Source organism: Dermacentor albipictus, chromosome 5, assembly GCF_038994185.2.
Source record: "Dermacentor albipictus isolate Rhodes 1998 colony chromosome 5, USDA_Dalb.pri_finalv2, whole genome shotgun sequence".
Classification (NCBI taxonomy): Eukaryota; Metazoa; Arthropoda; class Arachnida; order Ixodida; family Ixodidae; genus Dermacentor; species Dermacentor albipictus.
In genome coordinates this window covers 71,916,147-72,060,325 of record NC_091825.1, presented here as the reverse complement: position 1 = coordinate 72,060,325, position 144,179 = coordinate 71,916,147, and positions in this window count along the sequence as shown.

The window sequence follows — 144,179 nt, the reverse complement described above, 5'->3', positions numbered from 1 at the left end:
TTACCCATGCTCAGAAAGCCAAAGTGCGTCTTGTCGCCACAAAGGCACAAAAGCGAGCGTATTAAAACCCGCCAATTCATCTTCCATGAACCCTAAAACGCGCACCACAGACAAGCCTGCACAGTTCATTAGTGTGTGCGCCTCCATGTGTGCGTGTCTTTTTTTTTCCTTTTTTTAGCGTTTTCCTCTGCCATCTTTCTAAACCCTATCCCCCATCCCCAGTGCAGGGTAGCAAACCGGAGACTCATATCTGGTTAACCTCCCTGCCTTTCCTTTTCATTCTCTCTCTCTCTCTCTCATTAGGTATTCGAGTTGCGAAACCAAAAGTCACTTGTATAATACGACCTATTTGACTCATGGTCGCTATGAGTCTGTAGCTTTGTGAGTAGATATCATTCTTAACGGCAAGATTATTCTAGTCTATTACTTCTAGTTGTCTTGCTGATATCAACTACAAATTTTAGCAAGTTTTCTTTCTTCAGGATTGCCAGATTTCTCGGAAAATGCGAGAACAATTGCGTTTGGAAACCAATTGCTGTCTTGTGATGTTTTACTTAAGTACTGGACTGTTTTGTTGCGAAAGATTAAACAGTGAATATGCTGAAACGGTAGAGACTTTCATTACGAAAGTATTAAGATCAGAATATTCAGAATCGGCGCATTACGTTCATTTCGAAAGTGTGTCCCTGTGTGTCTTCATTTGTCCCGTCTTTTAATCGCACTGCCGTACACCCCTTGAAGATGCAGAAACGGCACATATACTTTCGTTGCGAAAGCATTAAAACGCGAATATGCGGACGCGGCACAGATACATGCATTACGAAAGCATTATAACGCGGACAAGCAGAATCGGCACAAGAACATTCCTTTCGAAAGTATTAAAACGCGAATATGCACAAGCAACATGCCCATTCAGCCAACATGCCAGAAACACGAAGCACTTATAATTATGAGACACCAAGAATGAGCTATACGATCGGTCTACCTTTACCGTCTGCTTTGTTTTTCAGTTGTCTGCGATTGAGGTATTACATTGCAGTTAGAACTAGTATTATCGAATAAGTCGGTGCGCATTTATGAGCTAACGTGCCAGCTAGCAAATGGGTACCACAGGGACCTGCAACCCCGCACAAGGTGCCCTTGCGGCTCGCGGTTCACCGCACAAATAGCCTACCTGCCTCGTTTTCTTCCATTCCATTTTGATGGAGCTGCTGATATATTATGGCACGCCTTCGAGGGTCATGCTCCTCGGAACTGTATCTTCACTAGTGAGGCATTATGTTGGCTTCCCAATGTAGCCAATATGTGATTTATTGACTCCTTGTTTCGCAATCGCTCCTGGAATCGAGAAGCTACCATGAAGAAAACTACTGCAATTACTTTAAGAACGTCTTCTAGACAATCGGGCAGCTTTGATTTGGCCAGGAATGTGAATGGTGTACGGTGGACAAAGCATTTACCGGCGAGGCTAGCCTGTTTCTATTACTCGTTCTCAGTGATAGGACTTCTGTTATGAATTCTTTGTTTATTTTGCCAGGAGATAATTTCGGCCTTTGTGCATTTTCTCAGATGTTAGGTCGTTCATGACGTTTATTTATTTATTTATTTATTGTACCCTCAGCTTTACAGCATTGAAGTAGGGATGGCCATACAACGAACACTGACAAAGTTGATCAGGAGCACTTTAGATAAAATAGAAAATTATAAAAAGTAGCAAGAAAAAAAATGAGTGAAAGATAATGGCATGTTGTCACAGGGTACATGGAATGACATTGTGATACACACTTCATTGCGCTATATATATATGCACGCATACACGTGCCAAAAAAAGGAAGACCCGAGAAAAATGTAACAAAATAAACAACACATCAGAAGGACCTTCTAAGTTCGCGGAATCCTTCTGGGTTAGTAATACTTGCGATTGAAGTGAGCAGGTGATTCCAGTCACGGCAAATTTTGGGAAGAAATCAGAGGGAAATATGTTACCGTGTTTCCTCGAAGAATATGAACTTTCCAACGGCGATCAAGGCACGAAGATATGAAAGGAACAAGCTGCATCCAACGTGATATAAGTTTGCTATGGCGATAATAGATCTTTTAGCAAAAGGCAGAGGCGAGATAACTTTCTGAGCATGACTAGAGTAGGGAAACTGAGACTATTATAGCGTAAGGTGTTGTGGGCTCATAGCAATAGTCATTTCGGTTGGCGATGGCGTCCACCGCCGTCGCCGGTATTCATAGCAGCTATCGCCGGGATGAGAAAACGATACCCTGTTCGCACCAGGATTGAGCCCTGGCCAGTTGCGTGGGAGTCAGCCACTCAACCACTGAGCCGCGCCAGAGATTGCTAGCATTGCACGGGCAGACGCCCTATAAATGCGCCCTATCGTGCGAGGAGGCAGGCAATGTCACATGTGCGCCCCGAAGCGTCGATGAGTGCACCTTTTGCTTTGGGGCTGCATATTATTACACCAGGTAGAATGCCATGCATAGCAGGTTCAGAAGAAGCGGTGCAAGGCTGTAAAGAAGATTGAGGGAAGAAAAAAAAGAAGTTTAAGGACATGTTTACAAGAATGCCAGAAAATATATTGTGCACTTTATTAAATCGAGGTGGCTACGTCACTGTGACACCGCCACGTTTCAAAGGTGATGCCAATAAATCATCATGATCATTATCATCGAATCGTGTCACTTGCCTCGCAATGCCAGAAACGCGCCGCGTAGCATCTATACGTGCGCTCTTTGCATTGCTGTAGCATATTTTTACATGCGAAGGTACCTCACGTAGCAGTTGCATAGGTAAGAGCACAATGTAAATAGGAAAGTCTTGACAAAGAAATACAAGATTGTGGAGATTTATAAATACTGATGTAATTAAAAACATGTATGGCATACTTTAATAATTCAAGCAGGATAGGTGACAGTTTTCACAGTCCCTTTTCAAAAGGAACGCCCTTAACCATTATCATCGTTAGCATTGAATCGTGCCGTTAGACGTGCGATGTGACATCGCGCAAGCGATGTTCGTGTCACATCGTGTCACGTCGTCGTTAAAGTCTTCAACTTTGCATTGCAGTGCCGTTACATTCCACCTAGAGTCTCGGTACGTAGCGATTGCATGTTGTAGTTGCATGCTGACCGTAGCTGTACATTTTTAACTCAGTCAGGCTAAGTGGCTATTTGTCACCACCCTGTTCCGAAGGTGATGCCAATAAATCATCATTATCATCGTTGTCAACAGCAATCTGTCATGCCACGGGTCGAGGGATGAGATATGTGCGCGACATAGTCTGGGTACCTGTGTTTACTCTTCGGCAAACGTTATGGCGCCTCCTGGCCAGGTACGAACCGCTGTTGAAAAAGGGAATCTCGAGCTACGCGCGTGGCGGCAAGGAGGCAACATCAGACTCAGCAGACCGCTGTGCACAACGCAGAACAAACCGCAGCTCAAGCAGCAGTTTGACATCGGCGCGGGGCGAACAGTTCTGATCCTTCAGTGAAAACGGCGCAAAGAGACTTCGCCGTGAAGACGCGGTAGCGCGGTGGGGCCGAAAATGGAGCTAATATATAGGGCCACTCCTCCAGCCTACACTGTGACTCTGCTGCGCGCACCGCGCAGGGCTGTGTCTTTGTTTTCCGTGGTAGTGACACTGGATGTTCGTTGATAGTCGGAAAGTGCGAAACGTTCTGAGAGATCTTGAACTGCTTCGAACTTGTTAAGTTTTACCTGACCGGGGTCCCATACGGACGAAGCGTATGCCAGCACAGGGTGGACGTAAGTTATATATAGCTATTCCTTTAATGATTATGGTGCAAGAGAGCAGTTACGTTTTAGAAAACCGAGATTGAGATTGGATTTCAATATTACGGAATCAGTGTGATGAGCCCTTGACAAAGAGCAAGTAATGTGTGCGCCAAGATATATCGAACAAATTCAAGCGAGATCGCGTTCAAAGAATACAAGTAGTTACCCGTCACCACGCACCTTTGCGTGGTGACGGGTAACTCTCATTGTTTTACATTTAGAAATGTTAAGTTTCATTTTCCAGAGCTCGCAACAATGCGTTATACTATTAAGGTCTACTAACAGATTATATAGACCTGCTGGGCTCGTCTTGTCAGCCTGCAATATGAAGCAGTGTGTCATTCTGTGCACAAACGTTTGCACATTCACTTATCTGTGGATTGTCGAATGACAGATATATTTCCAGCAATGAAGTGCTTCCATGCTACATAGTAGAAACGGTGGTCACAATAAAGATGCGTAAAGCACACTTGCAACCATTCGAAGAACAACCACGACAAATCTTAACATTTACCGCGTTTACATTCACAGTAAATCAATACGAAAATTGAATGACAGTGCCCAGCAGGTGGGCGCAAGGACCTTGTAATAATGATCCAATATGTTTGGGGGGAAACTGGACCCAGAAGAGACCACGCATCGAAGCAACGATACATTCACGTAAAATAAAAAAAACATATATAATTGACATCAAAGAGAAAATGAAAACAGCAATCGAATATAGCATAACTGCAGTTTAACTAATAAAGTTAACTTTATTTTTTCAGCGGCATCTATCCAGGTAGCAACTTCTAACGTGTAAATTCTAAAATGTAAATGAAGGTCACAAGGCAATATTCTATTGGGCAATAGTCCATGGTTGAGTTTTTCTCCCGTAAGTATTTTGACGAAACACTGTGGATGCGCGAAACAACAGATGAAGGCGGATATCTTTACGCTTTTTTATTCACCAGAATGAAGTGATGCTTTCAGTAAATTTTGTTCGAAATAATGCTTTTTGTGGTATTCGCTCGCAGTACATGGTCTCCGTAAGCATAAAAGTGCTTGTCGGTTGCGCTCTCCAGCCTTGAAGAGCTCACTTGATATGCGTCCTCCACCGCCTTTAAGGTCGTCCTGTCGACTCCCGTTTCGAGACCAAACCATTCACTCGCGCAAAAGAAAATGAAGAACGTGGCCTGCAAGTTTGAAGCACTCCTCTTTTGAAAAATCGTAAAGAAGCCTGCTCGGTGTGTACCGCAAAAAAAAAAGAACAACGATGGCCTTTTGAAGTTGCGGACAACTCGTGCCGTGAAAAATCCCTGGGATAAATGTTTGATCTTAAAGAGAAGATTGCGAAATGCGGAAGCAAGCGAGAGGAAAGGAATGCTTCTCACGCGTGCTGCCGAAAGTTGAGAGAGGGACAGAAGAAGGAAGAGTAGCCGAAGCTGGGTGCAAAACAGAGTTCTAGGGAATGCTCTCGCACACCAGCTTTAAGGCGTCAGTCTTACAAACTTCACTGTTCCTCGCATGGCTTGGCCCTTCGGTAGGTTGGGTTTGGTCTTTTCAGAGACGGAAGTTCGCGGAAAGAGTTGTTCGACGTGGGCTTTCGTTTTGTTATCTCCGCCGCTTTTGCTGGTGTTCTGCTGCGGAGGCACGTGAGGTTTCGCCTGTTCCGGGACGTTGCAGCTGAGACAAACCCATAATAGTTACTATACGCCTCGGTCCGTCTTGATGGGTGCAGCCATACTGAAGTGAGAATAACCAACTTGCAAGGAACTTTGTTTTCCTCCATGTTAATGAAACCAATCTTGTGAGAACATTCAATATGTGTAGTTTCTTCTGAGGAAAAGTTAATACTCAAAAGCACGCTAAACCAATTTTGGATATTTTTACCGAAAATAGGCTTGGTTTTCCCTTGCTCAAAGCCCAGCAGTGTTACTTGTTTGAGTTGGTTGGGTTTCGTTATGTTAGGGTTGAGTTTTTCCACACGCCATAATAAAACGCCTTTCCAAAACAGGGGCTGTATTCCCAAGACTTTTCGTCCTTAAGCGCTCTTGACCATTGGCTTGCCGCTATCCCTAATAATATGTCTAGAATCAGGAATCAGGCGTGCTAACATGTCTACCGTAAAGCGCTTGTTGCGAATACGGGCTCCTGCATTAAGTACAATACTGCTAAATGTACATGACATCGCTAATTATTAGCTTAAATACCATGGCTTAGGCCCCATAATGAATGGATAAAATTCAGTTCATCAACAAGACTTCTCAATTTGTACTGTTGCGAGGCCATTTATGGTACAAGCCAGTTAAGCCTCATGGAATAATGTGGTGCGGAATTCACAAAACTTATCTTGTGTTTTGCTGGCAAATTTCACTAATGTTCTGGCCAGCACTATTTCTCTGGAAATAAACATGATGATTCGCTGAGATTTTCTTTAGCAACGATTCTAGCGTTATAGCTTTTACCAAATACAGACCATAGCGTTTTATTGCCCACTTACCGCATACAATTTTATCCTAATAGAAATTCTGCGGATGCGCAAATCATGTTCACGTCATCAGCACCATCGTTCCCATCGACGCCGGTGCCTTCATCGTCAGACTGTGACGCACTGCCACGGTATCGACACGCACGCGAATACAGCGCGTGATGGAATAGGTCTCCACAGACGCACTTTGCATTGACTGTGAAAGCGACAAAGCCAAGTTGACGCAACCTCACGCTCTGGTCTATCGCCCTTGCTGAAGTCGGGACACCTTTCCGACCTCCGCTACTGGCACGAGCGTTGTGCGCACAAAGTACATTAGCCTCATGATGAGCAGCTGTGTCCGAATTGCATCAGTGGCCTGAGCGGAAAGGAAATTAAACGTTGAGATAGGTTTATCTAATGCTTTCTCTATAGTTTCTGATAATCGGCCTCGGCCTCATCTTGTGCACCATTCTACTGCGATGCCTGCAATGCCATGGGCAGAACTCCTCATCACGTCAGCATTTTGAGACGCCTTCACCATAACCCTCAACCTTGCTATTGCCTCAGGTTGAATATGTTAATTTAAAAGCGAAGCTTCGTCTTTTTTTTTCGCTCTACCCCCGACATTACACGCCGTGGTTGCTTAGTGGCTATGGTGTTGGGCTGCTAAGCATGAGATGGCGAGATCGAATCCCGACCACGGCGGGCGCATTTCGATGGCGGCGAAATGCAAAAACACCCGTGGTACTTAGATTTAGGCGCAAGTTAAATAACCGCAGGTGGTCCAAATTTCCGGATTCTCCCACTACCGGAGTCGCCCTCATAACCATATTGCCGTTTGAGCACGTAAAACGCCATACATTATTTAAAATTTATTTTTACCCCTGACATTTCGTGTGCTGGCTCCTCACTCCTGTCTTGCATAGTAGAACGGAGTGCTGGACAATGTGCGAACAAGCACGAGATATAGGGTAAACAGAGGTAGCCCGCGGTGCCAGGTAATGCACATCAGCGCGGTACAGACCTCCAACGGAAGCGAACCATCATGACATGCAATCATCGTCACTCCGTCTTCATCGCTTCATCAATTCTTTCCATTGTCACAATATCTTCGTTGTCATGCCGTTTTCATTTTTCCGCCGTCTTCACTCCATTTTCGTCTATCTACCATGATTCTGTCGTCGTCAGTTGTCGTCATCATGTTCGCGTCACCACGTTTTCCTAATCATGCAGTGGTCGCAGTAATTCCGTGGGCTCAATACCGTTGTTCTTAATTATGCAATGGTCGTCGTCATTCCATGGACGTGATGGAGTTGTCAACATACCCTTACAATCAATCAGTCATGATCTTTCCTTCATCGTCATAGAGTCGTCGAGAGGCCGTCGGGTTAGTTCCATTATTGACATTCCTCCTTTCAGCATAGTCATATGATCATCGTGCCATCGTCATTATTACAGAGTCGCGATACATTGTCGCCATGTAGCCGTCGTCATCTGATCATCGTCATACCACTGTCAATACTCCAGCATCGTCATCCCATTACTGTGATTCACCATGGTCGTTCAATCTTTGTCATTGCAGCTTTATCATCTAATTGTCGTCATGTTGTCGTCATCATGCAGTCGCAACCATGCCTTTTTGTCAAACAGACATCAGCATTCCATCGTCGACAGCCCATTGTACTCCTACTGTCATCGTAACGCCGTCGCTGTCACACAATCGTAATCACTCCGCAACATAATAATGCAGTCGTCACATCATCGTTACCATTCTAGCATCATGCTCACAATGTTGTCATGGTGTCATGCTATTCTATAGTTGCCATTCCTGGTTCATGATGTCACTGTCATACATCCTGCGTCACCATTTTGTTGTCGCCATGATGTCGTGGGTGCTACATCGTTGCCATTCCATCTTCGTTATCCCCTTGTCGTCGAACAGTCGTCGGCATTCTAACCTCGTCATGGCATCGTCATCACGCTGTCATCGTCATACACTCGCTATTAATCCAAATTAGTTATTTACCTCTGCGCCACATAGGTTGTAACCATATCTACCGAACAACGTATCCTTGTTGCCCCTTCCATTCTTGCATTCACTTAGGATTGAACTTGTTCATGATTCTGGATAATATCGAACTGGCACACACATCGGAATCCTTCGCGTGGGTTTTACGGCTATGAAAGAAGGTTTGAATGTGTTCAAGAAGCTCTACAAGACTGCGAAAACAAACAAGGAAGCCTATTGGATCACAGTGTACAATAAATCGACAGGGACTGACAAAGTAAAGACACCATAAAGCGTTTTATTTTAGGCTGTGATCCAGTAGACATGTATAACCAACTAGCTCACCAATTCGTTCTAAAGAAGGAAGCACTAGCCAAGGAAACTAAATCACTAAAAGATGAATAAAAACAACCAAGCCAGTGCACTGCTGCATTGGAAGAATAGCCGCATCGGAATAACTTGGATAATAAAGGTGTTATAAGCTCCAAAGGTTAAAATTATATATGCCGTCTTGCAAGCTATAGGAGTTAAATGTGGTTGACATGTTGGAGCTAACGGATGTTGTTGTTGTGGACTTCATTGCTGTTAGAAATAAATCGTACATTATCGTCCGTTTTTGCCTCGCATCAATTAAAGCTGACTTTTCTACTAAGGCCTATGGTAAACCCATAGCTTGCCTCTGTGACTTCTACAAACAGTGAAAACTGCGTGCACGTAGCTTAGTGGGCGACTTTGACTAGACCTAGATTGATTAGTTTGCAAGCCGAAAAAACAAGCTGCATGTGAAGCGTTCTTATCCGGGTCAACCCAGTTTTTGAGTTTTCAGAGATTTCGGAGTTATGTAGCCTTAAGATTACATTGCCGAATAAAAAGCAGCTAGTAAAAAGAAATGAACAGGGTTCGGAAAACCAGCGTACATAACTTATACGTGAAATAACGCGTTTGTTCGCGGAAAGAGAGTGCATTCGACTACACAAATAATCAAGTGATCTTCGCGCCTCTATAGAATCATAATTACTATAGCAACACGGCTTCAAAGACCACCACCCATTGCTCTATACTGGCGCACTCAGTTTTTCATAGGAATGTCCAGAAATAGTATCCACTGTTGATAATTCTAAATGCGGTACTTTCATGAGAAAGAAAAATGCCGCTTAGCTAAACTGAGAGATCTACAAGATGAGAATTTGGCCAGCATCACGTGTGTCCGCTAAGCGAACAGTAGAGGGTACGTGGCAACCTGTGGGCATGCGCTTGCTTCGCAGCTGGTATTTTGTTGGCTCTACGAACTGAAACCTCCGATACTCAGCAACAGAGTACCGACGATCAGAAGAATTGTTTGTTTTAGTAATAAATATTAGTGTACCTAGCCTTATTTCATAAATTTATGTTTATTCTATGAGATCAGTCCCGGAGCTTCCGTAACAAAGGTTATGTACTTGTCTGCAATCCATGAATCTAGCTAAACTTCTGCAAATGTGGATTGGATATATTATTTCGTGATCTAGTTACAAAAGAATTGCCTAAAGCAAAAAAAAGAAAGCTTCAGTTCTGCGAGTAAAGTTAAATTGTTTCATAGACTTCAATAAAGCAGATAAGCATAGGCGTCTAAAGGCGCCAGAAAATGAGTTTGTAAATTTAACACGCGGTGTGGCCAGCAAACGTTCTGAATATTCCAAGAAATCAAGAACACGAAATGGGACGTATCACAAAGAGCCGTCATTTATTGTCTACTCAACATTTATTTCTCATCAATTTAGTCTGGTTATATTTTCGGTTATTTTAACAAATTCCAAAAATTAAAAATAATTTTCGGTCGTAGAAAGAAATTTTGTGAGAGATACATGTCATCGCTTTAACTGCAAGACACCGACTATTTTTATTGCGAGCTGTGTTAATTTCTTCAATGTAGGTGTTGCACCTAGGAACAATTTTTTTTTTTATGCGGTCTAAAAGGCCACGTGTTCAAGCAACTAAATTTTGAATTATTCCTGCTTCATTTGAGCCCCTTCATAAGTATGAATGAATGGGTTTCTTCTTTCATAAACGTAACCCGCTACTCTTGGTAGAAAGCGTAGCAGAAAATATGATCGAGTTTCAATGCTCTTGATATCAAATGAGAACTAATGTGCAATCTCACACAATAGGAGGAGAGCTTAGTGTTGCCCATGCTTTTTTTGTTTTTGTGGGCTTAATCCAGTAATGTGCCAACTCTGCTTGCTATTTCAAGAAGCATGGCCCTGTAGAGAATGTAGTGTTACGGAGCGATCGATACATGGGTGAGTGAGAGGTTTGGCAGAGTGGCGAAGATGACGATGAGGTCGCTTGCACGTGCGCCGGATCAGATATCTTCTCTTGCACTAGCTTTATTGGCAAATATTTTGAAAATATATTGTTTGCCTACATCTCACCTCCGTCATGTTTTGGTGGAGTTGCTGGGTACGTCAGCCCTCGCCATGGAGCTCTGCACTGGGCGTCTTCATGGACAACTGTCTGCAAGGCAAAAGACGCGACGCCTACACCAGAGCCCGCCATTTCTACGGTCATGCTTGTACGACCCTTGGATCCTGGTACGTTCTGCGATTCCGTTGGAGCAGACATTGAAGTCTGGAGCAGACATTGAAGACGCATGAGTGCTAACAATAGATGGGACCTTACATTCATGGTGGCAAACATTTTCTACTTCAAAGGCACTGCAAATGTATGGTTTGATAACCGCGAAGCTGAGATCGGAAGCTGGGACACCTGCGAACAAAAACTGCGATACTTTTTTGGGAAGCCCGTTGGCCCGAAGATCACCGCGATAAAGATGATCATGTAACATGCGCAGACATCTACAGATTCTCACGTCTCGTACATTGAAGACGTGTCGTCACTATTTCGAAAAGCCGATGCAGGGATGCTGGAGGACGACAAGGTTCGGCATATTCTGAGAGGGATCTTCGATGATGCCTTCAACCTTTTAATGTGCAAAAATTTCTCTAGAGTTTATCTATTATAAAAGAGTGCTGGTGCTTTGAGCAGGCTAAAAGCCGGCGCATTGGCAAAGCGTTTGTCCGGCTTCCCAACATGGCGGCACCAACCAGTTAGGAAGACCACACGGCAGCACAGCCATCAGTTCCACCAGATCAGCTGACACGGACTGTGCGCCGCGAACATAGGGCCGTGACCTCTGCCCCAGTTCACACCGGTGACTCGAGCTCGATTACATCTCCGTTCGCCCGGAGGTGCCGCTGCATTGACTACTCTCACCACAAATCCTCTTGTGACGCTGCCGATGAGACGAAGCTTGTTAGACGACGTTGACGGCGTCACATTTCTGCGCTCATCGACACTGATGCGCACATCTTTGTAATGAGTGCAGATCATCGCCGTCGATGATCCGCACATATGGTGCGCAGATATTGCTTCATATGGTGCTCACACCTGCCGCTTCCCGCATCCTTGGCGTCGCTGATGGAAGGAGTCCTCCCGTTATTGGGGTGAGCAGCACCTGCGTCTCCAGTGGTGGCCATCCCACTTCAATTAAATTGGCCGTATTTGAGAAGTGCCCCCATGACCTAATCCTCGGCTTAGATTTTTTTGTCCATTCTACCTTCATTGATTGCGGGACTGGTGTCTTCAGCTTCCGCATCCCTATCTTCCCAATATACCAGCCAACATACCACCACGCTCATGCTCTCGCGATCACGTTCGCTTGCCGCCTCAAGCTGCTACATACGTTATTTTGACGTCCTCCCACGATATTCTCGATGGCGACTAAGTCTGCATTATTCAGCCTTTTGAAATTAATGGCATTGCGAATGTCTCAGAAATTTAGTACTTTGGTTCACTGCCATTTCTGAAACTACTCCGGGAGACGCCATGTACACAATTTTTTAAAATATTTAATGCATTCCGCTTTTATGCGCGAATACCAGTGACATGGCTAACATCTGCAACGATGGTGAATCTGCAAATGTGATGTCGGACAGCTAGTGGCCATCGGCAAATACCATACGGTGATTTCGCAATCTGACGTTTTAATGATATTCGAATAATTTTATTACAATGTTGGTATCGAGTGCCTTACGCCAGCTGTGTACGGTATCGGCACCAAATGGCTGATATGAGAAGAATGCCGAGAATTATAATGGTAGCCGGAGACCCATATGCAGATATTATCGGCATATATAGACATCTTCACTGGTGTTCGATGGTTTAGTACTGCTGGGAGGCTACTCATGGAAATGGTAAATAATAAGGGAGATAAAACACTCCCCTGTGGCACACCACGAAATATACGTATTTCATCGCTCAAAGTGTCGCCAAGACGAACTCTGTTGCGACCATCATTAAGGAACGAATGTATGAAGTGCAAGAGATGACCCGTGACGCCTATAACTTGTAACTGGCTGATGATGGCTCTTCGCGACACGTAGTCGTAAGCCTTAGAGACATCCATAAAAACAGCAAGTGTCGACAGGCCGTCCGCACTGTAATGTTCTATGTGGCTTAGCAGGTCCAGCACATTGTCTTGAGCGCTAAGGCGCTGCCGAAACCCAGTCATGCACGATGGTAGTTTTCGACCCTGCTCGACATACCAAGTGAGTCTTGTGCATGCCATCTTCTCCATTAGCTTCGCTGCACACGAGGTCAGTGATACCGGTCTGTATGAGTCCAGAGCTGCAGGATTCTTTCCAGGCTTCAGAACCGGCACCACCCATGCTACCTTCCGTAAATGTGGGATAGCCCCACTGGCCCAGACTTGGTTGAAAAATGCCAGCAAATCACGCCGCCTCTCAACCGCTAGGTTAGTCAGCATCTGATTACTGATAAGGTCAGGTCCCACCGCACAGCGACGTCGGAGGCTGCTCATGGCTAGTTCCAGCTCTCTGAGTGTAAAAGGAGCATCCATTAGGGACGAGGATAGCGGCGGAGGCGGGTCGGTTGTGCTGGCTGACCTGCCAGAAGGGTATATTTCAGCGAACGCATTCGCAAGACAAGCGAGTGTCTTGCCTAACTTCAATGCTAGGGCTTCAAATGGCTTGTGTGGTCGAAAGTTTCCAGCAAGGTTATTAACGACCCACCATATCCTTGGAACTGGTGTGAAGACCGATATGCTTGCACAAAATGATGCCCATTGATCTCTTCTTAGTTTCCTTGTATACCGCCGAATCACTGCGTTAATCCTGTTGTATATAGTCTTCATTGGTGGGTCACCCTTCGCCCTCATCAGCCTCCGTTCCGCTCTTCTACGGGCAGCGCATAGATTTTTGAGCTTTAGATCCGGAGCGGGGAAGTGGTCGGGTAGCTTCAGCTCAGCGGTAGCCAATCTCTTGCTACGTAGCATGTCCGCGAACAGGTCTCCAGAGGATTCGCTTAGGCCGTCCCTGTACGTATCCCAATGCGTCACAGGACAGGATCTTCGGCCGTTGGTTCTATATCCAGCAATGTTAACGAAGACAGGAAAATGATCACTGCCCATTCTATCTTTGCTAGTCGTTGACGATGCGAGGATGTCCGTTGAATGTAACGTCAAGTCAATGACACTGTAAGAGGCCGGTGGTCGAAAAAACGTCGGCTGTTTGTCATTTGCCACGCAGAGTCCCTCGGTGTTTAAAGCTCTAACAATTTGCTTTCCACGTGCATCAGTCGTCTTGTCGCCCCAGAGAGTATGGTGCGCGTTAAAGTCCCCACATATATTCCTCGGAGCTGGGCAGCGGCTGCAGAGGTCTCATAATTTCTCCCATCGGGACCTTCTGACGAGAGCTCACATATACGGAGGCCACGCTGAGACTTCGGTTTCCCAGCCGCACTTGCACAGCAGTGACTTCCAATGCACTGCGGCAAAGGTCTTGAACTGGTAGAACGTAATGTGGTATTTCCCGTCTCACATATAGCATGGCGCTTCCGTTCGGAAATGTCGGAATACTTTGGTTTCCATGTGCGACATAACCAGCAATTGATCTGGAACTTGGAAGACCAGCCTCGGACAGGGCCAATATTGGCACAGGCATGTTGCGTAAGAAAAGCGACAGTTCAGGTAAGTGGCACGCAAGACCCGCACAGTTCCAGTGCATAATAAGTGGCACTTGTGGACGAGATGGTGAACATTGTGTCCTGACCGCATCCATATTGCTTGGTGCTTTAAGAAGAGGCAGAGCTTACAATCACTGACTCGAGAGCCAGGACTACTTCGAGCATTTCCTTCATCGAGCTCGCCGGCATCTTCTCTATGTGTGATCGCAAGGCCTTGAAGAGAGCACGTAGCACCTGCTGACAGTCCTCCTGTTGATTTTTCCCATCGCAACGCGATTCGGGTCGCTGCAGTGCAGACACATAACTTCGCTGCTCCGGTTGTTCAGCAGTCTTGTCTTCTACGGGGCCTCTGTTCACTGATTTGACTGCTTTAGCCGGTCCGCTGCGCGATGGCACCACTGTGTCCTGGATTCCTGGAGAAGGCTTCAGGCTTGGAAAATCAGTTTCACTCTTTGAGCTCCATTTGATTTCGTCCGACTCTCTGTGACTTTCTGTCTTTTTCTTCGTCGCATTTTTCTCAGCGTTTCCAGTTGGCCCCAAGATAAACGTTTTCTTACGCTTTATTGCCGCTGCACGCGTAGGACACTTGCTATAACTAGCTGGGTGATCCCCACTGCAGTTTGCACATAGAAAGTTCTCGCTGCACGCGCATGTTTTGAAATCGTGCGGTCCTCCACATCTCTTACACCGCTGCTCACCACGGCAGTACTTGGCCACATGTCCATAGCGCTGACACTTGAAGCACCGAGGTGGCGTCTCAACGTAGTCAATGGTCTCGTGTCTTGTGAAGCCCAAGTTGATCTTCTCGGGACGGTCTGTATTTGGAGCGAACGTAAGGACCACGGAGCTGGTTCGCCTGGACTCCCAATCCGTTTCAGAAATTTGGACGCGTCGCGTGACTCTCCTTGCATGGTGAACACCTTGTGGTTTTAGGTATAGGAGCAGTTCCTCGTCAGTGTACCACTTCGGTACTCCTCTAATAATGCACGTGTTTTGCATGTACGAATTGGGCACTCGTGCTGATATTGCAGTCCCTGAGATTGACTTGCAGCTGAGAAGGGAATTCACATGCTCTTCTGTCTGTACATCTAGAAGCAGGGCTCCTTGAGCTGTAAATCGGCTCCTAACTGGCGATGTGCCAAGAGTTTTTTCAATTTCCGTAGACAGAACAATTGGATTTACTTTCTTCAGGTCGGCTCCTTCTGTGGCAGGGGTAATAATCACTGGGATTCCGACGGTCCTCTTCTTGCGGTGACGCACAAGCCTGAAGCCTTCATCGTCCCGATCTGTGATGTCAGCTATGTCACAATCGTCAATAAGCGTAGACTCGTCGTCTGTTTCTGAAGTCTTGTATCGCTTACAGCCACGGTTGCTCTCAGGGTCAGTCGGTGGCCTCTGGCCCGGTGTCAGGTCAGGCGTAGTCATGACGGAGCTCTCACCGCTACCAGATCGGGCTCTCCTGCAGGCTCCTATCGAAGCGGCGGGAGGCGAAGGTCCCCCCGGCCTCCGGTAGGGAAGGTACCTTGGCGAGTCGTCCGACGTCTTCGACAAATCTATTTGGCAAAACGTCGATAAAACTGCGTGCACATAGCTCAGTGGGCCGCTTTGACTTGACCTAGATTGATTAGTTTGCAAGCCGAAAAAACAAGCTGCATGTGAAGCGTTCTTATCCGGGTGAACCCAGTTTTTGAGTTTTCAGAGATTTCGGAGTTATAAAGCCTACTCCTTAAGATTACATTGCCGAATGAAAAGCAGCTAGTAAAAATGAAAAAAAACAGGGTTTGAAACACCAGCGTACATAACTTATGCGTGAAATAAATGAAAGCATTTGTTCGCGGAAAGAGAGTGCATTCGACTACACAATTAGCCAAGAGGTATTCGCGCCTCTATAGATTCATAATTACTATACCAACACGGCTTCAAGGACAACCACCCTTGGCCCTATACTGGCGCACTCAGTTTTTCGTAGGAGTGCACAGATATAGTATCCGCTAGTGATAATTCTAAATGCGGTGCTTTCATGACAAAGAAAAATGCCGCTTAGCCAAACTGAAAGATCTACCATATGAGAATGGGGCCAGCATCACGTGTGTCCGCTAAGCGAACAGTAGAGGATACGTGGCAACCTGCGGGCATGCGCTTGCTTCGCAGCTGGTATTTTTTTGGCTCTACGAACTGAGACCTACGATACTCAGCGACAGAGTACGGACGATCAGAATAATTGTTTGTTTTAGTAATAAATATTAGTGTACCTAGCTCTATTTCATAAATTTATGTTTATTCTATGAGGTCATTACTGGAACTTCCGTGACAAAGGTTATGTATTTGTCTGCAACCCATGAATCTAGCTTAACTTCTCCAAATGTGGATTGGATATTACAATGCCTGATCTAATTGCAAAAGAATTGCCTAAAGCAAAAAAATAAAGCTTCAGTTCTGCGAGTATAGTTAAATTATTTCATAGACTTCAATAAAGCAGCTAAGTCTAGGTGTCAAAAGGCGCCAGAAAATGAAAAGTTTGTAAATTTAACACGCCGTGTGGCCAGCAAACGTTCTAAATATTCCAAGAAATAAAGAACATGAAATCGGCCGTATCACAAAGAGCCGTCATTTATTGTCTACTCAACATTTATTTCTGATCAATTTAGTCTGGTTACAATTTTGGTTATTTTAACAAATTCCAAGAACCAAAAATAATTTTCTGTCGTAGAAAGGAATTTTGCGAGAAATACACGTCATCGCTTTAACTGCAAGACACCGAATATTTTAATTGCGAGCTGCGTTAATTTCTTCAATGTATGTGTTGCACCTAGCAACAATTTTTTTTGTGCGGTCTAAAAGGCCACGTGTTCAAGCAACTAGGTTTGGATTGTTCCTGCTCCATTTGAGCCCCTTCAAAAGTATAGGTGAGTGGGTTTCTTCTTTCATAAATGTAACCCGCTACTCTTGATAGAAAGCGTAGCAGAATACATGATCGAGTTCAAATGCTCTTGATATCAAACGAGAACTAATGTGCAATCTCGCACAATAGGAGGAGAGTTTAGTGTTACCCATGCTTTTTTGTTTGTGCGGGTTTAATCCAGTAATGTGCCATTTCTGCTTGCTATTTCAAGAAGCTTATGGCCCTGTAGAGAGTATAGTGTTACGGAGCGATCGATACATGCTTGAGTGAGAGGTTTGGCAGAGCGATGAAGATGACGATTAGGTCACTTTCACATGCGCCGGATCAGATATTTTCTCTTGCCCTAGCTTTCTTGACAAATATGTTGTACATATATTGTTCGCCTACATCTCGCCTCCGTCATGTTTTGGTGGAGGTGCTGGGTACGTCAGCCCTCGCCATGGAACTCCGCACTGGGATTCTTCATGGACAACTGTCTGCAATGGCAAAAGACGCGACGCCTACACCAGAGCCCGCAACTTCTACGGTCATGCTTGTACGACCCTTGGATCCTGGTACGTTCTGCGATTCCGCTGGAGCAGACATTGAAGACTGGCTTGCAGAGTACGAGCGCATGAGTGCTAACAATAGGTGGGACCTTACATTCATGGTGGCAAATATTTTCTAATTCAAAGGCACTGCAAAAGTATGGGTCGATAACCGCGAAGCTGAGATCGGAAGCTGGGACACCTGCGAACAAAAACTGCGATACTTTTTTGGGAAGCCCGTTGGCCCGAAGATCACCGCGATAAAGATGATCGTGTAACATGCGCAGACATCTACAGATTCTCACGTCTCGTACATTGAAGACGTGTCGTCACTATTTCGAAAAGCCGATGCAGGGATGCTGGAGGACGACAAGGTTGGGCATATTCTGAGAGGGATCTTCGATGATGCCTTCAACCTTTTAATGTGCAAAAATTTCTCTAGAGTTTATCTATTATAAAAGAGTGCTGGTGCTTTGAGCAGGCTAAAAGCCGGCGCATTGGCAAAGCGTTTGTCCGGCTTCCCAACATGGCGGCACCAACCAGTTAGGAAGACCACACGGCAGCACAGCCATCAGTTCCACCAGATCAGCTGACACGGACTGTGCGCCGCGAACATAGGGCCGTGACCTCTGCCCCAGTTCACACCGGTGACTCGAGCTCGATTACATCTCCGTTCGCCCGGAGGTGCCGCTGCATTGACTACTCTCACCACAAATCCTCTTGTGACGCTGCCGATGAGACGAAGCTTGTTAGACGACGTTGACGGCGTCACATTTCTGCGCTCATCGACACTGATGCGCACATCTTTGTAATGAGTGCAGATCATCGCCGTCGATGATCCGCACATATGGTGCGCAGATATTGCTTCATATGGTGCTCACACCTGCCGCTTCCCGCATCCTTGGCGTCGCTGATGGAAGGAGTCCTCCCGTTATTGGGGTGAGCAGCACCTGCGTCTCCAGTGGTGGCCATCCCACTTCAATTAAATTGGCCGTATTTGAGAAGTGCCCCCATGACCTAATCCTCGGCTTAGATTTTTTTGTCCATTCTACCTTCATTGATTGCGGGACTGGTGTCTTCAGCTTCCGCATCCCTATCTTCCCAATATACCAGCCAACATACCACCACGCTCATGCTCTCGCGATCACGTTCGCTTGCCGCCTCAAGCTGCTACATACGTTATTTTGACGTCCTCCCACGATATTCTCGATGGCGACTAAGTCTGCATTATTCAGCCTTTTGAAATTAATGGCATTGCGAATGTCTCAGAAATTTAGTACTTTGGTTCACTGCCATTTCTGAAACTACTCCGGGAGACGCCATGTACACAATTTTTTAAAATATTTAATGCATTCCGCTTTTATGCGCGAATACCAGTGACATGGCTAACATCTGCAACGATGGTGAATCTGCAAATGTGATGTCGGACAGCTAGTGGCCATCGGCAAATACCATACGGTGATTTCGCAATCTGACGTTTTAATGATATTCGAATAATTTTATTACAATGTTGGTATCGAGTGCCTTACGCCAGCTGTGTACGGTATCGGCACCAAATGGCTGATATGAGAAGAATGCCGAGAATTATAAAATACAGCGCGATATGTGCAGCGAGTCAGCTATATTTTTCTTTTAACGCCATTAGAACTTTTTGACAACTTCAAGCATTTTGGATCCGTCCGTCTGTCTGTCTGTGTACAAGCCCAGCAATGCATCGGCTGCTCTAAAGCACTTGAGCCTATGTCGATTGTCAGGAGGTCCATTTAGACATTAGGGTTCCTGTACATGTCTATCTACTAAAGTGGTAAATGTTTTTGAGTTTGCGCAACACCGCAGAGGAAGTGAAGAATAATATGCATCCGACCCAGCTATCTGAACATGGACAAGAAGGCAGACTGATTCGTGCTGATTGGCACTCAATTATGTACAATCTAGCACCAACAGAACATGCAATGGGACAGAAAAGTCATTTCTACCGTCTTGCATGCTTTGTTGATTGTTGACTTACGTGAGATCATAACAGCTAAGCCACCAGTCTGTCCTTAACTCCATGTGCCGTGACAGTACGTCTAAGCGCTACCTCAATGGTACATGTAGTATGCGTCAATGTGCAAATGAACAGATGCCAGGTCACTTACCATCCTGGAACAAGTCCCTCATCTTCAGGGTCGAACTGGTGAGCTTGATGACGGACACCTTGTCGAAATGGCTGGTCACGGCCACTGGCAGCGGCAGTCGCTGGCCCAGATGTGCCAGATGTGAGCTCCTCATCTGTACCTTCCACCGGACTGCTGCGCGTGACAACATCCATGCCAACCATGCAGCCGAAGTGTGCATCCGATAGCTCGAATACCCAAGATGAAACACCGAAGGACACTCCTCTTCGTGATGTGAATGTGAACCTATCCGCAGTCGTGCCGACGGACACTGGTGACCCTATGGACGTGCAGCCGTCTGGCGGTTCGACGAATGCAGCCAAGCGTGGTCCCCCTATCAACGTGCTTCAACAAGACGCCATCGCATCGGAGCAACCGGCAAAAATGGTAAGGGCCACCCCAGACTATTCCTCCACGGCCTCCCCTACGCCCGCTCCCTCTCAGTCTTACCCAACGCCCACCCCTTCTCTATCATATCGAGTTCACATACGGCCCCTTTCATGCTACGACATAACTTCAGTAGCCACAAAATATGTCCAAAGGGTCATCGACCAATCTCTTGAAACCACCGGATACAAAGGGTTCGCAGCATATAAATCTACCAACTCGATCACTGTGCACTTGGCATCTCTCAGTGATGTGCAGAAAATGTGCACTTTAACATCTATCCCGCTGTCAGAAGATCAACACCTGCCTGTGCAGTGCTACTTTGCATCGGGCCCTAATATACAGAGGTGTGTTGTCTATGGCATTGACCCAGAAGACACCCCTGAGATAATATGCCGTGAATTGACCTCCACGACACACAGGGTGCTCGCAGCTAGATTCATGGGCAAAAGCCGTACATGCTTAGTGACGGTACAGGGCCCTCAATGTATCCCAGAACGGTTTTATTACTATGGTTGCATATTGCGACCTAAACCATACCTCCCTCGAGCAATTTTCTGCTACCGCTGCTTTCAACGTGGACACATGCAGGCATTTTGCCCACAGCGTACTATTGATCCAGAAAAGCTCACACCAGAAGGCCAACCACGATATCGATGTGGCTTATGTAAATCTGATGAGCACGATTTGACAAGCACAAATTGTCCGACTAAACAGAAGGCCACAATCCGGATACGAAAGGCTATACCAAAAACAACTATAGTAACAACACACAATCGTTATGAGGTTCTTGCAGAAGAGCCAGAGATGCTCCTGGCAGAAGAAGAAAAAGCCCCAGAAACACAACTGTATTCTTCTGTTCTTAAACGTGGCAAGCAGTCGCAGACAAAGAAACAGAAATTACCGGAACCTCTGCATCAGTCAGATGATGACCATGATGACATTGACGCTCGGATAGACGCACTGGCCAGAGAGATTGAGCGACTACGCAAACATAAAGAATTGGTAATTCTGCGTCGTCAGAAAATAGGACCGACACGTGACGCTTCAACCACTGCTAATGCCACCGTTACGCCTGGATCCCGTCCGGCACCACAGGTCAACCAAGCTGTTTGGACAGCAGTTTTAGATCAACTTGCTCAGCTAACGTTGCTCATTCAGAATTGTCTGCATCATGGCTAATTCTCTGCAGCAGCTGTCACAGGATGGAATTCTTCAGTGGAATTGTCGGGGCCTAAACTCCAAGTTAGGAGAAATTAAAACCAAGCTTCAATACAATAAGCTACATGTGTGGGCACTGCTTATTCAAGAGCATAATAAGCTATGCTCCCTATCCAATTTTAATGGGTACCATAACCCATCTATTAGAGATAGACGTGCTACTACAATGGCTTCAGCTCCGGGAAAAGCTGCAGTTTATATATCATCGCAAATTGCTCACACAGTGATTGACCTGGAGCCATGGTGTAGTGGTAATCAAGAAGTTGTCGGTGTCCTGACACGACCAGTGAAGACTCCTGTCATCCTAGTGTCATTCTACGCCAGACCGCAGCGCACACGTTTGAACTTGGGGTGGATAGCCCATCTCCGGTCTACGTACCCGGGAATTCCTATTCTCGTGGGTGGAGACTTCAATGCCCCACATACAGAATGGGGGTACAAGTACAACTCCCGAAGAGGATACCAAGTTAAAAACATCATGAGCGATGCCACTTTTACACTGCTGAACCATCATGCTGTGGCTACCTGTACTGTACCTGCAGTATCTAGAACAAACGCCCCAGACCTCACGTGGTGGTTGGGTCCTGGAATGCCGCAGTGGCGGGTGGAACCAGATACATGGGGCAGTGATCATATGCCAATAATAATTGGTTTGCACAGAACGTGCATAAAGAAAATTCGACGACGAGTAACAGTCACGCATTGGGATAAGTTTCGGGAATCATCGACAGATAAAGTACCCTCAGAGCCCTCAGAAATTCTTCCCGCTTTGAAAGAACTGCTACGGAGGAACACCACTGTAACCACAGTTGACGAGGAACAACCTCAACCGGACCTCACCCTTTTGCAACTTTGGGCAAAGCGACGTCAGGCAGAATTGTATGCGTCGAGAAATCCCGATGCACCAGGTAGCCGTGCACGTGCTAACCATATAGCGGCGAAGGCGCGTCAGCACGAAAAGCAACTTTCTCGACGACGATGGTATGAGTGGTGCGAGAATCTTGGATCGGGCATTGGAAACAGAGCACTTTGGCGCACGTTCCGGTCAATGGAACGCGGTCATAAGCAACCTGACCCTGCAGCGAGCGTTAGGTTAGCGATGCAGAGTTCGCCGCATCAATTTGCAGAACACGCTGCTAGAGCGTTTTTCCCGAAATACGATCAAGCGTCACCTATAAACTGCCCCGAAATTGATGAGTCTGACACAACTTCCATATCCGATATATCCAGCCCTTTCACCATGGCCGAACTAATAGCGGCGATTGAAACTTCGAAGCAACGAACAACACCTGGTCCCGATGGTATTCCTTATGAGGTTTTCAAGAACATGGAAGGAGCAGCTCTCGACGCACTTCTTCAGGCTATTAATAAAGTATGGGAGACTGGAAATGTTCCACCTGATTGGAAGCACTCAATTGTTGTCGCGATTCCGAAACCAGGAAAGTCTCCAAATAGCCTGCAATCTTTACGCCCAATTTCACTAACCTCAACTGTCTGCAAACTCGCTGAAAAGATGCTGGCCACACGAGTTTCCTGGTGGCTTGAACGCCACGATAAATATCATCCTGCTCAAATTGGATTCCCCTCTTACTTGGGAACTGAAGACGGACTTTCTATCTTATCAGACGATGTTTTACAGGTTTCTCCACACAGTCACGCTGTGCGCACGGTAGTAGCAACAGACATAACGAAAGCTTATGACAATATAGACCATGAAATCATTATATCCAACCTCATCGACCTGGGACTTCCACCGCGGGTGATAAGATTCATCTACTCATTCCTTCAGAACCGCACATTTGCGATTAGAGTAGATGGAAGGCAAGAAGGATACTTCACATCGAACAGAGGAGTCCCACAAGGTTCGGTTCTGGCTCCTCTTCTCTTCAACGTTGCTCTAATACCTCTAGCCTGGCAACTACATCGGATTCCAGATGTGAGGTTCTTAATCTATGCAGATGACGTCACTTTGTGGTCCGTGCATAAAGATATATCTAGACAAACTCAACAGCTTCAAGAAGCCCTTGATGTGCTGAACAACTACGCTCGGAAAGCAGGATTGGACATTTCCGCCCAAAAATCAAGCTATGTCGTGGTGGCCAACAAGAAAGGACGCACAAGAATCACGCAGCACCCCTTTACATTTAGACTCGGCGCAGTGACAATCCCTGAGGCTTCTGAGGTCCGCATACTGGGTCTCGATATTCACCAATCCGGCAGTGGTGCACACTGGCTCCGTAAAACCAGACAGAGTTCGACAAAAACACTTCACCTTATTCGTCGCATTGCAGCAAAAGCAGCTGGAGCTCGTACTGACGTAGCTCGACGGTTGGTGCGTGCAGTCTTGCAGCCACGAATTTTATATCAAGCACAATTTCAACGGCTGACGTTGGCACAGCTGGCACAGTTGGAGACGATTAATCGCGATGCTATGCGCACAATCACAGCACTTCCCCGCATCACTCCGATACCAGCCCTACAGGAACATGCCCAGCTCAACACAATTGCAGAGCTAATTTTGCAACGTGAAAAAGCACGTGAAATAAAAAAGCAACTTATTCCGGCTGTCGCTGCGCTGCATGCTCATTTTCACCGCGGCTCTCGGACTGACAATCAGCCCTGTCCAATGCCTCCCTGGGAATTCACCAGCATCACAACTAATAAGACAACGAAGTTACGACGCAACGATACAACAGGTACTATTGACGAACACAACATCGTCGATGCATCATGCGTTAACACCTGCAAAGTCTATACGGATGCTGCCATTCTCCCAGACGGCGGAAGGACATCATTCCTGAGTACAACGCATAATTTCATCAGCGGCCACCAGCGCTATTTATCTACGGAAGCCAGCGCTCTAGTAATGGAACTTCAAGCCATCCGCGACGCTATGCAAGATGCGACATCTAAGCTGCCTACCATCAAGCAACTAGACATCTTCACGGATTCTTTAGCGGCTATTCAGGAACTCAAGAAGGTCGATAAGGCGATGGAAATCTGCGAGAGAATACATACTATGAATAGTAAGACAGCTACTTGCGTCAAGGTACACTGGATTCAAGGCCATTCAGCGAACCCTCACAACATTGCTGCTGACCAGCAGGCACACTGCCCTCCTAATCCTGATCCTCCACCTATTCCCCTCCCACCCCAACCCCGTAACTCGCTGCGAGCCCGTAAAAATGTTCTCCGGCAGGACACACGCGCTCTTATCCCACCGTGTGTCTGCTCCCTCCCCCTTCACCTTACTAGGGCGGAGGAAGTTGTGCTTAGGAGGCTTCGGGCCGGGGTGGCCCTTACACCGGCTGTTGTCTCAAGGTGGAACTGGTCGCATTTACCACTGGGTGCTACGTGTCCATACTGCTCCGTTCCTGTGGTGGAATCAGATGCATACCACCTAATATGGACATGTACGGGTTTACAATCGGAACGCTCGCGTCTCCTACTGCAAGCCGGCCTCCGCTACAGTGTGACAACCAGCTATGACCGCTGGATACATGATAACAGATTTCACAAAACACTGCTTCAATTCATACACAACACAGGCCTCACAGCACACATATAATACACATATACGCTCCAACAATTATGCCTTAAGGGCAAGCCTTCATCGCAATAAAAAAAAAAAGTCGCTGGCCCAGCTCTACGAATTCCGCTTTCTTGTTTATCTCGTCCGGAGTGGGCCACGTTCTTGGACTTTCATCGGCAGCCTGCGCCCATGAACGGTGAATAAGGCGATTGATGTGGCTTGCGCCACCCGTTATACTTACTGCACCCAATTATGACTGAGGCCAACGAAGGACCTACGTTCAAGCAACACAACTTGATGCAGCTCCAATTTCGTTTTACGTTGGGCATCTGCCAATGTGTGCTATACATACAAGTTCATATGCTATAGTAATTCTAAACATGTCATGTCCTAGTATGCAAGAAATACTTCCAACAGAAGGTAACGCGAAAAAAAAAGCAATCACATAGAAGGAAAAAACTGAGTACGTTTATTTTTGTTCTGCCCCCTGCAGGTGCTACTGGGTGTTACCATGAGGGAGAGAGGCGGTGGGAAACAAAGTCGAGGGCGCTGCATAGGTGGCATCCACTCTTTATTAAGCTTAACCTGCACCTTATGTTACGGCGATGCGTACGAAGATTGGGCGCTTGTTCTTCGTCTCCTCCTAACTGATTGTGTCTATCTATGTTGCTTTCTGTTGGAAACCTTGATGTTTCTTGTGAACAAAGGAGGAACATCTATAGTCTTTGTTCCTGACTCCTCTCTCCAAAGTTTCGCCTTCGTGCTCCTGAAAACTTGAGCATGAATCGAGAACAATCAGTAGCCCAGTAGGAAGTTTCTTTTTTACTTACAGTGTCCGTAACCTAATCCCAACTACTGCGTCAAATAAACATATGAGCCATTTAGTATGCCAATTTATTTGTGTCAAAAATTACTTTTACCAGAATTCTTGCTCTTTCACCAACAGAAATGGATGTCGTGGCCATGAATCCCGCGAATCATTTCACCCCCGTACAATGTCACGCATGTTGAACAAAAGCCTTGCGAGATTACGAGAAGGAAGTAATTTGTAAAGTCACAATGATGCAATCAGTGCAACGTTATTTCTTGCGTAGTGTAAGAAATTTTTTTCCTTAAAATGGTCAAAAATTGAAATACAGCAGCCACCCTATATGAACGCTTTGGGCTACATCAAATAATAAGAGACAGTGTCGAAGTATGTGTTTTCAGATGCTGTATTTGTATCAGCATATTATGCTATATCTCCCAAAAAGGGCATCACTCCTGTGCATTGTAGGGCTTATCGAGGCAATGTTAACATAAATATGAAGCCTCACCACAAACTTTATGATTTATTAGGGAATTGTCGTATCATACCTTAAATACCGACAAGGGGAGTCATTTCCACCCTCTTCCCCACCATGCACACATCATAAAAAAAGAGATTTCCCGCCTCCAGCTTTGCAATTGCAGATCAACAATTTGTGCCGTATTAGGCGTAGATCAAAATGTGGTAAGTACGAATATTCTTGACGTTAAATTCCCATTCATAAGGATTTGACTCTGAGTTGATTGAGCCTGACATGCTCGGCAATTACTGAGTGCGTGAATGAGCCTGATTGCGCGATTACATAACTATGCCTAAACCAAACACAAAACTCTCGATTCCGTGAGGCTTAGCGATTTCAGGGGAGTGTGAGACATAGTGTGAATGCACATGTGATTTGGCATCGTGTTGAAAAAGGACATGTTACGCTCACAAAGCTCTCACTGTCTTGCAGTGAATAAAACAAAATTTTCATCTGTACCCAATGGAGTTTCTCGCCTTCTTTGACTTCATCCGGGCGCAGTTATTGATGTGTCAGTTCCAGCGGTCATTCAGATATCGCTCGGCAAGTGCAAACATTGCGTCGTTCGAGCATGTTGTTTCGTCATCTTTGGTTTGGACATTTGTTTCCTTTCTCCGAATGTTCACGCAGGCCAGCATTTCATCTCCATCTGCCTCTGTTTATAAAATGTAGTGCGAGAAGTGAGATTAACCAGAACCCCGCTGCCCGACGTTCGAGCTCTTCACGATGGAAATAGGAACGGCAAGCAGGCAGCTAAATGTATAGTTAGGCTCTGCCTCTAGGCACACATTCATCTGAGGTAATTTGAAGACGTGACTTCCGTCGTTTCTCTTCACTGCCTGTCACAGACTCTTTATCACATTCTCCAATTTATCGCAATAAGAGTCTTTGCGCGCTGAACCATTTGGCGAAATGGTGCCGTAACTTCCTTCCACAAGTTTGCTTCATAGAACTCGCGTAATAGCTAGCGCTATTACAACAAAACCTGATTACACTGCGTGTCCACAGTCACCTCATTTCATGAAAGCCTTCATCCTGGAGGATGTGGCAAGCATTTAAAGTTCTCTCGGCAACTTGAGAAGCTATACCTCTCAACATGAGTAAGTTTTCTATTGGTCTTCAGTAGGTTTTTGTTCTAGCCTTTTTAGTGATTGGGTGATGTTTTATTTTTTGAGGATGTTAGTTCACGCCGTCGACCTTTCTCGCCGGCATCATTTCAAGTGATAAACTTTCGATATAGTTCGAATCAACTCTGCTTAGAAAATAAGTAACAGAAGTAATGAACAGTCAGATGAAAGAATGCATTTTTTTCCTTTAAATAAAACAGGCGTGAGAATAAGTTAAGACTGTAAGAGCACTAGGTAATAATCAAAGCTTCAAATACCACTTGAAGACATACATCCACTCAAGCAGAAAAGCGTGTATCATAAGTAGTGTACTATACTAAGAAACTTAACATCAAACTTCGCACCTAGGCTTTCAGTAAACCGGAAACTCGGAAGAGTGTGCGGGGCTGGGGTACTTAAATTCACCTGAGCCAGTCGTCTGCCACCAAAACGTCCACTTACTCTCTTGATTCTAAAGTTGACGAGGACGATTTATTCAATGCCAGGATATGTTCGAAAGAAATTTGGTTCTCATCTATCTTAAATTGGTTCCTGTGTGGAGGTTCAGCTAAAAGCACATCACGGCTATGGCATTTCTCTATTTTATACACGAAAGAAATACCCAAATACAGAGTGACGTTATTTATAAGATTGTAAACCGAGAACGTGTTATTCAAGACATTCATTATATAGATTAGGACATTGTAAGGGATACAAAAGTTGGACTCCAATGTCAGTCGATGCCTTTAGCCAAATGTTCTATAACATTGCAGTCGCTCACCATCTGCAGGATACCTCTATGTACAAAGACAAATATATGCCCAAATACGCAACCGAATTCTTGCAGTACAGACGAAATCCTGGAGAATCTACATCACGATTAATATTGTCGCCAGTGCAAATATATGTGAAACAATCCATCGACACATCATAGCGCACCAGCCGTAACACGTGGTGTATTATGCAGCTCGCCTTTTCTCTCGCGCTCCTCACTAACACGCTGCGCCAGCAAACGCCGCCGCATCGAAGCCCTCGCATGGAGGGTTCATGCATATATTTAAATATGCCCGCGTACACAAACGCACACACACAAACACACAAACACAAATACAAACACATACATACATACATACATACATACATCCATACATACATACATACATACATACATGCATGCATACATACATACATACATACATACATACATACATACATACATACATACATACATACATACATACATACATACATACATACATACATACATACATACATACATACATACATACATACATACATACATACATACATATTTATATTAAACGCCGGTTCGACTGTGCCCAGTGCCATAGCGATTTCAGTATGTTTGTCATTCAAGAACGCTACATACCCACTGGCTACAACTCAGTGACCCATCTTCACGCTAAAGGGCTTCGTTGAAGAAGAGCTGTGAATATCCAGTTACCCTTAGATAGTGACGCGAAAAGCGGTAAGACCCCGTGGCACATGCATTGGGGCACATACTCCAAGTGGTTGTAAAAAGGTTCATTGAGGAGTTCCACATACCACCCAGTGGCCCAAATTGACACCAAAGAGGTAAATAAATATGGCACGTCCCTAGTTTCGCTTACCCAGTGAGCCACGTTGGGGTGAAAATATTCCGGCAGAACCCTTCTCACGGAACCCTTCTCAGACAACGTCGACGGCAAAGCAATTAGCATTGAAGCGACGTAGCGGCAAACCGTATTGCCGCCGCAACGACGCATTATGTGCGATGCGTAAATGCAGCCGCATTGCTCTCTCGCTTCCCACTGAACGGTAGTACGGTAGCCAGCTGGGCGAGTCGGCACATCTGCATTACTATTACTCACAGTGTGCACTAAAAACACGGACTAAGAAGAGACACGAAACACAGCGCTCGTGTTTTGTCTGCCGTCTTCGTCTTTGTCTTTAGAGCGCGCTGTGAGTAATAATGCAAACAATAACCGTACTGAACGTGCTGCGTCATGCAGCGGTGCGCGCCTGGCACTTGTGGGAGTGACGCGGGTTCAATTCCCTCATAGCAGCGAAGAAATTTAAAAATTCCTATATTGTTATCATTCACTGACCTAACCTACCCGACATTAACCGACAAACCGTTTAGTGTGCTCCAGTGATACCTCTGGCGAAGACGTACTTGATATAGGGTTAATATTGATTTATTGCAAGTGCTGAATTACTATTCTCGTTTTCTCGTGGACGCCCGAAAGAGGAGTTCCACTGCAGTAGACACCTCATACATAACTCGTTTCGAGGGTGGTTATACGTTTTGTCGCCACATTTATTTAATGCTCAGCGCATTTCTGTGGAGTGCTCCTGAGATGTGTTGTTACTGAATTTTCGTAACCCAACAATTTTACTGTTTCTCTCAATATCACTGTCAAGGTTACAAAGTCCGCACATACTACGGCTTTCAAGCGCTACTTTAAAAATTACCTGAATTTTTAGGTTCGCATTCTGAAATACTTAATTTCTTTTCCCGCGCCATTTACGCCCCCCTAACTGCATAGTTACTTCCACCATTCCTAAAGATCTGCTGAGAGAGTGGCTTCTTTCTCTATCGCAGAGTTTGACCTCGTATGTTATTTCTTTTTCTTTAGATTGATAAACACTACGCACTTATGTCTTTCGCTATATGTGTTGCTACCTTGTGTTTAGTCTTATTAGCATATTATGTCTTACGGTAACGTATACGTGTACGAATTTATGTATTTTGATCCAGTTGTTGTAACTTTGTGTTTATTATGGTTCCTATCATATGCCTTACCATAGTGTATAACAGTAATAATCTTGTCACTACGAAATTTGTGTCATAATTTTTACCAGTGAGTAGGACATATACGAGGGCAAATAACACCTTTCGCATTCCCTTCAATGGTTTCTTTCTTTTTGTAAGTGAGCCGGATAATTCAATCAGTTATACTAATAAGTTCACTTGCGCTACAATGAAAATAATAAGAGGTTGTTTTTCATTTTAAAATGTATTGTTCATCTGAACTCTGTTGTTCATGTTTCTGCTAAAGGAAGAAAAGTCGTCCATTATAGAAACTACAGAAGTTAGATTTTTCTTACTGCAGAGTTAGTGCATATCCAGAAGTCAATGCCAAGCTTTAATATATCAGTGGTGCAACACTTCCATGCAGCATGCGTAGCTGGGAAAAAGAGAGGCAAAAGTGGTAATTCAAAGAAGGTTTTTCAAAAGCGCCAACAGACGCCAATTTTCCCGCATACCACTGTCTGGGGAAGTTCTGTGGGAATTATTGTGTGATGAAGCACTGGGACTCTTCATTCGATGTTTGGCTCCCACTGGCTAAATCACGTTGAATGTTCTGAAGAGTTTACTGCAAGCAAAAAGACGAAGAACATTGGTGGTATTCAAAGACTTTTAGTCGCCATCCTGGCCTTGCGAAACTGGATGTTCATTGAAGCTGTCGCAAGACCACCACTAGAACTGCTGCGAGGTGTACGCAATGCTTTATAAATAGTACGGATGCTTCTTTTGAGCTTGTTCTTTATTGGAACGTGTGCTGTTCCGTGTGTTGCATGGGTTATTTCAATGAATGCATGTACTATTCGCTTTCCTTTGCTGAGCGCTTGAAAACTCAGCATTACGCGAGGGACGAGACATTGCATTTTTTGCTTGCTTCCAGCAGTATGGGCCATTGCATTTCTAGCTTCCTTACGGAGATGTAAGCCATTGTTGACAATGATAGATTCTTGTTTTGAGTTTGTTCCTTATTGAAATGTATACCGTTCTGTACGTTGCATGCGTGATTCCTATGAATGCATACACTGCTCGATTCACTGCGTTCAGTGCTTGTATCCTCTGCATTACTAGGGGGATAAGCTATTGCATTTTTGCTTGCCTAGGGGCTATGAGCCATTGCTGACGATGACGATTTCTGCTTAGAGACGTACACTAAAACACTAATCACGCAGAGGCGAACAGCTTCGTTGTAAAAAAAAAAACGAACTGTCAGGATAAGTATTCTTTTTTACTGATATTTTATTTCAGCCCTGTGTTTGACTTCTTGTGCTATCTATACAATTGTGTTTTCTGGAAGTAGTCATGATCTTTCTTTAATAAAAGAGCATCGTTGTTGCTTCGCAAGGAGTTTGCAAGATGGATGCACTAGGAATGAACACTTGGGGCTCAATACCACTGTTGTGAAGGCGAACTTACCCTGTCCGCTGTTCGAGGTTGCCTTGCTTTTCAACGTGTTCTCGGCATTCCATGCGGAGGATGTGCCACCAGGCTGGCTACGCCCGAAAACGTCCGAAGTTTGGACGCACGCGCCATGGCCACCCAATCATTCCTGGACCCGAGCTTGGCTATCAGGACCACATACCGGAACAGATACGGCTATCAGCATGGAACGGTTGTTTTATAAAGCGTTTCACAAGCAAGGCCCACCGGAGCTTGATACCGCTGCTGGGATGAAGCACTTAACATATCCGCTGTTTCAGGCAAGTTACTTGGATTGTTGCTCATGTCGCAAAAGCTCAAACACATTTATTTAGGTGTTATCGTGCCCCGGTGATTGGTACTGTGTTTTTGATCGATTCAACTATCGCCTTACGTCTTATTTATGTGACATACTCCTAATTCTCCCAGGCGACGTTGAAACTAACCCCGAACCCGGCACGAATTGAGCACTTTCTCAGGTATTATATACTGTTCTAGAGACTGAACGCGGCCAAAACGCTCTTTCGAAAGAACCAGTAGTGCCTAAGCAGTGGCAAGCTTCCGTTGACGTGAAACTTAAACAGCTCTCGGCCTGAGGACGCGCGATTGTAGCCGGCACCGTTTCCTTAAAAACGAACCCCATATCTGCGTCGTTCGAATCAGCAGGTAGTACGCATAACTTTTTTTGGCGAACTGAAATCTATCGAACAACCTTGTGACGATGTCGAGAACAGGCTACGTCGTTCAAATTTGTTATTCTTCGGTGTTCCCGATAGCCTGTCAGAACCTTGGTCTACATCTGAGGGCCATGTAAGGGTTTTATGCTTCAAATACATTGACACCTCCTTAGCCTCACCCGAAATCAACCGAGCGCACTGCCTGGGTCGATGCCACGACTAAAAATGCAGGCCTATCATCGTCAAGACTTGCATTTTAAAAGATAAACAGCACGTGATAGAATAGGATTTCAAACTAAAGGATAGCCCATACGCAATACACGAGGATTTGTCCCTGCGAAAACGTGTAGCTAGAAAGTAGCTACTGGAGTCTGCAAGATAAAAAAAAATTCCACATGCAAGTTCACTGTTGACTGAATGCGAAAAGGCAATTCATCGTATGTGTAGGATGCCGCAACCAATACCGTAGGAAATTACCCCGATGGTTAGCTTGGCCTTCTAAACAACGTCCACCCGGCAAACCATTAACCTCAGGCGCGGCCGCAGTAACAAAGTTATCCGTATAATTTACTAATGTACAAAGCCTCATTCCAAAGTGGATCGAACTGTGCTCACATTTAGGTAATAGTGACTGCAACATTCTGCTGCTAAAAGAAACCTGGTTTAGTACAGATATTGTGAAGTCCAATATACTAGGCGACACAGATAAATATATGATATGTCGGAAAGACTGAGAAAGTAGAAGAGTTCGTGGCGAGCTCATCGCTGTAAAAAACAAAAAAAAACATTTTTCCAGTTTCCTTTTTGATGTCAACAGCCCATTGGAAATTCTACGAATGTCCATTGCATCATCTGATTTTCAGTCTCTCTTCTGTGCGTGCTACCGACCGCCGAATTATGTTTCCTTTGTTTCTGGTCTTTACAACAACTTTGCCTCTATCCTACATAAATTTCCTAAAGCTACAATTACCTTTTTATGCGACTTCAATTTCTTTGATGCGGATAGGACCGACGTAACATCACGGTCAAATGGCATTCGCCATTTCATTCTGTTGACCCTTGACTTCTCACTTACTCAGCTTGTCTACGAAGCCAGACGTCAAGCGAACATTCTAGATGTTATTTTCACATCTGCGCCCGATAACGCAACCTGTTTACCGTGAACCTCTGGGTTTAGTGACTACTTGCTTCTATCTGCTGTATTCGAGATACCTACCTGCTCGCGTAACGTTGTAGAAAAAGATCTTTTCAACTATAACAAAGCAAATTTTAATGGGGTTAAGCAGGGCCTTGAAATCTTTTGCAAATCCTTCCTTCAATTGTTCTCCGCTCGCTCAGTCACGGAAAACTGGTCTCTTTCTCAACAAAAACTGAATGAGTCGGTTCAGACGCACATGCTGTGTATCTGGTTTTGAATGAACTTATCTAAACCATGGTTCCGCAAATCGCTACGCGCAATGAAAAATAAAACGAAACGGCTGTTTAAAACGGCAAAGCTCAGGAGCACGCCGCAGTCTTGGCAGAAGCACCATGTTATGGAAAAAAGAGTACTCTCGCGCTCTTCGTACCGCCAAACACAAATTTATGTGATGTGAACTTCAATCGCTTATTAAAACTAACACTAGAAAGTTTTGCAAAACAATTTCTCCCACCAACACTGCCTATCATATCATTTTAACTGGTGGGTCATGATGGGACAAAACGTTAAATCGGAAAATTGCGCTGGTTTATTCACTAATTACTTTACAAGTGTTTTACAAAGCAGCATCCCATCTAGCAGCATCCATCTAAGGAATAAGTCGATTTTAGGTACATTGATTCCATAGTCATAACTACTGCCAGAATCGCAGCATTGATTAACAACCTGAAAGTTTTAACATGCTCAGGAATTGATGATATTACTACTAAATTCCTGAAGGACACAGCCAACGGTATCTTGTATCATACTTACCCACATCTTTCAAAAATTATTACCAACGAGTGAAATACCGCGCGAATAGAAACTCGGTAAAATCATACCAACATTCAAAGCAGGCAAGAAATTTAATGCTAGTGATTAGCGTGCGATATTTTTTTACAAATGTCCTATGCAAATTTCTTGAACACGTCATTGCTTCCAACATTGCTGAGTGCTTAGAAGCTAATAATTTTTTTACCCGAACTAATACGGTTTTCGAAAAGGTTTCTCATGTGACACTTAACTCTTGGAATTTACCAATAGTTTATTCATGCATCTAGACATCAACTGCACATTCATCGAATATTCTAAAGCATTCTATCGCGTCCCACATTGTTGTCTAATAACTAAGCTTTTGTCGCTTTATTCAAATCCCTTCTTTTTATCCTGGGTGAGAAATTTTGTTTTCTTCCGTAAACAATACACCTTTACTAGTTCCTTCTGATCTCATCCTAGTGAGGTCATCTCAGGTGCCCCGCAGGTTAGTGCTCTCAGTCCCTTGTAATATTTAATATACATTAGTGATCTACCAGAGGGTATCTCCAATAAAATGCAACTTTTCACATAGTATTAGGCAATCTACCGTAAAATATATTCGTCAGTTGATTATCTTGCTCTCCAACAGCACGTGGAATTCGTAACTAATTGGTGCTCCCGCTGGCAAATGTCTCTTAATACCGATAAATGTAAACTAATGACCTCAAGAAATCAGCTTCAGCATCTAACTACACTCTTAATACCTGCCTCGTAGCACGCCCGTCTTAAAAGTATCTTGGCGTGCATCTTTCATCCAAACTTTGTGGGACAACTCGTAGTAAAATCACAGCACAAGGCATCACGCACACTCGACTACTTTAAACGAAACCTTCACGACGCTCCTACTTCGACTAAATCAATAGCATATCTAACATTCGTCCATCCTCAACTTGAATACACGTCACCAATTTGGTCACGCCATGCAACCTCTGATCAGCGCTCTTGAAAGTGTTAAAAATCGTACCGCGAGAATCATTGCCAAAGACTACAGCCGCCATTTCAGTGTTACTAATAAAAATATTCATAGTCATTATCCTCCTTACAATCACGTAGAAAGATTGCTCTGATCTGCTTATTTTATAATATAAAAACCGTAAGCAGCAAACCACCATCCCTTTCTCGAAACTGTTACGAACATCTCGCCGTTTACACAATAACCACTCTTCCCCACGTACCCTTGGGGGCAGAAACGCTTTCAACTCATCAGGGTTACCACAAGCAACTGAACTATGACATCGTCTCCCTGACAATGTTGCCCACATTCATGATACTGTTAAGCCACGTTATATAGTACCCGTTATTTTTTTGTAACTAGTTGCTTTGATTAATTTTCTCTTATTTATGTACACGCTTCTCGCCAACCCCTGTAATTGCCAATGTGAAGAGATGTACCCTGCCATTACTTTTGTAAAATTTGAAGGGGTCAATTGATGTGCCTTTACATTGTGTATGTCACCATTCATTCTGACGGTGTATATTGCGTTCCGCTAATTATTATGTAACGTAACCTCGTTTTATGTACCTTAGTGTACGTCTTATATACCGGTTATCTCTTTCCTTTAGTGTAATGCTTCCACTTATGAAAATATACCATAATTATCCCCCCCCTCCCACAATACTCCTTCTGGAGTGTGGGAGGCACTTTTAATGAATACATTAATAAATTCTCAGGATGACACCAGTTTCTAGATATTAAATCCCGAACTTTGCGAAAAAATTTATTGGCGTTCTAGTTACTTTCGTAACAAAGCATCCTTTTATGCTTTCAAGCACAGCAAACAACTAGAACGCCAATTCATTTCTCGGCAAAGTTCGGGAATGAATATGTCGAAACTGGAGTCATCCTGAGGATTCGGTCCAAGCGGATCCACCTTGCTAACTCGACGGCTAGAATTTGTATATTGCAATATAGGCTATAAAGTAATCAGCCAAGGACATAATTTGTGAAGTTTTCTAATTATATGATTATGCATTTCAATGTTTTGAAAGTATTTTCAGCCGCGTCGACTAAGCCCCCTATTGAACTGTTATTGTGCTCCCTGCCACAGGCACCCGTTAAGAATTTTGGAAGTGTTCGCTGGAACACCCTGTATGAGTGGGAATTTGGGAACTGGGCACGTGACGCCTTTCAATAAAACTCTTTCCTGTCAATGTTTTACTGCTCATGTGTCGCTAGCTAAGTACTGCTTTTCAGTGAACCACTTTCGTGCCAACTTAGGTCACAGGGTATGTGCTACTAATGTGCCGCTCTCCAATAAACGTTTCTTGACTACAACTCATGCCGCTCTGTCACAGGGCATGTGACGTTCTTCAATGAACTTCGTTAGTTCGAACGTAGTTTGCTGGGTACGTGGCACTGGATGTGTCCCCTTCTTCAGCGATAAAAAATCGTCTAATTACTTCAGCTGCTGAGGGGAATCTAATGCGCGTGGATTCAGACAATTTTCTTTGAATATTTATCCAGACACGCGTCATGCGCAGATTGCGTGCTGGTATCGCTACATGACTCCATCTATCAACATGCATTTGTGCGAGAGGAATGAGGCTGCAGCGCACAGCTCTTATGCGGTTCCTATTCGTCGTGCCTATATGCTGTGCCGGTGCACTGATTCAGAGAGAATCGCATTACCCTCCACAGTCATCGCGAAATGGTTTGCCCAGGAATTTCTTTAAATAAAGAATCGGCGATATAATCTTCCTAGTACAGGATTAGGAGTGCGCGGTGATCTCACACGAAATCACCATGCAACATTTTTTCAGAATATGCCCTGCTTTCTTGCTAGAATTGTGCAGTCGTGGGAATTTAGCAGCCTGTGATGTCTGCACGTTTGCCAGTTTGGTAGCGCACAGAAAATGTAATAAAGCATTATATTAAATAGAAATTAGGATGACATCTAAACTATATATTGTTACGTAAGAAGACGCAAATGAAAAGCTATATACAAGTATATTTACAACGTAATACGCCGCACTTGGCCAAGAGGCAACAGCCCGCGCTAGCCTCCAATCGTTGTCGTCGTCTTCGTACTGCTCGCCTCTTCGTCATCGGTAATACTATTCCGTAGCACTACCCCCGGCGGCAAAAGCGCCGTCCCGGAGCGACTAAAGGCCGGACTTGGAAACAGTGTAGTAGGCCTTGAGCCTACTGACGTGCACAACATCACTAGGTGCCACAGTAGATGACGAGGTTGAGCTCACAGGGGCAATTTCGTACGTAACAGGCGTCACCTGGCGCAGCACGCGGTAGGGCCCTGTGTATCGCGAAAGGAGCTTCTCTGAAAGTCCGACGTGACGGGAGGGCGACCAGAGGAGCACGAGCGCACCAGGCGAAAACTGTACGTCACGGTGGCGGGCGTTGTACTGACGCTGCTGAGTGGTTTGCGAGTCCGTCAGTCGAGCACGGGCAAGCTGGCGTGCATGGTCGGCGAGAGCGATGGCGTCGCGCGCATACTCGCTTGTTGAGATCGAAGCAGGAGGAAGTGCCGTGTCAAGGGGCAAGGTCGGTTCGCGACCGTAGAGCAGATAAAAGGGAGAAAATCCGGCGGTGTCGTGCCGGGAAGAATTATAAGCGAATGTGACGTAAGGAAGGGCAATGTCCCAGTCGCGGTGGTCCTTGGAAACGTACTTTGACAGCATATCGGTAAGAGTACGGTTTAACCGCTCTGTCAGGCCATTGGTTTGAGGATGGTATGAGGTAGTCAGCTTGTGTTGAGTGGAGCAGGAACGTACAATGTCGGCGATAACTTTCGAGAGGAAGTTACGACCACGGTCAGTGAGCAGCTGTCGTGGGGCGCCATGAAGTAAGATAATGTCACGCAAGAGAAAGTCCGCGACGTCAGTGGCGCAACTGGTAGGGAGAGCCCGCGTGATAGCGTATCGGGTGGCGTAATCAGTTGCGACGGCTATCCATTTGTTCCCAGAGGATGACGTGGGAAAGGGACCGAGGAGGTCTAATCCAACACGAAAGAACGGTTCCACAGGGACAGTGATCGGCTGGAGATGACCGGCAGGTAGCACCTGAGGTGTTTTCCGACGCCGGCAGGTATCGCAGGCAGCAACATACTGTCGGACGGAGCGAGCGAGGCCAGGCCAATAGAAGCGGCGGCGGACGCGGTCGTACGTGCGGGTTACGCCAAGATGTCCTGCAGTAGGTGCGTCATGCATCTCAAAGAGCACAGTCTGTCGTAGATGTTTTGGCACGACAAGAAGATCAGATCCGTCAGGAAGGAAGTTCCTTCGGCACAGAATGCCGCCCTGGAGGACATATCGGCGAACGGATGCGTCGGTAGGTGTAGAGCGCAGACGCTCGATGAGTACTCGCAGCGATAGGTCTCGGTACTGCTCATCGGCGATGTTAGCGAAGGCAGACACAGAGAAAATGCCGTCGGCGGTACTACTGTCGGCGTCGTCAGGCTCGTCTACCGGGTAGCGAGACAGGCAGTCAGCGTCCTTGTGTAGTCGGCCAGATTTGTAGGTGACAGAGAACGAATATTCTTGGAGGCGTAATGCCCAGCGACCAAGTCTTCCTGAAGGGTCTTTTAATGAGCATAACCAACAAAGCGCGTGATGGTCGGTGATAACGGAAAAGGGTCGGCCATATAAGTATGGGCGGAACTTCGCAACCGCCCAAACTAGGGCCAGACACTCACGCTCAGTGATGGAATAGTTGCGCTCCGCGGGTGAGAGGAGCCTGCTGGCGTAAGCGATAACACGGTCGTTGCCGCGCTGGCGTTGTGCCAGTACTGCGCCAATTCCGTGACCGCTGGCATCAGTACGAACTTCGGTAGGCGCAGAAGGATCGAAATGGGCCAGAACGGGAGGCGTTGTGAGAACGTCGATTAGATGCGAGAATGCAGAGGCCTCGTTATCGCCCCACTGGAAAGGAGCGTCTTTTTTCAAAAGCTCGGTTAGTGGTCGTGCGATGGCCGCGAAATTTTTCACGAAACGGCGGAAGTAGGAACAAAGGCCGATGAAGCTGCGCACATCCTTGACACACTTCGGAACAGGAAAGTGCATAACAGCATGGATCTTGCCTGGGTCCGGTTGCACTCCGTTCGCGTCAACGAGATGCCCAAGGACGGTAATCTGGCGACGGCCGAATTGGCACTTCGATGCGTTCAGTTGCAGACCGGCGCGACGAAAAACGTCCAGGACTGCCGAGAGGCGCGCGAGGTGCGTAGCGAACGTTGGGGAGAATACTATGACGTCGTCCAAGTAGCACAGGCATATGGACCATTTGAAGCCGTGAAGAAGGGAGTCCATCATGCGTTCAAAAGTGGCAGGAGCGTTACATAGACCAAACGGCATCACTTTGAATTGATAAAGACCGTCCGGAGTTACAAAAGCAGTCTTCTCGCGGTCGAGATCGTCCACAGCAATCTGCCAGTAGCCGGAGCGGAGGTCAATAGAAGAGAAGTAGCGAGCACCATGGAGGCAGTCAAGGGCGTCATCGATCCGAGGTAGGGGATACACGTCCTTTTGGGTAACCCTGTTAAGGTGCCGATAATCCACGCAAAAGCGCCATGAGCCATCCTTCTTTTTCACCAGTACAACCGGTGACGCCCATGGACTACATGACGGTTCTATGATGTTATTAGAAAGCATTTTGCGAACTTCAGCGTGAATAACTTGGCGCTCAACCGGTGACACTCGATACGGGCGGCGATGAATAGGAGGGGCATCGCCGGTATTAATGCGATGTTTAACAGCTGTAGTTTGGGCCAAAGGACGATCGTGAAAGTCAAAAATATCGTTGTAGGAAAACAGAACACGGTAGAGCTCACGAGCGTGCTCGGACGGCATGTCGGGCGCAATCATTTTCTGTAAGTCGGCGATGGTGCAAGTTGTCGACTGAGATGGTAGAGGAGGATCGGCTGAATCACTGTCTACCTCAATAGATGCTATTGAGTGATCTTCGAATGAGCAAAGCTGGGCCAGAGACATCCCGCGTGGCAGCATTTGTGTCGTCAAGCCAAAATTGACCACGGGCAGGCAGACGCAATTAGCCGTAATAGATAAAACGGTATGAGGCACCGTGATCCCGTGTGTAAGGAGGACGTCTTGTATAGGAGCCGCGATATAGTGACCGTCGGGCACTGGTGGGGATGACACTAGGTCAACGTAAGTCAGGGCCGTAGGTAGCAAGCGAACAAAGTCGACGGAACTGAGGCGACTGGGGTGTGGTTCAGCGGGATCCAGAACAGGCAGGTCAAGGCGGAGAGTACTAGCGGAACAATCAATTAGAGCAGAATGTGCGGAGAGGAAGTCTAAGCCGAGGATGATGTCATGGGGACAGTGGGCGATGACCGTGAATAGCACGACTGTTGAGCGATCGGCGAAGGAGACGCGGGCGGCACACATACCAATAACGGGGGCTGTTCCGCCATCGGCGACACGGACAACAAGCGTCGTGGCGGGCGTGATTATTTTTTTCAGGCGGGTACGAAAGTCCGCGCTCATTACCGACAAATGCGCCCCAGTGTCTATAAGAGCAGATACAGGAACACCGTCGACTTGCACGTCAAGAAGGTTCAGATGAGTGGGCAACGTCAGTGGAGGATTTGGCGGCGTAGGGAGCAATGCAGCGTCACCTCGAGGCGCTGCATCATTCAGTTTTCCGGCTGGGAGCGGCGTCCGAAGGGAGTCGGCGAAAAGGAGCGACGGGGCTGGGGAGAGCGAGATTGTCGTCCTTGGGGCGAAGGTGAACGAGAATAGGGGCGATTCGGCGCAGGAGAGTCAGTGGCGGCATTATCGGAGCGTGCGGCATAAGGACGAGAAGGGCCACCCGAGGGTCGAGAATAGGCAGTATAAGCAGACCGGGTCGGGGAAGTCCAGCGACTTCGACAGTGCCGAGAAATGTGCCCGATGCGACGGCAGTGAAAACAAATGGGCTTGTCGTCAGCAGTGCGCCATTCAGCTGGGTTGCGGAAACGTGGTGGGTAAGACGATGCGGGACGGGGCGGAATCGAAGAAGCCGGATGGGTATCAGGGTGATGGGCCGAGCAGATGGTGTGAAGGCCCATGTTTTCGAACTCCTGGCGGACAACTGCCTGGATCAGGGAAACCGTGACTGCCCGTGCGTTGGTGGGGCTGGAGTCGAAGGCAGCCGGATAGGCGGCCTCAATCTCACGCCGAACGATCTTGGTAATATCGCCGGTGTTGTTGGGACGAGGAGCGTCGGCACAGGAAGAAGTCGCTGGGGTGTTGGGCAAACGGGCAAACTGCTGATCGATACGTCTGCTTTTAGCGAGTTCCAGGCGGCGGCACTCTTTGATAACAGCATCCACCGTCGCGACGTTGTTGAACACGAGCAAGTTGAAGGCGTCATCGGCAATGCCTTTGAGGATGTGGGATACCTTGTCTGACTCAGGCATGTGTGCATCAACTTTGCGGCACAGAGCCAGGACGTCCTGAATGTACGTGACATAGGGCTCTGTTGACGTCTGCACACGGCCGGAAAGCGCCTTCTGCGCGGCAAGTTTGTGACCGTAGGGGTTGCCGAACAAGTCTCGGAGCTTTTGCTTGAACGAATCCCAACTGGTGAGCTCCTCTTCGTGCGTCCGAAATCAAACTCGAGGTGTGCCACCGAGGTAAAAGGCTACGTTGGCGAGCATGATAGTAGGGTCCCACCGGTTATTGCGGCTGACGTGTTCGTACAGGCTGATCCAGTCGTCGACGTCGTCCCCATCTTTGCCCGAGAATACGCCAGGATCACGAGGAGCAGGGAGAGAGATGTAGGTCGTCGAAGTGGCAGGAGGGGTCGGAGGCGGCTGAGTCGAATTGTCATCGCCAGGAGCCATGAAGCTAGGCTCGACGTACCGCCCACTGCGAAGCTCCGTGACGAGGTACAGGGAACGTCCACCTCCACCAGATATGTTACGTAAGAAGATGCAAATGAAAAGCTATATACAAGTATATTTACAACGTAATACGCCGCACTTGGCCAAGAGGCAACAGCCCGCGCTAGCCTCCAATCGTTGTCGTCGTCTTCGTACTGCTCGCCTCTTCGTCATCGGTAATACTATTCCGTAGCAATATTAATAAATCGTGCTTCTACAATAGCAAAAATTCACTCTTACAGTGAGACGAACTCTAGCAAACCAGGGAACACACAAAAATAAAAGAAAGGTGGAAACACGACCTTACAGCTCCAGCATCAGCTTGGTCGGACATATGTTTTGTCAGTGTCTGTCGTGAATACTAACCACAATGTCTTCTATAGGTATGAAATTCGAAAGTTAGCAAGTTTCATTAGCTTTTCAATAACTGAGCCGCAGCTGGAATGGTAATAGGCGAACACATGGTAATAGGCGAACATGGAAAAATAGCCTGGGTAGCGATCATAGAGGCTTACGATTATAGTTCGAGAGATATACTAACACAAAACACGAACCAATTGCATCAAAATTGCTCAAGATGAATGAAAACCGAATAGCAGATGTCGCAAAAATCACAGAGAAGAAAATGGATGCTTCTCCTACAGCAGTCTGGGAGTATAAGAAACTGGTAGACGGCGTGCGGAAGCAAATACAGCAGACATGCCCTCCCCCCCCCCCCACACAAAAAAAATGATTGCATTAGAAAAAGGAAACCATCTAAGTGTTGGAACAAAGGAACACAGCAAGTTATAGAAGAGGGTAAGCAAGCGTCTAGAGATCATAGAGAGGCGAAAAACTTGGAATTGCACGAAGCGCAGATGTTCCTGAAATGGCCAAGAATACCATGAAAGGAAAAAAGCGGCGTGTTAGCTCGAACAAGAGAAAAATTCGCAAGTAAGAGTTGGGTGCATAACATTCGGAGAAAACATACAAAGGCGCCCCAATGCACTGGGAGCTCCAACAAAAATTCGCAAAAAGCTATAAGGGATGAAGACTTTGACCTCTGCAAAGGAGACTGAGCTGCGGCACTTCACAGACATGGCATTATTGGGGATGACTTCGACATGAAAGAGAGCATACTTCAATCTCAAACAGATCCAGAAAGAACAAAGAAGCCTGTGCGTTCAAAATTTAGCACACAAAGCTTTTAAGAAAAAAAAGCTGAAGAAAATATCACCAATAACGCTGCAGTAGGGCCCGATGAAATCTCCGTATACAGCTTATCAATAACCTTGGTCCAAAGAGCAAGCCACTGCTTACTAATGCCATCGAACAAATGATTACAAGGAAGAAAATTCCGGTTCACCGGCGTCAAAGGAAGATGAACCTCGTCTACAAAATCAAACGTGACAAGGATAGGACGAGCTCGTGCAGGCCAGTTACAGTAACATGGGTGCTTGATAGCGTAGCGGCCTCCCTTATGTGGCACCTAGAACCCGGATAACGGGCGCCAGCGTGATAAGGAAATAAAGACGGCACCTGGCCGTGGCACGTGAAGCCACGGCCAGGCTCTGCTATGTGCTCTGCATTCATGTTTAGATATTTTGATGCTATTTGTTCCTGCTTTGTGTTAGTATCTCTCTCGAACTGCAACGGTAAACGTTCTATTCCAGCGTCGATTCGTGTAAGTGGTCTCTTCCTTCGCGCCTGAGGCATAAGCCTAGAATATAATGGCAATGCAAGCTATAAAATTTGAACTGTCGAACTGAGTGGAGAAAAAGATACTGGGGGAATTGCAGAATGGGTTCAGGTCAGGCAGACACTTAGAGGGCAATATGTTTGTACAAACTTAGTGCATAAAGACTGCAGTATCTGAGAATAGGCCTTTATCGATGACATTTCCATATATTAAACGAGCCTATGATAACGTAGACAGGGGACTGTTATGCGATAGTCTTGAGAGGAACATTTAGCGCGGGTGCTCCTATCTAAATACATGTAAAAGGAGAATTTGTTTTTCTCGGCAACCACTGCACGAAATCTAACGAGGTTTGTTGCATTTCAAAGAAAAATTTTAAATCTAGTTACTGCTTCGAATTTTTGGTTTATGTTGACAACATTTTATTAAAATTCGAAAAAAGGGAAAATTTTACAGGAAACGCAGCTATCAAGCTTCCGACTCTGTAACTCAGCAACGAAAAATAATATCACAGTTCTATGAATTACATATAATGGTACATGCACAGCGGACGAAATTGATATGCTACACAGAACCTCAACAAGTTTAGTAATATGAAGATAGAGCTTTTGGCCAACCCTTGTAGACAACGTAACGAATTTATGTGAGACGTAAACTGACATATTGAATTTGTCCCCTTTTATTGATCTAATGGATGCCGTTTACAGAACCGCGCTATCTGTTCTTGATACAGAGCTCTTACGTTATAAGTTTTGTGCTTCTATTTTTCTCAGACTTGCAAGATTTTGAAAATGTTTTAAACAAGATTAAGCCTATAAATCGAAATTCAAAGTCACTAGAATTTAGCATTCTCTCTCAAATACAAGAAATTTCATTGAAATCAGCCCGATGGTTATCTCAGAAAAAAAACGTTTTTGCGTTTACACGTATATGAAAGGCCGCGTTGCAGTTGGGCCCGAGCCACAGCTTCCTCTTAAGCACGAAGGCATAGAGGGCGATTTCGGGGAGCTGCTGCTATATATATACATATATATATATATATATATATATATATATATATATATATATATATATATATATATATACACACACACATATATATATATATATATATATATATATATATATATATATATATATATATATATATATATATATATATATATATATATATATATATATATATACGTATATATATATATATATATATATATATATATATATATATATGCAATTGCATGGCAAGGTCGAAAAGGCAATAAATTGGTGGGAGTCCACCAGTACTGAAGCAAGGATGTTCTCTGTCTGCATTATTGTTCACGCTTTATGTTGAGGGCATCGAAATACAACGGGAAAAGAATCGATTAGGCTTTGATTTATCCCACATGCTTAATGGATAAATGATGCAACAGAAGCTACCTGCACTGATGTATGCGGATGACATAGTGCTACTAGTGGACAATAAAAGAGATTTACAGACACTTGCGAATATCTGTGGCAATGGCATCGCAGCGTCAAATCTAGGCCGCAGGGTTAGCAAAGAGAAATCGTAAATTATGACGTTCAATCAAGAGACGAGCAATTACGAGGTGTCAATTCAACAGCAAGTCATATCCATAGTCAAGCAATAGAAATACCTTGGCGAATACATAAACGAAGGAAAGACTTAAGTACCCACCAAGATAACCTGGAGATAAAGAGAAAGCGGAATTCCGCATTAATAAAACACAGAGCACTATGGGGCCACCATAACTACGAGGTGGTGCGTGGAATCTAGAAAGAATAATGTTGCCAGAGCTAACGTTCGCAAATGCGATTATATGGTTAAAATCCTATATCATGTCGGGGCTTGGTGTTGACCAAAGACCGGTAGGCAGGTTGGCTTTGGGAGCCAACGTTAAAACCACGATTAGGTAGTGCAGAGTGACATGGGCGGGACCTCTTTTGTAGCCCAAGAAGCACTGAGCAAAAGTAGTTCTGAAGAAAGACTCAGGAACAAGGATGAAAAGAAATGGGTGACCAAAGTGCACAGGTATATGTACTTGAAAAGCATGATCATAGAATGGAGGAAGAGGTCAAGAAACTTGGTCACCAAGTCCAGGGCAAACAAAACTGCAAATATAGACAACCAGGAGCCATAATAAAAAAATGGATAGAAACAGTGACAGTTGATTGAATAAAAAGAACGGAAACAGAGAGGACCATTGAGATTTACAAGAACGAGAAGGAAATTAGAAGGGGAAATCTGTACAATAACACAAAGGGCAGTGCCTTTCTATTTGAGGCTCGAGCTTGTTGCCTAGCGACAAAAATATACCGGAGCAAAGATTCGGAACTAGATGAGGCACGTGTGTTCCGCAGCAAAAATCACGCTACGAGTCTGCACATCCTAACAGAATGTGAAGGGATTCACCCAATGAGAACAGTAGGTAACCTAGACCTTGCAGAAGCGCTTGGGTTTAAAGTGACTGGAAGCGTGAACCGGTCACCTGTCGAGGTAAGCAGGATACGTTTAGCGTATTAGTTAAAAAAAGAGCAGGGAAGCGATTGATGCGGCCGAATCTCAAGATTTTGAAGAGACGAAAAAGAATGAGATGTATACAAAAATACCAGTTAAGAAACATGTATAGCATACATGAATGAACAAGCAAGCTACGTGATTACTCGTCAGCGCCCCGTTTTATGAGGATGCCATTATATCATTATTATTATCATCGATTGTGAGCTATTCGTAGAGAATGCACGAGCAGTAGCCGCAGTAGCAGGCTGCCGCCACGCTCAGCAGTCGAGGTGCACTGGGGTTTGCAAAGAAAGCTTTGCTTTACTACACAACTCTTCGCATGTAAAATATGCAAATATTTGTCTTTCTCAGATACCATAATGCCTGCACACTCGTGATACCGATCACACCCACGGTACTAGACATAGAGGCGCGAAAAAAAAAAACCTGAATAGAGCCGATAAGTGGAAAGGAAAGCTTCGGTGCAATGAGTCCTCATCTGGAGCCCTAATTGCCTTTCCGAGGAAACTATATATGGCAAAGGGAAGGTCTCTCGGGGTCGTCTCAGGGGCACATGTTTTAACGCCGTCGGCTCTAGCGAAATTACACGCAGTGAGAGGCACTAGACTGCCTATGACAAAGTGATGGACAGCGAGGGGCCGAGTTGCCTTTCTTCCACTCACTGTTCTCTTCATGGAGTTCTTTCTTTCAACGTAATGATGCCCACTGCTTCAACAGCGGCTTTCTTGAGATTTAGCTTTACATCCAGCAAAATGGAGAGGCGAAAACGTTTTCAATGGGACACATAATGGCTCGTATAAATCGAAGAACTTTACCACAGCACATGTAGGAATAAATCTGTGCGAGAGTACATATCTGTGGCGTTCATATCCTCAGCAGTAGGAATTCGCAAACAAAAAAAGCTTGTTTCTGAATATGTGTTCGAACAAAGAGCGTCCGCAATCAATCTCTTTTCTATCGGCTCTGTGAAGATCATAGCACCTAATACTGCAGAAGACGCCTTATGTCGTTTGAACTATTTTTCAGTAGTCGAGTCCATGCTCAGAACTAAGTCCATGATTGCCCATCACTAGCGGTGAACTTTAACGCAGATATACACAGGGACGCCAAAGATAAAACCACAGGCGAACTCTTACTCCCACCAAAAATTTACTTTCGGTGACCCCTGTTTATAGCCGTCACGCGCCGCACTGGACATGCATGCACAACCTTCGGAAGGCTAACTCCTTAAATGAAAAGTGCACAGATGGTGTGCTGACACACCAAGAGCCAAGTCACGAAATCATTTCAGCCTCAATTATTTAGCTTGTTTAAGACTCAACGCTCCTGCTAACAACGCTACATTGAGAAAACAACGGTTCAAAGCCACACGAACTGCAAAGAAATGCAAACTAGCTGTCACGTACGCGTTTCTTGACATTGTTAGAGTGTTTTCCTAGCCAGTCATTGATGCAGCGTCCCGCTTGACCCATATACTTTTTACCACAAAAACAGCGGTACGATAAACCACGTTGCATGTGCAGGTGACATACAGAGTTTCGTGCTTTTTGTTACACAAGTGCCGGGCACTGCGAGATTTCCTTTGATTACACAACTTTCTAAGATTCCGAGATGCAGAGAATACATGTTTAACTTTGGAACTATCTGCAATCTTTTTTTTTATAATATGACACAGCTTATCAATGCAGGGTATGACAGCCACTTCTTTGTCTCTGTCAGATGAAGTGACCACTTGACAACCACTTGGAGCACGCCCCTTTCTGAGCAGAGATACCGCATCTGAGCACTGTACATGCAAAGGGTATCTTGCTTCTTGTATAAACTGCTCATACTGGTAAAGAAAGCTGGCTACCATGTGAATAGGATATAGGTTCTTGAGCGCACTTAGAAAACAACGGATAACGATCCCTCTATTGACAAGTTTTTAATGCACGGAGGTGTACGAATAAACGGGAGTATTGCTACGAGGTATGCAACACCAACAGGTTTGTTGCGGGTGAAAAACTAGTTCAACGTCAAGAAATTTAAACGTGCTATTAGTAGGTAGCCCAAACGTCAATTACAGGGGCTTGAAGCAGTCTCTAAATGACCCCAGAACCACAGGATCCTACGCCTGCATCACATCTGGACTCTTGCCAAGGAAAATAACATTGTCATTGACGTACCTTAAGATTTCGAAGACTCGCTTGCCTACCAAATAAGCAGACGATCTTCTATCTAATTTGGCAAGCAACACATGACTGAGAATCAGTGCTACGCATGATCTAACACAAATGCCTTTTTACAGCGCAGTTCTCAGGCGCCCGTTCTTGTGGGGAGCGTCGGCGTCTCTAGTAACCAAGCGAACGATCACAGCGAAGGAAGTAAAGAGCAGACATGTATCGCAGCTGCGGATGAAAGACGGCGATAGCAAAGAGAATGCAAGGAGGAAAGCGGAAGACACGGGGCATCAGAACCATGAGGCAGAAAGCGGAGCAGAGGCTGTGGTGACCGTGTGATCAGAAAAGTGCAGATCTGCGCAGGACAGGCTGTGCGGTGAGGATGGCTATGAGATGGCGCCAAAGTTAGCAGGAATGTTTGCACCAGAGAAGAAATAAAAAAAAACGAAAAGCGTGTTTTTCACTAGGCACTAGTATTCTTTGGTTGCTGGTAAATAAAGATAATTTTTTTCTGATATGCGATTCTTGCCGCCATTTGAGCAATGCGTCATGAAAAGCAATCAGTAATCATACAGTGAATAATGAGCAATTGACGAAACTACGCCTCACAGCTAATTTGTTGGACTACAGTCATTAATGATGGGTAGTTGTTAGCATACTACACTAAGTTCTTGCTCTTTTACCGACGATAATGTCATGGTCATGAAAAGAAATGTCTTGAAACTATGCTTAGTGCGAACTGATGTGCTTAGGTCAGAGAGAAATAAATGATTTATTTTACCGGTACAATAAAAAATTCCATTCGTGCTAGCGGTCATTCATATAAATCAAAGTGTCACTAAACGAGCATTTCTTTGGTTACGATTGCTGAGGGATTGAGCCCAGACATTAGTGATCACTAGCGATACGCTCAGTTCTATGTTGTCGTATTTTAAATAGCTTACCGTCGTGGATATCAAATCAAAGATCATACAAACGATTATTGATTTATAATATCTGGAAGATGGTAAGTCGAATAAAGCAGTGATCATAGGCCGCTTTCATTAGTATGACAATGGTAGCGTTCATTCATGCAAATCGTCATTGCTATAATTCAATATGTTTACATAAGTAGTGGTTTTATTATCATTGCTAACTTATGGTGCCTTCTCATTAGTGATCACTAGCGATACGCCCGGTTGAATGTTCTCGTGTTTTGCGCAGTGTAGGGTCATAGATGAAGCTGTTTGTATAAGACAACCTGCCATATGTGTCACTCGAGCGTGTGTTACGACAGAAGTAAGACAATGGTCACGACCAACCCAATGTCATGATTTGTTTGTTAGAAAAACGATGAAATTCGCATTCTGGCAATGAAATGTTAAAGTCGTCCAGCCTGAGGAGATCACGAAGACGGCATGGCGTCGAATAATTTCGACGTAGCATTACTTGTTATGCAGTTACAATAGCGCGACTACACAGGCACTCAGTGAAGCGATGGAATAGCAAACGTAGGCGCTTTGCACATTGCCACTTTTACGTGGATGTCGTGATTGCAGGTGTCATACAGCCTTCCAGCAGCTCTGTGTTGTAGAAACTGTACAAAGTGTAAACCTGTGGCGTGAGGTAATGAAGGCTTATCATACAGGAATAGAAGGGCTCAGAATGTGTCAGTCCGCCAAACATATCGCTGGAAGAAAGCAAAGTTGTCTTGTTAGGCACTGATTGATGCCACCGGACCTGCTCGCTACTCGGCAATATATACATTTATTTTTATACTTTATTTTTACTACTAGTGGTCGTTCTGTTGTTTTTGATGCTATTTTATTTCCCTGTTTTTGTCCTATCTCCCCGTTCTGACGCGCGTGGCGTCTTCAAGAAAGTGTATTTTAACATTAAGGCAGTTTTTGATAGTCATCTTTGAATATTTCAAGGGGCGGGGTGAAGACCATGTGACTGTTATACTTAATATATTGGATGTTTTCTTGAAATAATCTTCAAGTGAAAGTCTGCGCCGTGCGGTGTCCCCTTCTTTTACTCAGCATTTGTGTAGTCACGCTGTTGCAATCATGAAGCTATACGTGTAACTCTCCAAGTTGTCGGTACTGCGGGATAGGCTCATACGAGGAATGCAGTGAGACATGTGGGCCATTCCCGAAGGTGAGGACACAGCCTATTACAGCGTCGCACAGCGTGACCTGTCATGGCGAAATAAAATGAGAAGCTGGCCCATGACGCATGCGCCAATGTTCTAAAGGGCAAGTCAGCTTTTGCCTGAAAGGAGTATGCGAGAGATTGTTTCCTAGTGGATAGAGTATTGGGCTGCTTTAATTAAATTAGAGTTTGGATTACTCTTTTGATCTATTTATTTTTGTAACACAAGTTGGAGGCGAGAGAAGAAAAACCTGCCTACCTACCTGGCTACCTGCCTGCCAGGCTGCAATGCGCAAAGGATGCTTCGCCTTAAAGAGGGCACCGCACATGAGGTTATGCAGGAATGATTAGCAAAAATCACCTTGTCACGTACAATGGTTCTAGTACCTGTTTTGGTGCCAGAGTTAGTGGTAGGTCCAAAATCCTTTTTAAGCACCCCTCAAAGATAACATTTACAGATACAAAATGCGAAGTGCCTTGTCATATTCTGTCTCTTTCTCCTTTCCTTGACCCCATTCTACGAGCCCTCTCCCCTCCCCCTCTGCCTAAAGCGCTGTATTGGAGTGAAAGATCTCACTTTTCCGGCATAGTTTCTTACTATGCAAAAACCACCCGAAGCAATCATTCGAATAAATCGACATGGCCATTCATGATCTCCTGGTACATCACCTAGGCGGTGACACACACTGTAAGTCTGCTATTCTGCAACAAGCTGCTGACCACACGTGTCATGAAATTGTAGGAACTGTACTTGATGTGTGATGCCATGTTTTGAGCATGGTAACTATAACATTCACTGCAGGTCTGAAAATTCACCCCAATTTTCCCTCTTTCTTTCCCGGGCTTTCCCTAGCCCTTTGCCTCAGTTGTACAGTGGCAGGCCAGATACATGCTTCTAAGGCCTACCTCCTCACTTCTTCTATCATAAACCTTTTCTCCTTTAGCACGCTGTTGAAATTGGGTGTTTATGACAACTCACTGCGTACAATACTAAGATATAGCTTTTTCCTCATGCTGCCTGCAACAATCCGTTTATCCACTGAGCTGCCTGAGTCCCCACACACAGTGATTTTTGGTGTTCCTGCGCATGCTTCATCAGCTTGGAGTGCTCTAGGCTACGGAACACCTACGTTGTTCCTGCCTGCTGATTGTGCAAATGCACGCAGTACCACTTTTTCCTGAAGCGTGGAGAGAATAAACGCAGGCGCATCACGGTCTTTTGTGGAATAGCGACTCACACATTCATGAATTGTCACCCAATAAATTTCACATTTTGCATCTGCGCTTAAACATTGGCTGCGACATAAACATCCAACGCATGTAGTATGAGATCACAGTGCAAAATCTAAAATCAAATAATTGTTCACATAATGTTTTTTTGATGCCTTTCAGTTATCGCAGCGTAGCCTGACGGGAAGCTGCGGAACTTGTGGTAAACTATATATGAACGCTCCAATAATGCACGCAGGCCGGCTGACACTTTTCTAGTGAAGCTCTCGCCGTCAGCTCAGGGAAATAGCTGCTATCTCAAATTACTAAAGCTGCACTTAGCTACCTCCTTCCTCCGCAGGCTGGTGCGATATAGTCGCGGGAGTGAGACCGCCGTGGACGGCTACGTGCTGATAAGAAACCTCCTAGGGAGGCACCTTTTCGGAGATCGTAACAAATGAAAGAAAAGCTTGCATAAAACAGTCAGCCCGTTTCCGTAAATGTTTGCACATGTCTTAGGAAAGCATCATCGTAAGTCTGAGCGCATAGTACCCACATTCGACCACTTCGGCAGGTACGAAAATGGACGAACCTTGTACGCCTGCCCTGCCACCGTCGAGCGTGACAGCAATTGAGGCAATGGATAGCAAGGCTGTTTGAGTGCGAGCATCGAACGAGCAGAAGCACTCAGATGGCTATTCATACGCCTAAAGTGTTTGCACCTCTTCAGTGGAGGGCCATAAGTATTCTAATAATGCATACTATCCTTTCTCCGAAGCATCATGACACACTTGCTCCTGCTGGATATGGCGTGTGCATTGTTTGTGAGACATTCCCGAAGTATGTGCTTCGCAATACAAAACAATATATGCCTAGAAAAACACTACAAACCAATAACCACACTGATGCAACGTTGGGCATTGTAATCTTTATGTTTAATTCAGAGCATATACGCAAGAATTATGCATTAGGAAAGTTATGCAAGTGTAATTACTCAATACTACTTACACTAAGGCTCACTGCTGCGTCTGCAGGCATATATGGATCGGCAATCGCATATGCTGATTGGGTCTATGTAGATGTTATGAGTATAGTACACATCGAAAATTCTACAGTGCCAACATCGCCAAAGTTATTTAGGTTAATACCAATGCTGAATATATCATGATTAATTTCATTTAAGTTCCTAAGTATTACCACCAAGCTACCCCCTCATTCAGATTAGCGTATTTACCTGCTACAGTTTGTTCATCCTATCAGCACACATGGGTGCGACCATTCGGGTGTTTTATACATACTATTGTCATTTACTCTGAGCTCAAATTCTGTCCATGACGCACATACGAAGGCACACAAATACGCAAACATACGTGCGTGCGTGTACGTGCGTGTGTACGCGCGTGTGCATGTGCATGTGTGTGCCTGTGTGTACGTGTGTGCGTGTGTGCGTGTGTGTACGTGTGCGCGTGTGTGTGCGCGTGTGCGTGCGTGCGTGCGCTTGCGTGCGTGTGCGTGCGCGTGTGCGTGTGTGCGTGTGCATGCGTGTGTGTGCGGGTGCGTGTGTGCGTGCGTGTGTACGTGCGTGTGCATGTGCACGTGCATGTGTACGTGCGTGAGTGTGTGTGTGTGTGCGTGTGTGTGTACGTGTGTACGTGTGCGCGTGCGTGCGTGCGTGCGTGTGCGTGTGTGTGTGTGTGTGCGTGTGTGTGTGTGCGCGTGCGTGTGTGTGCGCGTGCGTGTGTACGTGCGTGTGTACGTGCGTGTGCATGTGCATGTGTACGTGCGTGTGTGTGTGGGTGTGTGCGTGTGTGTATACGTGTGTACGTGTGTGCGTGTGGCCGTACATGTGCGTGTGTGCTCGTGTGCGCGTACGTGTGTGCGCGTGCGTGTGTGCGTACGTATGTGCGTACGTGTGTGCGTGTGTGCGCGTGTGCGTGCGTGTGTGCAAACGCATGTGCATGTGTGTACGCGCCCGTGCGTGCGTGCGTGTGTGCGTGTGTGTGTGTGTGTGTGTGTGTGTGTGTGTGTGTGTGTGTGTGTGTGTGTGCGTGTGTGTGTGTGTGTCGTCACTAGGCGCACTGTTTTACACCAACATTTTTTCCCACGCCTGGTGCGCGAGCTCCGTATAACTTTTTTACTAGCAGTTCTCGTGACGCTATTGCTTTTCGTTCTTGTTGGTATCCACCACTTTTCTTCTTTCTCTGAAGCAAAATATTGTAATCTCACAAGTGATTCAACCTTTGCTCTCGATTATGTTCGCTTGCTCATAGTTAAGACTGGAACATTCTTGAAGAAGCTCAATTGTTGTTTGAAATGAAAGGGAAATAAAAAATGTTCTTCACCAGCAACATAGCTCAAAATAAAGCAGAAATTGATGGGCAATCATTTTTGACTATTTAATCACAGTGCACAATAAATCAATAGGAAATTACAATGTAAAGACGCCAGAACGCTGGACAAAAAGATGCAACTGGTGTATTGCCACACGAAGTGGTTGTAAATGTACAGTTTGACGCATACGCGTGCACAGAAATAACAAAGCAAAGACGATACGTGAAGCGCCTTCTCGATAGCGGTGAAAAATTATTGTGCGAATTTAAGCCACGACCCATACAAAGCGAAAACAAAAGCAAGACTGCACTACTAATATACTCTGCAGACCTAGTCGGCATGTGAACCGGGAACCTTGAAACAACTGCTGTTGGGTCTCCGTGCCGAAACAGAAGTGATCCTTATCCGTTAAGAACACCGGCGGCATGCTAACACAATTTTCTTTAAGCTTTGATATCTCGCCTACTTCAACAATTTCCCTCGTGGTCATCTCGGCGCACCTGCACAGAATGGAGGTCTGCTCAAACAAAGGCTCCTATTCCTTACGCCATTTGCAGTCCCGGCAGTGTATACCTAGGCGCCTAGTTGCAATAATGACATTATTGTTGTGCTCCCTCAGCCAAATTGTATATATACAAGTGCTTCGCGTGCCATCAAACCAGTTGGATTTACAGCCAAGCTGTTAACGTGTCCGCGTGTACAAATAAAAACTTCGCCTGTAAGAGTGGAACGCGATAGCATTCAAAAATTCCTGACGGCTCCTCCCGCTTCCCGGCAACTGGAGCGTATAGACCTCAGGCTTTGCCCAGGCGGCGCTGCGGAAAAACACGTCACCAGCGGCCCCATCGAAGCCTTGGCATGAACTGAGTAGAAAAGAGAGCTGACCGCAAGCGAAGGTGCATAGGCCGCAATGGACCCTCCTTTTCGTTTGTGTCTGGGCACGGTTTAATAAAAATCAAGCACCTGGAAAGCTTCCTCCACCCATCCACGCTTCGGAAAGGGAGGAAGTTCAGCAGGGCGAAGTACATGTACAATATAAAAGAAGTCTCAGGTGTTATATCGGCGTGCTGCAACTCGCAAGTACAGAGAGCATCAGGTTTGCTTATAGGCATATCAGCATAAAAATCTAAGCATTTCAAATTGGTTTATATTGAATATGTCTTGAACACGACGTAAGTATCGCCTATACTTTTATGCATTTTATCGTAATGTCTTTGTCGTAATTATTTATAGAGAGTAAATGCTTCCATAGCCTTTTTCAGGGCAGCAAACAGAAAACGTTTTTCAAGGCAGCAAACAGCGTGCGAACATAACGAAAGTAAGCTACCTACGATGCCTGCGCGCCGCATCTTTCTGTCTTGCCCGAGCTACGTCATCGCGCAGTAGCTTTGAACTTTTCGCAGACGCTTTAAGTAACACGCGCGCACAAATACATGTAAATAAACGTGAACTTTTTAAACACGTGCATTACTTCGCAATTACTCATCCAGTGCTCCTACAGCAACTTTATTACTCACATTTGAAAAAACGCAGTTGAGCATGCTCAGCACATTGCGAAGTGTGCCTGTTGTATCGGCGCATGACACACAAAATACCGAAATTAGCAATGAGCTCGCGATGCAACGATGCTCTAGAACAGGATTTTGAATTCATAAACAAACAAAAATGTTTGTTTAAACGGACCTGCCAAATCTCTCCTTTCTACTTGTTTAGGCAAGCGGAGGTGGACGGAAAATATAGATGGAACATACGCAGGGTGGTTCGCAACGTTGTTTTTTCTGTTGCCAACAAAGTGGCGGCTGCAGATTCTTGAGTTTTCGCTTGGTTACCACGGTCCTCCGTCAGGGCTACGCAACACAATTACAGCAGAACCACATTATCGCGCTTTCTCATGCGAGCTGCTGTGTTGTGGGGAATGCAACTAATTCGATTACCCAACACGTTGAACGGCCAGTATCCAGCGCTCTCACCTTTCCCCTTCATACGATCGCGATGGAAATCGGTAAAACTGAACGTTGTTATTCAGTCCTTCCCGTTCATGGCAATTTACAACACAAAAGTAGCGTCGATTGCGGCGTTTCTTCATAGCGCGTGGAGCTATCGAGGTTGCCGTTGGTTCCACAATCAGTCTGACAAGTGAGCCATAGAATAAAGTGAGTCAGCAAGCGAGGAATTATTAGCTCTCTGTCTGAGTGTTAAATGCGCAAAAAACTCCCAATATGGACCAAAATCTAGTTAAATCGTTGTTTGGCAGTCACTAGCTGCATAGGCAACTTAGCAAGTGAGTCGGGCCTCGCACTACTCAAGTCCTAGCTTTTCGCATCGGCAGGTGGCGCTACTCTTCTTGCAAAACTCCAGAGTCTGACGTCTATGTAATCGTAATGTTTACCGGGAAACGCTGGCCGCGAATGCTATGCAGGATGGCGGGCTTTGTGGTAGAGACGCATCCTCTTGCGTGGCCCGCGACGTGATGGAGGCGAGCGCCAGCTGGAGGTATTGCAAGGAACCGGGAGCCCAACTCTGTGGCCCCCAAGACACCCATCGCGCCGGCGCGCGCGAATGGCGGACGCCGCGGCCGGTCTCGGTGTGTGAAGGGATTTCTTTGAGTTTTCGCGTAATTGTGTTTTTTGGTATAGTCAAGTTACAATACGAGAGCTATCATGTCTTTAGATTGTGTGTAAGTCGCAGTTTACGATTTCTCTACGTTATTTAGCTTGAGGAATTCAATTAGTGCAGTAAATTCTTTGCGTTACATGGAAGGCCTAGGTATGGGTGGTTCGAAAAATAGTTTTGTCGGAACGACGTCCGACACCGGATTATCTGCCACATGCGCTCCTTAACGCTACCGCGTTAAAAAACTATCATCACCAGCAATGACTCGAGCGGCGTCGTCGTCGCCTTCCACAGCTGGCTCCTTGGCGCTCGTCATTCCAGCGTAGAATTTCACTTCTCTTCTGTCGTCGTAAAGGGGAGGCCGCGTTTACGGGGGTATGAGCCATTGCTAAATAGGGTATGAGGCATTCATTGTCTTACGTGACGGACAGATTTGATTTTGAAGCAATTTAATTTTGAAGAATATCAAGTGGCAGTGCCGGGTGGATGCTGCTAACCATGCCATAGAGCAAACCCGAGAATCGAGTACAGAAGGAGGTCCAGGAGTTACAATAACTGTCAGGGTGACCTCGTATTAGTAATTTAACAGTGCAGGAATTAATACATTATGGCAACACAGCAGCGACAGACATCAGGAAACAATAAGTTAATGGAGCAAATAAACAAATACAAAAAGGTGCTTACAATAATTGAAGTTCAAAATACAAGCAAATGATAGCGGTACAACGTGTGAATAAATAAATATGTAGTAATTGACACGTTATGCAAACATAGGAATGAGACATATCAAAGAACACGAGGTTAATGTAACAGATAATTAGAAACAAATAGATGCTTACAATACGCAAAGTACAAATGTCATATAGACTACGCGACAAAAATTTTAAAACGCCTAAAAAAGGAGAAAAAAGAAGACAAAGGGAGATACAGAATAAACAATAAATATAAGCTATCGATACATTAGGTAAATACCGAATACAGGGCACTAACGTCGTTGCCTCCTTCGCAGCCGAACGAGTGTAAAGCCTCATTAAGAAAAACAAAGACGTTACCAATAATTCAGGAAGACTTCAATGAACCGTTGGGGTATACCCAGTGACAAGCATCGGGGCCGCATGTTTGACGTTCGCTGGTTAACCATCCGTACAGAGTGTTACGGCTGACAATTTTTTGATCAGCCTAAGCAGTCAATGGTCAATGATCATTGATTGATTAGGGTTTGAGTTATCTTACATTCGTAAAGGTCAAGACGCGCAATAGAGGGACTGATCCCTCCGGGTGACATTGTGCTACTGGCGGAAAATGCAAAAGGTTCACAGAGACTTGCGGATATGCGGGGCAACGCAGCACCAAATTCAGACATAAATTAGTTATTATAAGCTTTATTGAAGAGACGAGAAATTATGTGGGATCAATTGAATAACAAATCATATCCACAGCCAGGCAAGATAAATACCTTTACGTAAACATACACAAAGCAAATACTTAAGATTTTATCAAAACAATTCCAACATAAAGGTGAAGCGGAATGCAAATGCAATATTAATGATACACAGACCAATTTTGGGCCATGTTAACTATGAGGTGGTGCGTGGAATCTGGAAAGGAGTAATGGTGCCACTTTTAGGGTTCGGAAATGCCATTCTATGGTTAAAATTGGACGTTTTGTCGCGATTTGAAGTTAACCAATGATCTTGAGGCTGCTTGGTTTGGGGATCCTATAATAAAGCCATAAATGAGGCAGCGCTGGGTTGCAACAGTTGGTCCTGCTTCGGAGATATAGAAGTGCAAAGCAACATTATTTATGAGGAAAGACTCAGGAATATTAATGGAATCAGTGGGCGGCTAAAAGGCACAAGAATCTGTACTGAAAAATATGGACACAAATTGGAGTAAGAGGTCAAGAAAGCTGGTGAGAGGGCAAATGGAGTACCAGAACTCATCAAGAAGAAAGCATTAGACGCAAAGAATGAGAAAAAGAAGCACAATGAAGATTTACGATTCGAAGAAAGGTATTAGAAGGGAGAATCTTTAGGATGGCACAAAGGGCAGTGCCTTGGTAGTTGAGGCTCGAGTTTGTTGTCTAACGAGAAAAACATACAGTAGGCAATATTAGAGAGCTTTAAAATAGGGGCCCCAAAGAAATAGCGTCGAATCAACTGCGCATGCGCAAGGGGCAAACTGCTTTTGGGGTTTGCGTCGTACACACTATTTCACTGATTTAAAGGGAACCCCAATATCTGCCCCACAAGATTTGCGTAAGTAAACATGGCGGCGCCCATCGAAGCGACGGCTCTAACCTAGCACCAAACTGGGCTTGATTCGTGGTAACGTGTGAAGTTCGCAAGCTAGGAGAAGTTACTGCGGTTATCGCTTTCGCTAAACTAGCGTGTGTTATGAAGATTGATTCATTAGACGCAGCTGATTCCGAATTAGATTGCGGATTTCATGGCTGGTAGGCCTAACACACCTTAGCTTGGCTGGTTAAGGGACGTGAAGTTGGTTACTCAATACTAAGCGCAACTAATTGTTTGCGGCTACTAAAATAACATTTTAATTGTAATTAAACGCGAAAACAGGAAAGTCAAATTTACCTTTCTTATCATAAAATCGTATATTTTATTTAATTACTTATACTGGCTTTTATTTGATGCTGTAGTGGCACTGTCAGCGCAAGACGCTATCCGCAAACGCAAAGCCCTATTCGAAAACTCTTCACTCCGACGTGCCCCAACGCTAACACCCGCAAAGCTCTTTGAGGCCCCTAACATCTAACTATTGGGGCCCCTATTCTTAACCTCTCTGTTATTCACAATAAGAAAAGGCATGTGGCGGCTGCAGCGAAAATGCGGAGACCACTCAGCGGATTATAAAGGAATGCGTAGGGATTCACCAGTGAAACCTATAGGTATTGTAGAGCTTCAGGACGCACTTGGAATTAAAGTGGACGGAAGCGTCAAGCGGTCAGCCCTCGAGACAAGCAATAGACGATTAGAGTATTGGTGAAAACAGTGAAACAGGGAGAAAACAGGGAAGACGTCGATATGACCGGATCCGTTACAAGCGTAGATGGTGATACGAGCGAGATAGATACCTTTTTAGGAAGAAAAAAAAAATGAGGACATTTCAGAAAGAGGATAGACAGAAAAGCATGTATTGCATATATACCTGATTACCTCAGGTAGGCCAGTTGACTATTTGCCGCCGCCCCGCCTCAAAGGAGATGTCAATAAATCATCATCGTCATCATCATCATCACCATCATCATCATCATGATGCGCCTTTTTCACACACTACATTTTTTCCAAAAGGGTGACAAACAACACTATAACTTTTGCACACCAATATTTCTGAAGGCGGCATACTACAGCGTCCATGCTGATACTTGTATTTTTGTTTAGAGCTTGTCCCAGGCCTCCTTCGCGGCGATTTAAGTATTTTTTTTATTTATGGGGAAGGAGAGCGGAATGAAATGCGTAGCCTTCTGCTTTAGATTCAGAGAGTATTTCACATTCTCTTTTCTTTATCACCCACCGTAGCTCACGTGATACGAACCAGGCCGAGCGCTTGTTTTCTATGGAGTAGAACGACACGATATGTCGAGCCGAAGCAAGCAGCCTTTGCTGACGCCCATACGACCTGCTGACAAGGGCTACGATAGCGCAATTTTCCCTGGCGCAGAAGCCATAACAGTATATCACCTCGGCCCAGTTTTCTCCACGCGCTTGTCTACAGCCTTTGTTTCCTCTGAATCTAGCGCAAGACAGCATAGCCTTCCACGTATTTCGTTTGTTTGCACCGTTAAAAAAACAGTACTACTCGCTAGCCTCTGACTGAAACTGAGGCAGCGGCTATATTATCCGATAGTTTATCACGCATACAAAAATTGGTTAAGCAGTGAATTATTCTCGCTCTACGATGGTGTCACTGTTTGCAGCATCTCAAATGGGTACTTATGACAATTCTGTCTTTCTAACTGTTTCTCACATCACTACAAATAAATTGACCATTTACCAGTTCCTCATTTCAAAGCGCGCTGCCAAGAGAGAGAATTAGCACAACTTTCGGCCGCAAAGGGCACCACGGATTTACTTAGCAATATCAGGCATCGCAGATAATTTTAATAACTTGCAGCATAAAAAATATCTCACCCAAGGATGAAAATGATGTGCCTATGGAGGCGCTCCTCATCTTATCGATTCGAAGATACGCGCGTCATTGCACCATAAGCGTCATTGACAGGCGGGAAAATGGCCTATTTTGCCACAGTGCTTACGTATGCGACAGTGCATAGCTTTTATCACGAGTCATCAAACAATAAGTGTGCATGTGCGCACTTTCCGTGCTCGTTGGAAAACCTTTCTCTACGAAGGATTACACTTATTTTTTTTATTTCTCGCAGCGTTACACGATTTCCTTCTTCCTTCTTTTTCATTACCGATGGTTACCCTCGTGTGAAATACTGATGGCTAGTAAGTGCGTCTTGCGATTTTATGTGCTTATATATCTTCGACTGCCTTTTTTCTAACCACTTAGGGCAGTTGTCTGGATTTTCTTTTATCTTGATTGATTTGTGCATACATTATCGGGTATAAAGAGAAAAAAGTATATTAACTCTCACTGACGCAATAGGGTCTCTATACACTTGCATTGCTCATTAGCTGTGGTGAGTAAGAAAAGGTTTTGCAGATTGGTGTAATTTAGTGTTGCACTAGACAGTTAAAATAACAGTACATGCAATAAAAAACGAAAGGAAAAATCGCGCACTTCACCGCCATTCATCCTCAAAAGAAATGCATACATTCGTGTGTAAAGTAGCTATCACCATATTTGATGGAGAAGAAAATAGCAAGAAATAGATTTCTGGAATGGCAAATTACAACATACTCTGAGGTAGACAAGCATTCACAAAGCTTTACACTTCTTTTGAATATTGTGGGTTCAGTTTCAGCTCCAATGGGAGTGCATGTGTGCTGCATGTCATATAATGTAACAATATATTATTATCCCTTGTTAGAGTGGCAAGCACATTAGTTCTATTATACCATACACAACACGTATGATGTCAAGACGGGACACATGAAAGTACAAGATGTATCCACAATTAGGGATAGTATATGCACTAGGATAAACGACAAGAAGAGATTTTTAATCCAGTAACTTATTCAGCATACAGAACCAAATTTATTTTATTTATTTTATTGTACCCTCAAGACCGAAGTATTACAGAGGGGAGTGGGTAAAAAAATATACACAATGAAATAAACAAAGCATCAATAAACAACAAATGTGATTAGTTAATTGCATCCGGGAGTAATGATGTCTGATAATGCCGAACTAAACTGTGAGTTGTCCTTGATTGCGACAACTGCACCGGGAAGGTGGTTCCATTCCTGAGAGGTCCTAGGAATGAATGATTCGTTACAGGTTCTGGTGCGGCACTGAATGATTCCAACCTTGTGGCTATGGTCGATGCGAGAGTAGTAGGAAATGATATTAGATTATCGCGTAGGTACGAATTGTGGAAATATAGTTTATGAAATAAAGCAAGGCGAAAGCACTTACGCCGGGCTGAGAGAGGAGCAAGCAGCAAAGAGTTTTTCATGGCAGTTACGCTTGATGTACGGCTGTAGTTGCTATGAATGAAACGTACGGCATTGTTTTGAATTACTTCGAGTGATTGAGTAAGGGTTTCGAGGTGCGGGTCCCAGATGGATGAAGCGTACTCCATTTTAATCCTAATAAGCGTTTTGTATAGAATTAATTTTAATGATGTAGGAGCAGAAGAAAAGTTTCGGCGAAGATAACCTAGCATGCGATTAGTATTGTTAATTACGTTATCGATGTGCAACGACCAGGAAAGTGATGAGGTTATGTGGACGCCTAGGTATTTATACGAGGTTACGACCTCTAGGGGAGTATCATTAAGGTAATAGTTCGGTGGAGGAATATGGCTGCGAGTTACACGCATACATTTACCTTTACTTACGTTAAGTTGCATTAACCATACGTCACACCAGTTAGAGATAGCGTTTATATCGTCTTGTAAGAATTTGGTATCAGAAGAACTTCAGTTTGGCCTAGTTGGTATTTACTGCAAATCATATTAACCGCAAAAAAGACGGGGACGTAGGAAGAAAACACATAAACAGCACAGGCGGTAACTTTCAACTTTCAAGTTTCCACTTTCAAGTTGAAAGTTACCGCCTGTGCTGTTTATGTGTTTTCTTCCTACGTCCCCGTCTTTTTTGCTGTCAATATGATTTGTTATCAGATTTGTTCGAGATTTCACGGAGGATAACACAGTCATCTGCGAAAAGGTAAATGTTAGAACAAACGTCATTGGGTAAGTCGTTAATGTAAATTAAAAAAAGAAGAGGGCCTATAACAGATCCTTGGGGCACACCAAAGTCTACAGGATTAGATGAGGACATGTGATTTTCAACCGCAACATACTGTGACCGATTAAAAAGAAAATGTACAAGCCATGCAAACAGGTGAGGATCAAGATTAAGTTTACTAAGTTTAAATAGAAGTAATTTATGGCACACTTTGTCGAATAGTAAATATATATAATTTTTTTTCGTTAAACTGAATTCAGAGCAGCCCTGTGGAATAATTTCGTACATATAGCTAATATTGCGTGCAGAAGCTTGGGTGTTTGGTATGATATTGTTAGATTTTCCCAGAACGGTTTGGGTGTGAGCTAGTTGGTACGGATCATTCATATTTAAAACAGCGCCAAAAAACACGGACAAGGGAGGACACAGGACGACATTTTCCTATGTGGTCCTGAAATACTGTGTTTTAATTTAGTTGTACAGAAGAATAAAGAAAGCATAGGTAGCGTAGCAATGACCTATATACCTGGTCACGTCATGTGAGCCTTCGTTGCGCATATGCAAGGCAAGTTTAAGGTGGTAAAGCTTTGTAACAGAACGCCATTTAGCCTTGTAGATTTTCAGTACAACGAACAGTTATCTTCTGTAGAATTATTAACATTCCGCAGTTCGGCCACAAAAGCGCTGCTGCGATATTTGAAAGATACAGGATTGAGTGAACGTCTGTAATCCGGACTGAGTGACTGAACGATATCCCCGGTGGACTTTCTCTTCTTTCTTTAATCTTTCCGTCCCCATTTCCCTTTCCCCAGTGTAGGGTAGCCAACCGGGCTCAGTCCTGGTTAACCTCCCTACCTTTCATTTATCATTTGCTCTCTCTCTCTCTCTCCGCAGTTCGTTCTTGAGATTGTACCCCTGATTAGAAAACAGTAATCGAGGTGACAGTAAAGTGGTGCGTAGTATAATGGAAGTTTCCGTCAGTTCGACCCCATAGACATGCGATTGAATAAAATAAGAATTGACTTAGACATAATGGCATATCGAGTCACATGCAAGGTGAGCTACAATATAGTGCACATGGTCGAAGACACTACCAGTAATCGGTATATTGTTATGTTCTTCGATTTTCATATGTTGACGCAAGCGGGGAGTCTTGAGGCTCCTTCAACCAAAGGCACCGTTCGCAGCTTATGTTGAACTAGACTGCACCTTGTTGATTTGCGGTGTCCATCCAGCTGAGATTTTCCTAAAAATGACAGATAAAAGCTTACACAGGAACGCGCTGAATGTCACTGTCTTGAAATCAAAAGCAATTATGCTAGTGCGCTTTTTCGCTACTCCCAAATGTCACAAATGTTGTTTTATTAAATTTTAATTAAAGCTGATGTGAGTGCAACCAATCCGAAAGAGAGGCCATGCATGTGTTCCTTGCCCTTCTTAAATAATTGAATCACTGCCAGTAAAAAAAAAAAAAGAAACAACACAGCGTAGTACCAAGACTATAGCTGAAGTTTAGGGCATGCGTACAGCATGGTTCATGTAGGTGGTGGTGATAAACTTTATTGAAAGGGGGAAGGGTAAAGAGGGACGTGGCTGAGCGTTAGGGCTCAAGTAAGGCCCTGGGCCTGCTTGGCCTTTTCCGCCCAGTCCACCAGTTCCAATTGTCGGTCGACGTCCCCGGAACTGAGCCAGGCTGTCCAGTCAGTCTCGCTGCTGACGGGGGGATGAGAGAACGGGAGCGAGGTGCATTCCCACATTATGTGTGTGAGTGTTCCTGTTTCTGAACAGAGCCTACATTTGTCGCTTTCCCTGCCCCCTGTGATTTTGTTAATGTATTTTGGGTGTGGGTATGTATTTGTCTGAAGTCGCCGAAACGCGACCGCTTGCGTTTTGTCGAGTTGCTTGGCCGGTGGTGGGAGCGCTAAGTAATGAAAAATAGTCCAAGTACAGAACCTTGTGGCTTTCCGTATTCAAATGACTTTAGCTATTATTTAAGCCTGCGAAGGCGCGTGCAGTGCTTCCTGTACATAAATAGCTGCATAATAACTGGATTACGCGTATATACTGCATATAAGTGTATTATTAACTGTAGTCGTATCACCTGTAGTGGTACAAACTGTATCAACACGTGAAACGCCATATTGAAGAAGTTCAGGAAATAGCTTACAATGCATAAACGCGTGTAATGCTGAGCGGAGGTTCCAAAAACCCTGGAATGTACTCATTGCTGCGAATAATATTATATCTTTTTTCTTCCGTATTTAACAATGCTTTTTAAAAAGATTCTTTCCTTCACCGAAATCGTACTGTTCCTTAACAAGCATTTCATGTTCATCAAGTGACTTGGCAACCCTTGTTTTAGTGCATACTCTGACAGCTTCGAAAAAAAGGATAACGCTGATACTCGCTGGCAATTGTTGAGGTCAATGGTAGGAACACTTTTGTACAACACCACTATACTCATGATATCTATACTATACGGAATAATGCCTGTGTAATGTTCTTGGCCTGTGTTCCATATGTTCGGCTGATTGCTTTCTTTGTTATTTTCCTTTACATAAGCTCATCGTAGCCCTAATTTCTGTTCTTTTCTCTTAATAGTTTGATACAAATGAAATTGCACTTGAGTGCGAAATTATTCATTAGCACTGCCAACCCTTGGCGAAGGAGAACAACACGAGTTGGAAAATGGCTCGACAAGCTTCTTTTATGTTTCGCTGTGTGCTCTAGCATGAAATTTCTGCACATATTTGTAACGCGATGCAGTCGGCATAAGTGTTACGTGCTCGTATTAGATGACCTCAAGGAAGATTAGGTCAGTATAATTATGCGCTAATCTGCGTACTTGAGATAAATCGGCCAAATGCTAACTGAGTGTGCGCGTGCAGATGTCCTCACCAGTGCTCTTTTAGTTCCGGCCATGGTCTGCAGAAAACAGCAATGCACTCAGGCAAGTGATGAAATGCATTGTAACTCTAAAATAACTCGCTCATAGTTTAGTTCTGGAAAAAAATTCAGTGTCATTCTCTTCCGTGAGGTTGGATGACCAGCAAGGCTGTTTAGCTCACGACGCTTAGCTGACCCGGAATATTGAACAAAGGCACTAACATATTTTGCTGCCCCAATCTGCGGTCATCGTGGTGATATAGGCACGCAGAAACTTTTGCGCTATCACCTGTTATTAAAAGTGTCCGGCGCGTAAGACAATGAATGGTATGGTATGATGGTATGAGGAACTTTATTTGGTCCTGAAGGTCAACCATAGGTTGACGCGGGCCGCTCCCACGTTGGGACTGTCAGGCCGAGCCCTTCAGCCACATCGCGGGCCTTCTGGACTGCCCGTAATTGGTCAGAGAGTGATTCGCTGTGTAGCATTTGCCGCCACCATTCTTCTTCCTTGTCACAGTCTGTGAAGACCGCGGGGCACTGCCAAAGCATGTGGTCAAGAGTAATGATGCCATTGCACTTATTACAGTTGATTTGAGTTTCCCTCTCCGGATAGATCCTGTTAATAAAATATGAACTTGGGTATGTTCCAGTCTGTAGCAAACGTAATGTGACCGCTTGGGCTCTGCAAAGCTTACCGTGTGGCAATGGGTACTCCCTTCTGCTTAAATAATAATGCTTCGTGATTTCGTTATATGTTAATAATCGATCCCTGTGTTCCCCGGGTGAAGTGTAAGTTGCTCGGTCTTGAAGAGCACGGCTAGAAAGTCCTCGTGCTGCTTCATTTGCCACCTCATTGAGGTTTCTCCGAGCTCCGTCCACTACCCCCAGATGTGCAGGAAACCAGCGGATTTCAATCCTCTCACTGTTGACCTTCTCTAGTAATTTTGTTGCTATCCGTGTCACATATCCGTTGGTAAAGTTGCGTATGGCTGTTCTAGAGTCGCTGTAAATATGTGTCCACCGATTAGCCCGAATGGCTAAGGCGATTGCTACTTGTTCTGCTACTGTTGGGTCCTTGGTATAGACGGTGATGGCATCCCGTATGTTACCTTGAGTGTCTACAACAACGGAGGTATAGGCATCCTTATTTTTAACCCAGGCAGCGTCGACGAACACCGCCTGCTGCTTATGTTGATCTATGTCTTGAAGGAGTGCCTTCGCCCTTGCCTTTCGTCTCTCGAGGTTATGTGTCGGGTGCATGTTCCTAGGGAACGGGGTCGTCTTTATTGTTTCTCGCAGTCCCGCTTGCAATTGTGTTAGTAATTCTCCTTCGTTGGTGTGGTTGTTAATTTCTACGCCAATTTCTTCAAGTAGCGCCCTCCCAGGTCGTGTCCCCATTAGTCTCTCCTGGTGGGCCACCTGCTGAGCCTCAGCTATCTCTTCTAGTGTGTTATGCAGCCCTAGGCGCAATAAGCTATCGTTAGCCGTGCTGATGGGAAGTCCTAGTGCAGTCTTTATAAGTCGTCTGATTAAAGCGTTTAGCTTGTTCTTGTCAGCCTGTGTCCACTGTAGCATGCCAGCCACGTAAGAGAAGTGGCAAAAGGCGAATGCATGTACCAATCTTATGGCACTGTGTTCTCCTAGCCCCTTATGCCTGTTGGTAACTCTACGCAGAAGCCTAATGACTTCTTCTGACTTGTTAGAGATGTGTTGTATCATCCTGCAATTAGATCCATTCGCTTGCAGGAGAAGTCCTAGCACTCTAATAGTCTCCACCTGCCTGATTGGTTCTCCATTCTTCGCGTATATGTCAATGCGGGGTTCTTCCTCTGGGATATATCCGTTCGGTTTGCGCCCACGCTTACTGCTCCGTAGTACCAATAGTTCAGATTTCTTAGCAGAGCAGTTCAGTCCCATACCCTCAAGCGTTGTTTCCACCACATAAATGCTTTCCTGTAGTTTGGTCTCTGTTTGTCCCATATTACCTTCGGCACTCCAGATTGTTACATCATCTGCATATATAGCAAAGTGGATACCCTCAATCTGCGCGAGGCCTCGAGCCACTTTTGACATTGCCAAATTAAATAACATGGGAGATAGGACGGACCCTTGTGGTGTCCCACGGTTCCCAAGTTCCAGAGTTGTCGATTGGAGTTCGCCTAACCTGAGACAAGCAGAACGGCCACCGAGAAAGGCTTTAACCATATTGTGCAATCGTTTACCCAATCCCATCTCCGAGAGGATATTCAATATGGCCCTGTGCTTGATGCGATCAAAGGCCTTTTCTACATCTAGGCCTAGAAGAGCTCTCGTATGCAGCGGGCTAGCAAGAATAAGGTGATGTTTGATTAAAAGCATTGCATCTTGAGTCGAAAGTCCAGGACGGAAACCGATCAGGTTATGCGGAAGAAGATTTCTGTTTTCTACATACTTAGTAAGTCTATTGAGTATGACATGCTCCATGGTTTTGCCCAGACATGATGTTAACGATATGGGTCTTAGGTTATCTAGATTTAGTTGCTTGCCTGGTTTGGGAATAAGAATTGTGTTAGCAATTCTCCATTCCTTTGGATAATCACCATTTTTCCAGAGTTCGTTGAAATACTCTGTTAAATATGTTATAGATTCATCGTCCAAATTTTTCAACAGCCTATTGGAAATGCCATCTGGACCGGCAGCAGATCTACTGTTGAGGTCGTACAGGGCTGCGCGAACTTCGCTTTCTGTGAAGTCTTGATCCATGGGCTCACAGTCTTCCCCTGTATATTCAGGCGGGTCTGTACTCTCATTGCTATCCTTAAGCGGTAAATACTTAGCTGCAAGCCGATCCAGAATGGCCTCCTCCGTTGTGTCCTGACTCTCACGATGGACGAGTCGTGCTACTGCTGTTCTCCTATTAGATTTCGTGTCGTTCTCATGAAGCAAATGTCTAAGTAAATTCCAATTTCCACCACGTCTGATTTGACCATCTATGGAATTGCAAAGCTCATCCCATTGTTGTTTCTGTAAATTTCTGGAGTGTTCTTCAATCTCCCTATTCAACAATGATATGCGCTTCCTGAGTCTCCTGTTCAGACGTTGCGTTTTCCATCTTTTTAACATAGATTGTTTGGCTTCAATCAAGTGCGCCAGCCTACTGTCCATGATTTCGATATCCTCCTCTGTGGTAATATCCTTCGTTGCCGCCTTTACATCTTCCCTGAGCTGAGTGGTCCAAGTTTGGAGTGTTTTCTTTTCTCCTGTCTCTGTCTCAGCTCTGCTTTTCCTTGCTTTCCGAAAAAGATCCCAGTCAATGTAGTTAAAATGCTTTATCTCATTACTTGGTGTTTCCAATAGTATTTGCAATATGTAATGATCGCTACCCAGGTCAATATTTGAGTTATTCCAGCCAGCGTTCGCTAAATTTGATACAAAAGTAAGGTCTGGGGTGGAGTCCCTGCATGTAGATGTACCACACCTAGTGGGATAAGCTGGGTTTGTGATGAGGGAGAGATTAAGATCTGTAGCTAGGTGCCAGAGTCCATCCCCTTTCTTAGTATTCCAGCGATATCCCCAGGTTTGATGTGGGGCGTTGAAATCTCCTCCAATAATGAGTGGAGCGTGCTTAGTAATAGCCATAGTCTTATTAAGAAGTGCCCTGAAACTCTGTTTCATGTCGCTAGGGCTGCTATAAACATTAAGACAAAAGAGGCTTTGCGGTTTGCTTCTATTCCTTTTCAGAATTATTTCCACAAGTAAGTATTCTAATTTGTTTAGTCCAAGGTGCAAATCATGTTCTATGTAAGGTATTTTCTTATCTACGAGCGTGGCTAGCCCCCTACCCGGCTCTTTGCTCCTGCATGTCGCTTTGTATCCGGAGAGGCTAATGTCATCCGCCAAGGTTTCCTGCAGCATAATAATTTTCGGTTTGTCTGCAGAGCTTTTTATTAACTGCATGAGAGGTGCTTTTTTGTGATAAAATCCTCGGCAATTCCATTGCCACACGGTAAAGCTCCCCCTGCTAGCCATTGCTTATAGAACCCGCCTTACTGCTACCCGCTAGAGTACGCTTCGTAGAACCCCCCGACGCGCCAGGGAGTGATCTGACGCTTTCTGCTTCTGAGGGTAAGTATTCGTCGTCCTCGCCTTGCGCTTCTACTTTGGTAAGCCTCTTTTCAGCCGTCAGTCTCCATTTCCATAACTTATCAACTTTGAAGGTAGTTTTGTCTATGGCATCTCTAAGTTGTTTAATCGCCTCCTTGATCTCTTCCAAAGCCGAGCACACTGTCGTTTCTACTGGGCTTATTGCCCGCTTCTTTGGAGCTGGTGTGTTTTCTTCATCCTGACTGTTGTCATTATTCACCGGTTTGGCTATTGCTACTTTTGTGGAGCTAGTCTGCGAGTTCTTGCGAAGTTCTACAACCTGCTTAGTAAGTTCTTCATTTGCCTTTCTCAGATCCGTTACTTCTTTAATTAGCTGTTCTACCCTGGCATCATTATCTCCCACCGGCCGCCCCGCACCGCTCTCCGCGGTCCTCACAGTACCTTTCACTTTGTCGGCCCAGGTTGTTCCAGATGTCGTCTTGTCGCCAGGCGTCTGCCCTCCTCCTTCGAAGCGCACCTGCACTTCACGTGATCTGGAGCGGCTTCTGCCCTTCGACGGCGAGCGGCGTCTTGACCGTGTGGGGCTCCTTGAGCGCGTGCGCCCCCTGGTGCCCGTTTGGGCATCCCATTGCAGCTGAGGTGGTGTCGCCCCCGATGCAGATCTGTTGCGTTCTCGTCGTCGAATTCGCACCACGTACGGAATTTGGTACCGCTGTCGGCAAGTCTTGTCCCCAGTTGGGTGGTCCCCTCCACAGAATTTGCAGTTAGGCACACACATGTGATTGGTGAATGGTGAATGGTGAATGGTGAATGATGAATGGTGCATGTCCCTGTAAATGCGGCTTCCCCATGTCGACGACAGGAATGAATTTCTGCGCTGGAGTGATGAGCAGCAACGGAGCCAGCTGCAGAAGACGCCGAATCTCGGGCCATTGCTTATGATGACAGTTTTTTGCGCAATGGAGCCGTCTGTGGAAGAAGGCGACGACGACAAACGCGCGAGCAGTCGCACTAGCGTGTTTGCTCTATTGGCGCCGATAATTTTTTAACAAACCTTCTTGAAATAGTGAGTCAGTTCATGTCTTTTCATTGAGCATGGCGGGCTGAAATGCTCCTTTCCGATGTATTATACCAGTATATTCGCGTCCTATATTTTGCGTAATACACTGTTACTGGGATTGTTGGCTGAAAGTATGCGTATTGCACAGGTGTGAAAAAAAACTGCAGGTAAAAGATTTTTTTGTTTTTAGTTTTACCATTTTTTACTGTCTAAGGGTCAGTTTATGCTGTAAATTAATAGTGAATGTGTAACCTGAATACGATGGAATGCCAGTACAAGCAACAGGACGACGCCGGTAGGCAGCACGAGGCCACTCGACTATTGCACGGCGCAAATTATCCTATAGAAGAGGCACCTCGAAGAAATGTCTAGCCGAGCCAGCTGTATAATTTTTGTTGAGTACCTCCTAAGTATGCGCTTCTGCGAGCCTCTGCCTTCTCTGCCATCTGATTGCAGCGCCTACCTCCAAACACTGTGCCGCGTAATTCATGACAATAACGAACAAACAAAACAAAACAAAAAGCTATTTGTAAGAAACTGCGGGGGCGAGAACATAAGAAATGAAGTGTACGTCTGTCGTGGACGCAATGCCTCAGGCCTTTGCGTTTTTCCACGTCGACCAGCGTTTCATATGTATGTTCAGTAAGCAATAAGAAAAAACAGATAACATATGCGTTGACGTAGTCTTTTTTTTTAATGCGGTGCTTCATTGTTCAGTAATCAAATAACACCACTGCGAAAAGTGGTTGCTCCGTCCTAGATGTATCCACCGAAAGCGGGCGAATCTGCCTAGCGTTTATGAGCCCTCACTGGGCATCCACTTCGCACATAAACCAAAAGTATAACATTTCGCTGGCATTAAAATCAAGGGACGCGCACATCTTTTAAAATGTCAGAGCTAGTATTACGATTCATTTCATTGAGTAAGTGTGTACCTTAGTTGAGCTATATTGCTTCCTGCGTGCACGTTCCTTTCTTCTTCTGTATTTACCCAAACAATGCTGGCTTACGTGGCGTAATGTTGCAGGCTGGGTAATGTTTAGATTTTATTGACGTAAGTCGCGTTGCCATATTGATAAAACGAAATGAAACGGGAGCTGCTGCCTGATTTATAAGAACCGAGGGAGCCAGAAAAAATAACTCTGTGAAGGTGCGAAAGGCTCACCTGTTGACGTGATTCTCAGGCACGGCTCAGTACCTCCCATAAAGGAAACAAATTTAGAGAAGCTACAGGTGTGGCGTGTAGCCAATCGAAACGGTGGTACCATAGAATCTGATTACTCCGGGAATTCTGATTTTTCAAAACGCTTTCAAGGCAGCATGCAGCTAGGTCGTTGTTCCTGGTCATTATTGGCTCCGGGGGTTCCTCTGCTATTTTCTCCGGCTTTATTGAGTCCAACATATGTGATAAGTTTGTAAATCTTTATGACCATTTTCTTTTTTTTTCTCCCGCGCTAATGCCCTATTCACATATTTCTTGGTGGGCACATCTTCTGTCTGAACTCCTTGAACATACACGAGAATAATAATAACAGAAAGCAGGCCAGAAAGTAGACGGGATTCATAAACAGGAGCCACAGACGATAATAGATTCTTCAAAACGTGAAAGGTGGAAGTGAAAGCGGGAAAATTTATTGAAGTACATCAATGTAGTTGCTACCACACGTTCGATAAGTAAGAGGTGCAATATTGCTATAGTATGCATAATAGTCGTAATAGTGGCATTATAGTAGCAACCTACTACGGAAATATTGCTATAGTAGGTGTAAAAGCGAACAAATAAAGGTGAAGCATGCGCTGTCAGTGGTGTCATTACATGAAATAATAACGCGCACATTCTTTTTCACCACGACTGTAACAATTTTAGCCACCACGGTTGCACTTACACTAAAGTAATAGATTTTTTTTTCTTCCATGCGACGTATATCTCACATATTCATTGATCTATATACTTTTCATGCACGTTATTTAATTGGAAAGTGGTGACAAATTTGAAAAATACTACAATATGTGCCTGAATCATGACAGTTCGGTAATTTTAGTAATGGCTTGCTATGATTCCTATGTTCTGTGCAAATTACTGCTTCAGTAGCTTACATCATACTTTATCTGTTCTTATTTTTCTAAAATCATGCAGTCATAAGGAACACGTCAGTGCAGCATTAACAATGCACTAAAGCTTCTACTTGGGCTGGTAAGTGGTACATACAATATTAAAAAAATATTTGTATTCATTGTAGCCAAAAGGAGTTATGAATAAAAAAAAAAGACGAAGGACTAAAACTGTCCTCCAACCTGCCATCATCACCACTGAAGGTCAGGCAAAGTGAAAGGCATTTTAGTGTAATAAACTATCCTAAACAACCTGAAAGATTACCTTAGGCAATTTTTGTAGCTAATGGTCACCTATTTGAAGAAGTTTGAAGAGTCAGAAAGCAAATTAATGAAAAAATAAACGATCTATTGGACGTGCTCTTATATGACGACCATATGTCGCAAGTACTGACTTTGACACAACCAAGTAATTAATAAGCGCTCATTACTCAGCAGGATTCTTGAGTCTGCCAGCCAGACCGAAGAGACGCAGCTTTATGTGAGCACTTGCTTTTGCTGAGACCACCTAACTTATAACGATGTTCCTTCATTTATGGTCCAGATACCTTCCTCGAAAAAAAGACGCGGCGACACTAGTACCCGCACATGCTCGGCGTTTCCAGCGATCCCTCTCAAGAGAGGCCAGCTGCCAGTGGGCACCCCTGTACAAAAGATACCCATCGTGGGACTTTTACGCGTCGACAGGCTGCAATAGACAAGACCAAACTTGCCTTCACCACATAAGACTCAATGTGGTCTACGCAAAATACTTCAGGTGTAAGATTACACTCGCGGACTCGCCAATGTGCTCTGAACGTAACGTTCCTGCAGACCTGCAGCATGTTCTGTGCGACTGCTGCCGCTACGAGTCAGATAGTTTTTGAAGGCGGCGCTATACACCTTCAATGGGGCTCGAGCTTGGCACTACAGCACATTCTAGGCTCATGGCCAAGTACTAACTGTGCGTTACGTGCAACTAAAGCGCGGCTGATGGTCCTGCGGGCCATGAGCCCTAATGGAACTTTGTAAATGTCTCTGTAGTGTATGTATATGTGTATATATCTGTGTCTGTGACTGTATGTGCTGTTAGGTGTTTATCTCTGTATATGTCATAATCATAGCCCATTACCAGGAGTAGCATCTAAGGTGAACAGCCCGGCTAACATGCCCAGCATATCAATGAAGCTTGTTTCTCTTTTCACCTTCATTTATATTTGGATTCGTCTTATCCCACACACTTGGTAAGTATTTCGTGAACGCATCTGCAATGATATCATCATATATTGCCTAGTTGAACAGAGATTTATTGGTGCTGCAGTTTTACGTTTTGTCATGGTGCTGTTCTCCTTTAATCTGAACTGAAGTTCTTTCGGAAGTTACCCAGAACACGACGCCCATTTAATGCGACAAATTTAAATTCTGGCAATTGCACATTTACTCCGACAGCCTAGAAAGAGTGAATACACTAAAACAACTTAACAAATTAAGAACCTTGAGAGTTTGAAAAAGCAGATGCAACGCCTGCGTAAACACGGGCCTAAATTGAAGCTAGAAGTGTGAGAAAAAATAATTACATAGACGTGTAGACCTAATGAAGCAACTGTGCAAGCCTCAGGATGCATCTAAAGCATTCGTTAATCTTAATTCCCCTATGACTTTGAAGCACGGCTTTCACGCACCTCCACTCGCGCTCAAAACGCACAGTTTTTTTTTGAAATATTTCCTTGCAGTGTTTGAGTACGGTTTCTTTCCTTTCTCTTGTAACCGCCGTAAGAGAATTGTTTTTTTGTAGAAATTTTCCTTACGCACGCCTGCACGCTGTTTTCAATATCACAAAAAGTTTAGAAGTATTTTGAGAGGCTGCTTGAAAAACAGTCTTTTTATATTGGTGTTCCCTATTGGATACTCATTGTAATTACTTTTTGCGGTATGCCGCACTGGACTGATTTTTCCTTTGGATGATGTGACAAACGTAATAAAGAATAATGACCGCTCAGTGTACCACGTCAGCAAAGTTAGGAACACCGTAGAGTTATTTCATGCAGCCCTTGAGACGTACTACGCTCCTTCATCACCTTTATTGAGACTGACTCCAGGAACAGAAAAAATCCAACTAATTAATCAGCCTGCGGAACACTGCTATGAATAAGCTGAGATAAGATTGAATAGTTCAGCTAGTGATGATTAGCGATAAGCAAAAAAGGTATACTTTCATTCAGGTAAATCCATGTATACTGAGCGTAATTTTGTACGTAGGATGCCATATATTCTATGCAACAAGAATAATGAGTCAGCGCCTAAAATAAGAGTACCTATATGAGAAAAATGCCAGAAAAATGTTTAATCAGGACACAGGTTGCAATACATTTTGAGATAACCTTGCCTTACTACAACAAGAAATGCGTTTCTTTTTTTCTATTTACGGCGCATTTTTTGGCTCAAGGGGACCCCTACAATGTAGTGCTTCTGGCGCAAGAGACACCTGGCCTGCGCAAGCCTCTGTATATCACTTACGTCGAACGGAATGGCATTGCTCACTTGAGCACGGTGGCTTCATCCGAGTTCCTTTTTCTTTTCATTACCTTTGTTTAAGGCGTGGCGTGCAGTGGCCTTAAAATTTTGTCTGAGGTAACGTAAGGCATTTATCGGCGCAATATAATGATGCAGACAGCACGTTATCGTGCATCTTGACGTTGCTGAATATGGCGCGCTGCGTCCCACCTCCAGCCATGACGAAGAAAGCACAGCGCTACGCGAAGAAACATCGCGCTGGGTTGCTGGATATTAGCTGTATTGTGTCGCAAAGGATTTCGTCAAAAGGATTTTCTGAAAAGGCCGCACGTGTTGATATTTTGTTACTGCATGTTCGCCACACTATACTTGAAACATATTTTCTTGATTGGTCTTACATATTGGGTGCATAATTATAAACGACAAAAAGTTAGCCGACTTTTCAAACAACTCTGACACTGCCATTTATTCCCATCGTATGGGCTCGCGTTCTTAAACGTACAGAAGCAATTAACATCATTACAAGCTTACTTGCGTTCACCCTAAACGCCGACGACTCCTATAGTTCAAGGACACACTGTCGCGCTAGCTGAGACGAGTTGAAATCTCAGAAATAAAAAAAAAATACCTGCTCGCAAAGCAGTTGAACTAAACTGCTACAAAACCCTAAAGAAATTCAAATACTCGCGCCAGCAGCTTCAGATCACGACATCACTTCCATTTCTGGATGGAACGTTCGGATTATTTATTTATTTATTTATTTATTTATTTATTTATTGATAAATTTTGTTCCCACGTCGCACCGACCATCTAGACATGTGGGTTTCTATGGAAACTTCGCTCCCAGTTTACATATACCTTATTGGTTATTTATACTCGTATATACATTGCCCAACATACGAATTCCACAGCATGATAACACGATATAATGTTACGCATACCTTGGATAGTTCCCGTTCACTGACGTATACGCCTTAATCTGTTTGCGCGAGCCCGGTGTGAGAATAATATATGTAATGTGCGCACATGGTGTTTGCATTGTTACAGACTCAATAATTTCTTATAATGAAGCTCTTTATAGCTACCCTGCCAGGGTGATTCATGTCCGTCCGTGTACGCGTTGAGTAGACACGGAAAAATGTTCATCTCCAATTTCTCGCAAATGCTCCGTAATTCTCAGTCTAATCTAGGTATCTTGGAAAAAAATTTAAGCTAAGATTGGCCGCTAACATGAGTATATTATTACCCCGAGTTTTATATACTTGTCCTAATTAATTAGTTCACGTTGAAGTTGTAAATGTTAGTAAATTCCCGCTGCTGTCAATAGATGGCCTTCTACGAAAGAAGTGTGGTTATAGAAAGTAGCTGTAGCTATTGTTTTATAGAAACTATCTCGAAATAAATTATATGCCAGTTAGCCGGTAAAACGATTCTAACAAGGCAACGAGTTTTATCTACCTCTCATAAATACGTAGTTCAAAGTGAAGTTCTAGATATTGTAGAATTCCTGTCTGCTGTGAATACACGGGCTTCTACGGGAGGGAAATGGACAGCCCCATGTTGTTCCACTAAAATCAAGCTCTAGTCCTTCAAAGTTTCATCCAGATAATTAACTAGGAAGTGTGCTGAATAGCAAATAACAAACAAGATTGTTTTGTTCCGTACACTTCTTTGACTGCGCCCTGGTCAACGCCTGTCCTCTCTCGGGTCGAGGCTCCGTTTAACGGCGACCTGTTACACATTGTTACCACCAGTGGGCGTTGCGTTTTGGCTACTTCATAGTCTCTTAGGCAACCTTATAATAATATTACTACTAATAATAGTAATTGTAATTAATCAATGAAAGCGGTTTATCAAAGCTCCCAGGAACAACCTCGAGGGTTGCGTTGCTGGTGCACTTGGCAAAACAATGCACAGGAATAAGAGCGCACGTGCACCACACGCATACACCCATACAAATAATATCTATATATACATAGATGCACCGATTAAGCTAAAACACACCACAGCTGCCCTTCCTTCAGAGATTGGAAGGGCTGATGATTTTTTTTTTTTTGCCTCGAATTAACGCATCCACTTATCTGGGTCTCCCTTAGTCAACTTCCTTCCTTACTGGTAGGGGTTTACCAGAGCATGCCACGTTGCTTGCTATCCCCCGTTTAGCATAGACCTAGGCATTTCTGGCCGAACCTTTAAGGCCACTTACTATGTAGGGCGCATAGGGACCGGAGAAAGCAGACGAGTCGTCGAATGCTATGCGCCGCCGCGCCCATTCTTATCGCGGAAAATGGCTCGTTGGTCACTGTCTTCTAAATGACGTCTGTCAATCGCACAAAATAAACTGCGGATTGTCTCCCTTTATCAGGAAAATGAGTTTTCTGGCAACACATCGATTTTTTTTTTCGACCAACTGGCCCATATTGTTACGCAATAAATTATAGTCATGGCATTCATTTTTTCATTCATTCAGAATTTATTTAAGACAACGAAAAGGTTGTCCAGGGTGACGTGGCAAAAGGCATACTTTGCCTGACGAGGCCACGCCACCCGGATGACAGGCGGCACCACAGGCTACAAAAATCAAGAAAGAGCATTACATAATAGAACACACATTCAATATTTTTTACACAATGCATAAGACATCCTTACAAAAACACAGGCTTTCGGCGGAAAAACAAAACAGCATACTTCAAAGCACAATTCGACCATAGCAGTATTTACAAAACACACTAGTGATAGGTATACGTTCAGTTTTCACCTTTAAGGTTCATTTATGAGCATTGCTTTAATTAACATTTTGTATTTACGTATAGAGGGAGTGCTGCGTACAGTATCCAGAATAATAGGGTATTGATTAATTAAGTCAGGAATTTGCCAACCTAACCTCTGAAAACCGTAATTAGTGCGTACACGAGGTGTTTCCATACATTGTTTCCTAAGTTCGTATGTGCTAAGTTTAGTGTGATAGGTGGTTTCGAAGGTTATTTTGTCAAGTTTGTGCTGGCGTAATATTTCCAGACATAATTTGTATGTGTGCAGTTTACTTATTTCTAGTATTCCATAAGACCTAAACAAGGGCCAGCAGCTGCGCAATAACTGTATTTTCCCAATAGCTCGTAACGCCCGCTTTTGAATTTCAAAGAGGGAATCTCGATTTGTTTGTGTCGTCGTTAACCATACAAGGGAACAGTAGCTTAAACGGGAATGTATTAATGAATAGTATATTTGCCGCTTTATGGACGCCGGGAGATATCTCAATTTGTTTAAAATGCCAACCGCCCGACAAAGATCACTTCGAAGCTGATCAACATGCGAATTCCAAGAGAGATTTTCTTGAAACAGAACACCTAGAAAACGAATTTGCGAGCACTGTTTCAGCTGAGTGTTTTCAAAGTTTAAGTTTAGGTTGTCAGGAGCTTTTACACCTTTTGCTCTGAAGAGAATGTATTTGGTCTTACTACCATTTAATTGCATCTTGTTTAGTTTTAACCATGTACTCAAGCCGGTCAACCAATAGTTAGCCTTTCTTTCGAGCGCGTAAGGGTCAATACCTGAGAAAAAGACATTTGTGTCATCAGCGTACAACACTAGGTTTTCGCTGCCTGGTATATTCACAATATCATTCAGGTATAAAATAAAGAGTACAGGTCCGAGAATAGATCCCTGAGGCACACCATATTTTATTGTTTTTACGTGTGAGGCTGCAGCATTTATGACAGTAAATTGCTCTCTTGACGTTAAATAGCTCTCAATTAAGGTCAACGACACGCCACGGAATCCGTAAAGTGGAAGCTTTCTTATTAGAACATCGTGCTGAACACAGTCGAATGCCTTTCTGAAGTCGAGGAAAATTCCCAGGGTGTGTGCCTTTTCTTCAATGTTGTTTAGAATTTTTTCCTTTATCCCGAGGAGTGCGGTTTCGGCTGATCTATCTTTCCTAAAGCCAAATTGCTCATCGGCTATAATATTTTGCGCGGTGAGAAAACGGACGAATCTTTTGTTTATAACCTGTTCGGCTACCTTTGCAAATACTGGTAGTACTGATATAGGCCTATAATTTGTTAGTTCGTTCGCTGGGCCACCCTTGTGCACAACAGTCACTTTGGCCAGTTTCATTTTCTGCGGAAAAACGCCTGTAGATAAAATAATGTTGCAAATGTGAGAGAGCGGACAACTGATTATTTCACCTACAGCCTTTAGAGGTTTCGGTTTAATTTCATCTGCTCCTGGAGCACAGCCATTTTTTAGTGTCAGAATAATATCTAGCACTTCACGTTCGTCAGTGGGTGTTAAAAACAATGTGTTTGCGGCGTTTGATGCAATGAACTGCTCGCACGGTGAATCAACTGAATTCCCATCGCATGATCCGACTGCAATGAAATGGTCATTAAATAAATTTGCGACTTCGTTGTCAGTCATAGCGTCGTTTTGATACGGAACCTTTTTGTGCTGGAAATTTTTCGAGAGTACCTCCCTCACGGTTTGCCACATTAGCCGTGAGTTACCCGTAATGTCTGCAAACTTTGTTATGTAGTATTCAAATCTTGATTTTCTAATATCTGCATTTAATTTGTTTCGAACTTTTTTAAACAGTGTAAAGTCATTTTCATGCTTGGTATTCAGGAATTTTTCAAACAGCCTGTTTTTTTGTTTGATTCTCATATGCAGTTCATGAGTGATCCAAGGCTTCCTTATGTTTTTTCGTTTTACCCATGGCTCGAGGGGAAAACACTTCTCGTATGCAGCCATAAAGCAGGAAAGAAAAGCCTCGTACGCTTTATTTGCATCTGTTTCCATTAAAATGGAGTCCCACCTTTGATTTGAGAGAAGATATTTGAATTTGCTGATATTTTTTTCAGAGTAATGGCGGATAAAAACTGGTTGCTTATTTGAATTAGGCCTTTTGTGAGGTAAAATGCAGTAGATTGGCAAATGGTCACTTAAATCGCACTTCAATACACCCGATTTGACAACGTCAGGCGGAAAGCTTGTAATGCAAAGGTCTAAAATACTTTGAGAGGTAGGAGTAATCCTATTTGGCATATCTATTAAGTTACAGCACGCGTATGACACAAACAGCTCTTGTAGGCGCGAATAGCCGGAGGTATCTGATGAAACATTGAGATTAGAATCGCCAACAAAAGCACACTGTAGTTTTAACTCAAGACTTAGTTCAAACAGTTCTTCCATACAGTTCAAGAAATGGTTCAAGGATCCAGATGGCGGGCGATAAAACACTCCTAGCAGGATGTCATAAAGTTGTACAACGACACATTCAATGTTTTCATTTATAATATTATATTCTGTGAGTGCATTGTACTTGAAGTGTGAGCGAATATACATCGCACTACCACCACCACGTTTGAAAGCGCGACATACGGATATGCAGTCGTAACCATCAAGAAAAGCACACTCATCATCAGACGAAAACCACGTTTCAGTGAAACAAAGAATGTCAAAAGAATAGTTAAGGTCATTTAGGAATAAGTCTACCTCATCAAGTTTAGTTTTTAAGCTCCTAGCGTTAAGATGAAACAAAGAAAGTGTGTCTTTTTTTAAGAAAGCAGGTTCACAAGGAAGGTCAAAACATGAGTGCATCATCTTGCACTAAAGAACACAAAGAACGCCCACATCGTGGGTGCTACAAGAGCACGTTACTGCAAGTTGATAAAATCTTGCTCACTGCGAATGACGAAAGCGGGGTCGCCGGTCTGCTTCCGCAGCAGAACTTTTCCGTTAGCATGCCAAACGTATGCGTAGCCATTCTTTTTTGCCCATTCTTTTGTCGAGGTTAGCAATGTGCGGGAGAGCCGCGTGATATTTTCGCAGATAAACAAGCTTTTCTCTTTTTGCAGCAAATGTCTGTTTGCCAGCCAAGTGTCACGGTCCTCTTGCCTCAAAAAGCGAGTGATAATAGCTGGCGTTTTGTCGGCCTTCGCTGGCAGCCTATGCACGGCAGCTATATCCTTCCTTGTTACATGCGGTACATTCAGTTTGGTAGCCACTTCGTTTATCTTTTCTAGTAGGTCCTCATCGACGGACTCAGAGACGCCATGTATTTCAAGATTTAAGCGGCGACTTCGCCACTCTAAGCTTTCGACTTCACGCTTTAGGTGAGCAATTTCATTTGCCGAGTCCGCCTTCTCAAGTTTGTCTACACGCTGGCAAAGTTCTTTGGTGTTTTTTTCTTGATCAGTCAGCCGGTTTTGAAATTCGTCAAACTTATCACAGGCTAAAACCTCGAACTTATTATGAGAAAGGGTGTAGTTGGGGTATTTCGAGTAATTTTGACCACCTGGAATTGTTTATTATTCACACGATATACGGCACACAAGGGTTTTTTTTTTTTAGTCTGGCGCCATCAAAATGCAGCCGTCGCGGACGGAATCAAACCCGTGACCTGAAGCGCAACAGCATGTTGGCGCCGCGCTGAAGCACGTGTAGAATAACAAGTGTTTAATAAAAAAATGTGACGGAGTGGCTCCAGAAGGAGCCACCCACAAGAGGATCACAACCGGTAGAGGAACAGGCAGGATACCCACACGTTTTGCAATGGACTAAAGAGAGTGCACCGACCTAATAGATGGCTTTAAAGTTAGAACAACCGCTTTGGCACCACATTCTATACTGGTAATTCAATATCGCTGAAGTATGTGTCCTCTCTCCCTTTCACCTTCCCTTGCATCACAAGACATATGTATGTGCATGAAGACAGGACGGAAGGGCATGTCGCGTAGGCGCCGGCAAGGTGCACCACGCGAAGACGATGTCCATGCCTCACCAAAAGCTACGGAGGTGTCTTATAGAAATTAATGCTGCAAACTTTGTTAATGAGTCGAATAGCCACAAGAAATAACTGACAGAACAGAAACCAACTGAGGTAATAGAAAGAAAGCAGCACGTAATTAAAAAAGAGAGCCAGAAGGTCTCTTTTTACACCATTGCAAAATCTCTTACAGGTTATTTTAGTTTAGTACAGCAAGTTCAACGACTACAAACGAATAAGATATACAGAGATACATTACTCGTCATACCCAGATAAAATAATGCGTTATGCCTCCCCGATACCCACATTAATAACAATGATCATTTTCGAAAAGCACTAGCTAACAATGTACAATAGCAAACATTTGTATGAACTGCTCCTGGTGTTTTCCTTTTTCTTGTTTAATGTTACTATTATATGTCATGTTCTATTACTGCATTTATCATACTTTCAGCTAACATTGTATAATTAGCAAATGCTGTGTATAGGCTCATAATTTATTTTCTTCTTATTTGTTATATAACCCACTCCCCTCTCTAATGCCGAAAGGCCCTGAGGGTAAATAAATAAATAAATAAATAAAATAAATAAAATAATACTTCAGAAATCGGCAGAGCGCATCTCATGATAACTATCGACGGTAATGCATTTAGCAATGAATCAATACTGCGTCACCACCTACTGCAGCGGCCGAAACAAGTTATGCATGAAGCGTGTACTGTAGCTAGACTACGCTTGCGCACTTCCTTAAGTGCACTCGGCGCCATCTAGCGGCGTTGCCGCGAAGCCTGCGCATGGCCTCCAAAATCCGTTGCGTGAGAACGCTGAGAAATGCGCACTGCGGAAACCGGGCTCCTGTCTCGCACTTCTTTCTAGACACGCTCCTCTATCTACTGTCACTGCCAAGAAGTGCGTGGTTGGACTGCGAGACGAGAGGCGTGCCGGTGCTTGCGAACAGTGAGAATTGTGGCCTTGCTCGCCGCCCACTCAGTGGCACATACCCAGTGACCCGAGTTGTCATCGATCGGGTTCATTGGAGACCAGCACAGACCGATTGACACATACTCAGTGCTCGAAAGTCGGCGTTTCATTTCATAGAGTTCCATAGAATGGCGCTGCATACCCAGCCGCTCATCTGGAGCGACTCATGTCAGCAGGACAGAGGTTCGCTGCAGAATGGCCACGTATGTACACGTTGCCACTTACTCCATGACCCAAGTTGGTCCGATGGTTTCTTTCGAACCTTGTACTTTAAGCACAGCCACCCGACTCTTTGCTCATTCAGCCATGGTCTACCCAGTGGCCCAGGTAGGTGGGAACACGATTACATACATACATACATACATACATACATACATACATACATACATACATACATACATACATACATACATACATACATACATACATACATACATACATACATACATACATACATACATACATACCAAGAACGTTCGATGCAACTTAAAAATGTTAACGTTATAAAACAACGTTGCAGCAGGACTCATCACACGATGAATGTCCGCATTAATGTGATTAGCGATCGAGAAATGCCACGACGCACTGAATTTCTGCCGAAGATACGCCTCATGCATAGGTCGTCTATGCAGCCGGGTTCCTCCCCAGCGCTTCCCTCTGGACACGATGCGTCATTCAGTGGCGCCTTCGCGAAGCCCGCGCCTGGAGCTAGTGTAACTATACCATTCAGACAAGATTCTCTCAATATAAATGACACCAGTGTGACGCCACGCAGCACCAAATAAATTCTAGGTGTTTTTTTTATTGGGGACTGGCGCATATAAACTGGCACATATTTAACGGAATTGGAGTGAAAAAGGTTGAGCGAAGAGCAGCCGATACCTCGCGGCACGTAGCCAGTGACTCAAGTAGACATCAAAGATGGTCACTTAAGAGCAGCGCATACCCAGTGCCACGTGCGCCATGACAAACAGCCAAAGACATCTTCCAGCACGTAATATAAATGAAAAGATGTGCCGAGACAAAAGGAAGAAAGAAAATGTGGAGCGCAGGTCTCCCCTTACGCCTGTCTCACACTACCTGACTCCGACTTACGCCGGCTAATTTCCTGATTTTATCACCCAACCTAATTTCCGGCCGTCTTCGACTGCACTTCTGTTCCCATGGCAGCCATTTTGCAACCTAGAGGCTCATGTTCGCCTCACAAATTTTGATTAAAGAGCATCGTATACCCAGTTGCCCAATTTTACATCAGGTTCATTGCATAGTGAAAAAGATAACGTGTCACATGACCAGTGTTGCAAGCTATCAACCAAAGGGCTCAGAGAACGGCAGGGCACGCCCAGCGCCACATACCCAGCGAACCAAGTTGTTCAAACGGTTAGCTTATAGAGAGATAGAAATAATGCAGAGAAAGGCAAGGAGGTTAACAAGAGGTAGTTCCGGTTGGCTACCCTGCGCGGGGGGAAGGGTTAAGGGGGATAAACATCGAAACAGAGTGGAAGTGGCAAATAGAAAGAGAGTCAAGCACGAACAAAGCGTGTACACTAGAGAGCGGTAGCGGGCGGCATTATTAGAGTCTGCCGTGAAGCCCCGTAGACCGCAGGAACCTTAATAACGCGAGTAAGGCCTTCAACGCGGATGTTCTTTCGGAGCATTGGCCTAAAGCTTTTAGTTCTGATAGTGGATTACTAGACCAATTGGTCTAGTACTCTGCACATCACTTGTCTCTGACCACTATATCGCGGGCAGACACAGATAATATGTGCGAGCATCTCGTCGATGCTGCATGTGTCACATGTGGGGCTGTTGGCCATTCCAATGAGGAAAGCATATGAGTTCGTAAAGGCAACGCCTAGCCACAGACGGTAGAGCATGGCCTGTTCACGTCATAGTAACCCAGGCGGGAGGTGCATACGTTTGTCCGGAGACAACGAACCCAGCCGACACATGGTGAAAACATTTGAGTCGCAGCCCAGCCGCTGCGTCTGTTCGCGAAAGCGGAATGAAGACTCGTTGACCACTTTCATGTGCAGATTGGACGGCTTCGTCTGCGTGGTCATTCCCGCTGATGTTACAATGTCCTGGAGGCCACTGAGAGATTATGGTATGTTCCTTGCCATGGCTTTGATGATCTATGTGCCGAGTTTCTGAGGCCAGTTGTTCATTGGGTACGTGGCACATTGGGCTTCGTATGCACTGAAGGGCTGCCTTGGAGTCACTAAATACTGTCCATTGTTGCGGTGGCTTCTGCTTAATGAAAGTACGTGCAGCATGGAGCGCCACGAGTTCTGCACCTGTCGATGTGGTCCCACATGAAGTTCTTAATTTGATTTCCTCAGATTTTCCGGGATGATGACTGCAGCAGCAGAGCTGTTTAATTTTACTGAACCATCTGTGTGCACATGTTGCCGGAATCTGTGCACGTTCTGAATTTGCTCTTACGTTGCTTGTTTCGAAGCTTGCAATGGCGCTTCAGCTTTCTTTCTGATTCCTGGAATTGCCACTTGGACTTGCGGCCGGTGCAGACACCACAATGGATCTGATAATCGTGTAGCGGGCGTAAATTCTGATGGCAAGTAGGATTGATGTCTTACAATAGTTTTGGCAAAAGTTGAAAGTGGCCTTTTTTCTGGCAAGCATGCAAGATGGTGGGAGGGAGTCCGAGTCAGGTGCCGGATGTGTGCTCTCAGGACACCTGCATCAATGTAGACTGCCAAAGGAGAGTCTCTGGCTGTGGCCACTGTTGCAATGGATGATTTAGTTTTGGGGAGACCGAGACAAGTCCTAAATGCTTGGGCTTGCACGCTCTGGAGCTTGCGGATATTTGTAGTGCAAGTATTTCCTAGCACAGGTAAGCTGTACCGCAGGAAGCCGAAAAACACTGCTTTATATAGTTGCAACATTGACGGTACTGTTGCGCTCCACAACTTCCCGCCGAGAAACGCAAAAAGGTCCACAATGGTGGCCAAACGCTTTGTCATGTTCGAGATGTGAGGGCTCCAAGACAAGTCTCTATCAATGATGACGCCATGAAATCGGTGCGTTCATCTATATCGTATAATTTGGTCCTTAATCCGCAAAGCATACGGGACCATCGCTTTGCGAGTAAAAGCAATGAGTGCACAATTCTCAGCGGAAACCTCCAGACCTCGTCTTCTTAGTTATGTTGGCACTGCCGTTGAGGCTTTCTGAAGTCGCGCGTGGACTTGTACACATGTTACGCCTGAAGCCCATATGCAAATATAGTCTGCATATACGGAGAGCTGAATGGTTTGCGGTAACGAATGAGCGAAACCAACGAGCACCAGATTGAAAAGGGTATGGCTGAGTACTCCGCCTTGCGGTACACCACGACTAGTATAACTAGGCGGCGTTGGTCCATTTTCATTCAAAATAAAGAAAGATCTGCCATTCATGTAGTTGCCTATTTAGCGAAAGGTGTGTCCAGCAATCCCTACAGCTGCTAAGGCGGCCACAATTGCATGATTGTCTACATTGTCGTATGCACCTTTAACATCAAGGAATAGGGCCGCAGTGATTCGTCTGAAAAGTTTCTGGTGTTGTACGCATGTTACTAGGCCGATAACGTTATCTATTGACGAGCGGCCACGTCGAAAACCAGCCACAACCTCTGGATAGACGTTGTGAAATTCCAAGTCTCATTCTAACCGTGTAAGGATCATTCTCTCCATTACCTTGCCGACACAGCTGGCCAGTGCTATTGGACGGTAAGATGACAATTCCAACGGGGATTGCCAGCATTGAGGAGTGGAACAAGCCGATTGGATTTTCACGTTTTAGGGACCAGGCCATCATGCCATGCTGCGTTGTATAGGCCAAGAAGGGCATCTCTGGCCTCTTGACCAAGGTTTGCAAGCGCAGAGTATGTGATGCCATCGTGTCCTGGGGACGAAGATCGCCTGCATCCAGCAAGTGCGGACTCCAGTCCTTCGACGAAGAAAGGAGCGTCCGTACGAGGATCTCGGGAGCAAGGGGGCACAATGGGAATAGGTGCGCAAGGTGAATACGTGAGTGCCGGACCCGCGATCGTTGCGCAGTAAGCTTCAGCTACCTCCATTTCTCGGCGTCCTTGATGTAGGGCTAGATAGCTAAATGGACGATGCTGTTGAGGAGCTGTTAGAAGTCCACGGATTGTTCTCCAGACAACCGACAAAGTTTTAGGTGGGTCGAGAAACTCACAAAACGATTTCCAGCGTTGATGTTTCAGTACAGTAAGACGACGCTGAATTTTCTTTTGAATGCGTCTGGCCTCTCTAAGGTCGTACAATGATTTAGTCCGTCTGTACCGTTGCTCCGCTTGCCGGCAGATTGCACGCAGGCTCTGTATTTTCGAATCAAAATCTCTGTATTTCTCTAATGGCCGAAATGAGGTCATAGCATCATGCATAGCCTTGGCGATCTCAAATTCTAGTGTGGACGAAATGCCTTCGTGGCAAGCGTCTTACCTAAGTGATTTAAACACGAGCCAATCTATTGTTTCGGTAAAATTCGATGGAGAGGATTTGGTCAAGCCTTTTTTATCTTCAGGTAGGTACGAATGTGGTCGCTTCCGTGGGTTTCTATATCTGCGAAGCAATGGACGCAGCGAGTGAGGCATCGCGAAACAAATGCTAAGTCTAAGCAACTACTGTACGTCCCGCCACGCAGAAACGTGGGACTGCCATCATTTAGTCAACAAAGTTCATGGTCGCAAGCAAAGGACACGAGCGTTCTTCCTTTGGAATTTATCTTGTTGCTTCCCCAAAGTGAATGATGCGCGTTGAAGTCCCCAACAACAATCCATGGACCAGGAGTCGCATCTATTATGTCACTCAGTCTCTGCCTATCGAAACGACTTGGTGGAGAAAGGTAAGCACCCACTAATGTAAACGAAAGTTTTGTTTTTTCCCGGTCAAACAGACATACTGTATACTGTCATGTGGCCGCACTCGATGAACAAAGTAAGTCAGTTTACACCGTGTGTAGATGATCACTTTGCTAATGCCATGACATGTCGATGACACATAAGGTTTGTAGCCTGAGATCCAGACGCGTTTCTGCTGCTTCGATTCACAGATGACAACAATGGGGAATCGATTGATTAAAACGTAATGGCGAAAATCACCGCGGGATTTCAGGCCACGGGCATTCCATTGCATAATAGGTGCTTCCTTGACTTGTCTGAAGAACGGCTGATACGGTAGAGCCATTGTGCTTGCTACTCGCTCGAGGCTCGCAAAAATCGGATCCAGGCCATCCAGCGCTTGTAGTGCACCTCGAGGCGATGGCGTCTGCATGTCATTTGTCAGCACGCGAATGACATTCATTAGAGATTTTATTAGGGCGATTACTTGCTTGTCTTGACATCGCACGGGATCTGTGCCCTCATTGGTGCGTCAGTAGTCCACCACCGGTCTTTGTTGGGCTGGATGACTTAAGGTCGGGAGTGCAGGCCAGTCGTTTGCAGTAGAGGTATTCACTGCGTAATCAGACACCGTGTTTTTAGTGTGGGTGAGGGCCTTGGGAGCACCAGCCTCAGGAAGTAGCGTCTGTCTTGCGACGGTATCAGTATTTCTAGTAGACGAGGATCGCCTGCGGTGACGGTGGACGCGACGCCGTCGCATTTTGGTGGTGGCCTGTCTGTGAGGTGAGTTGTCTCTCACCATTTGTTGTAGGACATTCCGCTCTGTCATGTGTCTCGCGCAGTCTTTCGACGATGCTTCATGGGGACTAGCACAACTGGCACACTTGAAGTGAATCGTACGGCAAGCAACAGCGCTGTGCTGCTCAGAACATCTTGCACATGCAGTCGAATTTTCGCATATGCCGCTGACATGCCCGACCTTCAAACATATACGGCACCAAAGTGGTCTTGGAACAAACGGTCGCACTGGATGATGAAAAAATGCAACTTTCACGTGAGACGGCAAGCTACCTCCCGTGGAAGTTCTCCTCACACAGCGTGAACCTCCTAGGCGACGCATTTCAATAATAATTACAACTGCTGTGGCGGGTTTGACCAAAATAGGCAGATCGTTGTCGTCGATTGACTCATCGACATCATAAATTACACCTGATATAATATTGCTGTCCTGTGCTATTATGGTGCAAACCTTTATCTTGCCAAGCATTTTCACTGTAATCAAGATATCCAATGCTGCTCTGTTCTTGACATCAACCGCGAGAATTTTCTTATGGCCTTAATTCTCATATCCGTAATCTCATTTGGAACAAGAACCTCCAGTGTGACAGATATGGCTTGCCTGCTTAACCAATTCAGGTTGTCGGTCGGCGTCTCGGGCAAGAAGAGGATGGTATGAGCCGTGTCATTGGCCCTTGCTATCGCCGTCGTCCTTGTTGAAGACGAGGAAGCAGTGACGATTCTACTCTTTCCTTTTTGCCTCACAACTGTCATGTAGTCGCAGTCATCCGACAGATCTTCTGAAGCAGAGTAGTACAGCAAGGTGTCCTTGCTGCCTGTGTCGCTCATCAGGTGATTGCGCTTCCTCGGAGTGCTCGACGCTGTGACGTCGGTCTCCTCCGGACGTCTAGCTGGCTCCGCTTCCATCGCCGAAGGTCTCGGGAGTGGCGCCTCTCGGAAACACGCAAGAATACTCGCAAAATGAGATTCGTAGAAAACGGGGTTCCACACAGGAGCCACTTCTTCTTCTTCCAGTTAGCTTAGAAACCTGTTACATCAACACGGCAGGCCGATGCGCTACCCAAAAGACTATGAATTGCGCACTCCCAGCAATACAGGTTGGTCTAAAACGGCTTAGCTCATTAGCAGTACCTATGCGATGTCATATATTCACCTTCCGCTAGCCCTGACGATTGGTTTCGAACCCACCCCTATCATGACAGCAGCGCGGTGCTCTTATCACTTGACCATGGGCTACCCAGTGTCCCAAGTGGGCGGGAAAACGGTCAGAGACATCTCCAGAAACACAGCCCGCGTAAAATGCATGAAACGCTTTATCAACACTACTCACAATAACTAAAGCAATATTGAATAGAGGTGATTCGCTAATGCCTAGCAAGACCATCTGTGATGCAAATGTAGTATGAATACTTATCTGTTGAAGGTGTACGGTTGGCTTCCAGTATACGCCACCATATGCTTCCGGGCTGTATTTACTAGTATATTTGAACTGATAGAATTTTTGTGTTTATTTCCTTTCATCAATTTGGTATTTCTTGTTTTTTGACTATCGATGACAAGTTACTGCTCTTGATGGACTGTGCACCAACCTCTACGAGTCAGCTTTTACAAGACGATTAGGCACAAATATTTGCATCGTTCAGTGTACATTGTTCAGTTTCTGAGTTATCGCGCGTACGCTGGTGTAAAAGTTGAACAGAGAAGAAGAGACAAGAAGAGGAAAAGGGATGAGTGGTAAACGAATTTGAAGAAAGCTTGTCATCCTAGGAATACACATAAAGTGAGGCAGAGTAGAGCTTTACGGAGAGCTGAGTTTGAAGGATCGCTTGATGGATCGCTCACTAACCCAGTGGGTATATGTGCTGGTTCCGTGTTTCCCAAAGTGGCGAGCAGAAATTATTTTGTGTATGGTCATACATCACTCTCTCTTCTCATGGAAGGGACGATCACTCATAGGTGAATGCAGCAGTTCAAGCTGGGACGCTCGAGCTTCTGGAACGTCGTACCCTGTTTTTGTACACATTCAGGCCACTTTCATGATGTAATTTTTTTTTCAGAAGAACGAGGTTTCTACGGATATTTCTCTAACGGTTGCGCTAGAATATTGCAAACAACAACAGGGCGCACATTACCTCAAGGAACCATGCGTCTTTCCTATTTAAAGAGTGTGACTTATCTTTAATAACGACGATTGTAGAAAACCATATGCTTATCTGGAAAAAAGGAAGTGGATTTTATTTGGCAATGTGTACAGCATTCACGTCTGTCCATAATACAGTTTTTCTCAAACACTCTCGGGAGTAAGTAATTATTCGCCCTACTTAGTATCACTTGATTCCCTACGCTCGTCGCACAACAATATATTCTTGCTGACAAGAACAAAGGGGCTTCCTGCATAAGTCAGTCTAGCGAGAGGCACCTCGGCAATGTATGAAGCACAGTTAAAGCATTTGGAAAGACTCTGGAGCCATGCGCAGCATTTCAAGATCAGAGCAAGCCGGACAGCACACCTACTTAAGGCAGGGGTTTGCGGGAACCGTTAATCACTCAAAATTTACATGTGAAACGTGGTGGTAATTCTTGGCGAACTTGAATACTTGCCCAATGTTTTTAATACAAGAATGCATTTCGAACAGGGTAAAGTTCATTAGATATAATTACTTTGGTTGAAAGATTATTTATTCTGTTCTAACAATAAAAAGAATAATGCAACAAAAATAGGAAGAAAAGTTCGTCTGTCAGGAAACTAGCCGAAGGCGGGCGTTATTTAATGCTTTCTTTTTCTATACCGTTTCAGCTCTAAGATTCTCGTCATTTTAAAGGTATTGTAACTTGAACAGAAAGGAATTCTGTCCAAAATATATGTGCAGCAACCAATTGTGCCTGCTGCTATCGAATACACGGGGACAACTTTCTGTGGCAGAACCGCCAAAGCTACGTAGACTGAGCGCACTCTTTTTCCTGCACGCCTCCATGTAGTCCGGCAATGTAAACACCTTGAGGCTTCGCAGCATAAAACAAAAGTTAGTACTAGTTCTTTATTTTGTTATTATTTCTTGTTTAATAAACAAAATACTTTCTCCGCGAAGGACTTATCTTTCCTGCTGGTTCTTGTTTTTTTTATTTATTGTGTCCTGATCAGTATTTTGTTTCGCTTGTAAACATAGATAGCGTCGTTGGGTTGCAGCAAGTATGAAGAACAGTTCGTACGCTAAGCTGAATTCATACTGAGCACGTGCTGGTGGGCGAGTTGGTTATGCATGATTACAACAAAGGCACCAAATAAAACAACGGACGAAGGAAGGAGGCACGATACAACCACTTAGGCGCACTAACAACAGAGCGTTTTATTTCTCGACACAGGAATAAATACCTGCTGTCAAGGATTGTCAAGGATCAAACCAACAAGAAGAAACAGGGCCGTCATCTGCATCGCACAAGGAAACCACAATACAGAACGACTTCTATGCGATGCGATGTAGATGACGGCCCTGTTTCTTCTTGTTGTTTTGATCCTTGACATCAGGTATTTATTCCTGTGTCAAGAAATAAAATGCTCAGTTGTTAGGGCGCCTACGCGGTTGTCTCGTGTCTCCTTCCTTCGTCCGTTGTTTTATTTGGCGCCTTCGTTATAATCACGAATTCATACAATGGACCAAATTAGGACGATAGTTTCTTGCGGAACGTTTCGTTGGCTGCATACAGTTACGGTGAAAAGGTGCTGCCAAGCGTGCAAGTGATAGGAACCATGCAAGGGCGTCGCTGGTCGCATGGCCAGCCAGGTTGACTCCAGCAGCAATGACTTGTTCTGCAAGTCTGTACCTGCAACTAGGAAAATTTACGTAACAAGAAACTCCAAATTCGTAAATTCTTTGCTATATAGTATCTGTATTCCAAGTTTTAATTACTTTGGGAAGATTTCGCATGTAGTACTGGACGTGGCAGCATTTACGGGCGAGAGGGTTCATGACGCTTTTGCAATGAGAGCGTTCAATTTCGGGGATGTGATCACATTCCGAAAGTATACTTGTTGCGCCAGACACCCCGATGTCTATACACCACCGCGCTGGAATGCTAGAAGTGAAGTGCGTGTGTTCCAGCGCGGCCGTGGTCCGTTATGCTAGGGACAGCGTTCCCGCTTTGCGAAAACAGCCTTCCAAGAATTCAGCTGCCCGCCGACGCCAGTGTGTCGCCTGTCCGCCACTCAAAATCTCGCGAAAGTTATTGTAGCTCTGAGAGTAGAAAACCAAGAGCATAGGTCTTGTGTGCCATAAAATTTATGAAATCGCTTGTTTTCTATACTTGGGACATATGCTTCCAGAATTCCGCTGTGGTCGATGCTTTGTTAAGGAGAAAGAATGCTTGCTTCAACTGAGTGCTTCCTACGCTCCCTGCTCATAAAGTGTCGTATCACTTGCCACGTGAGATTTCTACAGCGTACAGTGCATGTTCGCTCGTGCGTTTTAATAGCGCGTGGCTTAGAGTAACATCACTGGAGACCTGGAAGTACTGTATTTACGAGAAGATATCAACAGGCAATTCCATTGATTTATTTGATAATTGCTTCATTCATATTTGTATAAGTATTTATATTCGCGTTGGTTAATTTTGTATATATACAATTAACCACGACAGGATATCACTGATAGTAATACACCGATTGAACCCACCTGAAAGCATGCTCAAAAAAAGAAAAAAACATGAAACCACTCGCACTGAAACCACCCGCACTGAACTGAAACCACCCGCAAAATGTTGGAGCTACTTGGCCTAGTAAGACATCCACGGAAGCACGGCGGGTTTCTTTTTTTCTTTGCATATAATGAACCAACAGCTCTAACTTCATGAAAGCAATCGCCGTGAATCAAAATTAGTGGATTGGTAACGGTCCTTTCTTTGACCTGCGCACTTTGAGTAGCAGAGCAACGGAAAAAAAGTAGTCTGCTGGCACTTGAATCTGTGAGCGATGTGGTTTACGTGTCTTTGTACGCTGACCTCAGGCTAAAGTGTTGTTTGTGACTAACTATTGCATGGTTCAAAATTGCGATAGAACTCATGAGATGCAGATATTCCATCAAACTTAAAAACGATGTAGGCTACTTTCATGTCCAAACAAGATAGCGACTGAGCAGGCCGCTTGGAAACTCGGCGGGAAGGTCGTCTGCACAAGAAGAAAACGTAGACATGCTTTCATAAGCGCTTAATGTAAGCCACGTTGTGTTTTTCATAGGTTCGCAGACGCGAAGAGCTAAAGTGCAGAAACATCGCATGTTTCTTCAAGTTTGTCTTATCGCAACGAGGTGGCGTCCCTTACAGAAGCTTTCACCACACAGTTTCCAGTTTGAAACGCGTTCAATTACTTGCGCCCGACGCTGGCTCCCGCTGTCCCCTTAGCTGTTTGCGTAGACTTTCTCCGATGCTAGCCAGAAGTGGAACACACCCAGATTGCTGTTCTATTTTACGAGCGGCTAACGAATACCTTGCTTCTAAGCCAACCCTGGAGATCAATAACTCATTAAAAAACTATGCGTTGAGATTCATATAAATATTGTATAAAGAAGTAAACGAAGATCATTGTTCCCACTGAGACGAATTCCGAGGAAAACTTAGATGTAGCACGCGCGAAGGGCTGCATCGCTATGCACTGAAGCACGACAACCAGTTTCGTCACTTCGCCCACCGTGGACGTTTCCGAGATGCATCGCTCCTTGTGGACATATCTACAGAGTCTGATTTCATCTTACGTAAGCCTACTCCCATACCCACTAATGATCGTATAAGTGTAGTCCACAAATAAACGTGGTGCAACGTCGCCCGAAAATCGGGCAGTTTCATTCAAAGGATGCAACATTGATAGCCATAGCATGGTCTATTGGTGTACTTGGACTCCTCAGGCGTTGTTCTAATGACATGCAGACGCGGCTTGTTGGAGCGATGCCACACCCAAGAGAAATCCTGCAAGGCAGAACGAACAGTGGCCGGGCACCTACTAGGCGTGTAACAATTACAATGTGTGGAGAAGCATCGCCTATGGTTTTGCAGACGTCGACGGTGAATGGGGCCGTTAGTCAGCAACCAGCGGAATATTACATAACGTTAACTGGGAGTTTACTGCCACTTCAGTTCAGAACAGTGTACAGATACACCAGCTCATCAGGAACGCTTGTATACGTATAGTGGAGTGCGAACAATGCTCGTGAAGGCGAGCAGTGGAAGGCAGATCACCGCCTTCGGCACCGAGGTGACGGAGCGTAGCGACGATGGTTCTTCCACTTCGCCGTTTTTGCAGCCAAACGCACTATGGGTCTCGGAAAACCGTTCCACGTGCGAGCCGCAAATGCCCACTCGAGCGGGACTGCACAACGGCGGCGGTGGTAACGATGGTGGGAATGCGTCTCGAGCGTCTGTGTTTAAAAAAAAAATGTGTAAAATGTGCTAAAACTGAATTGAACTGACCACTACTCACTGACGCTGCTTATATAAGACTACCCTCAGGTTTTTATGGAAAGATGCCTACGGTAATATCCATTCTTAGAGTTGTAGAAAAAAAGCTTCGTGCCATATGTTTCACGGAGCATACATATGCAGACATGGATGAAACAAACATCTTGAATTATTCAAGAACGTCTGATAAGAAAGTCTCCCATAGCTCATTGCAGGCCGGCATCCAAAGTGAAATTCCCATACTCTTCCCTGCTTACAACAGGAAAGAGAGAAGCCCTGCAACACTACTTCGATCTCTTGGATCAGTCGACGCTTGATAAATGACACGCCAAAGGAGGGAGGCAGATGCGCACACACACGAAAATAAAATGTAAGACTTCATCTGTGGCTACGTCTATTCTACTCTGTTTAGGCGCGTGCTCTAGCGTCTTTTGAGAGGTTCCATTGCAGAGATGTTACATCTTTCCCGCGCTCAATTAAGGAGGTATTTGAGTTCCGGCAACACTTTGCTTTTTTGCAACATTGTTAATGCTTTCATAAGAACATAATTGGGCAAACTGCCACACAGACTGTTACATAAATGGAACTACAATTTTTAATTGTTTTTCAAGCTATAACCATAACAAAAATGAGTTTGAACAGCTAACCTGGAGAAACAAAGGAATAAGGCAGACAGACATGGACATCACTGTACTAACAAATACGCGATGTCCTTGTTTAACTCTATCAGCAATTTGTTTCTTCTCGTCAGCTGCTCAAAACCGTCTTAGCTATGAAGCAAACGGACCATTTAAATACCATTCTAACCGCACCAAGGCATGAGTTCACAGGGAAAAAAAAGACTATTGAAATGTTCAAGAGTTCCCGATTGAGAAATTTTTCTATAGCGAATGTTTTGTCAAGAATCTGGCCATTGGCTCTATGCATATGCGTCTCTCTACCACTCCTCATCAGTTCAGCGGAGAATCGCGCACTTGCGTTGACTGTGCTTGCACTGTATGGTGGGAATTTACTCAAGATTTCGAAGCTGCATCTGACCGGCCCTCCCGCAGCTGTTCTCGGAGAAGAAATTCAAATTAAAACGGCGTCTTCTACGGAAGGACTTGCGTTTGTCATTTCACCTTTCCCCTCTACACAAACTACTCTTTCGTTCGAAAACACTGCTAACAGACTTGCAAAACCGGCGCAAAGTCACAATGCTACCCGGAAGCCTTATTGCTTCTGGTGCAGCACAGGCACTTGCACGCGACAGAAATGACACCCGTTGTTGAAGGGCAATTCTGCATTCAAAGGTAGCGGAGGAATTCGCCTATGCAACTGGATGTATCTACATGCCGAAACAAATAAAGATAGCCAAACAAACCCCTAATCCGCTACGCAATCAGCCTGGACGTTATACCCATGAAAGCACCATAGACCACTTGTAGACGTTACAGCACTTCTGCATTTAACTGCTCAAGAAACCATAACAGATTACGCCGAGGCGACCTTTAACCGCCGATCTCTCCAGATTTGGCAAATTAGGGGTAATCTGCGGGACCCTCGGGCACATTCGAAGCAAACGTAAAGTCGTTCAGCTAATGCCTCGGAGGCATTATCGTTCTGCTGCGTAAGTATGGTAACTGCACTTCACCAATAAAGCTGCAGAAACTACACAAAAGAAGATGTGGATACAGAGAACATTTGGGTGCGGTAAATAAGATAGGGGTAGTGAAAAAGAAGGAAAGGAAAACAGGGTTTGAATATCAGACCTGGAAGTATGTGCAGAAGCGTCTACAAACAAAGGAAATATTGCAGGAAATCTTCGGAAATACAAGCACTGTCCAAACGTGGTGGACTATGTACATGCCATACCGTGATACATGAGACATAGTAGGGCTTTTTCATGGCATAAAAATAAATACCAATATTGTCAGCTTACTCGAAACTAAATATTCGGTGTACTTCGCGAATTCATTTCTTGGTGTCGCTAACTTAGAGACTTTCTGTAGCCAAAGGGGATGGAGGAATTCGGAGGGGTGACATGTGCACTGCATGTCACTGTAGTGACTCTCGATTACGTCGAGGGCTTATTTGTTAGTAAGCATGATTAAATGAGATATAACTGGAGAGGTTTGGAAGAGTACGCCTCCGGCAATTCCACTTCAATTCTTATCAAAATGTGTAGCAATTTTTAATGAATAAATAATTATAATAAAAGAATGATATTGCGCGACTTAAAACGTTTTTGCTCACAACGGAGTGGTAACTGTGTGAATGAAAAAAAAAAGCTGCACGAATAAAAAAAAACTGCCAGTCAGGGAATTTCTAGCAATATTGCGCGTATTTCTCACTGCACATTTCATATTTCCCAAATGCAATTTCTCCCCTGAATTTAAAAATTCCCCTTTGATGATTCATCACCGTAGCAGCGAATAAATATTTTGCGCTCAGCCGCATTCGGCAAAGCAGATCTTATGTACTGCGGACTGCAAGCATGTTCAGTCATAGGACTTAGTGACTGCCAAATTTGGTAATGATTCATGTTAGCACGATTGACAGTAGCAGAACAAGTAAATGCACGGATAGGGACCAACGTCTCCACCAGGGTTCTTTTCTTTTGCACGGCAAAAATTTATTTTCTTCACCGCGTTTATGCGGCTCAGTCTACCACCAGAAACTACGAGGAAAATCGGGTATCAAAGCGTAAGGTGAAGCCTCGGTGAGGAAGGTGCAAATGCCTAAAAGAAATGAATGTTATGATAGAAGGAAGGTGAGCAGCAGTTCGGTATACTAATCATGTAGGACGAGGAAAAAATGAATTCTAAAATGGCCGTCCCGTGGAGCAGGCGTTGCCGATCCGGTGGCTTTCCCCGAAAGCAGTGATTGGAAAATTATCGAGAGATGCAACTTCTCTGCCACTGAACATACGTTTCCTTATATCCGTCGATCGTGATAATTTGGTTTTGTATAATTTAAGAAGCATTCGCTACATCATCTAGTGTATTTTCTTTACGTTACCGCTGTCCTTCATTACCGACATAAAAAAGAGTTTAGACCTCTTGCTTATCCCTGCCAGTATTTTTCGATTATAGAGAGCTCCCTTCGGAATTGCAGTTCTGTACATAAATAACTTCATGAATGCTTAGGCAGCAAGTACTAGAGGCTGCAGCATAACCGCTGAAAAAATATCTAAATATAAAAACAACATATATAATATATAAAAATCTGATTTACAGGGTGCAGAAATAAATGCCTCGGTCCCCGATTCTCAATCGGGTTTCGGTTTGTTCGTTCCTGAGAAAGTATCGGTGGCGAAACAAATGGCTACCGTGATTTACTGCGATGAAAAGCTAATGAGTGTTGTCGACAGTCTAAGTCGTACATGAGCCCCTGACTCCTTTGTGGCTCGACGGCACACCGTGAACACCATCAATTCTCGTGTCACAGTCAAACAGAAAGACACAATATCGAGGTAAAGAATAAATGACCACCACATGAATAAAACGAAACACGCCTTACTGAGTCGAGGGAATCATCGACAAGAATTACTACTCGGTAGCCGAAACGTTGCCTATCAGGGAAATCGACACGGAAGTACCAGGTTAGTGTACGTTGATTGTAGTAGAATAAGAAGCTACTACGCCGCTGGCACTCTTTGTTCTTTCTGTGTTTGCAAAGAATGTAGCTTTGGCCAGCGCACTCGCTTCGCCTTACTCTCGTTGGATATGCACCAAAGTGCTTCGGTTCCAGGAAACGTATAATTTTAGGATATCTCCCTTGAATTTTTTTCCCGTTGTGCTATTTATACTGCCTGCAAATGATATGTTGAATAGAACCAGAGAGAAAGAGGAAACATTTCATGAAGAGCAAAGCGACCGGCTTGAGGCTTCCAGCTCACTTCTTAAATGAGAATGAAAGCAAAGAAAATAGGTGAACGGAATGGGACGTAATCATGAGCACCGCTTTAATTTCTCAACTTCACTCAATTTGTTATCATTCACGAGAAGGTATCCGTGGAGGAAGGATGTTCTTTGGTGCTTCAGCAAATTAATTTTCATTTTACTATATGGTACCTTACCAGAACTTAACAATTAACACGTGCTGCAGGAGTTATGTTGTGAGACTTCGAATTGCTGTGCACCTTAACTAATAGCGGCAATACATAAAGTTGACTGTCGTTTCATTTTTGAAGTGCGCACAAAGCCAGAAATGCACACCTTAAGTAAAACTGGAGAGATTATTAACGTAAATATGTTCATGGAAGGGTTTTATCGAAGATGTGTTCACATTAAAGGAGGCGTTAGTGAGTGAACTAAACAATTCGTACGACAGTTGTATTTACGTTCTTAAAACGTGACACTACCCCTCTTTTCTCTTTCCCAGCTCCGCTTCTCCATGTTCTGGATATATCGCAAATCCAGTTGTGTTCTAGTTACCCTCCCACGCGTTTAATTTATGCTTATCTCCCTCTTTCTTTCGCTTTTATGTACAGCTGACTGTCACAACTATGTCAATATATCAATGCTCATTCACAAAACGTATCTTCCACATGAACGTTTCACCAAACACGAAACCGTAAAAACATTTTTGTTGCACGAGGTAATTACCATATGAACAATAAAAAAACACACAGCCATGAGTAATGATTTAAGCTATGAAAAGCCGCATTCATCGCTAGTAAACGGGGATATTTTGCTACTGAGCTGGTATACTGTAACAGTGTTTAACTATTTGCGTGTCGTATACGCGCTCAATTGGGAGGAAATATTCTGCATTATCAACAAACTCCGCTCATTATATGCAACAACGGCACGGATCACTACGGCAGAAGGACTGTATTTTGTTGAAGAAAATGTAAGACAGCAACTAATTTTCGAGAAAAACCCTCTTGGTGTCTGAAACTATGCTACAAGCGAATGCTGAGAGCGTCTGTACAAAAGAAACTATTGCTTGAAATGTTTACAGAAAGGGCAAGCTCTCTGCCCCATATTGCTACCGAAGTAACTTCACAGCTTACCTCAGTGTACTAGTGTGCTATTAGGGCAGCCCGTTCGTCTATTTGAGATATTTGCTTTCGAAATTTCGAAACAAGGAGAAAACCTATAAATAAGTATTTCTTTAGTGGAGCGCAAACGAATACAAAGATACAAAAGGACATGAGAGTGAACGCTCGTCCTCGTCTCTTATTGTTACTTTTTCTTTAGCAAACGATTGATATTATTACAAACATAATGCGACACCAACTAGGTTATGAGTTCCTCCAATGAATTGAGCTTCTTTCACACAATTTTGAAAAAAATGTCCGTTTGAAGGAAATTAAGGAGGACTGCCAATGAGGTTAAAGGAACAAATCTCGATCGATTGCTGCGGAAGCTTTACATTCTATAGCAGTTTTCTATCCTCTTATATGCGCGTAGATTCTCATTTGCTTCGGTAATTCAAATCTGGCAACCATCAAACTATATTTTCAATTTTAAGCGAATGGGTTCTGGCACACTACAGGGTATGCTGCAACACTTCAAAACTTTTCGAGCACTTTGGTCGGGCCTTGTGTGATACTGCGAAATACATTTGATGAAGTTGTTTCTGCATCTATAAACAAGCCTTGCATACCTTGGTGACGGCAGATGTATAGTGGCAAAGAGCCCACTAATTACTTTGCAATTCGCAATGTTTGCTTGGGGTTGCCCATTGTAAGATGTGTAAAATTGCTAGCTACGTGCTGTACTGCATTGAAGGACAGACATCAAGAAATATCTTCAAGATATTCATCTTGGAATACTTATGTTTATGTTGTGAAGCCAGGCAGTCGATGATCTTAATACACAACGTAAGGGCTCTCATTGAAATTCCAGAGGAAGCAAGAAACCTTCCTGAAGCCATTTTTTTTGTAGAATGAGACGGAAAGCAAAGCAAGACGATGTAATGTTCATAACGCGACCGCTCTTGTTAGCGCACTTTTTTTCATTAGCAAGCAATCCACTGCGAGTAGATTTTAGTTAGGTTATTTTAGTTAGTTATGCCGGTCGGGACAAGGTCACAGTGAAGCTGCTGGCCAACCTCCCTGATCGCGCGTATGAAGCCCTTCTTGACTACATTAATGCCATATGGAAAGGGGAGACTCCCATACCCCTCGATTGGAAAACATCCCTTGTCACCTTCATTCCTAAAGCAGGAAAGGAAATTAATACGGACAACCTGAGACCTATCTCGCTCACATCGTGTGTGGGCAAACTAATGGAGACGATGGTGCGAGATAGGCTCTCCGAATATTTGGAAAAGCGTAACAGTTTTGCAGACACCATGTTCGGCTTCCGCCCACACAAGTCGGCACAAGACATATTATTACAACTCAATCACGACATATTACAGCCCACGGAGCACCCTCACAACAACAAAGTTGTCCTGGCCTTAGATCTAAAGGGAACTTTCGACAACGTTAAACACAGCATTATCTTAGAACACCTCCGTGAGACCCACTGTGGTAGAAACACATTTAATTATATCAAGGATTTCTTGACGGATCGAGCCGCACTCGTCAAAATCCAAGACACTGAATATGGACCCTACGAAATGGGCACCAGGGGGACGCCACAAGGCGCTGTGCTTTCCCCGCTGCTATTTAACCTTGAGATGGTGCATCTCCCGGCCCAGCTAAACGGTATTGAAGGCGTACGGTATGCGCTGTACGCCGACGATATCACCATCTGGGCCACAGAGGGAAACATAGGGCATATAGATGAAAACCTGCAAGCAGCCGCCCACGTAGTGGATCGCTACGCAGAGCGCTGTGGACTTCAGTGTGCACCAAACAAATCAGAATTTGTGCACCTTAGAGCAACACCTAAGGACACTACACAAATACATCTCTTTTTGGCTAGTGGTCCCATACACGAGGCCAAGGAGCTCAGAATTCTCGGACTCTTTATCCACAATCAAAGAAGAGTCGACACAACACTAGAAAAACTCCGCAAGGTTGGGGACCAAGTGGGCCGAATGGTCCGGCGTGTGTCCAGCAAGAGAGGGGGATTACAAAGCAGGGACGCTGTGCGGCTAGCTCATGCTTTCGTAACAAGCCGAATTCTATATTCGGTCCCGTATCTCTATCTGCGGAAACATGATGAAGCCAAACTCGAAGTCATCCTCCGCAAAGTGATGAAGAGGGCCCTTGACCTCCCTGTCACAACTTCGAACGCGAGACTTCTCGCTTTGGGAGTGGTGAACACCTTTCAGGAGCTCAAGGAAGCCCACCTTACCAGCCAGTACACACGTCTAGCTCAGACAAACTCGGGACGGCATTTGCTGTACCGGCTCCACTTGAATCACACCTTTCACATTCAGGAGCGGGTCCGAGTGCCCGAACTCTGGAGACGCGCCATCAGAGTTCGACCCCTCCCCACAAAAATGGATAGGGAAGACCACAGTGGTCGTCGCCAGGCGAGGGCGGACGCCTTGCAACGCCACTACGGCAACAAACGCGGAGTCTTCTACGTGGATGTGGCCGGTCCACGCCGCGGGGGGTGGTATACGGCAGCGGTCATTCACAAGGAAAAGCAAGTAGATGGGCTCACTTTCAAAGCCTCGGGCTCAACACATGCAGAAGAGGTAGCTATTGCCCTGGCTGCCTCTGACCCCCGGTCTCAATTTATCATAACCGACTCGCGCGGGGCTTGTCGAAATTATGAAGCTGGCTGGATCACCCCACTAGCGGAACGAATATTGGCGAACTACAGCAAAGGGGGAATTGATCCTACTCCCCATTGTCTGGTCTGCACTCCGAGCCACCCGGGCCTAGCAGGGAATGAAGCCGCGAACACGGCGGCCCGAGCACTCATATACCGGGCGTCCCAGTTAGACCGTGAGTACCTGGAATCCGAAGGCATTTATCTTGTAACATTCAAAGATATCACGACATTTTACAAAGATAGGCATCGCCAATACCCAACTCCTGCAAAAGGGCTTGGCAAGGCTAATGAACGGATCTTGATTCGACTTTTCACTAACACTTTATTGTGCCCGGCAATCTTGAAACATTTCGATTGTTCCTTCTCTGGCAAGTGCCAATACTATGGGGAGGTGGCTGACACCTACCACATGGTTTGGGCTTGTCAGCAAAACTCAGCTCTTCCCCTCAACCCTAACCAAACCCGAGAGGAGTGGGAGGCGACGCTGCTCGGTTGCTCGGACCTTCAGGCCCAAAAGGCCTTGGTCCAGAGGGCTAAGCTGGCGGCTCGTACCAATGGGGTCCCGGAATAGAGACTCCACCCACTGCGGAGCCCCATAAGGACTCTACCTCTCTTCCTGTTTTGAATAAAAGCTTTCAATCAATCAATCCACATGAACGTTTCACCAAACACGAAACCGTAAAAACATTTTTGTTGCACGAGGTAATTACCATATGAACAATAAAAAAAACACACAACCATGAGTAATGATTTAAGCTATGAAAAGCCGCATTCATCGCTAGTAAACGGGGATATTTTGCTACTGAGCTGGTATACTGTAACAGTGTTTAACTATTTGCGTGTCATATGCGCGCTCAATTGGGAGGAAATATTCTGCATTATCAACAAACTCCGCTCATTATATGCAACAACGGCACGGATCACTACGGCAGAAGGACTGTATTTTGTTGAAGAAAATGTAAGACAGCAACTAATTTTCAAGAAAAACCCTCTTGGTGTCTGAAACTATGCTACAAGCGAATGCTGAGAGCGTCTGTACAAAAGAAACTATTGCTTGAAATGTTTACAGAAAGGGCAAGCTCTCTGCCCCATATTGCTACCGAAGTAACTTCACAGCTTACCTCAGTGTACTAGTGTGCTATTAGGGCAGCCCGTTCGTCTATTTGAGATATTTGCTTTCGAAATTTCGAAACAAGGACAAAACCTATAAATAAGTATTTCTTTAGTGAAGCGCAAACGAATACAAAGATACAAAAGGACATGAGAGTGAACGCTCGTCCTCGTCTCTTATTGTTACTTTTTCTTTAGCAAACGTTTGATATTATTAAAAACATAATGCGACACCAACTAGGTTATGAGTTCCGCCAATGAATTGAGCTTCTTTCACACAATTTTGAAAAAAATGTCCGTTTGAAGGAAATTAAGGAGGACTGCCAATGAGGTTAAAGGAACAAATCTCGATCGATTGCTGCGGAAGCTTTACATCCTATAGCAGTTTTCTATCCTCTTATATGCGCGTAGATTCTCATTTGCTTCGGTAATTCAAATCTGGCAACCATCAAACTATATTTTCAATTTTAAGCGAATGGGTTCTGGCACACTACAGGGTATGCTGCAACACTTCAAAACTTTTCGAGCACTTTGGTCGGGCATTGTGTGATACTGCGAAATAAATTTGATGAAGTTGTTTCTGCATCTATAAACAAGCCTTGCATACCTTGGTGACGGCAGATGTATAGTGGCAAAGAGCCCACTAATTACTTTGCAATTCGCAATGTTCGCTTGGGGTTGCCCATTGTAAGATGTGTAAAATTGCTAGCTACGTGCTGTACTGCATTGAAGGACAGACATCAAGAAATATCTTCAAGATATTCATCTTGGAATACTTATGTTTATGTTGTGAAGCCAGGCAGTCGATGATCTTAATACACAACGTAAGGGCTCTCATTGAAATTCCAGATGAAGCAAGAAACCTTCCTGAAGCCTTTTTTTTGTAGAATGAGACGGAAAGCAAAGCAAGACGATGTAATGTTCAAAACGCGACCGCTCTTGTTAGCGCACTTTTTTTCACTTGCAAGCAATCCACTGCGAGTAGATTTTAGTTAGGTGTGCTAACGCTTTAATTTTCATTTTTTTTATGAGAAGAATCTGCACCCTGCCCAAAGGCGAACTTGGTTTCGCGCTGAGAGTGACTAAAGTTTGGAGTAGTTCTTAAAGTGCGCTGGGCGAGTATTTCTGAAATTTCTGGCCCCTGTCCACTTTCTCCACCTATGAAAGCAAGAAAACGAACTTTTGTGAAACGAACCTATTGTCCACGGAGAGAAGAAGCGAGGCCTATGACTTTACTTTTAAAGCTAGATTAGCTGATTGTCATCGAGGTAAAACCTAACCGTGGCTGCTAGTCATATAACTATAACGTCAACTGTCACGATAACCCATTTAACATTGGAACCCCTCGTACCACCCCAACGTAGGCTTGTCAACCTCTCTGTTCAGAGGAATGAGCTTTGTTGATTCAGCGCGCCGCATGGCATAGATTGAGAGTGATAGAGTAATAAATACTATAAAAAAGGCAAGATGGAATCATGCAACTGTCTGATCATCAGTTGTGCAATGAACTTTTCTAAAGATGAAGAGCAAATATAGCCAGGCAACGAATTCCAGCGCGATATTGCACGGGAAAGCATTTATAGCTGTACTTGAACATAGTGTGTGTATGAAAGGATGTCACAGTGAGTGACTACGCGAGGAAGCTTTGGCGAACATTAGAAAGTCATTTGGAGGGTGACAATATATGTTTATACTGCAGTGAAAGAACCTTAAAGCTTTAATATCGCGGCGCGTCTATAAATAAATTTAACAAATATAGAGCAAAACTCTCAAAACGCAAAATTTTTCTGTCATATACGCAACAAAAAAGTCGAGAGATTTCGATGGCTGCTATTTTATTACTGTTATATTGGCTGTGAGGGCACCAAATAATCTCAGCGTAGTCTATCATACTACTGATGAGTGTTTTATACAAAATGAGCTTACTTTCTTTTGTAGCTGTATCCATTGTTCAACGTAAATGTCCCTAATGCAAAATAGAAGTGAGGCGTGCAGGCAGAACACAAGAGTAGAGAAGTGGACAACACGAACGCCGACTATCAACTGAAGGGAGCACTGAGGCGAAAAATGAAAGAAGACACAAAACTCATCTGCGCATGTTCAGGAATGGTAACACCACATGTCAATCGGGTACACGTGCTGCTCTACGTGAGAGATAACTGTTAAGGCACTTAATCTCTTCCTTATGTAAAGTAATCGAAGGCTGACTCACGCACGCACTCCCACCATTATAGATATGCCATGCCTCTACCATAAGACGCGTATCTTCATTCTTATGCCTGTACAGTATCGCGCATTCATCTAACTCTGGCTTGCAGTTACAATCTCGGCAATGTAGCGAAAGATTAGAAGGCGATCCACCGGTTAACGACCTTTTATGCTCCATTAGCCTCTGATTGATACACCGTCCCGTTTGCCCTAGGTAGAACTGGCCACAGCTAAGGGGAATTTGATAAACCACACCCATACGACATTCAGTAAAACTGTTGTTCTTATTGTGCTTCACTGGACAAATATCTGTTCGTTTTTTGCCTTTAACCCGCTCCTTTTTATTCTGTACGGCAGCGCATATCTTACCTAGCTTATTGGGAGCAGTGAAAGCAACATTAACATCATATCTACTAGCAACTTTTTTAAGCCTGTGCGACACTGAATGAATATACGGAATAGCCACTACTCTTTTTTTGCGATTACTGCTCTCTGTAATTACGTCCGTCCCTCTCGAAACCGACTTCTTTAGGCGCTCAGCTACAGTGGCCACCGCTACACTAGGATAACCTGCTTCTAATAGGCGCCGGACCTGCGCATTAAAACTGGCGCTCATTTTGTGCAAGCAAGATCTTGTGAGGGAAGACTTAAGGCACGACATGGCGATTCCGTTTTTTACTAATTTAGAATGCTTGGATTGAAAGTTTAGCAACGGCTTCGAAGATCTTGGGGAGTACTACCAACAAACATGATTTTGTTCGAAGATCAAGGAAATGTTAAGAAACTGAATTACGCGTCGCTGAGGTAATTCCTTGGTAAACTTTAATCCTCCCCCATAAAGTTTAAATTGCTCACTTACCGAGGTAGCAGCAGAGTCTAATTCTTCCCTATTGCAGAAAATCAGGTAATCATCAACGTAACGAAATATCTTGATAACGCTATCACCTAAGGCTTTCTCTAAGCAGTTGTCAACCTTACTCAGGTAAATGTTGCTAAGAATAGGGGCAACCTTTGAGCCAATGCAAATGCCTGATTTCTGCAGAAAAACGCCATCTCTCCACCCAATCAGCGTCGACTTCAAGTACATTGAAAGAATTTCTAGAAAAGCTCCCGTGGAAACACCGCATCTGTCAATAAAACCGACTCTTGCACTTGTTCTTTAATGCACTCAATTACGGAATTTAGCAACCCGTCATGCGGCAAGGAATAATACAGGTCATCGATATCCATACTAAAAGCTGTACAATCACCCGGATTCTCCTCTCTTAAATAGTGAACTAGCGCCTGAGAATTACGTAGGCAAAAGGGATCTGAAAAAATTAGTGAAGCTAGGCAGTTCTGTACGTAACTAGCGACACAGACCTGCCACGTCCCTTTCTCTGACACTAAAGCACGAAAAGGAATTTCTTGTTTATGGGTCTTGGCCGGCTTATTATGGGTCTTGACAGGACACTCTTGTGTCCTGTCTGCACGCCTCACTTCTATTTTGCATTATAAATATCCCAGTTTCTTTAGAGTTTTCATGCCCACTGAAAGTTCGAGGTACTTGTACTGGGAAATTACATTCAAAGGCGAATTTTAAGAGAATAATTAAGAAACAACGGAGGCGTGCTTTCAGGTAAAAACATTATGACAGCTTGTTAAAGTAATGGTAGCTTGCCATTTCGCATCAACTGCAAAGTGCGTCAAGGGAATTGTTTAGAAACTAGTGACCTTCGGAAGAGCCTATGACATAGCATAAAACAGACATCAGCGTAAAGCCAAATGTTAGAGCAGCAGTATCAGGCAGGTAAATTATGTAAATTAACAATCGTAGCCGGCCAACAGCAGCAGACCCTTGCGGCACGCCCAACGCTACTCTGTATGGGAAAGACTCGGCTGCGCGGAAGTTCACATACTGTCGACGATGGCAAAGAAAGATGTCTACCCAATCCACAAACTAGGCTTTCTTAATGATTGCATTTAGTTTCTGCAAAAAGTTTGTAGAGAAGTACAGTATGAAAGGTTTTTCTAAGATCAATGGGCATTATGTCAATTTGATTAACGAGATTCAACTGTGAAGCAATGTCACCTGAAATTTCATTTAATTACGTCACTGTGTTCTAGCTATGTGCAAAATTATGCTGAGCATTACGTAACAATTTGCTTGGTTCTAGTAACTCGGTTTTATGTTTAGAGATTATGTGCTCAAACATTTTACACGCGTAGGAAATTAAAGAAATATGTCTGTAATTGCAAAGTTGTTTGTTATCGCACTTTAGTAAGGAAAGTATCTGAGCACATTTGCATGATCATAGTACAGGGGCACAGCTAGTCGACTTTTGATTTAATATAAAAGCTGCCGAAAAAGCTGCGGCAAATAACAAGAAAAAAAGATATTCGGAATGCCATCGAGGTCAGATCATTTTCTCGAGCACGCTACCGGCAAATAGCAAAGCTTTTATTGGAACATGATGAGTTGGAATTAAAAGACGGCGCTTCATTATTCTGACTATCGCAGACGGACTTGGAGCACTCATTGTATGTACTACAGATATTAGTAGGTTTAATAATAATGTCATTGATTACTAAAAAAAAGAGATTGTGTAGTATCTCCGGATCAAACAGTGATCCAAGACTTACGGGCATTTTTCTTGAGCAACTTCGAAAGTTGGAGATGATAAACAGTCGTTTGCCTACTTTGTCTCGCAAACTAGTTCCGCTTTTTCAGCATTGAAGCGAGCAATATTTTCGGAATTGTGCGAATGTTTAAATAGTCTACACCTTCTAACACAGCGGGATAGCTGTATGGTTTTTTGGTAAGCTTCGGGATGGCACCATTTTTCTTTTTTTTTGCTTTAAGGGATAGAAAGCACTCAACACATGATCTGACAAGACTTTCGAATTGGGACCCGCCGTGGTTGCTCAGTGGCTATGGTCTCGGAGCCTTTTTTTTTTTTGTAGGCATCGTACGGTTCTCACATTTAAAAACTCGAGCCAATCAGCTCGACCTATTTTTCACGTTCTTTGCTTAGATATGGTATTGACTACAACATTGCTCACACATTATCTTGAATGACAGTGTGCAGAGCTGCTTACTCATAGGTACATGGGTTGGACGGCACTGTTCATGAAAATGTATACTGTTCAGAAATAAATGCATTCATTCAAGTACACAGTGGATGACGAGGTGCTAAATAAGCAAAAGTACGGCTGCCGCCTCAGTTATGTTCACTGCAACGACATATATTCTCGGCGGTCAGCCCGAACACAATAATTAATAGAATTTCAAGGAAGCGAGGGTACTCGCGTTATCCTGACAATGCTTTCTGCGCTGGCTTCCTTTTTCCTACAGGGCCAGACAACGCCATTACGGCGCCAGAAACGGCGTGGTCCAGTGTCATTTTCGAGCAAGGCAGACGCTGCACTGCCCTGCTGATTTCCCGAGCCTTGCCAGCGATGTCAATACAGGCCATTGGCTGCCGACGGGCACTATGTGGACTCTGCTCACCGGAATTGAGATGTATGTTCTAGCGATGCCATTTGGGCCTGTGCACGCAAAGAAAAGCCATAGGCAAGCAAAATGTTGCAGTCCATCGGCAGTAAACGCAGGCTTCGCCAGTGGCACCGAAATGCGCATTACCAGCCATTACCAGTGCATGGCCCAGCCTGTATTTTCGGTGGCCTCCTTTCAATATTGTACTGTTTACTAAGTTGAAATTCTATGGTGATGGGCTTCGGACTCGCTGTGGTCGGCTTATCCGAATGGCCCAAACACCATGGTTGCGTTTATTCTTACGATGCACTCTAAAGTGTCATGTAAATAAAACTTCCTGTTTTCGACTATTTAATTATTACTTCAGGTTACTTGCCATGACAATGTTTTAAATCGTTTCTTTTTCCTCGCATGAGTGCTTTTATTTATTTATTTTTTTACAATGTGCATCAGAAGTGTGAATTTTGGATTAATCTTGAGTGGCTACATTTCTTTTCAGCAATTATTAACTAATTTCGCATACCAGGGAAATGACAAGATAGGAAGAGTAAAACAAAGATATAAAGCTGTGCTATAGTTGATTTCGGTACTTGTTTTTATCCCGAGCTTATCCCTTACCAGCAGCTTGTACAGCATTTTCTGCTGAACCTGCTTTCTCTTTGTTTACTTATGCCCGTAAGCTACGCTTGATTGATTTTTTTCATTGTTTGAGCCACTTGGTTGTAGCTTTCGGTATATAAAAATTTAACTCATTAAGTTTTATTTTAATGTTTACTCTTCTCGGTCCGTGCTCTTACACTGCCACGGCATGTTCATTAAGCGCTGGCTACCATCTTTGTGTTCGTGACTCCAGGAACACTTGAGGAGATATATTGGCAGAATTCGCGGAAAGTAATACACTCCGTATAAAGAATACCTTCTTAGGAAAGCGCAGGAAGAGGAAGTGGGCCTGGCTAAGCACTAATGGAGAAACAGCAAATGAAATAGCTTTCATACTTTCTGCCGATGCCTATACAGCAGACAACGCAGAGGTGTTAGGTAGAGCAAGAGGCACTAGTGATAGGTTAGTGAGTTCTAGAATTTTTCTGAGTCTAAATAGAGAAAATGTAAAGTCAGCCAAGAAGGAATAGGCCAAGCTAGACGCAGTAAGGGTAAAAGCAGACGAATTAAATGCTGGCGCTTGCACGCAAATACGCAGCTTTTCAACAGGAAGGTAAAGGTAAAATATAGCTAAAGAAATAAACCATCACTAGGTTGATTTCAGAAGCAGCACTTGAAGTGGGAGGTAAGGCACCAATGTAACCAGTAGGTAAGCTCCCGCAGGTAACAAATTTATTTATTTATTTATTTATTTATTTATTTATTTGTTTATTTATTTATTTATTTAAGATACTCGCAGGGCCCAGAGGCACTACAGAAAGGAATAGGGGAAGAATGGCAAGGCGTGCAGCAAACCTAAAAAAAAAAATATTACAAGGCGTCTTGTAAAGCAATCTTGAACTTGTGGTCATCAGTTTTTATGGCGATTGTGGAGTGAAGGTGGTTCCATGTGACGCTTGTTTTAGGAACAAAATAGTCATTACACAATTTTGTGCGAAGAGAAGGTAGAATGGTCTTGGCTTGTAGCGCGAAGTGAACACGGACACAGAAAGAAGCACACTGGACGAGCGCTAAACTCTCAGTTAAATGTTTATTAAAACGAGGAATATATATATAGGCGATTGCAAAAACCGCAGCATAAGAACATGACAAGGTAAAAAACATCAGTTACACATATCAGGAGGTATGAAAGTCAAAGACGGAAACAAAAAAAAGATTACTTCAGATTAGTACACGTATTGCGAAGGTACTGAAATTCGCAATCTAACAGAGACAACGAAGCATGGCTAACGCAAGTGTCTCCTAATCTTTCAAGAAGTTAGACCCACCTTGAAGCGATGATCGGTTCTTGAAGATGTGTAATGAGGTGGATGAAACAGAACGTCATTCATCTCGTTGTTATAATAATAGATTTTATGAAAAAGGCTAAGGCGAGATGACTTTCGAAGCAACGAAAGGTCAGGCAAATTTAGGGTTTTCTTCATAGATGTGGCACTGGAATGACGTGAATAATTCGATAAGATGAAATGTGCTCCGCGATTCTGAATGGCTCCAAGAGATTGAGTGAGTGTGGTCCGAGTAGGATCCCATATGGCGAATGCGTACTCTAATTTAGAACGTACCAAGGTTTTGTAATGTGTTACATTCAGGGACGATGAAGCATCAAAAAAGTTTCAACGCAGATAACCAAGCATGCGATTGGCGTTGTTCGTTACATATTGGAAATGCGTATTCCACGACATATTAGAAGAAATGTGAACACCAAGGTATTTATAGCTGTCAGTAGATGGTATTGGAATATTATTGAGGCAGTGAGTACGCGGACAATGATTAGTGCTGCGGCGAGAAACCTGCATACCTTTACATTTAGTTGTATTAAGTGTCATGAGCCATTCACTGCACCATTGAAATGTCCTATCTAGATCACGTTGCAAGTTGAGGTAATGGTCATTGCTAGTAATCTTCTGGTAGACCACGCAGTTATCTGCAAACAGTCGCACAGTTGAAGAAGAAAGGCAAGTAGGACGGTGATTAATGTAAATCACGAAGAGCAGAAGGCCCAAAACAGAACCTTGCGGGACACCAGATGTTACGGCAGAGTTAGGTGAAGAGAAGTCGTTAGCCGTCAGATACTGACTACGGTTAGAGAGAGATCCCTTAATCCATGCAAGTTCATCGGGGTGCCTAATGATGTACATAAACACAAATACATACAGTGTGTGTGTGCGTGTAAGTGTGTGTGTGTATGCGCGCGTGTGTTTGTGTGTGTGTGCGTGGGCCTGTGTGTGTGTGCGTGTGCGTGTCTGTGTGTAAGTGTGTGTGAGAGAGAGAGACACTTTTATGGAACCTACGTCCTTTATTTTCATAGAGCCTCAGATTTCAGGGTGGTGGAGCAAAATGACGAAGCGTTTCCAGACGGAAGCGGTAGAGAGGAGCCGCACGGCATGCGCGCGTTTTGGCGATGGCAACGCGGTTTTTTCACCACACTGCTTCAATGCTAATGGCTTAAACGTTGTTATTTACAGTGAAACGGGTTCTGAAATTGTTTTTTTCAATGTCGATAAGTACTCTAGGATATGATTGATTCGTCTTTCAATTCTGATGTAAACATTCTTCGTGTTTTCGTTGGCGAACGCTACGACCCAATGACTCATCTGGCAGCTGTTGTTGTGGTATGGTTTTATGCTCATGTCCGCTCAATAGAAAAGTGCATTCCTAAGTCACACGTTTGCCAGTAGTTGCTTGCTCACTGTCCCAACCACGCGATGGTATGTTATAATAAATAAAATAACGATAGCGCAAGTCATTCGCACGGCGTCAGTATTTCAGCTAACTACACTGCTTGAGCCGAAGGTCCGTGAAGCACCATGACTGGTGAAGTCCACGAACCATAAACATGCATCTCTTTGTCTTTATCACAACGAAGAAATATTTCCTGCATTACGATGTACCTCCTTCACCGCCCAATGAGCAAGCAACATATTGTATGTTGCATGTTGCGACAGCAGCAAGTGTATGTCGTCTATCACTGTCCTTGTCCTTTGCGCTGTACATTATTTTTGATCATGAATTACCAACTAGCCCAAGCAACCACCCTAGTTCAACTCGCGGCAGTCGAATACAGAAACCGAATATTGCTACATCTCCAACCTTTACATAAGCTCGTTAAAGCAGAGCAAATTAATAGCGAAGAGAGCAGGACCGCGTCTTTTCTTTCCTGCCGCGAAGGCACTCCGCAATCGCTGCCTTTGTCGGCTCTTCTCAGCCAGTGAAAACACCGCGACGCTAACCCACTCCTTCTTGCAGGTAGAGGGGACATCGCCTGCCCGAAATAAGTGCTCGCAATCTCCACCAGCGTAATGAGCTACTTGGCATGCATGCGCGCGGCTTGTCGGAACTCGCACATGTACAAAAATGGCAATACCTATTCGCTGGAGAGACAATAGAGATGTCTTGAAATGTTTATGGCTACGCAGTGCATTTCGGCGCAAAGACAATACGAGTGAAAGGTTGCGAAATACCTCTGCATTATTCTTTGGCGGACGTTTCTAACCAATTCGCCTCTTAAAGTGTCTCGCTTTGAGTTCAGTTGTTGATATGATTGCGTCATACCTTTGACTACGTCACGCTCTTTGCGCAGTTGGCTACCTACCCTCCTGTGTGTGTAAGTGTGTGTGCGTGCATGTGTGTCGCAATGCAACATTTAGGACCACTACAGCTTCATTCACATCTGTAACACGGCGAACAAGGTATCAATACAAAATTCCTCGGGAGCACATTGCAGATGTTTCTGCAAATTTGTAATACACTTCGTTTTTTCTGTCATCATCTAGACATAAATGACACAATTCCAATACAACTACAACAAACAGGATAATTTTTTTTTCGTTCAGAAACAGTAAATGCACGAGAAGCATGTGTCAATCGGTGACTGATCCTCAGTAGATGCTCGACAAGGACAGAGTGATTCACAAAGGTTTTATTGAACGCGTAGCTTCGGGTCATGGAGACATTTTCTAAAAGCAACGCAAGTCAGATACATTCGATGCATCAGGGAAACCTGTTCAGAACAGTTTTCTTTTGAATGGTTTTAAAGACCTTCCTCTAACACGCTGAATGTACATTACGCACTATCTTTAACATAGCCTATAGGGTCACTTTCGTTCGACTTGTTTGAAGCATAGGATAGGTGTTAGAGCTACGTTACGAGTTTCATCATAGGCTGGAGGTCATCCATCATTCTAGCTTCGGGGGCGAAACAATAAGGAGACGAAAGCATTTGAACTTTTCTAGAACATTTGTGCCTTGCGCAGCACGCTTTGATTGCTTATTACGATTATTCGTGACTTTGCCAAAAGGAGACTCCCACTTTTGCTATATTAGTGAAACAACTGAAGAGTGCTGAGACACATCAGGACTTGCACAACTTTACTGAAGAAAGTTTGAGCAGACTCTAGCATCCCAAGATCTATGTACAGCAGATACGTACTAATCTTTGAAGAAAGAGAGTTATCTGTTATGCTAAAAAAGCTGACAGCTCGGTTTGAATTAATGTTCTGACCTGCTACTTGGCGTTGAGGGAAAGGAAAAGGGTGTAGACAGAAAGAATGGAGAAGACGTTGATTATAAGGAAGATGATGGTGGGGAAAATCTTGCACGCTCCAAGAATTTTCAAAGTTTCTTGTCCAGCCCGCTCTCATACAAAAATTCGTTGAAAGCCTTCAGACTATCAGACTAATGACGAGGGTCAGGCGAAGGTCCCAATAGAGCCTTTTCAGCTAATGGTCCGACGACAAATTTGGACAAGATGTACGTCAGCGATTTTCTCTTTACATCAAATCGCGGGCTGAAGCACAACAGGTGTTCTGTCGTCTCAGGAATACCGCATTGCTCACGATTCGGACTGTCCGCTATGCCGATGAGATGTAGGTAGTGCCGGGTGAAGGCCACAATAACTAGTAATCTGTGGAGCAAGCTTGCACTACACCTTTTCATGTTCGGTGGTGGTATCCGTATTTTCATCTCTGGGTCGAGTTCGTGAAGGCGGTGATGACGATGACCTGGCGAGGCCCAGTACAATGCGGTTTATTGCGCAGGAGTCTGTACACTAGGGCATCAGTGTTTGGCCGTGAAAATGGCATGGACACTGTCGTGATATTAATGTGGGCCATCTTTGCCTCCGCGTCGGCGAGCTCATTTCCATGTAAGCCAGTGTCTTAGAATCCACTGAAACCTTGTGCAATGGCTAGCTCTTAGGGCGACATCGTGTCATTCGATCACCTCTTGAGCAAGGGCATTGTAGGCTTTTTCTAATGGCAGAATCGATCACCTGAAGTGCCGGCTTGGTATCGCAAAATATAGTCCGAGTCTGATGCGACTTCTTCTATATAAAACGAATTGGCTCCAGAATGGCAACAATCTCTGCGGCCGTTGGGGTTGTTTGGTCGTCGAGATGGAAGCACTTTCTGACCTTCATATTCGGTGTTACGAATGTCGCCGTTGAAGTGGTTGTGGACACCGACTCATCAGAACATATATGTATTGAAACGGCATATTCTTCAGTTATATGGTTTAACTATGTTACTTAAGTCCCCATGAAGGTACACGGGATTTTTACCTCACTCAGGGAATTGATAGATTCCCCACAGGTCTTGACAAAGTCCACGCTAGTACGGCCGCTGCTTTTGCCGTAGTAAACCCTGAGGGAAGCACGCTCTCATGACACGAAAGATACTCCGAGAAAGTGCAGTATGGACGTAGAATGCGCATGGTAGATAGAGGGTGGCGTTCATGGTGGGTCAATAGTCGAATATATACCCTTGAAGGTTCGCATGATAGATAAGGGCCTATAGGAGGTACACGTGCTTCCGCAATCACGCCCTTTGTCGAAGTGCAGCGTGGCACACCAAGACGTGTTCTCAGTGTCTGAGCTTGAAAGCCCACCAGTTTTCGTAAGCAGGAGGGGCAAATGTTTGAAATAATTGGTAGAGTGTATCTTTGAAGAAGAGGGTGAAAGTGTGGGAGCAATAATTGTCTGCAGAATGAATGCGTTGCACCATGTTTATGCTAATATTCAAATATTTCGGAATATTTTCTAAATATAGGTTGATCATGAAACCGCTTTAGGAGCTATTGAAATTACCAGAAGAATAAAATATCAGTAGCAAAATGTTACTTAATTTTACAGCTTTCGGAGCTTTCTTCGTGCAGTTGGTTTTCTCTTCCGCAGTTTTTTTTTTACTAAGATTGACGTCATTTATGTGTAGCATAAGTCACACATAGCAGAACTACTGCAGCAGGTCTATTCTACACTTACTATGGCAAACTATTTCTTTTAGTAAACCGTTGTTTAACTTATCTTTCTGTACAGTGGACACACCGCACACTTGCGCGACCGCACCAACGTGCTCCGTAAAACTTTTCGCCACGTCCTTCCATTCCTCTTGCGATAATGGAGCGTCACATGGCAATGCAAGAGCTGGTAGAACTGCGCTCACATGATGCATCAACTTCTCCAGTGCTTCCCTAGTGGTAATGTTTCAGGAGCTCTTTAACTTCGCTCGCTCGCGATAGATTTGTGCATAATTTTTCAGTCGGCTGATGACACCTGCTCTCTCTGGCGAGTATAATTTCTCCTTTTGGCCTTGCTGTGGCAATGTAGAATATGTAAAGACAGATAAATCATCGGAACGTCTTTTCAGGCTAGTTGGCGAATTTTCACCGACATTGCACGTTGTGTAAATGAGCACTACACACATGCATACAGGACAAGCGCAGTGCCTGTCTATGCTTGAGTGCCATGTTACACTGTAAAGATACTTCCATTGGCAAAGCATGCGTGCCAGATGGTGTCGCTTCACGTTTTGGACACGCGATATGAAAATCTCGTACATTATCACATTTCTAGTGCACGTGACAAAAACGCAGCTGTTTTCGTAAAGTAATACTTTTAATCCATGCAAGTTAGTTCCGATTATATTTGGTTGCACAATTTCAAGTAGGAATGCGCCCCAAAAATCTAATAAGCGAAGTTTGAAGTTTCAGTGCTGCTATGTATTGATGTAACATGTTAAGCATTGCTGGTTTCTGAATAGGCGACTGAGCATACTGGGCATCAGTTTTTGGAGCTAGTTTTTTTATCAATGAAAGTTTTGATTAATTTCATCAACGATGAGGTAATTGAGCTTTTATTTACTTTGACTTGATTTTTCTGCAAAATACCTATAGGTGCAAAACTAACTTCCAGTTGTCTGAAGATGCTGGACAACTGAGCATTGCAATTTTCGCTGAGGAAGAAGCTCTGCTTTAAAACGGCGAACCAAGCTCAGAAAAAAAAAGGCAGTGCGTGGCAAGTGGCTTCACCATTTCGTATATGCTGCATCGCCAAGCGAGGGGCGACATTTTATGAACGCGAATTCACTCATTGTAAGGGAAAGCTGTTCGGATTTTTAGTTTAGTCTGTAATCGGGAAGATCGCGCAGCGCAGACGAGCAAGCGATAACGAGAAACTGCCCAGAACGTGGTTTTCTTGGCACATACGGAGCAAATTTCGCTGCGTAAAGTTACAGGGCGCGCAGCGCCGTAGCCAACTGACCAGGAAAAAAAAAAACGGCGACCGCCGTGCTCATGGCATTTGCGCTGTCCCCTGTCAAGTGGGTTTTGTGCGAAAATTATCAACTACGGAAGCACAGATTGGCAACCACGAATAACTTCTTTTCCTTGCCCTCATCTGTCCGGGACCGCTCTTCCACTCCATCAGTCGGCACAGTCGACCACGACAGGGTCGACGTAGTCCCTTCCCCTGAAGTTGCCGTTGTACATCTGCTCCCATGTCAGTCACGCCAGGACTCCCCATTTAGCGTGATTTAGCCATATGTCACATCTTAAAAATGGGCAAAATACCGCATGGTATTGATTAAAAAACACCTAAAAGTGAAACCAAAGTTGTGAGTACGGAGAAGCGACTAAATAATTGTTCCCTTCTAGGCACAGCTTGAAAAGTGTAGCGAACCTATGTCGTCACATAGGTAACCAGAACGTTTTTTGTAATTCAAAACGCAAAAAGTGACTGCTACACAATTGCTTTCCTTTTTACTTATACCTTGTTCATGACGATTCAGAGGTGATAATGTAATAACAAATAACTGGTCACCGAAATGCTCTCTAGCGTAACCAGTTTGTGCAGCAAGTATTGATATACCATCGGCAGATATAAACTTCAATTTTACTCGTGAAGAAGATGAGGAACAACCGCCAGCATATACCGAACCGACATTTCCGTTTGCGCGTCAGTTAGCACCAATCGGCCAAGTTGCTTCGATTTCCTTGAACACCGCAGAAAAATGAGCCGCGCCAAACCAAAAAATGTATTCACTTGAAAACAAGTGTGTAAGACCTTTCTTTTTGTTCTATAGCTGCTTTGATAAGCACAGTGCTTGCTGCTTCATAACGAATGCAGAAAAAGTGTACTCACCTCTCGCACGATGGGAAACGGAAAAAAATCGCCCTGGTGTTGCTGTCCGAGTTGCCACATCACACAGCCGCGCAGTAAGCCTTGCCGCCTTTCCTCAGTTTTGTCGACATTGCCGAAACATTCGCAGGCACAGAAAGAAAGTTTTAAAGAATTTTTTTTCGTATGCTGCACAGCATACGAAAAAACGTGCACGTGCGTAGAAAGTGGCAGGAGCGGATGAAGAGAATGGCAGTTGAAACGATAAGAGCGAAAGCTCCGCCCGTTGACGCAACAACTAAAGCGACGAAATAAATATCTAAAATGACGAAAAAGAAAATAGCCAGAAGCACATTTTATTGCTACACATAATTGCATCACTTCACTTTATTGTTTTTGAAATGATACAGCTACAAAGGCAAAAGTTATTGAGTCTTCCATTGACTACCAGTGTCATGGCAACATTTTATTTGCCGATACGGAAACTGACTCAGTCGCCGAAGTTTTGCAAATTCCGCCACCGAATGACAAAAAAGGCATTCAAAGGACGCTAGGTGTCATCAACTATTTCGCTAAGTTTGTGACGGCATTCGCGTAAAGAACAACGTTGCTGCGAGACCTTCTAAAATACGCAAGTGTTTTTGAATGGATGGAGAACGATGCGAAAGAATGGAGGCGTCTCTGTAGCGATTTGAGCAGCCAGCCTGTGCTGGCTACCTTTGGCCCAATACGAGATAATAAGATAGCCTCCGATGCATCGCAAAATGGCATCGGCTCAGTTTTCCTGCAACATTATGGGGATGCATGGAAACCAGTTACATGTGCCTCGCGATAACATACGGATGCTCAAAAACGATATTCGCAGATTGAAAAGGAGGCAATGGCTGTAGTATGTGGGCGTGAAAACTTTCACCACTTTCTGCCTTATGGCATGCTACTCCTGGAAAGAGACAAGCGCCTCCTTATAAGCAGTTCGAAAATAGCAATCGCTGAAATGCCACCAAGACAGCAGCGTTTCTTTCTGCGTTCACTCAGATGCAATTTGTATTTTCAGTTTGAATTGCCATGAAGTTTTGGGATCGAAATCCATGCGCTCCGTTGATTCCGCGGCCTCCGCGAGATGCCGCGACGACCCCGCTTTCCATCAAAACGTTCCCTCAAACTTTGTGTTCGGACGGGGCACCTTGCGCTATGTGACACCAGATGCATGGACGTTGCCACGAAATCCAGCCCGAGTTCGGAATGTTTGCGCCGAAATCTCTTTACGAGCACTAAAAATACATTCTAGACAAAACCCATAATGAATTCCGGCGCCGAGGTTTGGTCGGCGGTGCATGACAGCGCGAACAAATTTCGGAAGGAGAGGGGCTGAAGCCCCATAAGCTCACCGCCCCACCCCTGCCTACGCCCGTGGTATGTACCGCTCATCAATGAAACTTTCGCAAACTCATTTGCCTGAGCATGTGCCATTGAGTGTGCGGTGTTGCGTACTGCAGGGTAGCGTATCATACTGCTGCCGAGAAGTATCGGCGCCTGCCTATCGAAGCTCGACCGACGTTACTTATTGGGTAGCGTGGCGTTGTCGGCGGGCTGCAGGCATCCGGTAGACCATGGCGACCGAGCAAGGGCGAGACGATTTTTTCGTTCGAAACTTGCACAGTTTATTCAAAGATATATGAAAGAAAATGAGAAGAGCATGAAGTGAGTAAAAGTACATTTCGGAGCCCCTTAAATAGGCTCTCTACAATTGTGGGTGGTACCTTGCTTCCGCCGGTGTCGCGTGACAGGTACAGAAGGAGGGCCCCTCCTCCTCTGGCTATACCAAGCCTGCTGAAAAGAAGTCGTCCCGTCTCCCGGACTTGTAGACACCTGTCCGCCTCTTCTGCGCTTTGTGGGTTCGTGTAAGTTCTCTGCTAGGTCCAATTCGAGGAAAGAGCCTCTCGAAACTCGCGCACACACACAGAGAGGCTGTACACAGCGGGGCTTCTGGCTGACAGGCACCCTCGAAACGGTCATGGTGAATTAGAAAGTCACGCTTCATTTCGACGTGGCCTCGTAAAAGGTCCGGTTAGAGAAAGTTCTTTCTGCACGTGGATCAGGACAACCACAATCGCAGGCGAAGTCACGCCTCATTTCGACGAGGCAGGGTGAGATGGTCGGTTGAAATTCCTTTCAACATGTGGTGTCAGACACCAACCCTAACTGCGGCAAGTGAGATGAGAATTCTCAGTGTTCGAAGGCACCGTAGCGCCACGATTCTCGCCTCGGAGGCCAAGCAAGGACTTCTCGGCAGCGCCAGTAGAGGGCACAGCGCTTTCAAAGGAAGCGGGACAGAGGATCTCGGTTGCCACATGATGCGTTTGTAGCGTTCCCAGGCACGCGCACACGCAAGCTTCAAGGCGGTGGTGCTTGCGGGCGCCAGTTGTTCTTAGGGAAGCGCGAAAGAGGAGTCCCACTGGAATACACGCTTCAGAAATAACTCGTGTCAATAATGGCAATGCGTCGTAGCACTATTTCGGCAGGTTAAACAAAAAACGCATTCTTTGTGCACTCGCTTACTTAGGTAACTTGTGCCGCTGCAAGATAAATTTACACGGTAAAAATCGCAACCAATTTATTTCGACGTTTCGGCCGGCGAACGGACTCTAGCAAACATGAATGATGGTCCATGGCTGAAACAATGAAATATTTGCTTGAAGCTTTTCAACGTCCACCTTTTCATATTATATATATCCAAAGGGAGGCGGGGACTAAAGCCATGCATGCCTTACAAAGGTATCTGCCTCCGCGTGCAGTTAAGGCCACAGTTAAAGCATTTCTAAGTAGAGCACGTTTCTTCTCAAAGATGCATTGCACATGAGAAATAAATGACAATATAACCACACTCCTCAATACTCATATGCGATTTCAACATACACAACTCACCTACACTGGTAAATTAGAGTAATATTGCGTAAGAATATTCGAGAAAAAATAGTTTCGAATATAGAGTAGGATACGAAATATTTTCTGATTTCTAAACGAAGGGAAATACAAAGTTCGTGTAGCGTCCGTTCGGCTAAGACGGAAGGGCTCTTTACATAGTGATACGATAGCGTCAGATGGCGCATTGAGCAAGGAAACCGGAGTCTGGCGTCTGTCACAGCCTAACTTTCCATTGGCTGTAACTCCAAGTCACGATAGCGCCTCGACGGAGTCCCATTGGCTGCGACGCCCCGGCACGAACGCGCCTCGAATGCTTTCGCATTCACAACTCATAAGAAGCGCTTAGGTGTCTTGGGATATTGTTCTTTTTTTTCTTTTGACAGGTACGTGTAGTGTCGTTCACAAGTGGCATCTGGTCACCTGAAAACTTGAAATTCTTGGTAAATGATAAACTGCCTTCAATTATATATGTGGCCATGGAAATGCCAGTTGCGGTACAATTGATTAGGATGTCACCGAATTTGAGTACATGGCTGTGATTGTTGGAGGAATTTCGCTCGATATTTGAACATTGCACATCGTTTCAAAGGTGCTAAATTATGGTGAGACTGGCTAAACAATAATAATAATTTGCATAAATCAACACAACGGGTTTAATGGCCGGCTCACTACGAGACAGACTTTTTAATGTCTGCATCCTATACAGCTGAAGTTATCTCAAATTGTTTGGGTAAACACGCTGGTTTGCAGAACAACTTGAAAGCGGGACGGAGCAGTCACACCACGGAGGATGAAGACTGGACAGTAGAAGTGACCGGAATAGGAAATTTGCCGACTTGCACTTTGCTGCAAGCCAAAGTACCTGTAAAATTTTAGGCACATGAGCGTTGTGGTGGGAAGCTTAGTAGTCGGCTTGCTAAAAAATTTGCAGCAGAACGCGCTCTAAAATCGGCCGTGATGATCTCTTTACGCACCTCAAGCGGCGTGGGATGATTGTCCTCATCTAGTACACTTAGTGCTTTAATGGTAAACAAGAAAAACGGCAAGGTGTCTGAGTGCATGCTGAAGCTGCTCAGACGGAATCCCTCGTGGGCAGAAAACAGCTTTCCACACTTTTCTAATATAAATCTTCGAAAATGTATGACAAATTTGAGGCAAGGATTGAGCCAATCAAGCTATTATGCCACGTGTAAAAAAAAGAGAGCTGTTGTTACGTTACCAGCACAGATAGCTGGAATATATGGCAGACCAGTTTTACAAATACCATGCACCGACTACTCAAAATCAGAAAAAAAGCTTGATATAGAGCGCATATCCCGTAAAATGAGTAATCATCAAGTTGTTACTAAAAATAGGTTCAAACGCGTTAAACTATTTCTTACTACTGAAGGCCTCTTTATGAAGCAGCCGATAAAATACAATTCATTTGTCGATAATGTCTGTAGCAGAGGCTAAGGAAACATTCTTTAAACACACAATTTTATAATGCTAGCTGGTATGCGTTCAGCAACACAAGTTCAGAACATCTTTCTGCTGCTCAGACTGGTGTCATCAAAAACGAACTGCTCATGCAGCATCTTCTAAATATTTCGGGTTGTGGACATGCTTCCATCATTAGCGTGAAAATTACGTTACCAAACTGAGGAAACATTGAAAACAATAATTACAGCATTCCTTTCGCAGAAAATTGCACTATATTTGAAAACAACACGGGAAAGTAATGGAACGCTTTCACGCAATCAGCCTACAGGAAATAAGTAAAACGTATGGCATTTTCACATGCAACAAAACAAGTGTCATTATACTGACTCACGTCACATAATCTTCGTAGCTCGCCATAACATCGACACATAGAAATGACGTCGGCTGCACAAGAAAAACACCTTTCGTATACTAGCGCAATAGGGTAGAAGTAATCCTAAATTTCTTAGCGTCCTTGATAGAAATGACTGGCATCTATAAGGCTGGCTTGCGCGTGCACCAAATGGCACAAGGCCTAATAGGTTGTTCAGAGTATTCAATTTCTTTGCAGAGGCATGAATTATAAAAGGTACATCGAACATTAATTATTTCTTGTAATCTACGCATAGTCTAGCGCACAAGCTGAATTATTCCTAAGAGGAACTTCAAGGACTGCTTCGCCAAATGTTTTTAGTGCCAGTTGTGAAACAATATAGGCTTTGTTCAAGTCTTTTATTTATTTATTTATTTACTGTACCCTCAAGGCATACAAGCATTATAGAGGGGAGGGGGTCAATCATTCAACATAAGTTCAGTTATTTGCACATACACAATCAAAAATTTCAAAAAATCGGAATGAATGTAATTTCTAATAACAAAAATTCACACTGTCATGCACGGCTTGTACAATGATTACGGCAAGAACATACCATTGCAACCGATAGAGACACTAAATATGAAGTTTCCAACCAACATAGAGAAGAAAAAAAATCATGGAATGCGTTAAATTTCGCTGGAAAGAGCTTCACAAAAATGGTCACAGCTGGTAATGTTAACTAATGAGGCGGGAAGATTGTTCCAGTCGAGGCTGGTTTTGGGCAGGAAAGAGTGCGAGTATGTTGCACTGTTTTGGTGAGGGACATGGACTTTATGGTTGGAATCAAGTCGAGATGAAACAAAATTAGGCGGTTTAATCAGACGGGTCCTAATAACATGATTATGATGATAGATCTTATGAAACAATGCAAGTCGAGATAGTTTCCGTCTATTTGCAAGCGGGGGCAGATTAAGTATCGATTTCATGTTAGTTACGCTGGAAGTTCGATGATAGTTACTTAGGATAAAACGTGCTGAGCGATTCTGCATTGCCTCCAAGTTATTGGTAAGAGTTGCAAGGCCAGGGTCCCAGATTGACGATGCATATTCGAGATTAGATCGGACATAAGTGATATACAACTGTCGCTTGAGCGATGAAGGTGCGATAGAGAAGTTTCTTTTCAGGTAACCAAGCATGCGATTGGCCTTTGATGTTACGTGCTCGATGTGGTACTTCCATGAAAGGTCATTAGTAATATGTACACCGAGGTATTTATAGGTAGTTACAGATTCTAACGCCGTGCTGTGAAGAAGGTAGTTTGGGCAAGGCATGTTATTACGCGATACTCTCATTGATTTACATTTAAGAATGTTAAGCTTCATTTTCCACGTTTGACACCAAGCAGAAATATTATTTAGGTCACTTTGAAGGATTATTGTGTCAGTGTAATTAGAAATGTTGCGGTAGATAACACAATCATCAGCAAAAAGACAGACAGAAGAAGCTATGCTAGTAGGTAAATCATTATTATAAATCAAAAATAGTAATGGGCCTAAAACTGAACCCTGTGGCACTCCGGCGGAAACAGGTGCCTCCAGGGAATCGGTTCCATTCACCGTGACGAATTGAGTCCGGTTAGAAAGAAGGTCGCGTATCCAGTGCAGTACTAAAGGGTCAATGTTTAGGCTGGTTAGTTTTAGTATAAGGAGCTCATGGTATACACTATCAAAGGCTGTCGCAAAATCCAAGTATATGCAATCAGTGATGAGGCCGGTATCAAGGAACGCGTGAAGATCATTAGTAAATGTTAGTCGCTGTGTTTCACAAGAAAAATGTTTACGAAAACCATGCTGGGATGGATGAAAAAAGTTATTCGACTCCAAGAAGTTAACTAAGTGAGTAAATATGACATGTTCTAATATTTTGCAGGGAACAGATGTTAGTGATATCGCACGATAATTGCTTGGGTTGTGTGCGTCACCAGACTTGTAAAAAGGCACGACCTTGGCTACTTTCCAAACCTTCGGCAAGCATCCATCGTTGAGCGATTTGGTGAAAATGTAATTCAAAATGATAGAGCTGTACTCATTAGTGTTTTGCAAGAATTTAAAGTTACAATAATCTGATCAAGCAACACTGATGCGTACAGCGGCTCTAGTTCGAGGCACGCGTTCCCCAAAACATTGCCGCAAGAAGTTACAACCGCCCGGCATAAATTCTGCCGCTGTGGCATGCAGCGAAGGCAGTGCATTATTATTTCATCAGGGAAAGCTATTACCTAAAGCATTTAGAGTTTAATCTGAAGCCTGCCTCAGCATACGAACGTGCAGCCTTGCTGGAGAATACCTGAGCGCCGCTAGCACGCGTCTTGAGCGCACTCAGTGAAATTCCCTGCCATCAACCCTCGTACGTGTGACACTCAAAGTAACCTTTTCTGACATTGTTTACTGGCTCTACAAGGGGGAAAACGCTGCTATGCACAGCCTGAATATGACGCAGTAGTAATCAACAGACCAGAAAATGCAGAATTGTAAATGACGCGTAATTTGGGCGTTGGTTATTGAGATGTTAGTAGGCAGGCTTAAATCGCTGTAGCACAGACATAAAACTTCGAGGGTTTGCGAGAATGACAGCATAAATGAAGCAAATGAAGCACGAGAACACAATCCACCATAGAATGCCAACACTTCGAACAAAAGCGTGCGAGTGATTGCTGTAACATGTAAATTCGGTAGTACAAGCGACGACCATGTGAATCTATGATCATCTGTCAGAGTATTCGTGTTTCACCACAAACTTCAACACCCGTCGATGCTTAGTACCTCCAATAGCGAAGCAAACGTAAAGAATTTAAATACAAAATATTCCCGTTTACCTCATCACTGGTTCCCTGAAATGAAAAACAACATTTCTGCACAATTTTCATTTCTAAGAGGATTCATCAGATGCAGAGACATTAAAAGACACGGATGCGCTGTGATAAAATGTAACATCCTATGCTTGTGAAAACAAACAAACAAACAAACAAGCAAGCAAACAAACAAACAAACAAACAAACAAACAAACAAAAGACTTCAATTTTATTTGTCGTCACTAGAAAGATTTCGCTGCGTAAAAATGCCAATTTTATTATATCCCAAATCAAGGCCTTTCTCTTAGCCAACGTACAGAAATAGCACCTTACATGATAACGTGTGACGAAGAGTAACTTAAAGAAGTCAGACCCCTTTATAAAATCACCGAAGGTCTCTTCCCGGATACTATGAACGAACTAATGCGTATTTGTGGGCTAAAGCATCCTCACCTCCACTGGTATTGTTTGCGCTACCCTGAAGTCCGCTCCTCGGGGCTTCCTTGGACCACTGTTAAGCTGCGACACGAATGTATACCTCAAGTGTTTTATGCCATCAATTCCCTTTTTGTCAATTCCGACGGGCGATTGAAAAGAAAAACGGAAGGATCACTGCTCTTGAGAGTAAAACTTCGGATTGTTGGCGAGAAAAAAAAAACGAGGGCAGGTGCTTTTGCTAGACAAATTGCTCAATTACTCAATGAAACATTTGAAAGCTGCTTGTAAAAAAAAACAAAAAGTGGGAAAGCAAAGGCAAATATTAGAAACATATACGCGCACATTATTCAGCCAGCCAACGCACCGAGCTAAATAATTGCAGTGAGGTTTTCCTGAAATTTAGTACTTAGAGCAATATATCCTATGTGGTAGATAACTGCACGCCGAGACATTTCAGGACGCAGCAAACGCGCTGTTGAAGCCGCTTTGGACGGCTGAAGTCCCTCGCACACAACTGACTAGGTTGGAGCAGTATACGTTACGAAACATGGTAAGTAGCAGCGTGGGAAACGCGCTACTTACCATGGATTACCATGGGAAACGCGCAGCTTTATATGTTGCAAGAACGATCCAGCTTATAGTATGATACACGCGCACATTTTCTCCATACGTGGGCCAGGAATTGTGAAACTCTGCGCTTATAGTGATGTGAGAACGTAAAATAGAACACACTTGTCGTTCCCAGTGACTTCACGTGTGGGTTCTTAAGAGCAGTACCATGTCAACGAGAGCATTTTGATCCCTTCGTTTCACAGAGCTTTTCTAAAAACAAATAAAGTCGCGAAAGTGGCAGCGCCACTTTCGTAATCATTACAGACATAAATTTTCAGCCCCGTGGCCAAGCGCTAAATCTTCAGAGGGTGGTTACTGCACACAAACCGGGAGTTCCAAAAATTACCGGTTTTTCTTCGACCAAGAATACAAGAAAAACTTAGTATGACGTCAATAAAATTCGTTAGCATGCTTATGTGCAAGATGAGAGAAAGAAGATCTATTTTCTTCTGTAGCTTTACAGAAATGGTGACAAAGAAAAAAAGGCATCTATGCCTGACAGTGGCTCCTGCTGCGTAAAATTTTGGCAACAGCGAATAGCTTGCACGTAGCGCAAAATTAATTACAGCATCGTTATTTTAAGATGTTGCAACAGAAAAAAGCACTGTCAACCAGCACACTACAACGATAAATAACTACTAGAATTGAAATTATTTGTTGTTGTATGATAATTGAAATACAGTTACTATATTACATAAACACAACACAAATATATCAAAATACATTAGAAATGGGCAATATAATTTCCAGCACTAAATTAACACTAAGTAACATTATACAGATTTCAGGTCCTTAAAAAGCGTGAAGACTTTATATAATATATCATAAGTATCAAGGAACAGCAAATAACAATCAAGTAATCACAGCGCACTTCGAATATATAATGAGAAGTAAAAAACTGTCAACGAGTTTCGATTTCATTTTCAATTACCAAGAACTTAAAAGATTTCTTAGTAAGCATATTGCATTCCGTAGTTCCTAGGCGATTCAACAAAGCAGAGGTTTGATAAGTTACCTGCTGTCTGCCATAGTTGGTTCTCTTACGCGTTACTCGAATTGCTCTCCTACGTGATGGATACTGATATTGCGATTGCGACCCGTATACATGAAAAAGTTCATTACCTGTTATATATTATAATAACTTATAATATTAGATTTGGGTGGCCTTTAGTAGTTCATATAGATAAACAAATGCTTTGTGCTCAAGTGTAGTGGCCTACAATGATTATTTTCGAAAACTGTCAGCACTCTCTTTTGTAATATAATAACTTTCTCGTAATTCCGCGTACATGTACTGGCCCATACTAATATACAGTAGGAAAGCCTAGATTAAAATGATGAATATTATAGGACACGTTTTAACCGAACAGGTATAATGGCGCTTATTACAACAAACTACAACCTGTAGTTTCGCTAAGCTCAGATGTAAGTTTAATAACATGGGTATGCCAAGATAAGTCCTCTCTTAACAACACACCCAGCTTCTAATTGTTCCACTTCAGCCCCACGGAATTTGACCATAATGTTATGATGACGCGCTTTGTTATTTGGTGCAAATATTACGCACTTTGATTTGCTAACACCTGTCTGTAGCTTACTGATGTGTAGCCAACTCGATAGCCGACCTAAATATGTAATAATTGAACTTTGCAACAACTGTCATCATTCTGTCCGCAAAATAAAAACACATTAGTATCATCGGGGTACATTTTAATCTTTGGAAAAATAGAAAATGAATGCGTGAAGATGCCCAAGTACTTCTAACAGGGTGCTTATACCACTGGCATTTTTTTCTTTGTGTTTCTTTTCAAGTCACCCGACGGTATGCGGTTTTAAGGGTTACCATTCTGCTAGACTCGCGTGGCTAATACATAAATTGTGTTTTCTTTAGCTGTGCGTCATGGCATACATCATAGCGGGAATTTCGAATTCTATAAGGTCAATACGACGTATGTTGGCGAAAGAAGTAAACCGTACAAAATGTCCCTAATTCTTGGATATGGTCAAACAGATTTACATAAATCGGGGAAGCTTTTTTTTTTGAGCTTGACTGCTTAAAGAGGATACGCAGGTTAGAGAGTGAATAGGTGTCGCCAATAATCTTCCGTTTACTCAGTTCAGTTCAGCTCAGTCCTTTATTATACAGAAAGAGGAATAAATGCTAATATCTTTGTAACCCGACAGAGGCACTTGATCCTGTTCACGTTCAACATACCGGCACATTACATTTACTTATTAATTATTTACTTATTACTATAGCCTCAGGGCTCACTTGGCTTAACAGAAAGAGTAGGTATAACGCACATAAAAAGAACACACTAAAAAAAACAAAATGTTGACATAAATATTTCTGAAGATGGTACAAATCTTTAACGCACAAATTAGACTCAAGTAATGAAAATTATAAAGACAGCAAACACCAAACAAGGTATTGAGAAAGGTAGGGTCTCATAACTTGCCTGAATTATGTAGTCACTAATGGCTGCTTTGAAAGTGATGGTGCGTTTGACGCAGTTAATGGAGGAGAGAAGGTTCCGATAGGTACTCTTCTTAGGCAGAAAAGAGTCAAACAAGAAGCTTCGTTCGACAAATTCGTTCGACAAAAAGGAACGGAAATATTTTGCAGGTGATTGATGCTGGAAGACATATATGTTCGTTTTTTTAAAATTCGTTTCTACCATTTCTTCTGAAAGAAAATGCATGTATATATCTAGAGTCCATGTAGTGTGTATGCAGCCTAGTATTTTATTTACCCTCCATGTTTTTTCGTCTATTCCAGCATTCTTTTCCTAGTATTTTATTCGCATTGCTGATAATATAGGGGATGTTCGCATGCCTGGAAATATTAGCTTTGTGGACAGCGATATACTTATGCGAAACAACTGTTTCTAGGAGAACTTGGCTAACGTTGTATTCAAAAGTGCTGAGAAATAGATGGCTTAGACAGCCGGGAAACAGCCATTACTTTGCATTTGGCTTTGTTGAGGACCGTATGCCACTGGCAACACCAGCTGCAAATGAAGCCAGAGTTAATCTGCAGTATAAAATTATCCCATGAATTTATTCTCTAGCGGTAAAGGACGCAGTCTTCTGCGACGAGAATAATTGTAAAGGTAAATGCATTGCAGGAGGTCACTGTTATATGTTAGAAAGAGCTACAATCCTAAAACGGAGCCCTGTGGAACAGCAGATTCGACTGTTCAGTGCTGCAACACTGAATTAGTCGCGTTTTCATATTGCGTAAAGTTAGTGAGAAAGCATTCAATTCACTTCAGTACGTCTGGATGTAATTATGTGAAACTGGCTTTAAGGAGGAGCAATATATGGAACCTTGCCGAGGGCCTTCGCAATGTATAGGAAAATACAGTCGACCAGTAGACATCTATCTACTGAAGAAGCTGAGTTATTAATAAAGGATATTAATTGCCTTTAAAAAGAATAATTTTTACGGAAACCATGCTGAGAAGGAGTGACGATTGAGTTAGATTCTAAAAAGGATACAAAGTTCGAATAGATTACGTGCTCAAGAAGCTTTTAGGGTATGTTAGTTAATGAAATAGGTCTGTAATTAAGAGGAGAACACGGATTACCTTCTTTGAAAAGAGGTACTACCTTCCCTACCTTCCAATCTGCAGGCAAGCGGGAGTGTTCTCGCGCTTTACAGGTCCGCTGGCCACACGGCGAAATTGGCCAAATCGCGGAGCAGAACCCGCTCAAGTGCGCCGTGCTTACGAAGCACTATTTTTCTGCCGCCTTTACCTTGCAAGCTTCCATACATTTGTAAAGCACTGGGACATCCTCAAAACAGAATTTCCCCAATTCGAGCACATGACTAAGTTCGATGCATCGCGCGGAAGAGTGATACCGGTTTCACATTAAGAGCACGTAAATAGACTTAAGTGCCTCTGTTTTTCATATATTGTTCGCATGCGGTACTGGTATATATATATATATATATATATATATATATATATATATATATATATATATATATATATATATATATATATATATATATATATGTAATGTGTATCCATTTTGTGGCATACTTAGTTCATGCACGCTGAACATGCACATCTGACGCATTTGAAATCACACGGAGAAAATACACATACTAAAGCAATTCTGCACGCAACGGGGTTATTTTCTTCCACCAGGATGACAATTTAACAAGCATATTTCTTGTAGGTAATCTGCTAATTTACCAAGAGAGTTCGTGGTTAATGCTAAACAGGAGTGAAGTTGTGCCGAACATGCTTTGCGTAGAACCGATAACCGGTCTTATATTACGTTCACAGGAAGCGTGCCAGGCTAGCTTGAGCAGCCGAGGATATTAGAAAATTTAAAGACATGGCATGCAAGGTCGACCGACTGAATGCAAGGTTACCCGAGGTTTCTGGGAGAGGCCTTCGGCGTGAAGTAGACATAAAATGATGAGGATGATGCTAGTGATGGCGACGACTCGTCTATCGATCTTCTTGCAGCGGTTATACTCAGAGAATTTATGGGATATAATTATACAATTGCAATACCATCATTGTAGCTTGCATTATCATAAAAGCAAGCACACAAGTATACCTAAAGTGCTAAATGAGTAGTACAACGTATTTCACTTTGCTTTCTAACCGCAATGGCTCAACGGACTGCAAGTAGCAACGCCCTTGTGTCTTTCTTTTTCTTTACATGAAAGTGTAAAAATGGACAACCCCCTATTACTCGTGAAAGCAGTCTCGAACAACAGGTTCGCACCGTACCAGCCGTCCCATTCCGTGAGAGAGCCAGCCGCATGCGAATACCCCTGGGACTCACTAAGGGAGCTGCCACCGTAATTAACTTTCGGAAAGCGAAGCGGATGAACTCGTTAACCCTCGAAGGCAGAAAGCGAGCTGTTTTATTCCCTTAGCCTGAGACACCTGCACACGGTTCCTAAATAGGGGCGCCCTCTTCAAACTTCGTGAAAAGTCTACAGCAGAGCACATAAGCCATGTACAATCTGTGCACCAGCACCAGTGCGCAGCAGCGTGAACACTTATGTTTATTCCTTGTGCAGTACGCGAGTTGTTGAGCGTCACACGTGACACACTTTCTATCAGCCGCGAGTTATTTATAAGGAGAATCTGTGGTTTTCACCGACGCAGCTAATACTGCACGTGTTAGAAAGTGCTCTCGTTTAACGGAAAAGAATCACCGCAATGCCACCCCTAAACGCCCACACTACAGCATATTTGATCGATGTATATTTACGCGTTTACACACGCAACAGCTGTACATAGGCTAAGAGAGATAATATTTAGAGGAGGTTTCCGCATTAATTGTGAACAGCTGAGGTTTTTCAGGTGCACATCTTCGCGCAACGCAATCACGCAGCATTTTTCATCACGGGGCCCTGTTTTGACATACAAGTGGCGTACAAATAACAAAAGAATGCACATGAGGGGACAGCGTTTTAGATCAAAAAGAAGCGCACATCAATTTCCCGAACTGATGTTATTTCTTTAATTAAACACTTCCACAGTAAATAATAACACTCACTCGGCAAATACAAAAATTGGCAGGACTGTGTAAGAGATGAAGCTGCACTGTGGTCGTGAAACGTCTCGTGCATGTCGCAGAAAACACACAAGTGGTTGTAGGTCAAGGCGGATTTCAAGCACCTGTAAAGTCAGCCTTGCCACAGGGAGATAATTTATTTAACGAAGTCATAAGGTAGCGTTCTCTAGCGTGCTACTTGCCACACGGTGAGACGGAAACGGGGGCGTTTGCGGTACTTTGGCGCATGCGTAATCTGTCTAGCTGTGCTGCGTTATTGTTAGGTACATTATGAATACTACTTCTGGGTGATGATTGGCTGGGCTTGTCGTCTACCCACTTTGCAGTTTCAGAACCCGCTACTGGTGGCGCGCGAGACATGAGTGTACCGCGGAAGCCCGCCGCTCTCGTAGGTGGCTGGGGCTCCATGAAGACAGACACGTGCCGCCATGAACAGATGCGTTAGGGATGCCTCTGCCTTCCTCCCCGAATCTTTCCACACCGTTTCTGAACCATACTTGTCGAACGTGGGGCGTTACAGGCGAGTAACCATCAAAACTGTGCGACAATTCACGAACTTGTACGCCTTATAACTCCTCAGGAGCACCGGCTCAAGTTCGATGGATTCTACTTACCGTATATATGATTGCGTGAGCTATCTCAAACGCGGTCACTCCCGCTCGGATTGATTAGCATACTGCCGGGCTATGTGAGTGTGCGTTTGTGAACGCTGCTGGCGGGACTAAATTAGGTACCCAATGCGTCGTGCGTAGCGCGACGCAATGTAATCGAGTAATGTCTTCTTCCTTCTACACAACAAGTCGACAGCAAGGCACGTGGGTAGCTCGAGTGAAAAGATATAAGTGAGATCAATGTTACAGGTTTTGGTCACATGCGGCATTTGGAACGGACCCCCAATTTCGCGAAATAAGAGTTGTTTCGTGTAAAACAAAAATATCAGTTTCGCGCAAAAGCCGAAGCATCGATTGCGACAGCAAAGCAGTGGACACCTATACGAAGTAAGGATAGTAGTTCTGTCAGCTATTTACACTTGTAAGCATAGGCGTACAAACTAAATTAAAAAAAAAACATGGTGTCAAGCACGCACAAGCAAAGATGAGCACCTCTCCCTCGATGACCACGGAAAGTCGCTGTCAAAGCGCTGCAGTGACGAAACGCGGCCACAGCAGTGAGCGAATTGACCTTCGTGCTGGCGCTAGGATCAACGCGAACTACGCTGCGAAAGCATAGTGCAGCGCGGACACTCAACCAGTCGCAGATGGCTTCCAAGATACAGCGACCCGGCCGGGTGAGTGCGATCACCACGACCACCCAGAATCTATCTTTTCTCCATGAAATTACGAGCTGACACACTGCGCGACATCGCTATTTGTCACGTGTGCTTATGCATGCTTTCTATTAGGGCTTTATGGAAATATAAAATAGTAATGCCGGATGAAGGCCAGAAACCACGCGTACTCATTAGTGCATGCGTAAGAACATGAATACAAACACATGACCCACGACAGAGTAAATGCGCCATTAAAAATGCATTCAGGCCGAGGCTTGAATGCACAGCAACATGTTCTAGCTGGAGGCTTTATGCAGGAAACCCTCAGTTCAGGCCGCGCCCGAGTTAAACGAGGATAGCGTGGAACTGGCAAAGACAACAATTTATAAAGTGTCCAGAGAAAGCCACTTACGTCAGCCCGAGCGCACATCCTGGACGCTGCTTCCTTTCTTTGTAAGCCGAGCGATACAATGCGTTCAAGCGCGAAAGCACCCCTGAGTATCGCGAATCTGGCACAACAGCGTGACCTCGCTTTTCAAAGGCGTATTCATTTTTTTCTGAGCACATTTCACGCAGCGATGGCGGGCATGGAAATGTTCGTTCGCATACTGTGCGCATAGATCCTCGCGCAGACACTTTGACTTTATCCGTATGCTCAAACCTTCTCTGCTAAATTTTTAAAAAATTAAAAAGAAATTCTTTCGTGAAAAGAAATCTCAGGTTCTCTTATGTTATCCCTAAGATGATTTGAAGAGGAAGCCCAAGTGCCGATGCACTAAAAACGGATGCATGACGTACACATCCCCCTTAGTTCCCTAAGTCTACTTCGTTTAGTCATCCCTCCTAATTGGCTTAGTAATACTCCTTAATTCGCTTAGCCTGCCCACTTATTCCGCTTAGTAATATCCCTTAATTCGCTTAATCTACTTCGCTTAGTCATTCCTCTTAATTCGCTGAGTCTTCATCTTATATCCCTTGCTATCATCTTAATTCGATTAGTCTAATACGCTTAGTTATCCGGTTGATTCACTTTGTCAACCTCTTAAAACACCTAGTTCTCAATCTTAATTCTGTTGCCTAGAACTCACTTGAGTCATCCACTTAATTCGCTTAGTAATGCATTAAATGCACTTTATTATCCTCCCTAATTCGCTTTATAATCAATCTTTACCATGCATCTTGCTTTCTTTTCGTACCTTTCGTGTACCTCTGGCGTAGTCGACGTGTTCCAGCTCAAGCTCTTTAAAGCTTGACTGAACAATAGCACATATGTTACCGAAGCTCATTTTGTTTACTCACCTTTTTGTGTAGTGAAAATTTTCTAAAGAACGATGTTTCTGTGCAAATGACCAAACTATTAGTAAAGTTTCGTTCGTTCTCTGTCCTCGCTTCACCGTTGGAACTTGAAGCTTCTCGGACGATGATCGGCAGTTGTTGATCAAACGCAGGCAGGAAACGATGAGATCAGATGTACAAGAAATATTTATACGTAAACTTTTCTATATACATGGCAGGTAAAACAAATACATTACAAATTTGAACAATTGAGAAACAAAGTCTCGCTCTTCTACTGTCTCAATGACTGTTAGAGCCCAGACTCGTTTTACCGTACATAGTACGGAGGCTCACTGATCTATCAGCAATCCTGATTTCAGCCAAGACTGAGGGACAGCATGTCGTCCCGATTTTCATAGCCCAAACATACAAAGAAAAAAAAGGTGGTAGGGCCGTTGGCCCGTCCCACAGGTTCAGTTGCCAATCAGAGTCAACCGTTTGTTAAGCCACAACCCACAGGGATGGGCTTATTCTTAAAAATAAACATATTGGAAAACAAAGCTCTTTTCCTTCTTCGCCAAAACTCCGTTGTCCTCTCATTTCTCAGTAGTTAGCGACGGGCTCAGCAAAACACGCCAGGCCCGAACAAGTTATCGCTAGGCCGTTTCAAATCCCAACGGCGTCTAGGCTGCAAATGTCTCGGAAGCAGGGGCATCGACACCACGTAATGCCGCTGTACTCAAAGTTTGGGCTTGTGGGAGACGGATGGCCCTCCTTGTCCTTCAAACTTATTGTCTACAAGACAAAGTTCTCCGAGTGCGTGTTTCCAAGACGCCGTCGTCCGAATGCACTCTGTACGTGCGCACCGCATTCCTACAGCGTGCACGGTAAGCTGGCCTTCGACACCACACAGGCAGTCGCACCCAACAACAAGGCTGGCGATTGCGTTCCGGACGCGTAGAAGATTAGGTCCATGCTCACTGCATGCGGCACGGGGTGAGAGTTGCTAAGTCCTTCTTAACCTCGGCGGCACCTCCAATTAGTCAGGCACTCTGGCGCCAGACCCACAATACCTTGTACAGCGATCCCTTTCACGGCTGGTCTGTGTGACCGTCGGCGGACTGCCAACACTGTGCGCACAATACCGACTTCCCGGAATCGGCACTCGTCCTCCTGGCGCCTGCCGCGACGCGTCACCCAGCACTGCGCGGTGCCTGTGAGCCCTCATAACACAGCAAGTGTCGCCCCGCTGACATGGGGGGAAGTGAACCCCCTCTCTATACACAAGCACACGACCGTGGCACTTAAGAGGAAGCTTTAGCTCGAGTGCTCCTATATAAATACATGTAAAAGGAGAATTCGTTTTTCTCGGCAACCACTGCACCAAATTTGACGAGGTTTGTTGCATTTAAAAGACAAACGTAAAATATAGTGACTGTTGGTTTCGAATTTTTGAGTTAAGTTGTCAATTTGTTGTTAAAAATTGGCAAAAATCAAAAATTTTCAGAAAACGAAACTATCAAGTTTACAACTCTGTAACTCAACGAGTAAAAATGATAATACAATTCTGTGAATTGCATCTAATAGTACATCTAGAGCGGACAAAATTTATATGTTACACATGAATATAAAAAACTTTTAATCATAGGGAAATACAACTTTTGCAAAACCATTGTAACCAACGTAACAAATTCACGTAAGATGTAAAATGACATATTGAATTTGTCCGCTTTAAATGATCTAATGGATGCCGTTTACAGAACCGCGATATCAGTTCTTGATGCAGAGCTATGAATTTGTAGACTTTGTGCTTCTATCTTTTTCAAACGGTCAAATATTTGAAAATCGATTTAAGAAAATTCAAGCCCTAAATCAAAATTCCGCTTCCAACAGTCACTAGAATTTAACTTTCTCTTTCAAGTGCAACAAATTTCATCAATATCGGTGTAGGGGTTATCTCATAAAAACGTTTTTACGTTTTACATGTATTTGAATAGGCGGCGTCGGAGTTGGGCCCGAGCTAAAGCTTCCTCTTAAGAACACGAACAATCAGAGCGACCTTACACTATTGACTGCGTCCGCCTGTCACTTACTCTGTCCTAGTGAATGCGTCTCGCTTTTGTTCTTGGTTCCGTGTTCCTGCTATAGAGCTGGGTGCATGTTTTCTTTGAATTTTTGCACTTGTATGTTCGAGATTTGCATTCTCATAAAACATGAAAGTCACGCACTCCTCATGTGGGTAATGAATGCTTCAGATAAATTTTATTTATTTAATAATACACTCGTGCAATCAAGTCTGTTTGCGCGAAACATAAGACGGCGACGTTGGTTCAAGGTAGTTAGTATGGCCCACCAAAATAGTGGCGGACTGGATCAGAATGCGTGGATTCATGACTAGGAAAGCACGAAAGGCGAAAGTTGACAGAAGAAAAGTACGAAATGAATGGTTCCTTCCAATTGAAAATATTTTATTAGAACGTGACGCACAAGCACGAAACATATTCAGGGCGTCCCAACCATCATGCAGCAAGATTTTAAAATGTGCAGATGACACGTCGCTGAAGAGGACCAAAGTAATGTTGTTTGCCGTCGCTTCGAGATACTCTGATTATATTTTTTTCATTCCACCTCATTACATAGTTAGTTTCTAAAATCAACTTCTAAAGTATCGTAATTACATGAAAAGTGTCAGTGAGAAAAATTGTAGAGCAGCATAAAAAAAATGGCTGTGGCTTAGGTAAGGTTAAGCCCAGGATGCGAAGCATACTAGCCTTCATTTTAGTTGTTGAACCACTGTTTAGCCTGGTGAACTGCTGTTGCTTGGCTATATTTGGTTCGGCTAGACGAAGAAACAACTCATGCATTACTGCTTCGCCTTCAAGAGTGGAACGCGACAGCGTTCCCGTCGACCCGCCAAGGGGTGTAAGACAATGGGCTACAGGGCAGCGACTACGCGCCCCGCATTGGACGCGGTGAGCGTCGAGCAAAGTAGCGTTCGGTGCGGCAACGAAATGTGCGCCTGAGCAAGAGACGCACGCCTTAGAAACAGCTCGTTTCTAAGGCAACAACGCATTCACTAGAGGCGCTTTTGTACCGCTTTGTAGCACCGTACTCGTGGCTCAGTGGTAGCGTCTCCGTCCCACACTCCGGAGACCCTGGTTCGATTCCCACCCAGCCCGTCTTGCAAGAGTTGAGCCAAAGCCACTTCTCCTCTGTCGTGACGTCACGGTGTCACGTGGTTTCAAGGCGACACCGCCGCGCCTGAGGAGCTGGGTTGAGCTCTCGTAATATGCTTCGCATAAAACTCGCCATACAGCTTCACGTTGCCCAATACGTGCTGCGTAAAAGTGATTTTCCGAGCGTGAAAGAAACCCGCGAATGCACGCGAAATTGCCGCTCACGGTAATCTTGTGATGAGGCGGAAGGCAAGCAGTAATCTGTCTCCAAGCTACTGCAAACAGCATTAACTTGATTCGGTCCTGTTGAAGGGCATTTGCACGTTTTAAAACCTTGGTGCCTGATTGTTCTGACAGTCTGTATATACAGAGAGACGAACAAAACGAAAACAAGCTGAAAGCAGGAGCCAACGTCTCTACAGGTGAACTTGTCTTCTTCAAGGCGATATATGCTTTCCTCGCCGCAGTATATGTGGGGTTCTCCTAAAGGGGAGAGGGTGCAAGGAGGGTGGGCGCGGCAACGAGCGAAGGTGTGTTAGCGGCGAGGTTGTACAACTGAGAATAAAGGAGTGCTGTGCACAAGGCGAGGGACACTGCCCTCCGTCATTCACGTGTCAACGCCCGTGTGTCAGCCGTCGTGTCAACGACGCTCTATTAGCTGTTTCGCTGGGGGTCGTGGGCTATCGTGTCTCTGACAGAGACAATAGAAGGAGCACTGAAAACAGGTGCTCGTGAAAAAAAAAATAAAAGCAACTACTGAAGTGGAATGTATAAATAAATAAATAAAAGGAAAAACAACAACAAGAAACGGGAACAACAATGAGAAAAAAAAACGCCATGAAACCAAACTAAGTGTTGTTGCCTATAACATGCAATTTAGCATAGCAAATAGATTCTAAAGCTCCCTTCGAAACGTTTAGGCCTATTGGTTGCAATCTCTTGAACTTATGGGTAAGGTATGATTCTCTGTATTTTCCTTCTCGTTCAGAAAGGAAATTTGACTGTAAAATGTTGAGTTTAAGTTCATCAAAGTTATGACCTGGTTGGTCGAAATGATCGGCGACGGCTTTGGGAAGCTTTTTAGCTGTGTCCGTACGATGGCCGTTCAATCTCACGTTGATTGATTGCGCTGCTTCACCGATATATTGTTTCTTAGAGAAGGAACATTCAACCATAGATGACATCCGAACTTGTACATGTGAAGCTAAATTTGACTTTGTGTGTATAACTATTTGCGGCACTTTTAATTTTAATGTTACTTTGAAGGTGCCTGCAGATTTTGCACCAGGGGCGACATGCTCTTATTACGGGTGAATGACGTTGGCTGACCTTTTCGTGCACTAACACGTTTTTACAGGTCCTGTTGCGGCGATAAGTAACCCTTGGTACATCTGGGAACGTTTTTCTCACACGCTCGTTTCTTGATAATATTGGGTGGTATTTTCGTAGGATGCTGCTTATGTTTGGGAGTGCATTAGAATATTTTGTTATAAAGGTCATAGTGGTCTGTAAGATACTGGTGTAGGCTATCTTTTCACTAATTCCGACTGTCTCTTCGATCGTAACGCGACATCATAAGCTCTATCAAGAGCAGCTTGTGGATAGTTTCTGCTAGCGTTGTTTTAAGGTCACTTAGGTGGTGGATATAATTCTGGTCTTCGCTGCAGATTCTCCTTATTTGTTTTGCTTGTCCGACAATAATTCCTTGCAAAATTTCTGTATATACAGGGTGTCACAACTATCACGCGATAGTTGTGACAGGGACACTGCTTATACAGTGTGTTGCTGCATATACAAGGTGTCCCACGTAGTTCGTGCCAAATCTTGAAGCTATGCGAGTCCGCCGTAGCCCAACAGAACCAAGGTAGTGTTGTTTGCCGTCGCTTGCAAGAAGTCAGACTATATTTTATATCCTATCTAATTACTTGCCTAGATAATAATAGTTAACAACTCGAATATTTAATCAGATCGATATTGTCAATCACGAAATTGTAGGCTCTCATAAAAATTTCCCGATACATCTTTCCGTTGCTTCATTCATGCTACATAAATGTTTCTATCCAAGCGTAAAGAAAGCTCGAAAAACACGAAAACGTGGCGCGGTTAGTTGCGCAACGCTTTTTGTGTCCTCACCCCTGGGATGAAGTCATCCTCCTACTTACGATTAGAAATACCGCGTATCAGAAAATAGATACACCATGAATACTGATAGTTTAACGCAATGAGAGCTCATAGCGCGCGTGCAGCAATTGTTTTGGTCAATTTCCCTGCCGTAAAGCGTCAAGATCCATTTTCATCGCTGCTAGGGTCGTGTGCTTGGAAAGAAAGCGCATTTTTTTTTTAATCTTAAAGAAAAGATGGATCATTCAGTAACGCCGGCTACTTCTTCTCGCAGGACACCAGAACTAAAATCCCTAAGAAGTAGTAGTAGTAGCAGATCTTACTGAAAAGAAAGGAGCAAAGCTCGGCCTGCTACACTTCACTTAGGGGTAAGAGGCAGTGGGAGATACAAGAAAAGGTATTTGGCAGCAAAGCACAGAAAGTCTCTTAACGCACTGAAATATAATGAACATATGCGATGGATGGTACAAGGGCAAAGGAAGGCACAAAACAGTGTCAAAGAACGCTCAGAAATACAGTGACCTAAGCATGCCAAGAAACGAATCTGCAAACACGCATAAATGTCTCGAGTTTTGCAGAAGGGACGGCGGATCCATCTACGCATAGCCCCCACATGACCTATCTACACATAGCACCCCTCCCCCCCCCCCACATGACCGAACACCTGCCTACAAAGCTAAAATATATATTCGAAGTGCACCTCACATATGCAAGTCGGCGCATTTAAATAATTGTCATACAGTGAGCGAGGACACTAACATGTCATTTGAGCCAAAGCGTTCCGTATTTTTTGAAACACTTTCAAGGTGTTCATTTCTGTGACCCCACTATTGAAAATGGGTCAAGTATCTTTTTTTTCTAGGGCCACGGTCGACGGTTTAATAACATTCACTGAACTTGTACTCTTCATCTCTCAGTATTGTGTTGTAGGCACTCGAAACCGAAGTGTACATATTCATGAGCGTGGCTACAATGGAACTGTGGATATGTAACGCTTCTAACTCTGTTGAATAAGTGGTGCATATATCCTTTACCAAGCCACAGACGGTGCAGTGAGTCGCAAAATTCATATTGGCGCTTAACTTTCACTGAAGGGACAGTTTAATGTAAGGGCCCATAACTAATATTTTGAACACGTCAATTTCTTGTGAAACTTGGTCTTTGTGGTAAGTATCCGTGACGCTCCTGTCAGCATCACATGCATTTCGCTACAGGTAGGAGGTATACTTAATTTATTTTCATTTGCTCCTTTTTAAGCAGCGTCCGCTGTAGTATTTCCAGCAATATTGTGGGGCCTGTTATCCACTAATACGATATAATGTTATTTCCGCTGGCTTTTGTGCGTCATGTCGTGATTTCATACAATATAACCGGTCATAGACGCACCTTAGTCGGCACTCTTTTATGGTAGGACGCCTAACGGTATCAGTCTTACGCGATTTTGTGAAAGGTAAATGGTCTGATAAATTTGATCCAACAAAATCACGAACTAAGAACTATTTTTATAGCATTTTTGTGAGACAGGAGGAGGAATAAACTTTTATTTGGGAAGCAGTATCCCGGGGTAAGCCCCAGTTCCACTCTCGGTGGGAGGTCTCCTTATTCCAGGAGCACTCTGGCCTTCGCTGCCTCCCAGGCCCTGGCGAAGCGGCATCGTTGTTGTTCCAGGCCCTCGGAGACGAGCTTGGCCTCCCACGTTTCTATGAGGTCTTCGCTTTCTTCTCTGGCGTTACAACAACTTCGTCTTTATTTGCGGCTATAGCGTGACATGTCTAACCGGAGCCAACGTTCAAAGCATAGTGAGTTCATGCACTGAGTCGCCATCTGTGTTACATGTGAGCAATATGAAACACTTCAAAAAAATCCCTCTCAGCTCATTGTTTGAGGTGATGTAGACACTTCGTCCGTGTATAGACAAGCATGCGACATTGTATAGTATAGAACATAGTGATGGCTTTCTGAGCTCTTCTTTCTCAGTGTACCATTGAGTACAATTTGAATGCTTGCTGAGAAGTGACTTTTGTTAGAATTGTGTGGCATGCATATTTTGTTAGAGTTCCTTTTCTTTTACCTCTAGCGGTAAAGTTCGAGTTCTTGAAGAAGTATTACTGATCCTAACAGTGAACCGGTTATATTTTGGTTTTAAAAATTTTTCACAAGAGCGATCTGCGAGATTTCAGGAAACGTCTCTCACACTATAGAGCGTGACCTTTCTGCTAAGACGGCGGTTGAAAGAATTGGTAAAGCTGAAATTACCTCCATATCACTTTACGAGTATTTCATTCTTTCATGCGCAATCCCAGAGTTCAAGGGCCTTTAAGCTTGCCCATTGAGTCTTGCCTGGGTGATTACTTGCGTTCGATCCTGCTCTATGATTCCTTCTCTTTCTTGTAAATATCCCTTATCACCCAGGCTGTCAAGAAAAAAGCCGTGTTTTAGGCGCTAATATCGATGAGATGACTTTCCTTAGAGATCGAGAGGATGGTCACGGACGATCCTACACCTTGGAAGTAGGCGGCAGCCGGCGGCTTAATTCGGCTATTCCTTTATCCCCGCCTACAAAGAAAGGAAAAGTGTCCGACTTTGCGGTGGGAGCAAAGAGCGCCAGTGGAGCGACAAACACGACGAACAGCAGAGAAAAACGTCTTAGAAATAGAAGCAACACACCGCACTCAGACCTGCGCTAGAAGCGAAGGAGCGTAACAGCGGTCGACAAGCCGCAGCAGAGCGGAACACCACTGAGTTGGAAAGAGCAGCTCGGCAGTTGGGGCTGCCTCGCTGCCTAGGTCAATGAATCCCATCAAGGCTCCCATTCGCCCTAACGCTGCCATTGATCGATTGGGCTGGAAATGTGGAAGAGGGGGATCGGATTGCTCAGGAAACGGCCGGAGTGCAAAGAAATGGGAAAGGAGAGGCGTTTGCGGCGAAAAGAGAAAACACGAAACGGCAGAGGACGAAGGAAGTGATTCAAGTACGAAATCACTCGAAGATTCCAAACGAGAGAAACATAGTTTAAAGT